Source organism: Ptychodera flava, chromosome 9 (genome assembly GCF_041260155.1).
Source record: "Ptychodera flava strain L36383 chromosome 9, AS_Pfla_20210202, whole genome shotgun sequence".
In the NCBI taxonomy this organism is placed as follows: Eukaryota; Metazoa; Hemichordata; class Enteropneusta; family Ptychoderidae; genus Ptychodera; species Ptychodera flava.
This window is the reverse complement of record NC_091936.1, coordinates 6570011-6698893: the sequence shown is the minus strand read 5'-3', so window position 1 is coordinate 6698893 and position 128883 is coordinate 6570011. Positions and strand designations below refer to the sequence as shown.

Here is a 128883-nt window from a genome sequence, read left to right as displayed (position 1 = left end):
AGGTACTGGAATATTCTAACTCGAGCCAGTACCTTAAAAGAACTAGAAGAGATTCATTAATTTACAGTATATAGATCCGATCCGATGGAAATGTTCGCAACCCCACCATTCAACATGATTATAACTGGACCGATAGGTTCTGGCAAAACAGAATTTGTAATGGACCTCCTCACCGGTCCGTACTTAAGGAAATTCGAATATATAGTTTTCATTTGTCCGACATTCATGAACAATGAAACGTACAATAAAAGATTCATTTTCACAGATGACAACGTATTCGTGCTTCCGGTCGAACACGATGCTGTGGAAGATACACTAGCCTTCGTACATAAGGAATGGGCCGGTACAAACACTTTAATAGTACTCGACGACTGCGCCGCGTGCAAAGATATGAAGAAGCGAAGTGACAATTAGTCAAAATTGCTTTCAGCTCAAGACAGACAGATTATCTGTCTGGGTTCTGACTCAACAATATACTAGTATTAGTAAACCATTCAGGGAAAACATACAGATGTTAGTACTATTTTTCACACCGAGCGAGATAGACATCAACTCTATTATAAAACAATATGGAATGAGGATGTCAAAACAGAAGGCAGATTCACTAATCAATCAATTGCAAATATCACAATTCAGTAAACTAGTATTTCGTTTACGGCATCCGTACGGCATAAAATTTTTCGTATAATATAGCAATTATGGAAGCTGAAGGCACTCTTAGAGAATTATATTACAACCCGAAAACTGGTTTTGGAGGTGTGCAAAAATTGTATGACGCAGCACGCTCCAGCGAACTGAAAGTGACCAAGAAAGAGGTGCAGGAGTGGTTAAAAACTCAGCTAACCTATAATCTACATAAACCGGTACCTCGTACTCGTGCTACGGGCGGCCCCGACGCGTTTTGTAACATCGATAGACTCACAGTGGGAGCGGATCTCGTGGAATTCCCTTCATCATTCGCAAAGAGAATCGTAACATTCGATACATGCTAACAGTAATCGATGTGCTAAGCAAATATGCATGGGCCAGGCCGATACAGTCAAAAACGGCAGATGATACTCTGAAGGCACTACAAGACATAATTAAGAAATCCGGAAGAAGGCCCAACAAACTTCAGACAGATGAGGGGCGGGAATTTACTAATCGAAAAATGCAGGGATGGTTGGAGGAGGTGGGAATTCACTGGTTTCACACCTACAGTGACAAAAAAGCTAGCGTCGTTGAACGTTTTAATCGGACCCTTAAGACGATGATGTGGAAATACTTTACATACAGACAGACACGTGAATGGCTTTCTATTTTACCAGAACTTCTCGAGAATTACAATAACACCGTTCACGGAAGTATCAAAATGAAACCCAGGGACGTAACAGAGGAGAACGATTGGCAGGCATTTTATACACTATTCGGTCCTGAGTTGGCAGCCGGGGGAGCCAACCCTGAATTCAAGCCGGGAGAACGGGTTCGAATTACAAAATACAAGACCACTTTCAAGAAAGGATATTTACCAAATTGGACAGAGGAGATTTTCGTAGTTTCAAAAGTTGTGTACGCAGCTGGCTTGGGAACGCCACCAGTTTACAAAATAAAAGATCTGAATGGAGAGGAAATACTTGGCACTTTCTACTCCGATGAACTTCAGAGCGCCCTTTCGGAACGCGACGAGCTGTACAGAGTAGAACGAATTTTGAAGACGAAAAAAATTAGAGGAAAGAAATATTATCTGATAAAATGGAAAGGTTATCCAGAAAGTTTCAATAGTTGGGAGCCAGAGGAAAATGTTATTAGTACTACGTAAGTACTTCGTAAGTTCCTGTGCTGGTACTTGTCAAGTACTAACGTAAGTACTACGTAAGTACTAACGCAAGTATTTACGAAAGTTATTCAATAAGTACCATGGAAAAAGTCTTAATTTCTTGAAAGCCGAAAGTGTCAGTTTACCACCCCACTTCCACCCCCCACCTGGCCAAGTATTTATCATGTACTGTCGTAAGTAATGTTCACTTATTGCATCTTTTTCGGCCGTATGTGGATGAGGTGGTACCCCCCTCAGTTCCTGAACATATTAAGTTTGCAAGATCTTCAAAAACGACTTCTCATGTTGCCATAGTCCGTTCTTTCGAGTCCCCTTTTTCAGCTTTATCTATAAGTTCTGGTTGAAGTATAATGTACACAACTGACATGAGCCATAGACAAGTAACTTCAAAGTCCGGTGTTACAGAACCGTAGGGTTTCATAATGTCAAGTGCTCGTAGGTCAAACGAAGCATTATAAGCACACACAGATTCACAAGCGTTAAGAAGTTTGTGTAGGTTCTTTAGTGAGACTCGAGGTTGTTCTAGTTGTTCTTGACCAGGTGGGAAGTACGCTTTTTCAAGTTCCTCCTCCTTGAAACCGTCTATTAAAAATCCCTGGCTGCCGCTATCGCGTGCCGAAGGGCCGCTCCATGCAATTCCAAAGTCAAAAGCTCGTGGATATTCTACTGGCCCGACTGTCTCAGTATCAATTGTTGGATTAAGTATATTCTTGAGAACGAGGGGGGTAAGAGCGTTCCGAATTACCAAACATGGAAGTCTGTAGTCGTGGCAAATTTCTAAGAAAGTCTGTTTGAACTTGTTGTGAATCTCTTCTAGTTCTTCTAAGGCGGCTATTTCGTACGACCTGGCTCGAGTCAACACATTCCGCCTGCAATAATCCCAAGGCATATCTTTGAATATGATAATGAAACTGGGTAAATGGTCAAATGCTCTAGAAACAATCTTTTTTTCTTCCGCTCCGTGGAACGCCCCGGATTCGAGAAAAAGTCAGATGTTGAATTATGGAAGAGTCACAAATAATGTATTGTTCTGAAGGGAGCCCAGCCTGACATTGTAAACTAAGCGTATGTTCTATAAACTGGTTCTGAAAATCGGCAATCGAAACGTGGCGCCCATTATAAAAGTCGGCAATGTTGCTGGAAAAACTAGTGTCAAATTCTGGTACGTGATACGGATCCAAATTTACTGCATCGTAACTCTTACCACTTCCAGTTGGTCCATTTATGAATATGTATGACATTTTGGGATACTATATCATAGAAAAATTTTTTTAAATTATTTTTTATTAAGATATATACGATAAGACAATGACAATCCTTTCTATTTCAACTGCAATAAAAATACTTGAAACCGGAGAAGAGAATATTCAAATCAGTGACGAAGGGAAACTCATATTTGGTGAATATGTAGATCCTTTCATATACGTAGACAGTGAGCTAGAAGTGGTTTTCCCCATCGGACCTAAGTACGGTTCTAGAGATCCAGCTACATGTGATGGGGTGTGTGTCCGTTGGCAACCGAGTCTTCAAAAGTTTACCGATTTAATAATATTCCGTACCCTAGGTGAAAGTTTCGATGCAAGCACTGCTAAAAGTTATGCTGCAAGCCTGGCTGCTCACTCCAAGAATCCTATCGGAACCGTCACCGAAGGGAATTCCTGCGGATTTTACAATCCATCTAAAGTTTATCAGAAGCGAGGTAGCGAGGGGCCTCAGCCAGTGGCGTATTTTAAATTTCAGTTTAAAAGAGGGAGAGGGAGAGGAGAAATCACGATTTCGCTACATGTATTGATATGGTTCAAGAAATTGACTGTGGTTTTAAAACAGTGAGTCCATTGCCAGTCCGAGAAAATCCTGCTATTGTACCTCGTAATATCAGGAAGGTAGTAAGATAGAATTCTTAGCATTTAAACCGCGCTTAAGTAAGCGTGCTCTTTCTTTCACTGTTGAGAGATTAATATTTTGTGCTGCGCCTAATAAACCAGAAATTCAAGATGCGGAAGAACTAGTCGACTTAGAAAGATTAGGTGAGATATATAAACAAATAAATGCTGACAAAAATATTATAGTGGATTTGATGACCTATCATAGAATAATTATTTTTTCATTTTAAAAATTTTAGGATAGTATATATCATAAAGATTATTATGGCCCGTCGATTACATACAGCATTCAAGGGAGCAGTTTTACGAAAAGAATTTCCTGAAGTCAAGCGAGTCAAGGATATCGGGGAGCTGGTGGATATTGAAGGTATGGTCAAAGAAACGGAACGAAAGATGTACTCTGTTTATACCGAAATGAAAGTCAAATTATCGGATCCGAAAACTGGTAATACACAATTCGTATATTACCTGTTAAATTAAAAGATACATACACAAAAGATGTAAGAGGATCGGGATCGGATGTGGGGCAACAATTAATAGATCGCTACGATCGTATGCTTGATACAATTGAAAATGTTGAGGGTTCTGGTCTCGTCTCGAGGAGATACTTAATTTTGAAGTAATTCTAGTAGAAGTTTTACTCGGGGCTGGCGCAGTCCAACTTCCCGGATGGTTAAAAAATAAGCATTGTGTTAGCGATCTTATTCTACCGGTGGGGGCTGAGAATTGTTTTCAGTATGCTGTCGTAGCAAGTATAAAGTTGAGCGATCCTGAGTTCGCAAAAAGAAGTGGTCAGGTAAGGAGAAAATGGGATACGTACATCCCATTTATTGCTGACTACTGTTGGGAGGGAATACCCACTCCCACGCCCGCCGATCTGACTGTATTCAGGCGCTTCGAGCAGCAAAATCCGGGCACGAAACTTCAAGTGTTTCAGATCCACGAGTCCGATCCGCCCCGTCGACATAACTGTGTTATATAGCGGAGCCCCTGTCGGAACGGATCAAATAGCAAATATCTTACTGATAGTTGGCGACGGCGGCCGTTCTCACTTCGTTCCAATTACTGCGTTAAATCGTCTTCTTAATTCTCTACTAATCGAAAGAATGAGCGCAGACGGAAGTGTATTTGCTCGGTTTGTAAAAGAGGTTTTAAGTCAACAGAAGAATTAGAAATACATCAGGTGTACTGTGGAACAGACGACGCCCAGCCAGTTTTTCCTAAGGAAGTGTGTCAATTCGAAGGACATCGGAAGAAGGTCCCCGCCCCCTACGTCGTCTATGCAGATACTGAAGCAATTATTGAGAAGGGGACAGGCCGACACATTCCAATTTGTCTTTCGTATGTTATGGTGGAACGGGGGTGGGGAGGATCGAATCCTTCGGAACGAGGCCCGGGCCGACCCACCGTTTATGGTAAAAGAACATTCACAGGTCTCTCCTGTGTTACAGACTTTCTAAAGGATATGAAAGAACGGGCCGAGTATTAATTCTAAATCGTATTATTGGAAAATAATACCGATGAGGGATCCTTCTAATTACCGGCGTGACGGATGTGATCCAGTCTGTATTGCATGTGGAGAGCCGGCAGGATACCGAGTAGTGAAGGAGGAGGCGACCTTCTATTGCGAGGGTTGTCGCCGTCGAGAACCATTCCTATCTACTTTCAAACCTCAAGGGATACGATGGTTCTTTTATTTGAAAAAGTTACATGAAATAGATGATGGTCCCGGACAAGAGCCAAATTTAATAGCTAAGACGAGCAATGGTGGAATTATGGGTCTCTCGAAACATTTATTTTTAGTGGCTCAATTGTTGTTGCCGGAGGGAAGAGGGAGATAAAGAAACGTTTCTTTTCTATAAAGTTTATGGATAGTGCTCAGTTGATGATGGGGTCATTGGCGAAGTTGGCAAAAACTGTGCCGGAGGCCCACGGGTGGACGGCGGCGCCACTTTCGTACCCGGACATTCAAAGGGCGAAAGGTTTCTTCCCCTACGAATATTTAGACTCGGTTGACAGACTGGGAGAGGGTGAGCTCCCGGAGAGAGGGAATTTTATAGCGAATTGACGGAAGAGGGGATTTCAGAGTCCGATTACGAACATGCATTAAGAGTATGGGACGAAGTTGGATGTAAGACGATTCGTGATTATATGGAATTCTATTGTGAGACTGACGTTCTACTTCTTGCAAATATATTTGAAAATTTTCGTGACACATGTTTAGAAGCATATAAGTTAGATCCGGCCCATTACATGTCAGCGCCTGGCTTGACATGGGATGCTATGTTACTTTACACAGGTAATAAATTTGGGCTCATTCAAGATGCTGAGCAGATGAATTTCGTACAGAGGGGGATTCGAGGCGGTATCAGCCAGTGTAATATTCATTATTTACAGACAAATCATCCGGCCGTCGCCGAAGGGGTTGGTGAAGCTGGCGGGAGTTACGACCCCGAGAAACCATTGTCCGAAAAAAATATCTCGATGCAAACAATCTCTACGGCTGGGCAATGAGTCAACCAATGCCACGGGGGACTTCATTGGATGACGATGGAAGAGTGGGAGGAATGGGCCGCCGAGGGGGGAGCGGGGGGCGGAGCTGGCGGAGCGTGGGGACCTGGTTCCACCTTTCCACCAAGTTTTCTAGAAGTAGACTTAGAATACCCAGCCGAATTACATGAAGAACACAGCGATTTGCCATTAGCACCGCATCACTATGAATTTCCGAGGCAGGGCGGTCGACTGATTACAAGTGTGATGGATAGAGAGAGATACGTCTTACACTACAAGTTGCTGGAATTCTATCTTCGGATGGGAATGAGATTGAAAAAGATTTATCGGGTGCTTGCTTTCGATGAAGCTCCATGTCTCGCGAAATATATTGACTTTAACACTAAAATGAGGACAAAGGGGAGGACAGATTTCGAAAAGAATTTCTATAAGCTGATGAATAATGCAATGTTCGGTAAGACAATAGAGGATGTTCGAAAGTACAGAGACTTTAAATTTGTTTCGGACTGGAACCGTTCGATAGGGGCACGGATAGTGGCCGTAAAAGATTCAGAAGTATAATCCAAAGATGAAACATATAACTTTCATAACTTCCGAAGAGGATGGCGATTCCTGCGACAGTGCCCTACTGGAACTGAAAACGGATGAGCATAGATATGTAAAACCAGTTTTCATCGGCGCCGCAGTACTGGAACTTTCTAAGCTGCTTATGTATGAGACGCATTACAATTACTTTCGGGTCAAGTTCCCTGGAATACGATTAGCCTACATGGATACTGACAGTTTTGTTTACAGTGTACCATACCTCCCGGACCCGGACGTAACTTTCAATGATATAGTCCGAGAAGATGTTGAAAAGAATGGTTGAGAAGTCTATATATGATACTAGTGGGATGAGTGGGCCCAACTTTCCGAAGATTAATAAAAAAGTGATAGGTAAATTTAAAGATGAGTTGAATGGTGAACCTATTCTTGATTTTGTCGGCATACGCTCGAAAGTGTATGCTTTTCGAACTCCAACTTCGGAGACGAAAAAAAATAAAGGGGTGAAAGATGTTTGTGTTAGAAAACATTTGAACTTTGAAGATTATAAAGATCTGTTTGAAACTGGGAAGAAGCCCGAGCCGGCACAGTTTGTACAGTTTGTACGGAAAAAGGCTGGAGAAATCCGTAGTGAAAAGCGTAGTAAAATCATGATGGCGCCAAATGATATCAAACGTGTGCAGTTATATAATCCAGACACGGGCGAATGGCTGGCAGAAACATGGCCGATAGGACGGACGACGGGTCATGGTTAAAATTGTAAAGACATTAATCTACTATTTTCAATAGAGACCAGGGCATCACTGATAACATAAATGTGGGCAATATATTATCATTGTGAGCGTCATCACCACCCCACGCGGTATCTTTCTTCAGGATCTCAAGTTGAATTCCGTCCTTTGTGTTCATTACTTTTAAACCATTTCCATGAAACTCAATATCTTTAAAACTACGCAGATCGATAAACAGACAGAATTTATTCTTCAAATAATCGACCTCATCTATATCAATTTCACACCAATCTTTATCTTCAGCAAAATACCGTCGCACCTCTCGCCAAAATTGTCTTGGTATCATCTTCTGAGCGTACACTTTATTTGCAATGCCTTCATGATTACAGACACAGATATCAATGGAGGGGTTAATGAAAAGTTCACTGTTCAGTTCTGCCTGATTCTGATTTTTAGTGAAGAGTATAGCGATACCTCTAATGCTACGTCGTGGTACATTTATATTTTCATTGATAACCGTGTCCGATTCTTTGAATGGGATTGTTCTAAAATAATGTATATGCTCGTAAAGGTAACTTTTTCCGTTGTTGTAATAACCAGCAGTTGACCTCGCGAGATCGAGGTCAGAAATTGTCTCGTATTCCATTTGAATGTTTTTTAATTTATAATTGGTTGTAATCAGTTTATTACTGACAATTAATTGGGGGGCGGGTGCCAACGTAATTTCCCATTCAATATGACTCCCTAACGCTTTTGGATATGCAACTCCATGGCCTGTTATGAGGGGATGAGTGAGACGAATAGCATATTTTGTTTTATATGTGTCAAAAAGTAAATTATCACCCACGACGGCAGCATCTGCATCGGCCGAACCGCTTCTTAATTTTCTTAGATTTTCGTTCTGAATTCCGTACAGTGTCATGTTCGTTCTCTCTTTTTATGTTTGAAGAGATCGCGATAACATTCAATAAGGTTATATTTATTCAAATCGAAAAGTGTCTGACCCTCAAATGTGAGTTTCATACGCTCCACCAAATTTTTTGCAACATTTTGTACTACACGGGTAGTTCCACCTCCCATTACTTCGAGATCAAAAACCAGGTCGAAAGTATCTGGAACTAAGAGTACTCCGCTTTCTAACTTCGGACATCGTATGATAAGTGTCTGGCCTGGATCTGCCTCACTTGGATTATGAGCAATCACGTGATGAGTTCTTTCTGACTTCGTTCCATTCGGTATTCGGTTGGTGAAAGTCGGTGATAATGTTCTATCGTACCCCATTTTTCGTGTAATGTATATAGTAGAAGAAAAAAAAGAAAATAAATCACATCTTACATTTCACTTCGTGTATATAATAACTTAGAAGAAAAAATTCAAATCACATCTTTACATAAATATTTCCGTCTGCCTGAAAGATAAATCGATTGCCTGTGTCGCGAATCAATCGAAGAACCCAATATTCTTGGAGATGATGAGCCTCTTGGTCATCCTCAGTATCCTGGAATACAGCTATGAATTCTAGCGCTTAAAGAAGTTAGTCTTTGACATTCCTTCACGAAAGCTAATATGTTATGATATAGATTATCATCTTTGAGTCGGACACCTGGATTTGCTCGAAGGATATGTCGATTTACCCGCCGGAGTTTGCACCATTCCAATTCGACAGAGAAACCAAACAGGTCTTTATTTTTAGAAAGAAACTTTGCAATATTCTTTTCACCAAACATGTTGATGCCATATTAATACATAATTTTATTTATAATGACTAATGTTAATCCAGTTAAAAATATCCATAGCTGTTCTCCAACAAATCCGACAACCGATCCTGCTGTTTTTAATAGAAAACTGACGAGGGAACCGATTAAACCTGGTATTGCAGCAGCACTTTTTGCGGCCAAGGTTTTTAACCATTCGCCAAATTGCTTTACAATTTCTTTCGCTTTTGTATATACTTTGGGCGGACCTGAACCAGACCCGCCAGTTCCTGCTCCCCCTCCTCCCCCTCCTCCTCTAGTTACAGCCAGGGCAATTGTTGATATTGTCATTCCAAGGGCAGTCAGTATTGCAGCGATTGTTATACCATTTCGTTTAAATAACTCTGTCAGCTTCAACCTAAGTGACAAATCTGGATCGGAAATTACATCACGAAGAGACCTAGTCGACGCCAGACTTTCACGTGCCTCACTGATCTTACCATGTTCGTATTCAATTCGATTGTCAACTTTAGCTTCTCTGTTATGAGTTCAGCTAGTAGTTTCTTGGCTTTTTCTTTTCCTTGGGTGTGATCTTCAGGAATTTCCTTTAACTGTTTTTCAGCTTCTCTTTTCAATAGCCTTATTTTAACTTTTTCGTTGTTAAGCTCGCCAAGACGCATATTCGCAATCCTTAATTCATCATTAATAGCTTTATATTCAGGGTTTAGATTGTTCCATTGTTCGATTTTATTTTCAAAAGCTTGTATTTTATCTGCATTACCAGAAGCATCTTGCCGTAACTCTGTCAGTTCATCTCTGTATACACCCATGTCTTCTGGCGTCATCTTCTCAGCTGGTATTTTATTGTTTTTCACATCTTCAGAATACAATGTTGAACTAACAAATTCGGGCTCTGCGCTAGAGTGATATTCGACTCCACTCCATCCGTATACTTTATTTATAAATTCAGAACCTCCTGCCTTCTTTTTAATGTGGATTTCTCTAAAATCTACTTCCTTTATCTGTTGTAACTCTGATTTCTTTATAATACAGTTCACCATTAATAATCTTAGCATTTAAAATCAATTCGGTTCGTGCATCCGGATTAGTAATCCTATATTTGTCTAAGAGTCCTTCAGCCATATTTTCTGTAATTTTTCTTCTCTGTTTAATTAAAATATCCACCTGTGGGCTAACCACTGATGGATCTGGGTTTGCAAAAGTATCATCGGTAAAAGATGTTTCAGCAGCAGTAACATCGTCATCATTCAAATATGCATCATCGAAATCCTGGAGTGGTATATTTTCTTCTCCTCCTTCTGCCATATTGTCTTTCTATATTACTACAATTATTTTTTATCCCCCCTTACATATACAGTAAAAAAAAATGCACATCTCAGTTGTTGAAAGCGTTGAACAATTGGCTGATTACATAGAAAGAACAAGTGCTGCATATCGACGAAGTTATAAATTAATGGGTCGAATTGATATGGCTCTCAATATTACTAAGGGAATTCTTGTAAGCTCTGCTGTAATAGCAGCAATTCCAACAGTTCCGGTACTGTTAGCCTTAACTCCTATACCAGGTGTTGTTATTGATGTGATACAAGGGAAAACTGGTGTAGCAAAGAGACGAGAGAAATATAAACATTATTATGTTCAATATAAACAGCTGCTTACACAAATACAAGAAAAAGGTGCAACCCTTCGGAACGAGGAGGCTCCGGAGTCAGAACTTATTCAGGACATATTTCATCAGGCGCTAGAAATTCAAAAACAAGAAGGATTTAGTCCACCTCTGGAAAGATATTTAAGACATTATGGATTGAATGGATATGAAATTTAGTTCGCACCGATAGGAACTTCGTGTTCAACATCAGCTAGACTCCGCAACCGGCCGGACTGACAACGGGGCTCCTTTATATAGGCTAGTTTGATGACCCGGTTGACTCACACGGAATTTCCCACCTTCGGAACGTGTATAAACATGCTCAGCAGGGCCGCTTAGTTCAGGCTGCGCCAAACCCCTGTTGCGCATGCGTGAGTTCATATATAGGTCAGGGTTATACTTTAGTTACATGGATGGTTAATTTTCCTTCGCTTCATGTAGATAAATGAATAAAATGGGGTGTAAAATTCTTACTTCATCCCAGTTGTCCACGTTTACTCTACTACTCATGTCAAATTCAAAAACACACTACCCCCCCCCCCCATTGGGCATTTCAAAAACATGGTGACCCCCCCATCACCAAAGTCAAAAACAGGGTGACCCCCATGAATCAACCGCCCCCCCCCCCCGGGCCGAGGAAACTGCGCTGAAGAACAATGGTAATAATCGTATAAACATATCACAGATAACAGAAACGTTGCCCAAAACAGGATGAAACTGTGACCGCTTACACTTTGTACATTTCATTGTCACAATTTTGAAGTAACAGGCGAGACTATTTCTGTACATATTCACATCATATCGATAGGTTAGAATACTGGCGAGTCACCCATTTATGAAAGTGAAGTGTTATGACTGTATTCTTTTAAGTAGCTTCGACGTAATTTGAAAGGTAAATGGGAGGCACGTCTCGTTTCAAAAATCTGTTTAACAATAAACCGCTGCTTTTCTAACTCGATGTGTCGAGCTATGCGGATTAGTTAGTCCATATCAAGGCTTAAGTCATCACTAGCCGTTAATGATGGCATAGGAGCACGGCCTGCAAGCACACTCCCTCGGTATTTTCAACGTTATCATGCGGAGAACTCTCTTAATTTGATTGTCTTCAGTTTTACATCTAGTCATAACCACCATTTCCTTATCCTCAAACTCATATGGGGCGCAACACGTACACCATTCTCGAACATCGACTTTGCTCTTAGGATTGCTCCAATAAGGTATATATTCAGATCGGCACTTCCCTTTGCACGTTTTGGCCGTCACGTTTACTGGTGAACAGTTCGGTATATCGAGTTGGAAGTTGCGAACCCAGACTGCTTTGCAAACGTCACTAGTAACCCCCTCCACCTTCAGAGTAGTATGATTTAGCAGTGTAAACATCATCAAAAGAAACATCGGTGTTGCCATCACCTGAAACATAGACACGAAACATATAGTCAAGATACCCAAACTTCACGTTACTTCTAGGCACAATATTCTTAAATTTACAAGCTGCAGTTTCGTTCAATTCATATCCACGCATGACACAATTTACCGGTGAACGAACATTATTTTCGGTAAACCCGCGGACTGCCTCTCATATTTGTATACGTTGAAGTACTCATTCGTAAAAGTGTAGACTGTTGGTACTTATTTCATTCGTAGCTACAACTAATTCACTCATTTATATATATAACGTTGGCTTCTGTAGTTCTCAATTGAACGTTTATACCGAATTAGACATCCAGACACCGTTCTGGATATTGTGTGACGTAATCATAAAACCAACAAAAACACCAAAACAAACCATAACAAAACAGAAGAAACCAAATGAAAGTTTCAAAACGTACTTTCAAAATCTCTGTGTATAAAGGATTGAGCGTTCGATTTTCAGATCTTACCTTTGGTACCATGGTTCCTCGCCTCAGTTGGAGAGCAAAATGCGCCGCATTGAAGACAGTTTAAATACTCTATCAGAAGTGCGGTGATGTCAAACGCGCCTATGTGCTAATTGACTCATGGAAAAAAACCGCACCTTTGAGGTTTCCAGTGCTAATTATTGACCGAATATGGTGCAAAAAACAGGAAGACCTTTCCTATCCATACCGGTTACACTTGCAGTCACGAAAACAATTTGCTAGCTGTTGGAGAAACCGTAGAAATTACTGGATACTTTCCTCCGGTGAAATGTGAGCACACTGAAATTGTCCCGCTTGCCCTCCATGACCGTTAGCAGATCTACTTGCAACGTTGACTGTAGTTGGTGTTTGCCTGTCCTTGAGTGCTTCTGAGAGTCTTTGTCGGCTAAGACAATTTCCTTTGGGGAAGGGTGGATTTTTACTTTGAAATTGTTTCATGCGACAAAATCAACTTTCACTATATCAAGTGATCACGCAATAGCGAAAGACTGACACAAGGCAATATTTACGCACCACTAGGCCGTAGCCTTAAGACATTGCCAAGGGGGCAGAACCCAGCTAAGTTAGGATTTGAGTAATGTACATAAATTTAGATATTGACAGTGTGGAAAATTCCAGAGGGGGTGGGGACAGCTCCCCTCTCACACCACGCAGGCTACGGCCCTGCAATGACCATGACAGAACAGTACGCACCATATTTTAGCAGGAGACAGTGTGACTTGATTGGAGTCTGTGAAAGCGTTTCTAGAAGCTAAGGGGTTTGGAACATTGGTTGTTTCTGAGATTGAAACCTTCAAAGAGCGGAAATCACAACACTGTATTAAAGGTTCAAACAACCTTTCAATTTTGTCCTTCTGTGAATCTTTAACTTCAAGCCATATGCAAAAACAGTATTACATGGCAGAGAGAGAGAGAGAGAGAGAGAGAGAGAGAGAGAGAGAGAGAGAGAGAGATGTGAAAATAAGGGATTACATAAAATTGGTGTGGATAATGCGCACTATATAATAGTAGCGGCAAATAATTTTAGTCAATGAATACAATAGAAACCACACTGTACCAAATAGAGCTCGGACTGTTGCACATGCGAACTAGGATTAGATAGTCTAAGAAATATGATATTAATATCATAATAATGAAATCTTGATATCATCAATAGAACCGTTTTGGTGTAACATCAGCGTTGAGCTTCTTTTCTGCTGCGCAATACCTGAAAATCACTGGACGTGTATGAATTATTCGATATCGTAGTCTGCGGCGCCCTTTCGTACAGAAACCGTAGACTACGATATCAAATGTAATTCATACCCGTTCAGTGATTTTATCAAGTATTTCTGAGCAGAAAAGCTCTTCCCTAATGTAATATCAAAACGGTTTTTATTGATAATATTCATATTTCATAATTATGACATTAATATATTTCTTAGGCTATTTACTCTTAGTTTGCCTTTGTTGTTGCACACTCTTTCTCACATTTTCGATGAAAACCAACAGGTCACAGATTCGCCATGGCCATTCAGTGCGGTAGAGTCACTTCACATCAAAATGGGCCACGCAAATCCTTTATAACTGTACGCATTGTTGAAGACGTAACCCTGGTTATAAATAGCAGATATAAGAAATCTGTCACTGATCAACTACAGCCACATGAAAGAGCGCCCTCAAACGACGCATCTTATTAAATGTTTGAATGTTTGGTCTTCTGTTTCTACAGTCCTCGTTTCACTTCAAGCTTTTCTGTAATTTCTTATATCTATTTTTTTATCTTAAATAGAGTGCTAGTATGTTAATGAAGTATCAGAGTGAAGCATAAGTTGTTGTTGAAGGCATAATTTTCAATTCCTTTTCTATTCAGTACACTGGCAAATCAAACCATAGACAGTTTCTCTACTGTCTATGATCAAACATACACACTGTGGATTCACTGTCTTCTCCGCAATGAAATCAGCTTGTTCACAGGAAAAAAAAGCAAACATCAACTAAACTTCAGACAGACAAACATCTGGAATTTGTTCCTAGGGTGACAGTTATTAAGTTCGTTTGTTTGGCATCCACTAAAAAACTTTGAAAGGTAAGCGGATAAGCAGTTCAAAAACAGAAATTTTTCACAGGCAAGTTTTATATTTACTTGATTGTTTCCATGCAATTTGAGTGCACATTCAAGAATCACATTAAAGCTGTCTTTGTCATCTCCATAATTTACACTACAATGTGACATTCTGCAAGAATACAACCATTTTAAGCGTAGTGCAATCAACAAGTCATATTTCTGTTGATATAATTTATAAAAACTCACAATCACAGTGTGGTTTGAAATAATTTTAATTCAAACAATGTATTTAAAGACAAAAACAACAATGAAAAGTTAATTTCTATTAGTCTGGAAATGTATACATTGACAAATTTGCTATTTGAAATCTGCATTCTGTTTACTGTACAGATGAACTCAACCTCACGGAGAAATGACTGGAAATGAATGTTTGCGTGCCGCAGGTCTGTCAAACAATGACAAATACGATTGAATCATATGTTACATGACTAAATATTGTGAACAGAAAATGTAGTCTCAGAATGTTTCAATAAAATGTCACACGCTGATGAAAAATCTCTTTTTCTTTTCTTCTTCTTTGTTTTGTTGCGTTGAGCAGAATGCTTTTGGTCATCTGAGAAAAATCAGACAAATAAAGCAGGGTTATTGGGACATGCATGAACTCAGTTGTCACAAATAGAACATGTTCAGGTGATACACAACTCAAATCAGAATTGTTTCAGATTTTTGCTCAAACTTTCTATGGTAGCCATTGAAAAAACTTTTAACCGTTCTTTCATAGTCAGTAATAAAAAAATCATCATAGTGAAGTTTGGCATTAGTGAAATCCATTACCTACAATTTACTGATGTTTGAAACCAAAAGTAGAAGCCACAACCCGTGTTGATGCTACAGAGAAAATCTTTGATTTTCACAAATACATGATGGTAAAAATTCATTTACCCAAACGGGTTCAAAAAGAGTCCACAAAAATAGCAGACTATAAAAATTTCAATGTTTGAAAGATATCCCTGGAGCAAATTCTACCTCAATTTATATTTGAGATACTGATTAGGTTTTCTAAACTTACTTTCAAATTGACAAAGTGAATCTCATGGAATGTTAACTTGTCTTTTATGTCAACGAAACCAAACACTGATTGTGAAATACAATGCTCTATAAATATACTCTTGATATTGTTTATATATTCCTTAATATTTTAACCCTTTGAGTGCAAATGTCAATTTTTGTTGACTATATAAAATATAACCCAATATTTTTTTTAAGATCCATACAATTTTTTTCATTTTTTCCAAAATTTTGTTAAAAGATGTTAGTCAATAGAGAGTAATGTCAATTTGGTCCAAAATTATCAAATAAATACAGATATATTCATAAAAATAGGCAAAATATGGCACTGGAATTTCAGCAGGTTAAATTAAAATTACAGCACTCTAAGGGTTAATTCTGTGTAGTATCTTTTGACAGCTAGAGTAAATCATACCTCAGGGTAGAAAAAATTACTGAATATTTTTGTAGATGTGTTTAATCAGTTATGGTGTAGTGCTTAAGGAGGAATTTCAAATATTCACCTGACGGCACAGAATCAGGATACGGTGGAAAAGTGGCAGGAATTCTCTCAGGATTTGGTTGCTGAAGCAGTGTCAAGTCTGTATCCAAGGGCAACCATTCAAGATGATGCGGCATGGTTGCCTTTGGTTTGTTTCCAAGGTGATAAGTCGCTCTAGAATGAAAACAAATCAATTGAAACTGATGTGTATTCAGCTGACGCTGCACGGTGATGGTTTACAGTATCACAGCAAAGTGAGTTCTCTGTGCCTTGTAATTGACACTATGTAAAACTTGGTCAGCATAACTAATCAGCTGTGTTCTCATTCAGTAATCCAGGCTGTAGAAAAATTTGGTTACGGCTGGCAAAAATGAAAGTATAGTTACAAGTAGTGTGAGCATATTCAGTTTCTGCAAAATGTCCTGATTTTTTTTTAAACTGATCACTTTCAAAGAAGGCAAATTTGACAGCTAGTTGTTTTACCGGCTACCTTAATTTTCTACATCCTCAAGTACTACATGAAAGCTGACAGCAAACCATACAATGTGTGCAGTATCACAGAGAGCTGTTTCAGTACAAATTTTACAATTATGTAAAGAGACAAACAAAGACATTTGAAAAGCCAACAAAGTACAATAAAATCTAACATATTATTAAGATTCTGAAGGCAACTCTCCCCTACGGTGTAATGGAATTACCACCCACCTCTTGAGATTGTCCTTGCTAGCACTTCTGTAAATACAAACATGAAGATCTCCACAGGAATGCACCAACAAGTAATCATCAGCTGGTAGACTAACAATCAGAAATCAAAATAATGACAGAAAGACTTAGTAAACAGTAAGCAAAATATAAACATATCATGCGAGTTCAGAGAATATATTTTCATATCTTACATTTGTGTGTTTTTTTGTTTTCTTCTGACAGATGTACACGTCTTTACCACTTTGAATGTTTCATAAGATTAAATGTGAAAACACGACAGAGCAAAAGAGAAGCATTTGGAACTGTAGTCAGTTCATAGAGATACACCCACTCACGTTTTCAGTTTTTCAAAGACGTTATGAAGCATCTTCATTGACCCTGCTGGACTATTATTCATAAAAATAGAGGAAAAAAGAAAGAAGGAAAAGAGATGATCAAAGAATTAGCGTTTTTAAGGTAACCTTGATATGAAGGAGAATGATTCTCTGTGACATTATCAGTTGAACAACTGAAAAGAATTCTAGTTCCAAAACTGAAACAATTTTAAAATCACTACCATAGTCCTGTGGTGGATGTAACCTCATTCGCCCTATTGAATAACCCGTGGTGACATTGAATAATACTTTGTTTAACTGAATACTGAGAGTGCACAATAATAGCGATGTGTGTTATGGAGGCAGTTTGTGACTAACATGTCCAGTGGAAGTATTCCTCTACACTAGATGAGCCATCTCTCTAGAGGGCTCTCTTTGTGCTCCATCCTAATACACCCAATGGAGGTGAGTATTGAGCGCCCTCACATGACTGAATTTAGTATCTCACAACATCTTTGACATCAGGTATTAAAGGAAAAAAGACTCACTTAAAGTTGCTGGAGGCTGGTAGTAACTTTTGAGATTCCAACTTCTCCATGAACATAACTTCTGATGTGTATGCGTTGATGTGGCCTGAAAGTGATGGGACCATTTAGAAGCTGATCAACATAAAATGTAAGCATGATGTGAGAGATGAACAGAGTGACAATTTAGAAAACTTCTGTCATTGGCATGTTATGTTTGTGAGAAAAGGTTGGGTTAAGGAGTTAAACATCATAAATCACGCAAATTGTTTATTTTTAATAGTGGCCGAAAAATAAAAAAAGTGTTGTTCCAGAGTGCCGACCCTTTCACCACAATGGTTTGGCCAAAACACGCTGTTTTTGAAAAATAGCAAAATTGTCTGCTTTTTTTATCATTGTCAATGATATGCCGAACGGTATAATCTGTGTTAAACATGAGAACATGTTCAGATAATGACATTGATATATGACACTACCTCTAAGAGTGATTGTGTTTGGTTGTATGAAGGATCTTATCCACTCTCTTGATAGCTGACCAGCTGATGTCTTCTCCATTCCAAACTTTGGTTGATATTCCAATTTAGGAGATATGTTCAGTAACTTCAACTGCATCAGCAAAAAAAGAAACATCTGTTTTGTAAATTTCTATACAAACTTGTTTGAAAACACTGGAGTAAACATAATCAAGTAATGCACAAAACAACTGAAGTTGAAAGATAAACAACATTCAGATTACTTAAGCCTTATCTGTCTTCAATATAATTTACATAAGTTGAATGTTTCATGTTCTTCTAAAGTTGCCTTCTTGGAAAAATTCATAGAACAATAAGAGATATTTCGCTATTTTGAAAACTTCAAAGCATACACAATTTGTAAATACTGTCATTTTTTTCTGCTTTTTAATAAGCCCTAACTTGTTACTTCTGCTTCAATAATTTTGAAATTATTTGCATTGACTACTGTAGCACGTAAGTCTTTTAAGGAAATACACAGAACAATGTGTGTCAGCTGTACTGTTATTGTTGATAAGTGAATTCTGGTCCGGACTAGAATTCAAATGTAAACAACAACAGTGCATTCTGCATGTAGTAGGTGTTTCAACATGCTTTGGGAGTAGAACAAGAAATTCACATACAAAACAAAAATAGTGACAAAATCATGAAAAGATACAGCTAGTTGCATTTTAAATGTTCAACATTGAATATTTCATCCGATTCAAACATTTTAGATATAAATATTGGTTAATCTGTACCAACTGACTGATCAGCAGACATGAAATGCACATACCTTGTCATTGTCCTTGAAATAACCTTGAACTTTGCTTCTCACCAACAGTTTTAATTTACCAAAAGTCCATAAATCATATGCAACATTTCCAGTGCGAAGTTCTGCATGTTTCTGGTTATCATCCTCTGGGTTGATCATATTCACCAATCTGGAACAGACCGCTTCGTTATCCTTCCCCATCATGGGTCTCATATGTTTCTCAGGTATTGATTTAGTCATATCCACTGTTTGAGCAGCGTGTTTGCTTTCATTTAACTTTTCCTTCAGTTTGAGGATATTCTCCACAGTTTTATCTGTTGAAACACTTGACGTTTTCTTACATCCTGATGATCCTGTAACATTTCTACTGCCTGTCCTGCTCTGACCCATGAGTGAGGCTGTTTGACCTTGGCTTTCATGTGTAGCACTTCTCTGGATTGCTGATACACCAGACACAGGAGATGTGGTCCTCGGTATCTTTGACTGTTCTCTGGAAAGTTTTGGCACTGCCACTTCTAAAACTTGACTTACACCTTGCATCTCATTGTTCACAACTTTGCCAGGACACTTGGCATTACCATGTTGTATTGTCTCTGTCCTGACCCCACTCCACTGATTTGTTTCTGCTTGTTGTGTCTCATCTTGACCTGACTCTCCAAGTCTGAATGATTTGTTTTGTTCTGTCTTCATTCTCTTTCTGTGTCTGCTGACACTGGCAGTCTCTTCCACATCTTGTTCCTCTGTTGCTTCTACTCTCAGTGAACTCATTTCTTTATCTATCTGTTTGGTCAATTTAGTCCTCTTTGGCAGCCGTTGTATTGATGGCATAACACCATCTTCCGTCTTCTGACCACGCAACCGCGCTGATCTTCGCACGGGAGTTTTCTTATCTTCAGTTTTCTTGGTCACTGTTAATTCTGAACTTTCTGAAGTGTCCATTGAATTTCTATCACCAAATGATGTATTTCCTGAACCAATCAAATTGCTGGATTCAGTTTCATTTTCATGTTCATTCTCCTTCTGAGCCAGTATTTCTTCATGACTGTTTGCCTTATCTGTCATGTCCTCCTCATTTTGACTGTCCTGTGATTTCAAATCATCTGTATCGATGACTAAGTCTGTGTCTGATTCCTGAAGATCTTCAAGGCAGCTTGAGTCAGATGAGAAAACATTATGGAGCATTGTTTTCAAATCTTGTCTAGTTTTGACATCACTGGTTCCTTTATTAGTCGATGTTTCTTTGTTTGTTTGAACTTGCATGGTCAATGTCGGACATTCTTCTGTGTCTGTGTCTTCAAGATTTAAAGCAGCGCAGGTCACAGATTGCTCAGTACAAGATGACCTTTGACATCTTAACTCCTTCCCAGCATCCCCATTATCGCGTAAATTAAGCTTGTCATCAGCAGTTTTACTCTTGTTTTCTGCAGTACCATCAGCACATTGTTTGAAGTTATTTGGAGTATCTTTAGAGACATTTGAAGTGTGGTCAGCTATCGTATGGCTCTGTTCAGGGGAAGTTCTTTTTATTATGTCACATTTTTGGTTGCCGGAATGTTCACCAGCTCTCCCACCAGCAGGAGAACCACTGTCATTAGTTGAATCATGTGAGTACATCTTCACAAAGTCAGGGTCATAGCCACTTTGTTGAAGAAATATCCTGGAGAGGTTGGTCAGTGTCTGTGTTGACTGAGGCTTGTTTGGTTTGAAAAGCCTTGGAAATGATATCCTGTGGAAAAGTAGATTCTTCTGCCTGCTTGTTAGCTGATCTTTTCTCAAAAGTGGTTTATCGATGTACACTGTTTTCACAACTGTGTCAGTGCCATCATCTGAAAAGCAACAAAGATAGAACAAACTGAAGTTATCAAATCTTTCATCTTGACATCATGGAAAGTTGGACAGTAATAGGAGTGATTCCAAATAACATTGAATTCAACATCACACCTACAAAGTGATGAAAGCTCTAAGTATCCCTGTGGGCAATAACTATGTGAACACAATGATGCTACCTGCAAGTTACAATCAGGCTCCATCTGAGCAAATGGTTCTATTTCAGAACAAAAAAGATGTGCAGTGTTCTACAGAATCAGTAGGCCCAAGAGATCACATGATTGGGAACAAAACCCCCAGTGTACAAATGTGTATCCATGGAAACACACTAATTTCTATGCATGTTTGTCAACATGGGTTTCTTTACACAGTGGTTCATTCAAATTCTGGGTTTAGCCCCATTATCCAGCATTTTAATTGATTATTATCTTTTATGTATATTTGATGTTTTGGTGAAAATTTTCAGTAAATATCATGCTGTGCCATATAAGGTAGAGGATGCATACATAATTGGAGTGCAGTGTCAGGCGTAAATTACATGAAACAATGACATGCACATAGAAATGGAAGAACAATGTCATTGAATCAACATTGTCATTTTGTTGAAACTTTCAAAACTGACACAGCAAAAGAAGCCATTTGGAAAAATGTATCCAAAACATTGTGTCACTGTGCTAGATTTCAAGATGGAATGATTGCTTCTTTCTCTTCACAAGAATCTTTCACAAAATAGCCTCAGCAGTTTTTCTTCATGCTTTTGATCACAAAGAATAGACGGGAAGTCATACCCACTATTGTTTATGTTTTCATAATATGCAGCATCTTCCCAGATTGTAGACTGGAAGATCCATCACTCAAGGGTGCTCCCTACGCTCCCCCTCTGGGAGCGTACGGAGCGCCCTCAAGTGATGGATCGTTCAGTCTACTCAGATTGGTAAGCAAGCCACTTGTTTCTTTAAACAATCAAAAATCATTTGTATAAAGAGGTTTCCGAAATCTATGCTGAAAGTAAATGGCACTGCTACATCACTGAATGGTTGAAACTTGTCATAAACCAATGTGAGCTGTATTAAATCTGCTGGATATCTTGGTAGTTCTTGTCTTCTCACAGATAATGTTTTTTTGCAAAGTCATCGACCTTAATAGAATTTTATATCAAGCTTTTGTCTTACCACTTGTAAATAATATTTCTATACGCCTCAGCTGTGAATGTGTATTCACAGCTACTGCATTTGATTAAACTGCAAAAAATTTCAACAACTGGTAACCTTTAAGGCTTAAAACACAAATGTATAATATTCTAGTCATTGTTGCAAGTCTCTTTTTGCTACAAAACTACCATCTTCACAAAGAACTTCCATCTCTCTTACCTCTGTGTACTCTGTGTTCTGTAACTCTGATTGGAATTTGCCAATGGTGCTCATAATGTGGTGGATGGTTGTTGATCAGCGTTTCCAAACCACTCATTGATATCACAATGTCAACTGCATATTTTTCACTGAGCCTTTGAGCCATTTCATCTTTGCTCACCGGCTGTGAGAGAGAAATTATATAATATCAAAACTCCACAATTACCACTACTTCAAAAAACCTACAAATGAACAAATGATTTTAGCAAAGTTGGTAATTCTGTATAATATTTGAGTATCATATCATATTCATATCATATCATATCACAGAATATCATATTCTTGAAATCATGAATTGATGAAATATATGCAATGCTATATCTATGTCTGTCTTAGAGTAATGTATGGTACAGGATTTATTGTACTATATGACTCACCACAGGTTTGTCAAATTCTGTAACATATTTTAGTTTAATGAATAAAAATATCAATAGGACCACCCCTCAGAGATCATGTGTAATACAGTGACATAAACAAACTCTACATCAAACAATGTAAATGATGTTTGAGGATACCTGGCATTTAGGTGATGCAGAGTCTGAATTGCAGGGAACTATTTCAGACGGTGGACAGTCTGTCATCATTCTGTCAAAGTGTCTGGATACATAACTACGTTTTCCATAGTAAGGTATCTGCATGGATGGTACTTCACCCTGTTGTGATGGCAACAAAGAATATTTAGCAGACAAAATGACAATGTCTTGGTATCTGAGAAAGTGAAAGTCACGTTACAGTTGTGGCTAGCATGGTTTAATTCATGTGCACATGACTGATTTGTTGCCATTGTTACTGGCATGACTGGTACTTTGTAAACAATCGCCTTTGGACATGTGAAGATTAACCCAATAGATCCTGCAGACTGGTAAATGCTACAGGTATAGTAACAAAGGATAATCAAGTATTACTATACCTCAGATATGTATAACAGCATTTTGAAATGAATTGTCAGCCTGTTGTGGTTCAGTGTTTTGCACTTGTCATGTTACAACCACAATCAAAACCTTTCTATTTTTTATACATGTCACAAGAGCCTGGTAAACACACTCTTTTTAATGAGCTAATGGGTAGTACCAGTTTTTAAGCAATTATGAGACAAAGTAGCTCAAAAAAGAAATAGGTGTGTTAGAAATGTAGACTCTTACTTCGATGGTCGGCATTAAATATAAAAATATAGACAATTTGAAAAATATCATGCAAGCATAAAAAGCAACATAATGTATATGTACTTCAATGTTATACGAGTTAAGATAACTATTTTACTAATGGCAGGCCAATCAATATGATTTCATCATATCAAAAATATGAACGGAATGATGGCTTTGTTCACGTAACAACTAGCCAACTATTTTACAACATTGGTGCAATGATGTGCATGCCACTTACCAGACTAAGGAGTGTTTTCACATGTTTCATCATAGCGTCGCTTGGATACGACATCCCTATGGCGATGCCTAGTGTTTGATGAAGTGTGTAATGCTGGGGATATTTCAACATCAGTAGGTCATAGTGAGAGAACAGAAGCTGAAAAACAAATCAGAATCACAGAATGTCAATATAATCACAATAATCACAACATCATTCTTCATCTACTTTAAAAGTGATTTGTAGCGCTACTGTATATTAAAAGACTCTGACAATCTACAGGGTAAGTCAAACACAAAGATCCTGTACCGCTTTTCATTGGCTTTTCACAAATTTATTAAAACATCAAAGGTTTCTTGATTCTGTTTGGGGGAAGGTGATGAGATGAAAGCAAGTGGATATTTGCAATAGTATCGAAGATGCATGATACTACAGTGTACGATGAATTAATTTTGACAGACTGACAATAATATGACTAGGAAAAGTAAAAATTTTCAAAGACAGCACTGAAAGGATGTATGCACACACATGATGATGATCGTGATTCCATACAAAACAATATTTGATAAAGATTTGAAGTACAGACCTCTAAATAGTCATTCACCTCTGAGGATAAGAACGCATAATCTTCAGGGCTGTTCTTGGCAATGTGTCCTAAAAAGTTGTTGAATTCATCTTGCTCATGTAAAACTTTCCTTTTAAGATCCTGTGCACAAAAAAGTGAAAACAACAGGAGTTATATACTGATGCCCTCATAATAGGTACTCAGCGGAAAGTCCAGTGTGACTTATTCTGTCTGGGTCACAGGCACGCCATGTTCTTTGTGTGCTTAACCACAAGAGACTATGTTCCCTACAGACTGTGACATTCTATCCATTCCAAATGTGGACACTATTTTCTTTCTAAATTTCTATTCCATGCAGTGTCCTGTTAATAGCAGATTAACACATTTCACTGCTATATTTCTGTAAAAAAATAGCTAAACAGTTCCCTATATTTTCTGAAACAAATATAATTCATCAATGTCTTCATAGGGAGGAGGAAATTCAAAATGCAAATTTGCCATAAAATTATGGAAAGTACAAAATGCTGGCAATTTCCACTTCATGTAAGTTGTAAAGCATGACTTGATCAATCCAAATAAAATGCTGTATCAATTGATTAATTTCATGAACAATGCCCGTTTAATTGGAAGCAGTAACAAAGTCATGGTAATGCACTTTTATAACCTTCCTGATTCGCATTAAAATAATATGAATCTTCTGAAACAAGGTATACCTATGAGGCAGACACAAGCAGAAAGTTGACCCTGACCTTACATGCAAGGATTCTCAATTTTGACACAACATGACATGTGATGGTATCAATACTTGCCATAAAGTACTGCACTTCTGTCTGATCACGGTAAGTCTGGTACATGTGTGATGTAAAGTATTGAAACTTTCTTGACAATATGAGGTACTGCCTCTGGTCGGTTGCTGACAGATATGAAAACCTTGGGTATGGAAAGCGCAGTTTTGGACTTTGAAGTGCCAGTTTCATCTGGTATGGTTTGAGATAAACCCTGGTCTTTGGTTTCCTGGAAGCAAATTATACCACAGAATTCACTGATCAAAGTACAAGTGTGAAGAAAAATGTTCATAAAATATTTCCAATGGACATAGATTTGTAATATGTCACATATATTTCACATAGTTGAATCACAAAATATGCCAGGCAGTGATCACATGACAACAATCATCTGAAATGAGTGACAAGGATGACTTATTTCATATCAATGGCCCAGAATGAATTGTAATACAAGAAAAACAAAAATGTTACACAGGTTTCAAGCAATGTACAATAATTTGTCAATACTGTTCTTGCATGGACCTCATTGACTATTGTCACACAAGATTTTGTGACGACACACATACCGGTAATGTTATGTAAGACACACTGTTCCAAGAAATATGAACTTTCAAGATAAAATGATAAAAAGTTTGAGGATAGTGTTCTATCAGTGTATACTAGGAGAGCAAAACTACAGCTTTTCTATTATATGAGTTACTGTATACATTGATTTTTGCTGTTAGCTGGATAATTAAAGAGCCAGTGACAGCAACTTTTGATGATTTTCACTATTTTTGTTTTTAATACCAACTATAATTCCTTGTTCTATTCCCAAAATGCATGTTGAGAATCAGTTTACAGCAACTCAAGATGTACGGTATATGTCAAGTAAACTGCATTCTTATTGTCGACAGACTACAATTCAAATGTAAAAGATAACAGTGCATTTTACATGCATAGACACTGTGTTGACAAACTAAATATTTGGCATTTCAAAGTGCTTTGGGGAGTAGAACAGGAACTTGCAATAATTGACATATAAAACATAGATAGTGAAAAAAATCAAAATTTACAGCAATGTCCCTTTATATAGAACACAATTATTGTGGTTTATTACGTCACTGTAGTTTTCCAAAGAGTGCACAGAACAGATGCATTACATACAACACAGTTAGTATCGTCTTAAATCACTGCAGCTGCAGACTGAGACTTCAAAATATTTGTAATTACTTAATTTATCATCTGAACTCAAAATATATGGACTCTGATGTCTGTAGATAGCGCATCTTCACTGACAAGAGAAGAACTAGTCTATCTGTGGTACATTGTCACTAAAATTCTACAGCGTTTACTTTCATTTGTGAGCAAACATCTTGGTGGAAAGACTTCCTTCAGCTCCCTTTGATTATCTGAAGACAGCTGAATCAGGGCAATTTCCTTGCTGAGTGCATGATAAATCTAACATTGAAGGGGGTCACATTTGGGGACGTAGGGGTTACAGACAGCGTTTTTCAAGGCTTGTAACGTGGTACATTTTACCAGGGATTCCTTCTCTGTATGCTGATGCCATCAAATAAGGGGACTGTCAGAAATGTTTACATGGATTCCCCAACCCAGTCTCTGATATAGGGACTGTGTACAGCCATTTACCTATGTATCAAGACCTTGGCTAAGACACCTAGGGCTATAGCTGTAGGTCCATAGCTGTGGTGTTTCATAATTCCACCATAGATATGGGCACTTCAATAGAGAGTTAACCTGTTCACCCCAATTCCCTGTAAACAGGTCCACAATCTTCATTGATAACAATGAGTTTGGGCCAAACCATGGTGGTGAAAGGGTTAAAAACCATAAAAGTCAAAATCAGCCTGTATAGAAAGGCAGAAATCCTGTCAGAAAACACCACAGCTAACCTAGGGCTAGCTCTAAGATTGTACTATCCTACCTGGATGAAGAGAAAGATGGGAAGGGAGACCAAAAGGAAGTCTTCATGTTAATACCATCAAACATTTAAATTTAAAATTTCACATTGCACCATACCCTTTGGCGTCTTCTTTTGCAGTAGACACATTTTTACAGAATTTCTGTAAAAGCTGATCATAACTAGGACTCGTAGAGAACAATTTGAAGGATCCCTCATCCAGAAAACTTGTGTCATCAGTGTCTTTTATATCACCATCGTCCCTTAATGAAATTGAAGAGAAAAAACAACATAAAATGTATGATTTCATATGACAAACACTTTCACTGGGAAGTTACACTTACTGGTTGATTGGACAAAGTATTATAGATTAGCAAGTGTTAGGGAGAAGTGTGCACACATAGACAGAAAAAAGGAGATTGATTGCTTTGAAATCAATAAATGATAAGTCAACCGAACAACAACAACATTATTATCGTTATTATCGCCATACAGATACATAGGAGATATAAATTGATTGATTTTAATCACTGATAAGTCAATGGAACAAAATCAATCAATTTATATCTCCTATGTATCTGTATGGCGATAATAATGATGATGTTGTTGTTGTCTAATCACTGATATAAAGTCAACGGAACAAAATCAACAACAACATTATTATTATTTATGCATCATCATGATCAACAATTTCTTAATCTTATTCATTTCACCTAGAACACAGTCACTCGTGATCTATTCAGCTCTGGGACTATTCGCCCCATAGACGTGTGTACATAAGCGAGAAAAAGTTTTTTTTTCTCGCTTATGTACACACGTCTATGGAGCGAATAGTCCTAGTCCCAGTGCTGAATTGATCATGAGTGTCTGTGCCTAGAAATACGAAGGGACCCTAAATAACCGTAGAACTCGGCCACATCAGAAAGTTTCTTTGTTTACAGTAAAATCATGGACGGTCAGTACGTGACATGTACGTCTCAAAACCACAGTCGCGAGTGGAGGTGATACGTACCGGCCGCCGCGTACTATGCATATAATAAACACAGTCGCGAGTGGAGTGATACGTACCGGCCGCCGCGTACTATGCATATACGCGGCGGCCGGTACGTATCACTCCACTCGCGACTGTGTCAAAAACAAACATAAAATACAAAGTGTGTCTTGTCGAACGTTGGCTTGGGCCCTCACCATTTGACTGAAGTTTCCATGGCTTTCAACGAGCTTCCATGTCCTCAACACGAACACATGTGTTGCGTTTGCTTGCAAGTTGAAAGGTCAATTTCGGGCGCAGCAATGTGTCAGAAACGCGGGGTGAGGACGGTCAAAACCAACTTATGCCGAAGCATGCTGTATGGTACATGGTGTACACCGGTTAAGTTATAGTGAAAGTTCAACATATAACAAAATATATATATCATATGACAAAATACAAACCCGTACTCTTCTTTAAACGTTTCTTTCCAAAACCTTGACCATAGCTAAAGAAGAATATTAGCAGAATTCATTCTCATACTTCCGTAATTTGAAACACCCCTTCATCAATAATGGGATCTTCCTTCACTTTATTTTGTCAAACAGAGGAATCGAGAAACTATACCCGCTGAATCTTCTCAGAAAAATCAGTAACAATAATTTATAAGAAAAATTTCCAACCAACTAAAATATCAGAGCGACTAACAAAGAGGGGAAATATACATCACGCACATGTTATGACATTAGAAAGATCTGGATAAATCAGGTGACATAATTTACCACACGAGATTTCCCGAGATTTCATAGAGCCACCATTTTGCGTGCTGTCGTTTGGAAGGTTAGAGCAGTTCGTTGTGAAAACTGCTTTGAAACAGTAAACTTTTGTCGAAGTCAGCGACACAATAACACATTTTGAAAAAGATGAGTGACACAGAAGAAAAATATGATAGAAGGGTAAGTATGGACCGTAGTTTTAAAGCGAAATAACGTGTTAGGTGCGTGGTGTGCATAACGCGTGTCTAGCGTCACGCCAACGTTGTAGTGGCATGGCGGGGCTTGTTACAGTGAATGACTCCTATTGTTTCGTTTTCCTTCTACAACCGATCGAGTAATTTTACGGATCCAATTTTAGTTTGATAAGGCCCTTAACTCTATCTTATATTGTTGTGCATGTTTTATTTTAGCCCTTAAATATTTACGTGTCTGCACATAATTTTTTCATACAGGAGCAAGAGGAACGACGAAAATCTCGCTCGCCGTCGCGTTCCCGCTCACGTAGCCCCAGATCTAGGTCAGCGTCCAGATCACGAAGCCGATCTCGTTCACGCTCCAGATCAAGATCATATTCGCGTTCACCGTCCAGATCTCGGTCTCGGTCCCGTTCTCGTTCCGGGAATCGCAGGAGGAGATATACAAGGTCACGATCGAGGTCTCGATCGCCAAGATACAGCAGCAGGCGCAGCAGTCGGAAGACGTGAGTACTTTATAATATATAACACAGCCACTCCCAGTCCACAAAAATCGATTTCTTGGAAGCCATGATTGATTTAAGTGGCTTTACAGCCTCGGCATCTGTGTCCACTGTCGGCGCTCTTCAGGTGTTTATGCCGAAGAATTACTTTGGCACATTTCTTCCAACATGGGACTGAAATCCGTACATTGGAACTTTACAATTATTAACATAAATATACTCATCAGAATTACTAGTTTTTATGTGTTTGGCTTAAATTAGGTAAGCTCTGCACGGTTTCTGCTTTCTGATTAGTCCCAGCTTTCATAGGAGTTTCTCCATTCCAGGACTAAAAAGTGTCAAAACTTAGTAAAGAGAATTTGCGCATTGATTCATCCATATTAACCCTTTTCCTGCCAAGTCCATATTTCATCACCAGGTCAAGATGGTTAAAATTAATGAAATACAACGTATTCCATATGATGTATTTTAACATAATACTGTACATTTGAAGGCTGTTGAAAACATAATACTGTAAAGTTGATTTTTTTTTGACAAAAGATGCTATAACATACCAAGCCAAGTGGGTGAAAATACGTCATGTTTTGGCTCAATACCACTTTTTACTGACTTGGCTGATGGGGAAGTGATACAGTTATTACTGTCTGGCAGGAAAAGGGTTAAATGCTTATGCAGCTTTGCCAATAAGGCTTCCTGATAACGGGCACACAGTAATTCCAAGTACCGTATGCATAAATTGTCATGTAACTGTGTTAATATATTCAACTGTGTTGTAATAGTACATACAATTTATTGTCCCTCAAGCAAATATAGATCCTTGTAATATTGAGTAACTAAGAGCAGGTGTACATGCTGCTGACATGGTGTTGTGGGAAAGAGATCTGATCCCCAAATTAAAATTTGCAGAATAGGCATTTTAGCAGACTGGTTTGCTAAGTGCAGCAGCTGTTGCCTTTACTGTTTCCAACATATTGATCTACAATTCCAGAGAGGTTACAAGGTCAACTGTTCAATTGCAGAAGAAAAATCACCTCAAAACTCAAGTAGGACCTCATTTGATTTCATCACTTTTCAGTAAAATAAAGCATTCTCTAGGATTCTCAGTTGTGTCATCTTCTTTCATGTACATGGATTGCAGTACAATATGTTGAATGGCACTTTTTCATCAACGACTACGTGCAGAGGGACGATTGACCTTGTGACCTTCCATGTAAATCTTTGATGGCAAACAGAAGCGTAGATTGACATATATATATATATATATATATATATATATATATATATATATATATTATGTGTGTGTGTGTGTGTGTGTGTGTGTGTGTGTGTGTGTGTGTGTGTGGGGTTGTCGCAAGGTATCCATTTTGAGATTAGTGAATGCAAGTGTTTGCTCATCTGAGTAGGTTGAACCTGATCAGGATTGGATGTTTGTAGAAGCTGTACTTTGCCTTTTGTGTAAAATCTGTAATGGTTCTTTTAAAGCCTGTCTTTGTTTAGATCATGTTGTCTTTCTAATCCTTAGTTCTTGAAAGAAACCAATTGTTGATATGTATTAGCACTTTCTAATGTGTTAAACCTTTTTAATTTTCTTTTCCCATTTTCCTGCTGGTGTGACTTCGACAGCTCAAAAAGGTAAGAAGATAGTCAACTGTTTTACTATATCCCAGTGCTTTTCTGGTTGTAGCAAATGAAAATTACCATGCAGATTGTATTGAAGGTTAGCTATTGGTATGCACAGTCACAATCAAATATTTTCGTGGCTTTACAGCATTAACCTGTTCCTGCCAAGCAGTATGACTTCCCTGAGCCAAGTGACTCAGTAAAAAGTGGTATTGAGCAAAAACTGTTTATATTTTCTCCAAATTGGTTTAATCCGTTTTTGTCCGTAAAAATAATTTTTACAGTTTCTGTTTTCAGGGAACTTCAAATGCCCAATATTTTTGCTAAAGCGTACCTTATGGGACATGTGCTTCAGTAGTTTTAGCCAACTTAACCTGATAATTGATATTTAGATTAAAAAAGGGTAGTTGTTTTTCATTTTTAAAAGGCATTGCAGCTGCACATTGTCTTGTGTGATTATGCACAAAAATAAACGAAAGTGGAAGAAAATGATAGTGGTTTCCACAACAGTCAGTATACAACATCTACTGAGACAAATAATGAAGTAACTGTTTATAATTATTGAGGCAATGCGTCTCATTTTTGCTCACACACTGTGGTTACTCCTACAGGTACATGTCCCCAAGAAGTCGTGAATTCCGCAGTCATAGCAGATCACCAATGTCAAACAGGAGGCGCCATCTTGGAAGTCGAGTAAGTGAATTTGTTATCAGATTTACTTTACCATGTACATCCTGTTATTAATCTCATCAGTAGTCTGTGAACAGAAAGTTTAGCATGTTCAGTGTTCAACGTGCTCAAAACTTAAACCATCCAGATGTGCTATACGTGAAAATACATCTAACCAAGAACTGCTTATGTGACAACTTTTTCTTTCAGGTGCTATATGCTGCTATTCAGCATTTGTATTGCTTAGTAGCATTAGATTTTAACGTATAGTTTAGCATCACAGTAAACCTTCAGTAGTCAAAGGGAAGATCTTATACTAATGATTTATATTTTCTGAAAACCGAGAAGTACTCTGGAGATTTTAGATGTACTTGTTTTCTTCAGCAGATACATACATCATGCCAAGGCTGTAACAAACGGGCTACCTCCAAAACCATGGCTGTGAGTGATCCCATGTGGTAGCAGACTACTGCTAAATTTATGTATTCAATGCAGCAACTGAGTCTGGAGACCAAACAAATTACCTACTCAAACCTGAATGGTTAAAGTCCGTCAATAGAATGCACAACTATATATCGTGTAACTGTTCTGTGTTACATGGCAACAGATATATCAAAATGTAACATCAGAACAAAAATGAAGTGACATGGGAGGGAGCACTTGGTTTTGCAAAAATGTTTTAACCCCAACAGCTTCAGATATGGTGAACATTGCATTGATGGTGTGTGTCATTTGCATCAATATCAGCATCATGACATGTGACATCATGACATGTGACTTCATGACATGTGACAAACATAATGCTTTACAGTTAAGAAAAAAATTTGTAGGTCCAGTGATTTACAATCACATTAATTTGGAGATTTGTAATTAGTGAATCTTGGCAAACCACAAGCTCAACAGGTTAATTGGGGGAAACAGAGTAATGTCCATACCCTTACAAAAATTCTCTTTCACTTTCAGAGTATTTGTTTACTCTGAGAATATTTTCTCAAAATGTATGGCCTAATTTTGTTTATAGGAGAATCCACAAGTAAACAGGTGCCTGGGAGTGTTTGGTTTAAGCCTTTATACAACAGAGAGAGATCTGAGAGAAGTGTTCTCCCGCTATGGACCAATAGAATCTGGCTCAGTGGTATACGATCAGCAGGTAAACATCACTAAGTTTGTTTCTCCTACCATTGTTTCTTACTGTTTAGGCTGATCCAGTACCCTGTGATTGCATTGGAGTGTTTGGGCTGAGCCTGTCAACTACTGAAAGAGATCTACGAGATGCATTTTCAAGATATGGACCATTAAAAAGTGTTACAGTAGTCTATGACCATCAGGTAAACACAAAGCCCTATCAGACTTTTACATGGTAATGAATCACACATAATGTGTGGCATACTAACGAAAAAACAGACCTCTCTGTGGGATAACTTTACAACTTGATCTTTTTTCTCCCCACTAGACTGGAAGATCTCGAGGCTTTGCATTTGTTACTTTTGAAAATCCTGATGATGCCAATGAGGTATGTAATCACAAATGTGGTATTGATGTTTTGTGAAATGTTAACCGACAAAGTAGGCCATAGTGCTTTTTCATGACTTAAATACTAGAAAAAATATATACTCATCGTTTCACTGTGAATAAATGAAAAATAAATAGCTATTTAGGCTTCTTCACATAGGCAGTTATTCATAGAGAATAATATTCATGAATATTTTTTGGATTTAAATGACATTGTGCTTCAGTGCCCCAGTATAAATACCTTAAAAAGCGTCTTGAATGAAATTGGAGCATTCAAATCTGTTTGAAAAAGTGGATTTTCAATACAGTTTCACGAGAAGGGACTGTGTTGTTATATTAAATTGTAAGCAAAGAAAGAAATGGGTGCAAGACAAGATCATGAGGCAAAAGTGTACCACTGTAATTTAAATTTGTTCAAAGCAGTTTTATGTTCAGCATAGGTTTTTCACCCAAATCATTCAAGTTTAGACAGTAATTGACAATTCAGTAGTGAATAGAAAAATATTTTTTTGTATTGCCAGGCCAAGGAGCGTACAAATGGTATGGAAATCGATGGCAGAAGAATTAGAGTTGATTTCTCGATCACAAAAAGAGCACATACACCTACGCCCGGGATCTACATGGGTCGACCGACATAGTACGTATTAAAATTAAACATTTTTTCCATATAAATTTGATAATATATAGTAACTCCAAGACTTACAAATTACGTTTCTTCATATGTTTTCATGCACCTTAGTTGGATTTACTGAGGTAAATGTTACAAGAGTAGATGGTAAAGAGACTGACTGTTACACCCTTTCTCATTTTCCCCCTCTTTTTCATCAGTCCAAAACGTGTAGGCTATGATCGGGAACCTTATGAACGAGATCGTCGTGATCGTGGTGATAGATATCGCCGATCACCATCACCGTACTACAGGCGTTCCTCTCCATCATACTATAGACGCTCCCCATCACCTTACTACAGACGGCGCTATTCAAGGTCACGTTCCAGATCTTATTCCAGATCACCAAGTAAGTAATTATCTGTGAAACAGCAGCATCTTGGTGCTTTATTTGAATTTCCTAGGAATCTAAGCTGAATTTGTGAAGAAATCATACTTTGACATAAATGTTGAAGTATAAACATCTACCGTAATACAGATGTATGTGTCCTGTATAATTAAAAGCATTTTGTTTTGCCATCCAATCAGCGAATTTGTCAAAAATTATATAATCATGTGGCAGTGTTCTCCCCAGAGCTATTATAGAGTGGTGGCGCCACTCTATAATTTTTGGTAAACAATAGAAACTCATTACCATAACAATTACATTTATTGTTATGCAAATTAGCCGCCACTCTATCAGAAAATCCTGGGGAGATCACTGATGTGGCATCTGGTGTTTTTGTATGAAAACCCTTTATATAAAAGTTCTTGGGCTTCAAGATGTGGTGAATAAAAATTGAATTTCCATCGGGGCGAAATGCGTACTGTAGGTTATATCTGAAGTTCAATAATTTGTCACAAAATGTTGTTACAAATTATATTTGCTGACAAACGTGCTGTTTGTTGTTCAGTGATACTTCATTTTATTGCCAAGCTATTACTCTGTCATCAGTATCACAGTGTACACTCATTATGCATTATATATGGTTATTTATATGAAAATGATACCTAATCACTGGTTTGAGAAAATTAATTTGTTTGATCACACACTATTATTTAAGTATCAAAGAGTTCCAGATCCCTCTTCTATCATTTAACTGTGACAGCTGTTTATTATTCACCGGGCTCACCAACTAATGAGATACAGTATATGACAAAAAGTGCGACGTTGAGCAAAAACCAGAGGCCACAGGGGGCCCCTTACATGTAAGATTGCTCAGACTGCAAATGTCATGCCATCTTTGCATGATCCATAGCTCTCTTATCCCTGCTAGGATTTCTAAGTTTGAATAATTCCTCTTATCAACATTCACCAAGACTTTCAAACTCCCTGTGTTCTCATTTGCCCTTCTGCTCTTTTCTCCTTTTTAGGACGATATTAAACTGACTCCAAAGTCAGTGAAAGCTGTTTATGCTGGTGATGATTATGAAAGAACAATTTGATGACTTACAAAGCAACATCCACATAGTTAATTAGTCAGAAGTATAAAACTTGATAGATTAGTCATAGAGGACTGTACATTGTTATCAGACATATAAACAATCATTAGAATTGTCTTTAACTTGTGTGCCTGTATATTTTTACAAAAGACCAATGTTTCAGTAGTGTTTAAAGTAGAGTAGTAGTTGTATGTATTTCTTGCAAGCTAAATATTTTTATTTGTCATTTGGTATGTAGTGTTTTTAAACCTTCAATATTTAATTTGAAGGAAAGTATGACAAAGCAAAGGAATAATTCAGTTGTAGTTTTGAAATGTTAAACACCCTCAGTGTCATTCCTGTGAAAGATTTTGTATTCCTAAGAGGTTATATTGTAAAATGATAACTGAATTGTGAGTCTGTGAACAAAGTTTGATTGGTCCCTAACTGATATTTCTTATTGTAGTCTGATAGGCAACGAAGAAGTGCCTGTACAAATTGAAGAAAAAGAAAATCAAGAGTGGTGTGTAGGGCAAAACGCAAAATGCTGGCACACAATGGGGAAGGTTGATGTAGTCATTTTCGGAAGCACCTCACTTCACTGCTCAGTTGAAGTTTGAAGAGTGAAAAGAGAGTGAAGAAAACGGTGGCTGTGTTTCACCAGAAGTGTTTTGGGAAGAGCATGGGCAAAATCTAGCAAGTTTTCACCTTCAACTGAAAAAAAAAATCTGAAGGTGGATGTTTATGAAGTTTTGGTGTTACCCATTGTGAGGGAAAATAGAAGAAGGAAGAAGGCGAGATACATATGAAGTAAATTAATTTCTTTGTCTTCTTTGTGAATGACAAGGTTTTAATCTTTGTACTCACAATTCAATCATCAGTTACTAAAAGAAAAGATAATATGGAATTGAGTGCGCACTAAAATGCAATCGACTTAAGAATGCATGGACTGAAGCACCCATTCACTGGCGGTAGAAGACTAGGTAATTATGCCATAGTGAAGACTGAACAGTAGGGTTTTCATAAATTTACTTCTAATGGTTTGGTCATCTCAATTGAAAACACAGAACTGATCACATCCATTGCCTTTTCAGTCTCAATAGAAGCTTGAAGAAAGAATAATTTTTGAAGAGCAAGAACGAAAAAAAGGAAAACAAGAGAGTGAAGATAGAAAATCTGAAGAGAAAAGTAGTGGAAGAGTGAATCAAAATTAGGGTAAAAAAAAAGTCCCAAACAACAAAAATACCTCTTGTACTGCCTTTGTCTTCAGTAACCATTAGAATCCAATAGGTGTTACCACACTACTTTTCATTAAAACAATGGGGAGTTCTATTGCCACCCGAACTTATGCTTGCAAGTTTATCTTCAGAAGTTGATTTTCATATGCTCCAACACTCCATTTATGAAATAACAATCCCAGTGCCAAGTTATTCACAAATTAGGTCCGTGGTTGTGTGTATTTTGGTTTTTGCATGACATGATAATTGTTGTCCCGGTAGTGTGCATGCTAAAATCAACTCTCTAAGATGAACTTACCGTATGTAGTTGAAAGCTATCAGATAGCGGTTGATGCTGATGTAGATGGGTAAGTTGATATAACAAATAGAAGGGAATACATCGTGTGTAGGCGTAGACTTTGTTTGCCTTTCAGATGCAGAACTGGTCTACTGGTGTGGCAAAGCTTGCAATAGAAGACTCAACTCGGCATATTATCATAAGGAGTACACTTGGATCATAGAAATTTACCTTTGGCAATTGTTATTATTAAAAACTATTAAAAGTAATTTTACCTTGTTCTGTGTTTTTCTTGATCACACTGTCTACCTTTCTCACTTTTTGAGAGATCAGCAAGTTACACTCATCTCGCAATCTTTCATGATAGAAGTGAGAAAGAGTTGGCAGTGTAGTGAAAACATCTGGGGACCTTCCTCTGACATTCACTCACTATCTACGAGTCCATTGAAATCAAAAGCGGTGTTTTTGGAATAGTGAAACTTTGCCAGTCATTGGTTTGAGATGGAGGAGTTAACATAATAAAATCTAATGTAACATCTTGAGGCCTTTGAGATTGCATCATTCAATACAAACCACTTGATCAAAGACCACTGCATTTGTGGTGATGGTAAAGGAATCTGTGAAATCTGGGTTTCCAAGTTTACTGGAAAGGACTCTGCTAGTCCCTTGAGGAAGTTGCTGTGAAAGGAAAGCAACTGAGAATGCTTGTAGAGAGAGAGTCTTCCAACCGAAGTCCTGGTGTACCTTCCTCAAAATCTGGGTTTCTAAATTTACTGGGAAAGACTGCAGTGGTATTGGTCGAACTTCAAGAAGACTACTTGAAAGGAAAGTAACTGTTTGACAGTGCTTGCAGAGAGAATTGCAGCAGATGTCCTGGCCATTCCACATGGATCCACAAATACTTCAATATAATGTAAAATAGTGAAACTTGCACCTGTGTTGCAAACAACCTGTTCTTTCTGGTTATAGCAATGGCTTATTCTGCCAAAATTCATAATTGGAATATGACAGTAAGTTGGTGGTTGACATAGATGTAAATGATGGCATCCTTTCCTACTGGCGTATTCAATACAGGCTGCATTTTCATGCCAAAGTGCTGTGCATACCACAAACATCTTTGCAAAGAGTAGGGTTGGTATCAGTTTCAGGTGGGAAAACTTCATAACTCAGGATAACATATCTGCTGAGGTGAAGAAACTTGATGCTGTATTGTCACTATACAACCTTACCGAAACAAAAGGCATATCCTGTTTTGCCTTCACGATGCAATGACACCGACATTTACTCATTGAGTGGTGAGAGAACCTCTCTGACACTATATTCACCAAAGGATTTTATAACCCGTCACTCAAGCAGTAGTTGTACAGACAACAAATTCACTTAATAAAAAAGCTGTGCTAAAGTACAAGACCAATTGATATTAATGGACACACTGCAAACTAAACATCTGTGACTGCTGTTTCATTCATGAAAATTTCATTTTTCAAAAGGGACATTTCCATCCACTGACTAAGACTAGTCTTGATAAATTACATCTATTGCCATTTTGAAATCAATGTAGCATACTGGTACTGATACTGGATAAGTGCAACTGCTGGGACATTGTACACCTCTGAGCAAAAGGAAAAATGAAAGAAAAGCTTTAACTCTGGTCACATCTGTATTACATACATTCAAATATAAACTACCCTGGGGTGTGCAATGAACTATCTGTTACAGGTAATTGCAGACAGCTGTGCCATATTTTGGTTCTAATGAATAATGGTTTTGATGTACTTTTATGTACAGCAATATTTAAGCACCATGATGTTTAGTTGGGGCAAATTCTAGGTGTTGGTTTAAAAAAATACATAGACTCCCAGCACCCATTACCTAAATAAATGCCCCCTCCCCCAACAGGAGAAAAGATATGACACCCCCAAGGAAAAATGCCAAAAAGATATAAAAAACTATAGATAAATTATGAAATAATAAACTGATATTGGTAAATTGGTAAAGTATGTAGCTGTCACCAGTAAGTTCATCCAATAGAAAGAACTTATTTTCAAGATCCTGCTCGCTGTCCAGATCTTGTGTACACCACTGTATCCGCAGTTTCCCTGCTACCTATTTCCAGGTCTGTGACGTCATCAGAGCATCACTAATATGATGCACTTTATTTTCAAAGCAAGCGTTCATCCTAGTGTGCATACTCATGTTGGGCAATAAACTTACTAAAAAAATCTTTCTCTTAGCTGTCATGTGCAAACAAAAACATGAACTGAATAAAATGAAATGTTTGACAGGACAGGCTTGGCTTCAGGACACAATGACTGTCTGACTTGTAATCTGACTAATGGTAACAAGAACCTGATACACACGAAAGCAAGCCTGTGTGTCTGCATTTTTAAGATGCAGATTCACTAAATGCATGGAATACCAATAGTTTCTTGTGCTGAGTGGCGTGAGTCCCTGATTTTGATGGCTTGCCGTAAAGACGGAATGGTCTCTAATACTATAGGAAGACTTGCCCTTCGCAAATTCTTGTCAAAGCTGCTCTTCTGCACATTTTTTTTCTTGGGGGGGGGGGGGGGGGGGGGGGGCGGTAGGGCTGATTTATAGTTTCTTGCAGGACTTGTGACAACAACATGAAGCAAATTTTATGTTAGACAATGATGACAACCCAACTCTGTTCATAGTTTGAAATCATTTATATGTTTTATTCATTCTGTGGAATGTATGAAATGAAATGTACAAAAATACTGGCACAATTTTTTCAATTCTAATTAAATTGACACAAAAAACATACAAAACACACCTACCCAAATGACTCAAGAATAGGTTAAACCTGTAACATCACATTCTTATCTTTGTGGAAGATAAACAGTCTTGTTCACTGGTTGTTGTGGAAGCACATTGACCCTGCTTGGTTCCAAATTACCCACCAGTTTTACAAAGACTGTACTGTTTTAAGACAATAAAATCACACATGGTCAGGTGATTTGAGTTTATTGCCTCGTTTTCACTGATTCTTGTCAAATGTGTTTTTCTGCAACTGAAAATTTAAAAATAAAACTCTCTAGAACACACACCATTTAATGACCTGATCATAATATGAAATGATTACAAGTTACAACATGTATTTGATGAAAGTAAATGCAGACAAACACGAATGATATGACGACAAAGGATCATGGAGGGAGAAATATATACAGCATGGAAACACAAAAGAAAGGGCAATATTAGAAGTCTGTTACTCAGAGCACACCATATTGTCAAGGTTACACACCCGCTGATTGGATCACTAATACTGAAATACTTAACATATACATGTGAACCTCCAATACAAACAAAGCACATGATAATTATTCATAAAATAGAAAATCTTATTTACAGATGAAGTTCTAAAATATTTTACGTCAGTGGTTGCATAGTTACTAGTTGAGGTCTATCATCTAAACTCATTCTCTGTGGCTATTATCGGTAGAATGTGGTAAAGAAAGAAAATTTTGTTACAGTTTCAAATCACAGTTGTGACCGAATGTTGCACTCTTAGATATAAGCTTCATGTTATGCACTCATTTGCATATATGCATAATTGCTGCATGTGATTGGCTATCATTGGAATTCAAATGGCTAATATGATATCTCTCTGCAAGTTTGCATGACAACCATGAAGGCAATGCCTGTATACATTGCACAAATCTTTTAGAGAAAGCAGAACTGGATTAGTACATGATTAAGTTTTACAAGAAGACTTAGTAATAAATAAGGTCTGTAAAATCTCACAATATGCATTTAAGATGAACTGGTGTTGGACGGCTGGCTACTTTGCAATGCTGACATAATTGGATTTTTTAAATTGCATACACAAATTCTCTTAAGTTTTGCTTTGAGTAAAATGCCATTTCAGCAAGTTTGGCCGGAATGATTGAAATCAGTAATTTACAAAAGCGACAACTATAATTGTTTGATACTGAGAAGATACACATGGCAAGCAGAAATATGGAGTTACTGCTGATCAAGTGTCAAGTATATGTACAGATATCGAGTGATAGGGGACAGAAATACAAGGATATAATGATGGTATTGACAGATGGCTTGAAGCTACAGGGTGAACATGTAAACAGTTAGAGGGCCAGTAGCTGTAACTTTGGACTAATTTTTCCCTTCAACTACAGACTCTTGTTCTACATCCCAAAGCGTGTTGAAATACCCACTATTTAGCTGTCATCATGAGCAAAGTGTCTATGTGTAAAATGCACTGTTATTGTTTACATTTGGATTCTAGTCTGGACCAGAAAGCACTTGTCAACAATAACAACACAGTTTACACACGTACAGGCTGAGTTGACAAGCTGAAGACTGTATCTCAATATGCTTTGGTGAGTCGAACAAGAGACTGTAGTTGACATTAAAAACAAAAAATAGTGAGAAAAAATCATCAAAAGTGAAAGCTATTGGTCCTTGAAGCATGTGAAATTATCCTAACTAATTACCTTAATTAAGCTCTATTTTCAGAACTAGTCAGATCCAAGTCTATGAACTCGCACAGAATAATTCAATTTGCATTCAAAACAGAATTCATGGCACTTCAAACACACTTTGTCGTTTTTAGTTCTTTGTTGTGATGATGTTTCGACTTGCTTGTTAGGCTATGTTAAAATACCGTACATTTGTTCACCAACTTAAACATTTTATTGAACTAACCTAGAAATCTATCAGTTGTTCATTATTAACCCAATACACATCAAAGCTACTATCACCGTATATTTCAGGTCTAAATATGTAGTCGATGACAATCTTAAAAGGACATAGAAATTTCACTTGTTCTCACTCAATATGGCTTACACTGTGATCAGTTTGCACTGTTTCAAAATCATTGGAGGAAAGAGAGCTGAATAGTTCAAATTTTCAAAGAGTCAGTCTGATATGGCATGTATGGTTGAAATAAATAAAGTTTACCGCAGATCTACCCTTTTATGCATTGATAAAGGAACATTCCTTTTTTTGTAATCTTTACAACTTGCTGCCAAAGGGTTGTTTCAAACACAACAATTGTACGCCAGTAATACCGTACAACTGACATTGGTAAATCACGCCAATAATATCATGTCTGATAAAACTCTGTGTATCACAATAAAACTAGAGACACATACCAAAATTTGATTAAAATATAATTTGGAAATAAAAATATTTGATTGTTTTCTCTGTATTAAACCAGGTAATACAATTTATCACATGAGTAGTGCTATCTTGGGGTTAAAAATTTCACCAACAATAATCTATACACTATGGCTCTATAAACTATAATGTACATTATATTAACAGGGTGAACACCATGTCTACTGTACATACTTTAGGAAAAATATTCACAAAATGTACATGTTTGGTACAATGCAAGGTTTATAAGTACATTGTCGGTGTCATCGTCAAAAGGTACTACAAAACAGGTATGCCTTAAAAGTAATTTATATATTTTCATTACAGAATTTGTACCACATGATGAAATCTGCAAAGTTTCAATTATGGCATATACTTTGTCAAACCCGTACGCACACAATTATGGCATATACTTTGTCAAACCCATACGCACACAATGGCAAACTGTACTGTCTCTGTTGAAGTTCATCACACAAAATGTATTCAGCTGGTCCTTCGTGAATATGTTTGTCATAACACACAGCAAAACTGTAGAACACACTTCTAGAAGGACTGGTCAGGGTTTTTTCTATGGGCCTGAGACTCTGGACACTCAGTCAGACTCTGGACATTCAGTCAGACTCTGGACACTCAGTCAGACTCTGGACACTCAGTCAGACTCTGGACACTCAGTCAAAAATGTAAAAGTTCATCAAAGGCAAGGGAAAATGCCCATTCAGTTTGAAATCTCTGAAATTTCTATGTAAAAACTTACAAAAAATCGAGCATAATATGAATGCACATAATGCAACAAAAACTTGTAAATAAGAAATTCTTTGGTGAAACAAAAATAACACATCTCGGATAATGACAGAATTAACCTAAAAATTTCTTCATTGCTTGGTCATGATTTCTTCTCTTTGATTTCATTTTTTTCTTTGGAATCTCTTCGTTTGCTGTCATTGCCATGACTAGTGGAGAGAGATGATCTCTCTGCTCGTCTTAAGATGAACGGATGCTTCAACAGTTCTTTCGCTGTTGGTCTTTGATCTTGATCCCTGGGAACAAATAAAGAAAGGCATTTGTTAAATGTCAGAAATAATGCTGAAGATAGCTAGGTCATCCTTCTTCCTCTGGTATTGATTTCTTGTGATCGCAATCAAATTGCTGACCTTCTGTTGGCTTAACAAAAACTTGGCAAGTAGTTTCTGATTTCAAACTTCTTTGAAAACATGAGTTGACTGAATAATTTCTTGTACATTCATCCTTATCAATCTCCTACTAAATACCAATACTCACTAATAGCTGAATAAAAACATGTCCAGTTTAGCTGTCTTAACAGAAACAAATTTTTTCAAAATATGGAGCAAAACATCAGACATGTTCAGTGCTTCATGGAAAGTTAAATAGAAGTTGATGTGCATACCTTTGCATGCATGCATCCACAAAATTCTTTGCCTCATCTGAGAATTTATCAGGTAACTTTGGAATTGGTTTATCTCCAGACCCAATGGCAAATATGGCTGCCATTGGTGTCATTTCAGACCACGGTGGCTTCCTGGTTGCCATCTCAAATACAGTACATCCAATACTCCTGTTGGTAGACAATGCATAAAATACCATTAGTTATTGGCCACAGTCAATATCACTTTTAAAAGATACACAGTATCCGGATGAACATTATGAAATATTGAACTATTGAATTATCAAAATCCTCTGACCTGTTCACCTCAAATTCCCTGTAAACAGATCCACAATCACCATTGGGCCAAACCAAAATGGCAAAAGGGGTAAGTACACAAACATTAATGGCGAAGCATTGTAGGTTCATGCCTCTCTCTGATACATTTCTGTGACATCTCAACTAATTTCAACCCATTCATTACTATGGTATCAACCAACTCTACCATTCATAATTGGTAGCGTAGATCTGCGAACTGGAGGTAGGGTATTATAAAATCTCTGACATTTACTGAAATTTGTATCTGTTCACCATGGATATTCTCATGACTCACCATATATCTGATTTGGTCCCATGTCCTGTTTCCATGACGACCTCTGGTGCCATCCAGTACGGGGTACCTCTCATTGATTTGAGGAGCTGAGCTTTGCTTTGACTTAGATTCATGCATAGTCTCTTAGCACAACCAAAGTCAATGAGCTTGATCACTCCAGTAGGCATCAGCATTACATTACCACCTTTGATGTCCCTGTTAACATGTGAACAAATAAAAATTCTGTGATTTTGATTCTGTCAATTAAACTAGTGGCTCTGATCAAAGTAGTTTTGGTGTCTGTTCAGTGTATTTGAGTTGGAAAAGAATTGTTTTATCTCATATTCCAAGTATATGGCTGTTAAATACGGTATGTATGTTAAATATGTACCACTGACCACAGTCACTCAACAAAATTTTGTGGAATGACCATGCACTGACCAACACCACAGCTTAGAAATTACACAGTGTTGCTTGTCCCAATTGATCTATACAAACAGCTACATTACTACACCAGAGTATTTCAGATGTGATGGAAAAGTTCCATAGGTCCCCAACCAATAGACATCTCATCTTGTAAATTGTCCATACCAGTTTGGTATATAGCTCAAAGCAGATTTTAATGGTTTTGAATGTAACAGGACATTTTTTCATGTTGGTAGGAATTCCGACTTGTTGAAGGAAAATGACTTACCTGTGGATGACACTGTTGTCATGGAGATAATCAACACCCTTTAGCACTTGTTTGGTGTATCTACAAAACACTGGCTCTTCTAATTCACCAAATCTTGCCAGTAACTGGGCAATTGAACCACCAGGTACAAACTGCATGAAGATATTGACTACATTGTTCTCCAGACATGTACCAAGGAAACTGAAATTTAGATAGAGAAATCAGATATTGAATGTAATTATTGAAATAACAGCCTGGTTTTCACTGTCTTTACAAGTATTTGAAATAGCGATTTCCAAAATTCAGAACTTCAGGATAGTATTGAATTGTTATAGCAGTTGCAACACACGATGGTTATCGTAAATGTCACACTCCAATGACTGAAGAGATGCTACCTCAAACACCACACTATCTTGTCTTTCTGTTGTAGTTTTTTCTGCTACACAACAGAGTTGCACATTATGAAGATCGAGGCCTGCACATGTCCATTGAGAAAAGGCTATTCCAATAGTTCACACAAATTTCCTATTCAGAATGATATGCTACAATCAGAAAAGTCATTTTGTATTTCACATCAGCATAATTGCAACTCTGATGTTCTACTCTTTCAACAAAGTTACAAAGCCCCATAGTTTGTTAGAAAATGAAACAGTGCACAATCTCCTAATGTGACAGCAAAGTCTTGATTTCTTAGTGAAATGTTCTGTAGTTGACTTACGTGACAATGTTGACATGGTCTAGTGTTTTCAAGAGATCTACTTCTTCCTGTAATTTCTCATATTGCTTCTCAGCGTCTTCCTTGCCCCTCACACTCAATTCAACTTGTTTGACAGCTATCAGCTTGCCGGTGTTGGTCAAACCACAGAAGACCTGTCCAAACAGAAAATCAGGAAAAAATCAAATACAAGGACAACACACACTACTGGTCAGTCAGTGTATGACCTCTAGGGAAAACTTCACAGCTTGACTATGATGCAGTTACACTAAACTGTAGACTTGTCAACAAAGGACAATTTATATAAATCTTGGTAACAGTCTAGACAAAATTCATGTGAAGTCAGCCTTCCTTAGAAATCAGTCAATCTTTCATATCAGGTGAGAGGCATCTCTGTTCATGTTTTGATCAATCAGAAAGCCTTCCCAAGGGCCCCCTCCCCAGCCTTCTCCTCAAAGACTTCTCCAAAGCCCCCTTCTCTGAATTCCCCAGGGTCCCCTCCCCGGCCATCTTTTCTCAGACCTTCCAGGCCCCCTCAGTCTTAGGTGTTGAACCACGACCCCCAAGATACATCATATAGAAGTCTACTATAACATGAAGACACACACTTACTGTTCCAAAAGCACCTCTACCAAGTACTTGTCCCTTTTTCCAATGAATCAAGTCCTCTGTCAGGTCAGCTTGTATGGTACTTGCACTTTCACTTCTAAGGCTGCTGTTTGCAGATCTTACTTTGCCCAGTGAATTCGTGATGGTCTGTTAAACACAAAGAACAGCTACAACTCAGTACTTATTTTTTATGGTTGAACCATAGAATTTGCTGCATAAAGCACAGCATTAAATATGTCACCGTTTATAACTATGGTGAAAAAAACACAAGGTCATTGAAATGAAATCTTCAGAAATGTTGCTATCAACCTCACCACTCTGAGAAAAAAACTGGTTTCGCAAAATGCAAACAATCATATTGACAACTATTGATAAATGATACTATTTATATTAAAGTCCAAGTACATTATTGGAACCCAAATGCTTTTTGTACAGTCACAATATGTGAAAGTATGCTGCATTCTACTTTTTGATCAACACTTTATTCACTGCTGATGAAGGGTGGATATTTCTGGAAGGATATAAATATTTCAATAATCTTAATTTTGTGTTTTGGCTATACAACTAACCAGATATGAGGTTTATACCTGTTTTCCAAATGTTTTTTTTATTTGATTTTGTTTGTCATGTATTTGTTTGCACAGCTTTGGAGTATGTATAACTTGATATGATGAAACAAAAGTTAACTGGAAATAAATCTCACCCTGCTGTCTGGTCTGCCGAGAGTCTCAGTGAGTGTTCTGTCTGACACATCGGTGGCGTCTGACCTCAAACTTTGACTGAAGATTTCTGAAGCCAGTGAGTTGAAGGAATCCATTGTATCAAATTCCTTGTGACTTGGTTTCTGTAGTTTCACAGCTGGTGAGTGTTCACCATCATCCTGTGTTTGTGACGACAGCAGAGTGTGCAACTTTGATATGTTTTCTTCTGATAATTTGGCTGCATGCTGTTCTGGTGACAATTCCACACCTGCACCCGGTTCCTCAAAGACATCGTCATCTTCAATTTCTTCTTCAACTTTCTCCTCTTTCTTAGATTCACTTTTTCTATTTTCTTGACTGCTCTTTCTGTTCATCTGTTTCTCATTTTTCTTCTTCACAGCTGATAGATTTTGCTTCTTCAAATCAGTGCTTGTTTCCTTTTTAGGCAGTGGTGGCTTCTGCACAATTTTAGCTGATGCATCGCTTGGCTTCTGATTTTCAACTTTCTTGACATCAGTTTTAGCGGCGTTTTTTCCAGGACCAGAGCCTTTCCCTGCTTCCTTCTCTGGGCTATTTTGAGAAGTTGTGGCTGGTTTCTTAGCAACAGCATGAGTTGCATCATTAGCTGCAGCTGATGATGGTTTACTGCCACTGTTCTGTTTCGGTTTACTCACTTCTTGTGCCGATTGACTCTTCGATTCAGAAACTTGTGTCTTAGCAGGAACTGTTTCTTGTTTTGGCTCCGTTTTCTTGTTTTCCCCAACCTTAGACTTTTCAGGGGTTTGTTTCTGTTGATTGACAGGCACATCAAGTTTGGTTTTGTCACTACTTTGTTTGTTTGCATTATTCTGCTTTGTTGGTTCTATTTGTTTGTTTTCTTTTTCAACAGGAACACATTTTTCAAGTTCATCTTTTTTGGTCTGCACATTTTGCTGTACTGGCTGTACTGTGTTGTCTGGAACACCTGCTATAGGATCATTCCCTGAGGATTCCTGTATTCTCTTACTTTCAAACTGAACATCATCCTCCATATTTTCTGCTCCCTCTATTTCCTCATCAACCGACTCTGCCTCTGAGCTTTCAAAATGATCTGGAACATGAAACACTTTCAAGAGTTCTGGATTTGTGTCATACGACACGTCTGACATATAACTGCTTTCATTGTCACTCTCATCGGTATAACCAACCCGAGGTGTAAGCCCTACACTACCATCGCCTGCTGGAGCACTCAAGACTGGCACATCAGCTGGCTTTACTGTGTTCTTCTCTTTTGTGATTGGCTGTGTTGTTGAGCTTCTCCTAGACGATATGTTGGATTTGGAACCAGCATTTTTCTGGGAATCAGAACTGTTCATTCTATCTTTGTTTATTTTCCATGAAGTTCCTGGTGATTTGTCCGCACCTTCCGTTTCAATCACACGTCTTATTTCGCTGATTATCTTATCGTTAATTGACATATTCTTGGGGTCAAGATCAGTATCACTTGATGTGCTTTTCAGTGTATCTGCAAATTCCTTGATTGTATCCATGGTTTCTGGAAGATAGTTCTGTGCATCATCTGAGATCAAGGCCACTTCGCCCTTGACCTGTCTCGGTGTGACATCTACACTCTCCGGGTCCTCAGAGTCTGATGAATCATACATCATGTCACCATGGATGATGACATCATCGTTCTCATTACGACCAGTCTTAATCTGCCAACCCATGCCTGTGATAAATGCAGTTTTGTCAATTTCATCATCTTTGATAATCTTAGCAGTTCCTTTCTTGCCCTTTTTGACGACATCACTATTGACATTTCCGGACTTTGCTTTCCCTCGACCTTTTGCACTCTTGGGTTTTTCATGTCCACTCCCACTTCTTGTCTTTGATCCACTTCCAGGCTTTGCATTTCCTCTCACAGGCTGCTTTTTCTTACCTGCAGACAGCTGTTTCTGATTGGTAACACCAGTGATGGCTTTCTTGGCGGCAGTTCTGGACACAGCACTGCCTTTCCTACCATCCCTGGCACTTGTAGTTCGCTTCTGAGGATTCCTTGATGCCGAAAGTAGATTCCGTCTCCCAGCCGATACTCCTCTGCCATCAGTGATTTCAACTTTGACCTTATTGACCTCTGACCTGTCTTTGTTTATACGCATACTTTCCATCATATCATGAATGACAGGGGTACTTTCAGCAGCAGACTGATTAGAATTCTTTTCTTTATTTTGATTCTGACTTTCCTCAGCAGCTTTTCTAAGTAATTCTTCTGTTTTAGGTTTAGAAGTGTTTTTATTTGAAGCAATAACAAGTCCCTGTCTTGGAATGTTACCTGGAACAGCTGTACCTGATTTGGGTTTTTGTTGAGCAGATGAAGAAATGATCTCCATTTTATTCATTTCTCTTTTATCAACATCTTTCTGACTTGCACTGGCTGAATTTTTTGCCTCTGAGTCTTTTTTATCAGTTTCTGATTTCACTTGCTGAGAGACAGCTTGAGAGACAGCTTGAGTTTTTCCTTCCGTAACTCTATTCAATTCATTGACTTTTGCCACCTCTTCAGTTTTCCTGCCTTGTTGGTCCTTTCCGCCAACACTTTCTCTGTTTTGTGCACTTCCGGTACTATTGCCTTTCAACACTGTCTCAGACGATGCACTTGTATGATTTTGTTTGGAAGTGCTCAGAGTCTTCTGTCCACTGTTACCAATGGCAGCTTTGGCACTGTTGTCAACTTTTGTGGTGTTTTGTTCACCATGTTGTTTACTTGGCACTGTTACACCCTGTGTTGCATGGACGGTCACTTTGGAAGCTTGATTGCTGTTGACTTTGCCGGAGCCGACTTTGTCCTTCATGTTTGCACTGGTCTGGCCAGGTTTAGCACTTCCTGGCACTGCTGTGTTGGACGTCCTTGTGACTGCAGTTTTACCAGTCTGTTGCGCTGGTTTCCGAACGTCCTTTCCTGCTGTAACATTGACAGAGTTCCTTGTCAGATGAGAACCAGCAGACTTACTGACTGGTATCACAGCCGTCTTGCTATTTGAGCTGACTTCTTTACGTGGGGAAGGCGTATTATTTGCAGTACTGTTCTGTTTCTGATATTCAAATCTCTTACCAGGTCCGGCAGAGATTGCGTTCCTTGGAGTATTAGATTTGAAAAGTTCAACTTTCCTGGGTGTGTTTTTGGCGGTTGACTGATTGGCCTTGGTGTCGTTGTTACCAGCTAGCCGTGAAAACAATAACCTTGTACTAGCACTCTGACATGAAGACTCGGTCTGCTCTTGTTTAACGTTGGATCCTACTTTCTGCTGGTTTGGCGTTGTGTCCTTTGTTTGATTGCCGCTTGGGGCACTTCCTTCACTGATTTTACCATTCTGTGTAACACTGCTTTGTGCGGAGCTGCTCTGGTTAATACTTGCCACAGCAGTTTTTGCGATGTTAGACTCATTCTTTGAAGCAATACTTTCTGTTGGTTTCACCTGAGAGGTTGCCTGTACTTTGGCGGGAGGATTTGGCTCGGATGACACTGAGGGCGCTCTTTTCTTTTGCACATTGGGTATGGCCGGAGGATTTGGCTCTGACTGTGCTCTTTTCTTTTGTACACTGGCTAGGGACGCTGAACTCTGACTGGCGGAGGTATTTCTTGATGATGGCACAGAGATATGTTCATGGCTGGTTCTCCTGACTGGCTCTTTTCTATCATTGGATGGATTTAAATCAATCAATTTTGACGATTGTTTTCTAGTTTCCTGAGAGGTACTGCTGTCACTTCCACGCCTTGATGAACCTGGCTGTCTCTGACTTGCTGTTCTGGAGTCAGTGGTTGGATATGTCTGATTCATAGAAACTTTAGAACTGGACGGTTTCTTTATGGGATCTTCTTGATCAGTTTTTGCAGAAAGAGTAGTTTTAACTAGTGTTGACTGCACTGCTTGCTTACCAGGTGGTGAAGGCGGACCTGTTTTCTGATGAAGTGGTGTTGCTGCTGGAGTCATCTGTACACCAGACTTTCTCAGATTAGGTCCAACTTCACAGACATCAAAGGAAGTTCTTGGGCTCGGAGTTGACAATGAACTTAAACTTGAACTGTAACTGCTACTTTCGTTTGACCTTGATGACAATGGAGCTTCTTGTTGCTGCTCTGCACCAATCCTCACCCTTGACTGCTGGATGTTGAACATATTTGTCCTGTCCAGAAATGACTTTGACCGTGTCAACTGCATGGGGTCAGGAACTGCCAGCTTAATTTCATCCGAGGCATTGTGGGATATGCCATTGTTGTGCACTGCATGATGGGTACCTTCCGATTCTCCTTCATTCTCTTCAGCATGGAATGACAACACTGGATCATGGTGGATGCTTTCAACTTGACCGCTGAATGCCGGTGAGGGCGGAAGTAGGGATTTGGAATTGGGATACACAGTGCTGCCATTCATGGGACTGTCTGCACTTACCCTGACATGCATTTGATCTATTGATGAGAAAATAAATAACCTTATTAGAGACACTTCCATGCCACTGGCTATATCTAATCTTGTAATTCATCACTGGAGAGAAAACAAAATCAAACAAACAAATGGCCACCACAGTTACTCACCCAAATCTAATATCAAAGGCATTGTGCTCTGCCCCTCCTGTATAGTGTATGGAATCTTCAGTCTAGGGTTGTCAATTGACACAGGAGCTAGTTTGGGTGGTGGAGCCACTATTTCGTCACTGTTTTCTAGATTTGACAGTGACCTTGGCAGCCTCTTCCCTGTCATTAAGCAAAATAAATTTGTTATAATCAACATCTTCAATCATCAAGTAATTCTTTTTGCAATCATAATCTTGTGAAAGTATTAAAACCATTAATGTAAACTAGAGTAGGTTTCAATCCATGACTTTTGGAGTAATCTCTGTGTCTTAACCCTTTCACTAGCAAAGTTGGTAGAATCCTATTGTTTTCTGTGGAAAAGTTGGACCACTGTACATGCAATAGGGGTGACTGGTCATAATGACAGGTGATTCCAGTATTCTATGTCTAAACATCCATTCAGGTTGCAAACAGTTTGATGTATCCTCTGTGATTGATGAAGTAACATTTTCAGCCTTTTCTGTTTGAAGACTCCATATTGATAACAGTAGCTTAGACACACTGGGTGTTGACTCACCTCTTTTCAGATAATTATTACAAGCTTCAGTGACATCTATGACGCTCGGATTGGAATGACATCTGTATTTTTGTTGTGGATATGTCCGGTGAAAACTGCCACTCCTCTCGATCTCCGGCTGGAACGGAGATGAGCTAGTCCCCCCTTTCTTCTTGTCAATCATGTGTCCTATGGGTCCCTGACTGACTCTCTGAAACCTGTGATCATAAAAATAATGTGAACAATCTGTAAATATCCATGAGATAAACTTCTGAAATCAATCTAAGTTGATGTCGCTTGACATGTCAATGAAATGTTCATCATCTTTTATGAGATTTCACCGTTTTTTGAACAGTTGTAATGCTTGTGCTACACTTTTATATATGCAAAATGGAACGTGAAATTAATGTATTGTTTTTCATCCTTTTTTCAACAACTTGAGAAGATGGTGCAGTTTTCAAGTTCAAATGACACACCTGTTTTTTGTGGAAGAACTATGTATCAAGAGTAGAGAGACTAAGAGCTCACAGAGACTATACCATCCAAGTGAACACACAGACTGTCCAAGCACATACATGTAGACTATACAATCAAAGTGACACACAGACTGTCCAAGCACATACATGTAGACTATACAATCAAAGTGACACACAGACTATCCAAACACATAGACCATACCATCAAAGTGACACACAGACTCCTCAACCACATAGACTATCCCATCAAAGTCACACAGACTGTACAAGCATAGTATGACTCAAAGACTTGCTCACTGACTCAAGAGTACAGCTTACCTTATTTCTTGAAGATTATCGTCTAACTCCAATCCCAAGACAGTGACCGGTACAGGACTGTATTCAGCTGCTGTTGACTTGCGTAATGGATCAGCTAAAGTTATGAAGGAGAAAAAAAATAGGATTCAGAATTATTCAACTTTAACACAATGCTATTGAAACATACAAATTCCATTGTATTGTATTATAATTGGAAGATTTATCAGAAGTTTATTGCTTTTGGACAGACTCACAGTTTCTTTGTGCCAATCTTTGGTGAGCCCTAGCTCTGGAATTTTTCACTCCATCTTCTTCAAAGCTTCTGTTCAGTGCCTTGTACTTCTTATCGCTCAGAATCCTGCCTTTACTTTTGTCTGGTGAGCTAGGGGATTTGGATATCTGTGGAATTTTCTCGGGTGTCCTAGGGGAACTTTGTTGAGGTATGATGTGCTCTGAAGGCACAGGTGTAAATGGAATCGGTGTGATCACCATGCTGTTTCTGGATTCACACCTTGAGCAGTTGCGAGGAATGCCAAATTTCCGTGGATTAGGTCTGTAATGGAAAAAAATTAAAAGCCTGGTTAAAACCTAGAGTTGATTAGAATGCAGTGATAGGAAAACTGCAAATGACCAATGAGAGACACTCTGAATACTGTGGAAACAAATTACATTGATATGGCATCTTTTTCTATAAGGGTTCTTGAAAGATGATACTCCAAATCCCAAGGATTTGGTACGCCCTTGAACTTGCCTGTTCCCCAAATGGTCATGGAGTAACAAAATACTGCATTGTATACGTTCAAATATCCTTGGTTTCATTTTCACATTGATATTGACAACACTTTGAATTCTCTGATAGTCATTACAACCTTGGCTTTCAACCATCTTGTACCATCCACAGTCCATCATTGTCATTCAAAATTAAAAACCCACAATTTTTTAATCTTTCAAACACAGAAGTTGGACATGTACTCATGGAAGCATATTATTGCAATATGTTGACTGGAGTTCATTCAAACTTCCACAGGAGTTTCATTTAGAGTCGACCCATCTGAGCGCTAGATGCTACATGAATGCTGACAACACCAGCTTCCTTTTTATACCTCTGCTGTTTCTTTATCCTGTTCATCCCCACTTCATTGTACACCGGCCCATACTCACTATTGATAACAATATTTTTGGGCAAAACCATGGTGGTAAAAGGGTTAAGTCAACTGTCATGATTGTTGAGGATGAACTTGCTTACCTTGGAGTAAACCTTCCACTCTCAATGTCCTGCATCATTTTCATCTCGGCTCTCTGTGCTTTCTCCGTGTCACTCAGCTTTTTCACTGTCTTTTTCTCTGTTCAAATGAAAAAAATGAAAGGCACTTTCAAAACTGACTGTTAAACAAGCAGCTCACTGATTTGCCAATGACTTTGTTTCACCCTAGATGATGGAAAAAATATTTTTTACATCTAAAATCACTAAAATCAGATTAAAATGATAAGTGGAGGAATGTCTCTTTTGTTCTGGATGAAAAATCTGGAAGGAGCAGATAGGTGATGAAAACTATTTTAGCACTTACTTCCTGGTGATATATTCCTGAGAGTAGGGTGGTCAGCTACTGGTAGATCCTGGAAACGAGATAGAATACAGAATGATTTTAGAAAATGTGTGCTACACTCAGCCATCATGGGACTGTAGCATTGTGGGACTTGTGGTCTCATTAAAATTGGAAATGATTTGATATAACTTTCTCTTGAGCAAAATGCACTGGAAAAGTGACAGCTTTCCAAATGAAATGTATCTGCTAATGTTTCTGTCACTTGCATCTCACGCTGAGTGAATTTTTATACTACTTAAAATAACAGACACGATAAATTTGAAAATGATAAATTTGAGTACTGAGTATGTAGGAAGGCACAGAGCCCATACTTACATCAAAATCGAAAACCACTTCTGAGAGTCTTTTCCGAGGATAAGCCGGTGTGGGGGACGGAATAACACCATCATCCAGTGACTGCTGTTGCAATGATGCTCTGGATGGCGGTTTGACCGGACTTAAAACCACCGACTCCCTCCGTAATTGGGTAGCTTCGGCCCAGGCCTCTGCAGCAACAAACGAACAATGGAGAGAACACAATAAACTTGTGAGTCAGCACTCCATTAGGACAACTTGGCTTGCTGCCAGCATTTGTTGTTTTTATACGGTGATGCAATCAAAACTTGGTGTGAACTCTTGCCCAAAACTGCACAAAGGGAGCGATGTTTTGGTCCGCAAATGTCCCCAAATTACATGTGCTGGTACTGAGCAGTTATACTAAAAGCTGGTCAAATCGCTGAACTGTTATTGTTTATATTCACTGCCCTTTTCAAATAACATCGTTTCACAACCGAATTAATACACCTGTAAATTTTACAACTGATCATTAAGAATGTAAATGATAGTAACAACCAGGTGCCTACCCTTGAGTTTAGTTTTTATTTTCCTTGTCTTAGCGACATCAACTGCTGTATTTCCTCCATCATCGACCAATAGTATGTCAGCGCCGTGTTCTAACAGAGTGTCCGCTATCTTCTCATGGCCAGATTGGGCCTAACAGAAGGAAAATATGGATTAATACCATCACAGTATAACATTGACCTTACTGACCTGGGCTCAATGTTATTTTTAGAAACAGAAATCATCAATGACCCTTTTCTTTTCCAATACTGGGTCAAATTTATCTGCTTGACCGAGACCTCCACGATTGTTGACATAATCCGATGGTCCACAGCTTACAATAGAATGGCACAGTTAAAATTGACCAATTGAGGACCAGTATTTGGTGGCTGTACAGCTGTGTTTACAATGAAAAGTGAAGACCTCAAAAACATCCTTTGTTGTACAGAGTTGCCACTTTGCTATTTCATTCTATTTATAGACACTGATGAATTTTGCTCCATTTGGAAATTTGTTTTTGTTTAAAGTGCCAGTAATGCTAACTTTTGATGATTTTTTTCACTATTTCTGTTTTTAATGTCAACTATAATTTCTTGTTCTACTCCTCAAAGCATGTTGATATACCGGTATACAGTATTCAGCTTGTCAACTCAGCCTGTACATGTGCAAACTGCATTGTTATTGTTGAAAAGTGAATTTGGGTCAGGATTAGAATTCAAGTGTAAACAATAACAGTGCATTTTAACACGTATAGACATATGTTGACAAGCTGAATACTTGGTATTTCAACATTTTTTGGGGGGGTACGGTACGAACTTATAGTAGACATATAAGATAAAAATAATGGAAAAATCATCAAAAGTTAGCATTATTGGCCCTTTAATAGTGAATGTATAAGTAGACAATGCCCAAATCAGTCAATTGCCAAATTTTACATTGTTTGTTAGATAAAAATATATTCTACTATTTTTGGATTGCTGACTTCATTTAAACCATATATTTTTTTTATTTAGTCCATCATCCAATGGGTGCTAGCCCATTTACAGGATGAGGTACCCATAACCCACAACCCCAATGGAGCACTGAGGAGTAAAGTGCCTTGCTCAAGGGCACAACACCGAGCTAGAGTCTCAAATTCACCATCCTCCGACAGTGAATCCGCTACTCTGGATCTACCGGGACTTGAACCGAGTCTCGAACTCACCATCCTCCGATAGTGAGTCCATCACCCTAATCACTGGTCCACGGTGCCTCCCTATACAATTCTATGACAATGTGTTTTCTGCAAAAAAAGAAAACCTGACAGCCATATTGGAATTGAATAAAATCTTCACAAAAGAATATTATTGTTTTGTGAAAATCTTGAAATATTCATTACCATTTCTGTTTACATTTAGGAAATAACTGAATGTGCACATTCCAAATTCAACCTGTTCAGCACAAGGCAACACTCACCTTTGGAAACAATGGATTTGGGACAAACTACGGCGGTAAAAGGGTTGAAAGAATCAGTCTTGATATTTTCTGAGATATGGCTATGGATAGATTGATGGGCACAGGGAGAGACAAGACACGAGCCACGCATTGCCATTGCAGACTTCATAGAGGCAGGTTTTCGCAAGTAATAACAATACAACTTACCGATACATGGAGAGGGGTGACACCGGCAAAGCCTCTACAATTCACATCAGCTCCCTTGTCAATCAACGCTACCAACACACTAGTCTGTCCACTTTGTGATGCAGAATGGATCGGTGCAAAGGAACGTTTATCCTTAGCATCTGGAATAAAAAGAAAACACATTAAATCAAAATGGTAAGATTCATATATACTACATTGTTTTGTTTGGCATTTATTGTAAGAATTTCAAAACTTGATCAGAGGACACAAGTTTTCTATATTGTATCCTAAAATTAATAGCTTTGAGAAGAATGATGTTACTGTGGATGTTAAATGCACTGTTGGCCCAAGAAACTGCCATAAATGTTTTATCTTTTCTTGCTATTCACTATTATTACAATGTATGTACAGTCAATACATACCGGTATGATGTTATGCTTTCATGCAACAATATTCTATGGACTACACATGACATGCAGCTCTAAGAGAAAGTGCCAAACCTTCTATGAGTGATTTTTGGACAAGCATCACCATAGATTATGTAATTTTTTATGGTGATCTTTGTTAACTTTTGATAATTTGATCTGAAAAGAATAGTTTAAGTTCGATATTTCATAATACTTTGGTTTCTAACAGGATAATTTTAGCATATTTGCATATTTGGATTAAATTTAGCAAAGTAGTTGAGATGGCTGGTTTAAAATTTCAGTATCTAGTTTTGATATATGTGCAGTCTCTAAAGCATGAGTGGACCTGGTATTCTGAAATTGCAATTTGTAGATAGGCATTGAAGTGATATAAATAAAGCCACCAATATTTGTCATTTAATCAAGATTGTTGACAGTCCCTCATTTGACTGTTAGGGTTGTACAGTCATAACTAGTTGTTCACTACCTATAGTGGGTGGCTGCTGTACCGGTACATTGCCAAAACCTAGTATGTCAGTTTAAGTATGATGTCTTAGGAGAAATATACATTAATTTTGTATTTTATGAACAAAGCGAATGATTACAACTTAGTGAATGATTAAAACTTACCAATAACTGGACAGTCTTTCAAGAGCAAGGCTACCAACTTCTCAGACGTTCTACTTTTGGAGGAAGACGCCATGTGAATTGAACTTTTCCCTTCCAGGTCTGATGCTGTTACATCTCTACATGATATCAAAATGAAAATCAAATTAAATCAAATCAAATTGCGTGCTGTATCTTTGCAAATACATACATTTAATTTAATTAACTCTAAATCTTGAATTGCATGAGGGTGGAAAACATGACATTTGACCTTTTTCTGTAAAAGTTTACAAAGAGCTCTCATGACTTGATTTTCAATTAGACTTGTTTTATGTGTAACCTATTTGACCTTGTGTTCATTTGCAGGTGCTATTTCTTTAATACTGACAGATGCAATGTGCGTGTGGCAGTGTTCAAAACAAACACTCTTAGACATATTCTGTACCATCAACAGACTTTTCTGCATACTTTTGACCTTTGGTGATATTCATGTACTTTTCATTAAAACTATGGAACAATGGGTGAATGTTTACTTCATTTGTGCATGCCAGGGGTTAGTTTTTACTCCAATAAACATTTGTAAGCATGTTTTATCTGAAAATTCTCGGTAGTTTTTGAGATTTGGCAGGAAAGTCTGATCAAATCTGAACAAAATTACAGACTGAATTTTGTTCTATTTCAAAACAGAACCTTGCTCAGACAGCTATCCGAATCCATAGTCAAGGACACACTGAAGAATCCTATGTACAAAATCTGAAAATTTAAGATGCTTTTAAGCTAAAGTTTGAGTCACCATCACAGCTTTATAAACTTGCTCAAGTCATTTGTATTTCTATGACAACACCTGGCTATTGGCAAATGAATGGCTGTAGTGTTACATGATCTCACATTCACCGACAAATAAATCACAATTTAATTTTTTTTCAGGGATGTTACACATTCCCCTACAAACCATTGTATAGTAAATGAAATCTTACTGTCAGGTCTTAATTATGGAAATTGAGGGTTCAAAGCACAACAAAAACATAAACTTTCAGAGGAGAAAACTTACGATCTCTTTTGCACCAATATTGACACCACCTCAACAGGGTTGTAGTCCTTGACAGCTTTACCAACTGTGAATTACAAAAGTACAAACTTTAGAAACACGGTCAAATTACAGTGAGAGTGGATCACTACAGCATTTCAAATAGCTCTGTCATTGATACTTACTGAAACATTAGCATCAGAACAAACCAAAAACAACTTTTCATAACATCTTATTTGCATTTGCTGTTCAATGAAAATCAAAGTACAAAGCCACCACACTGAGAAGGTCATTACAGTAAACTTGAAGGTCACTATCACTCAATGTTAAAAAGCAATGTCAAAAGTTTAATTTGAATTCAACCAAGATAAACTTGGAAATGATTTGATGCCGGATTAATCCTATTAGACTCGCATGGTGTGCAATTGCTAAAACCAGTGACATTCTGTCCGAGACAGGTCTATTGTTTTGAACAAGGACAGTGCAATACAATGCACTTGACTTACTCTTTTCAAAGAGATCAATATCTCTAGTGACTAGAAGCAGTGGAGTGAAACCGTCAGCATTGCGGCAGTTTATGTCCATCATCTTACTTTCACTCTGTAAAACAAAACATACGTCATAAAAATGGACATGAAATTACGGCAAATCATGTGCAGTACATGAATACTAAAATGAAACCATTTACTTTTTCAAGTAAAAGAGTTGTAAGGTTAATCGGTGGAAGACTTAAATGAACATTAAGAAAGCACTATTGTTTTAAAAAGTGAAGTCTTTCCAATCGAAAAAAATTTCTGTAAATAATTTTACTGCTTATTTTCTTTCATGTGACAAATTTCATAAAAACATGGGCATTATAATATATAAATGACAATGAAATGTAGAGAAATAAGAATAATTTTCTTCCCGATTATCATTCAACAGAACAGAAATTCATACTTAAACAAAACACAAAGATAAAGTTTGTGAAATGTTTTTGATGTTTTGATGATGTTGTGGTGAAAGACCAATCACAACCAATGTTTACAGTCTTCATATCTGAAGACCTATGAGTGCTTGTATTTTGACATATAATAATAATAATAATATTTATTTCTTTAAAAACGCCTTCCGTGTGAAAACAACACCTCAAGGCGCAGAATATACCAAGCTAAAGTTTAAAAAATTACAGATTTAAAATACTAATAAAAACAATCATATGCCAAGCGAAGTTGGAATTTTCATTTTCTTTGTCTTCAAGGACAAGAAGAATGCAGTGTTTTATTACCATGGTGTAAGTCTTTTCTTCACAGAGTACTGCTGTGTTATTTTAGCTTTGTTGTTTTGATCTGATGGCTGTTTTTCTATTTTCATGTTTAGTTGACAATTACCATGGCGACTAATTCTCCCACAAACTCAAAGCAAGGTTAGGATTACTATAAAATACAAACATATTGGATAGTTTGGTTCTGTGGCAATCAAAACTGCCTCTTTTCACCACATGATATTTTCTTAGTGAGCTTTCACATGCAAGGAGGTTTTTTTATTATGAAATAGGTAATTATTAAACTTACCAATACTCTTTTCAACACCTTGACATTGCCTTGCCAAGCAGCTTGTAATAGATGTCTTGTTGTACAGCCTGTCCTCTCAACTGAGTCCAGTAGAATTGTCCTGATGCCCACAGACGCAACATCCAAAGCTGTTTCATTGTCAAAGTTTCGCAGTGTGATATCAGCACCATATTTTAACAGCAATTGAACAATCTGCAATCAGAGGACTCTCATCATCAGAATACATTTGCAATATGAGTTGGTCATTAGATTTTGCAAAAGTTTTCAAATGTAAGAATTTCAACCACAACCATACCTAAAAAAGTATGGTTTGAATTGCACTTTGTACATAAAACTGACGTAAATATGATTTCATTGGTCATAGTAATAGTGGAGTTACATTATTTTCTCAAAAGTAGAGTTTGTTACTAAACATAGCTGCACGTGTGCAAAATGTAGATTAAATTTTGTCAGTGTTGATTGTATGGTCATAGTGTACAGCTTATAGTCGTGAGCTGCTAATGTATTTTTAGTGTTCGTTATTACATTGGCAGTCACTTATAAAGTTGTCTTTTCATTGTTCTCACATGTGTAATATCCAAAAATTAATCTAAATTCGCGGACAAATATTTCTTTTTGCATATTACTAAGAGAACAAAGTCATCATTAGCTGACAGCCCTATTGCACAGGTTGTGTAAGAACACCAGGGTTCTATGGGTTTCTTTCCACTCTGTTCGTTTGAACAAAGATATCTTGTCATGTAATAAATGCCTTTTGGTCATTAATTGATCAATAGAATATGTCACAGGAGGTAAAACTAGAATTAGAACAGGGTACACAACTTGAAGGCACTGCAAAATGAATAGCCTTTAGGGATTTCCCCGATCATCTTGACAAGCTAACCAAGTACTGAATCAGATATTTCCTCTCTGAACAAAAAATATTTTACATATTGATAAAGGTCATATATCTTTTTTCCTCTGTACAGTAATAGCATCAGTGCATGTTCACTATCAGGACATTGGTTTTTTCTCTGTATGACAGACAATTTCTGCATCAAAAAGTCTTGATGATAATAATGTAGAATAGAGATCAACAATATCTCAACTCTATACAATAAATGAAACGATAGGAATACGAACTTTTGAAAAGAATTGAAAAACTCATCAAAGAAGACAGAAAAATGCGTCAATGGTGACTAATATCACCCCAGTACATTCCAATTGAAAAGTAACTAACCTTTGTGTGACCTCTCTTTGTAGCCCATATTATGGGAGTGTTGCCAGTCCTTTGGTCTTTGCAGTCAACATTTATATACTGTAAGCAAAAAAAACCCATGTCTATGAACTCTAAAAGCCACACAGAATCATTTGAAAATTATTGGATATCATACAACCACTGCAATACAATATCACACAATACTTATTGTATTAATTTTTGTTTACATTTTTCTCTTTATGGAAACAAAGGATATTGAAATTGCAATACATAGACACAAACCGATTAAAACACTGAACTTCAAACCTCAAATTATCTTTTTGGATTGTGTAAACGAGTTCATGGGTTTGAGTTTGTCTACAGCAGATCTCACAAACAATGACATACTTTGACAAGGAGTGGTATAAATAATGTCTTTCATGATAACATTTTGACCTTTGTGTTGATGTGTTACATGGAGGCTCCTGTTTGAGATAGCACAGTGCTGTATAGTGACATGTTAAAGCTTGTTAACACTCTGTTGAAAAGTTGACAAACTTTTGTGAAAATTCTTTCTTAACTTTTGATAGAATATGACAGATTTCAGCGATGAAGGAAACTGATATGCTAATCCGTTTATAATTTGATTTTCTATTGTCTAGCTATTGCCTTTAAGTAATAAATTTTTTCCAGGTGAAGACATGCATATCAAACCAATACATTGGGAATAAAACCAAACTTCAAACATAATTTTTGTATTATCACAGAGTACATTTTTTTCAGTTAATTCTGGACCCATCTTGCTGCCAATAACCAATAGCAGAATCACAGTCACTGTGACAAATATGAGCTATAGGGTTCAGTATTTTTAAATACATTAAGAAACCTGCAGATTGATTTTTATGTCTCTCATCAGAAAAAAAATTCAGAATTAATACTTTTGATGGCATGAAATTCAGTAACAACATTATTTGATTACTGAAAATATCAAATCATTTCATTTATCCTCTCATAATTAAGCTTCCCTGACAGATGAACTATGTATATCAAATCAAGTTTAGATTATTTTACCTAAATCACCGCAAATATCTGACACATTGTTTATCACTCATTTTAGCTACTATAGACTATAGTCTATAGAAGCTATTGGGATGGGTATCCGTCCGGCGTCCGGCGTCAGTCTGTATGTATGTATGTATGTATGTATGTATGTCCGTTTGTGAGGCGTCCGTCCACTCAAATATCTTGAGAACCGCAGTACTTACTGATTTGATATTTGTTGTGTAGATGAAAAATATGATTTTGAGAAACTATTTTTTTTAATTTTTTGATATTGTTGAAAATAGGCAAATTAATGCCAAAAAAGGTGTTTTTGGTAAAAAATCTTCTTCTTCATAACCGCTGGTCAGACAGCTTTGTTATTTGGTATACAGGTCCCTAGGGATAACCCAACTTAGATTTGTTCAAATTGTGATGAAATATGCAAATGTGTATTTTTAAGGAATTTTTTTTTCATTTTTGGTCAAAATTTGACTTACATTGTATGTAATTCTTGTACTGTATAAACCCTATCAATTCACCCAGAAAAAAATAATTAATAAGATTTTAAATAATTGAATTAATTAGGAAATCATCAAAGCCAAAATAATTTTAGTGTTGAATTATCAGAAAGTTCAACTTTTTTGACAGTTCATAGTGAAATGCTTACCATCTTGGAGGATTAAAACATGTAAAGGCAACTTTCCTGAATCCCAACTTTGATATTCTGAACCACTATTTATGTTATCTAAAAGAAATTGCTCATAATAGTTTGTCATAATAGGGTGGTCAAATAAATAGAGATAGAGAAAGTTCTAATTTCCATTTATGGTTGACTTGGTAAGGATAAAATAAGATTACTTTTTGAGGAAAAAATAGAGTGGTCAATTAAAAGAGTGGTCAAAGTGATATGGTTTTTATGGTAAAGCTTGGCTGTAAGATTCCTCATGTGCTATTTATAGCAATTATGCAATCTGTGTAAACAGTGCAATGAAAGTGTAACATGATTCCTTATAATGCTTTTGATGACCTTGAACTTCTTAAGTTTCAAACATTTGTCTTCAGTGTGCTTTCTCTAAGTACCTACAGTCTCAACTTATTCAACAGAACTTACTGGTTTACAAGTCCCTAGGATGACCTTAGTGAGATAATTTCATACAGTCAGGAAATACTTAATTTTGTATCCATGTCTATAGTAGCTTCAGGGACATTGGCCCTATGTTTTCCATGTTGCAATCTCCTTTTTATTTTTCCTCACGCAATCTTCAATGAACTGGGCCAATTTTGTAGAACTCATTTGAAACTCCAACTTACATCTTGACTCAAGCGTTGCAAGAACTCCAGCACTTTCTGATAATTTCCATCTCTGGCCGCTGCTAGAAATTGCTGCTCAGTGTCTTGTGACCTGCCATCACTGAAGATGTGTGCTGCTAAATTATGGTACGATTTCAAGAGTTCCTTGTTTCTATGGGAACTGGAAGAACTGGCACTGGATGCATTGCTTCTATCAGAACCTGGTCTTGGATGATCATCTGAACAATAACAGAAACATTTGATGCGGATGAAAAATAAATATTGGCACCATATATTATTTCACATACCAGTATTTCTCTTCCATATTTCATTCGCATAAAATTTCTGAGAAAATGACAGAAAGAATACTTTAAAGATTGAGTTTAATTTTGTCTCAAGAAAGACGAAATATTTCTTCTTCAGATATTCATGAAAAATCCACAAAGATACTTCAACAGCCTAAAGGATACTGTAACTATTGGTTACTAACATAAGCAGCTGTAACAAATTAATTGTGCATTTAATGGTCTTCAAGACTACTGTGAAAATATATCCAGTGGTTCTGCTATCTAGTATAATGGTTCTGTACACATTGATTATTATACAATACAATCAGCCTCCACTGATGAGCTTTAACTGTTACAATGGCAAATTTACCACTCAATGCACAAAAACAGCTGATCCTAATACTTGGGCCAAAAGATTTTCTCATCCATGATGAAGAATACAATATAATAAATTTCTGAAGTATCAGCAACAACCACTTTCAGACATTTAGTATTGCTTGAGACTGGGAAAAATCTTCTGAATCCAATAAATTAAGTTGACTAATCCACTGATGATACCAACCCATCTGCCTAACAATCAGTCAGAGACTGCTCTGTAATTGCCTTCCATTCATCATCTCTGTAGCATATTGGTATTGCCAGCACATTGGATGGCACATGTGTTCATTTCAGTGGCAGCTGTTGGATCAGCTACATTGGGTGAATACAACACATGTGTGGTCATTGAGTCTTCACTACTGGCAAATATGCAGGTATGAACTCGGATTACTGGATTGTGGGAAGAGTTGATTCAAGCATTATAACTATTGTCATTTCTGACACAGCTATATCATGATACAATATGATAGCTGTATTGTGTATACTCACCCTGATTAACTTGTAAAAGATCATCAGACATGGTTCGCATGTTTCTCTAAGTTTCACCTTGTTTGTAAATATCTCAATAAACTATGGTCAGTATTGACTCCAGGGTTTAATGCCATCTTTCAACATGACATCAATTCTTTACATCTTGGTCAGTAAAAGTTTTATTCTGAAGGAATAAAAAAGTTTGGATTAGGGTCAAGTTACAGAGAACCTACAAATATGGAGAATGTGTTGCACAAGAGAGAAAAATGGAAGAGTGATACGAAAAAGGTTCCATTATGAAATTATTCAGCAATATCTTGCAATATCTAAATAATGCAAAAGTCAAGCCAAACTTAAATAGCAAGCAATGAAGCCACAGCGTGATCTTGAAAAGCTGGTTTGTTATGCTGTCATAACAAAGGCATCTGAGTATAATTTGTAAACACTGAAAACAAGTCATTGAATAATATATCAAAAACAAACCTGTAAACCCAGAGATCATCATTACTGAAAAACTTCAATCTTCAATATTTGATATGAATGCTGTTGGCACTGAGCAGTGGTTGTTTCCTAAAAAGCTCACTATTGCAGAATGTGGCAAGAACTTGAAATACCCAACAGAAAACCAACTAGCACTTTGTGTCGCACTTTTCTCAACACCAACACTGGTAACTACAGCACTGTTAATGGATATGTGCTTCAGCTATAATCACATTGTCTAAGCGATCACAAAAGAAAGTCATTCCTTTCAGGGGCTTGTCTTTATTGTCATTCCTGATTGGGATTCATGACTGACTGCTATATTACAATCTTTTCCTTTGTTACCATGCAAATTGTGAATGGAGTGTGTGCACACCATCCTAAAGGGAACAAATTTGTTTATCTGTTTTTTGACATTCCAAGTGTCAATGGTGTTTAATGAATAAAAAGGAAATCACAGATTATTTTAAATCAAATTCTGGAGCAATGTCGTCTGTTCATACCACACTATTCATGGCCAATTTCAGCAACTGCATCATCATTACTGTACGCGGTAACACAGATTTTGTCACATACCATGGTTGTGGACTGTGTTGAAAATATTTACAGTACAAAATGCATTTATCAATTTTGGGATTTGTTAGTATACATCATTTAAGGCCTACCCTTCAAAACATTGGTTCATTCTGAGAAGAGAGTTTTCAAATGTCCACCCATAAACTCACTTTTTGAACTCTGATAATTTAATTCTCACAGCTTTGCATAAATTTTATAACCAAACCATTGGCTGCAAACCATTGTTCTCAAAGGCTAATGGAGGAACTACATCTAAACCAACCATCCATAATAAAATAATATAATTTTACATAATACTACTTTCCATTATTTCATTCATGTATTGTCACAATAGCTATCATACATGCAAAAATCATGGATGGCTGGTATTGGTTTCTCTCAGAGCAATTCCTTTATGCACACACTGCTAGTTATTAGCATAATACCAATCTGGCTTTGATGAACAAAAGAATAAATTATATCTCCTTTGCTTCTATTCAGACAGTGCTAATACTATTAATATTCCTAACAGACAGTGAAATTAGCTTATGAATAGATCTGGTCACATGTACAATACACATGCATATCATTTTTGATAACTTGCATTCCCTATAAGGTGAAAAACAGAAACCATACACTATAATCAAATAAGTCTAAAACCATTGGGCTACCTTGACGAAGCATTTGAACTTGAACCTGATATTTAAAACATTGCAATTTGCATTTTCCAAGTCTGTAGTTCATATCTGTTGGTGGTTTCATGCGCTAATAGAAACCAACCATTGATATCATGCATTTTTCAACACCAATGAGATACACGATCACCGATACACATAATGATTAAAATCTATTTATCATTTATTTCCTTAAAAGTCAATACCAGTGATGAAAACTTGTAAATTCCGAAAGTGTTTCGTGTGATTTGACTTTTTTCCTCCAAAACATTGATTTGACAAGACAGAGAGCTGAGATACAAATTGGTTTTGGCAATCAATTTGACTAATTAGATTAAACATTTGAGAAAATTAATCAAATGATAAATCCATTAGTGCATTCAACGTACAATATCATGTAGACCTGTTTTTTTTAAATGCTGTATTGATGCGTTAAGAACCATTTGTATCATTTTCCACATCTTTCAAACATATTATCAAATCTCTCATCTTTGGCATGTGGTACTTGGGCAAAAAAAGTAACAATGTAAATTAATGTCCAGTTTATAGAATTTTTCAAAATTTCTTGATTAAAAGGTTCAGTGCAATCATTTCTGGTTTTGAAAGGGGAACTTCTGAAATTTTACAGGGACAAAGTTTGCATTCACATTGTTTCATTACTAGGCACATAGACAAATCCCTGTGCTACTCCAGGAAATACTACACTGATAGTTTCAACAGAAATACTCTATAAATCAGAGTTTATTTAGGATATCAGGCTGTTGAGAGCTTGTTACTGGGGTTCCCCAGCCATTTTACCCCTTGATATGACCAAACAATCATGTTTGTGGAAGACAAAAATATTGATGTAATTCTAATACAATTTACCTGTACTGTACTCTTAGCGAAAACATTGATAATGCTTTATATTTAGCAAGTGGGGAAAATAGCTATGGTGAAAATAGGAGAAAGCCCCCTTTCCTTGTCCTAATACAGTCTAGTATTTCAAAAAAACTCCCTTTGAAAAGAACAGGAAATAAGTAGGAAAGAAGTACATATTGACTATACAAAGTTCCTCCATCAAGAACAGTCTACACTGGACGGTACATCAGTATTTGTCACAAACAAAAGATTAATAAAAGTTGATTATTGATTAATATTCAATCATTTTGATGACAAATATTCAGAGCTGAAGATGACATTTAATGAATCTGTAGTATAGTCACATGACATATCAGTGCTTTTATCATTTCATTCCTAAACTTTTTGATCGAATGACTTCCTGGATTTTTATTTTACAAAGCTCTTTTTAAATAATATTTCAAAAAATACAAGTCTATAGATAACATCTGAAGGGACATTTATTACTCCTACATGTAAAGAATTTCATGCAAGTACCTTATAAATTATGATTTATGATAATGCAAAATATACTTTCCCAGTATTTTTCAATATAAAGCCTGTTCTATCCCATAATAGTATCTGGTTATTATTTATTCAAACACCATTGCCATGCAGTCTGTTACAATAAAAAGTGTTCAATGAACATGACCTTGACTGATATTGCACATAATTCTTACAGACATTGACATACCATGCTGAGGTTGTTGAACCTTACATTTGAAGCCCAGAGACTAAAGAGGGACCTGATAAAATGTTAAAACCAAGGACATTAGATTCAGCTACTGCATTATTATGACAGCAATTGAATTCATGTGAGGCTTAAAGTTTGTAAAATTAGCAAAATAAAAGTTTTGTAATCAGAGATATTCATAAATTTCAGGACATCCACATCTTGCAATTCCTAGACAACAATTGTACAGTGCTTCCCAAAAAACAGTGCAAACAACTTATTTTACAAAGAACAATCAATATTTTCAGGTGTATTATCTTGATAAAACATTACGGTATTTCACAAATTGAAGTTCATGGGCTTTGCAATACCAACCAAGTTCACATAATTGAAATATTTCACTTTCCTTATGAAATCCGTGACATTTCCTCTTTTTTGTATGACAATGGAAAATTGTTCAAACAATGGTACCAGGGACACTGCAACAAGGTTAATGTCTGTTTGAACAAAAGAACAAATTGTGGTACACCAGTATCAGGAAGTTAATGTTTAATTATTCACAACAAGTCACAGTAAAATGGGAAAACGTTAGAAAAAGCTGCATTGCAGCTGTGCTTCTTGCCGCCATAAGATTCCGTATTTGCATAAAATAATATTTGCATAGTATTAATTATGCATGTTAAGTATGTGTCTCGGTTAAACCATTTCAACATGGGGAGTTTCAAAGTAGAAAAGCGTATCTGTTCAATCCAGTTGTATATATCATACTAAAAACATTTCAAGTAATCACGTTTGTGCTTTTTTTACAGATCAATAGTGGTGAAGGAAAATAAATTACCCGCTACTATGAGAGGCTTGAGAAAACCAGCAGGAGTTTTGATCCATCCAATCTAAATGGCAGAATGGTTTGTCCCAGTGATAGAAAGTATAACAGGAGCACATGGTGACCCGGAAGTTGCATAATGTAGGTTGTAATGTTGATAGACAGCCACGTGGTCTGTGCTTTCAAAATTTAAATACTGGGTTAATTTAAAGGGAACAAAGGAATATGCATGATGGTAGGGGTGTGTGTACTAAAATGATGTACATTTGAAATTTGAGAAACAATCAGCTACAAATATGGATTACATCAGATGAAATATCTTTTGGAATTGCATTTTGAAAGCAAGGGAAATTTGAAATATCACATCAACTTTTGTAAATTGTGGCAAAATAATACTTCCTAAAAATAAAGGGGGCAAGGATGTAATTTCAGAATTATCAATACATTCACAATTTACAAAATTAGTTTATGTTTGACATTTATTGGTAGGCAACTTCTCAATATACCCTCTACCTTGTTCTATGAATGTACTATGCTCTGGTTGATAAATTTTTAGAGAACATTTTCCCTTTTTTTTCACAAAATGCAGTAGTTCAGCATTGAAAGGAGAAGAAAGGGGAAGGCAATGGGAGTGGGGGTATACTGCAAAACTATTCAATTGCAAAAAGAGGAAGCTATGCAAAAAGGCACAGAAAATTTTCTGTAAAGAGCCCTATCTGTAGCCACATACCTGTGTTGTTGGAGTTGTTGTCTAAAATGATAAAAATTGACCTTTGATATATAAAAATTGGCCAAGTTTGCACACAAACTGCAATTTACAATTATATAAGAAGACATTAACTGTGAATGGTTTGGCAAAATATTTTTGCAAGTCCAATCAAATGACAAAAACAACATTAAAATTTCTAAGATCCCTCAGATCTGTCTGTAGCTCATTGATAATTTGAAAAGTTTGATATTGATGTTATCAACAAAATTTTAAAAACTGGTAAAATATTCCTGAAAAAACTTACCAAATATCTCATTCAGATGAAAATTTTGGTGCAGCAGAGAATACCAAGCAGTAAGATGACTGAAGTCACAAATTTCAGCCAAAATGCAACCTAAAGGCTGCAGATGTTCAATGGGTCAGCCTGCAGAATTTTAGGTGGTAGCTGGTACAGCATTGAGTGTTATGTTATGAGCATCTACACAGCTCTGTTATTTCTATTGTAGTAGTACATCACAGACTACAGTGACCCCTAACTTTATAACTTTAATATTTGTTGACCTTGATGGTATCCCTAGGTTGGTGATATTTCTTATATCAACAGAAGGTTTACGATTTATTTGGGTTATGTCATTTTGATAGCAGGTGAACATCCACTTAGCCATATTGATATTTTTATATACGTGCTTGAAATCAACTTCTTACCTTCAAAACAAACCAGGATTTTTTCTCGTTTAAAAAAGTCTCTGCAATAATGAACAAATATACCTCTTGACATCTTGACAATTCTCGTCCACAAAAATTTTAAGAATATGAAACACTCCTTAAAAAATAAAACGAGTCTTAAAAGAGTTACTTCTTTTGAACATGTGGCTGTAAGATAAGGCCAAAGTAATTAAATTCTTTGTTTTGCGTCCACTCTAAATGGGAAAAGTTAGGCGTCTAAGCGGCTGAAAAAACACACAAGAAAATTAACACAATGTAATTTGATTGCAGCAAATAAAAAAAGTAACAAATTTTAGTCCAGAAAAGCTAAGCGGTTATGTCCTAAAATTTCCTATTCAAATACACTGTGTGTGTTTTTCATGAAAACCTTAAAAACCTATGCGGATGGGGACGCAAAACAAAGAATTTAATTACTTTGGCCTAATATCTCCACTATGTATGGTACAGTGCACAATACCTGACCTAATCTTCATCTACTAGACACACAATTCAATTTTTGAGAGAACTATAATATTGAATTTTATGCATAAATGAGCACAACCACACCCATCATCAAATGGTTGAATCCAAAAGAAGGTATTTGGGATGGCGTAATTTGTCAAGTAAAATTTGGACTCAGAAAAGGACAACAATAGACATGGCAAAGACTATAGGCAGGAAGTGGTATCATTTCTCAGCAACAATTTCTTACCATTACACAAATATCAATTCTAAAAATCGGACATAATTCCTAAACCAATATTGGCTAGCAAAATCAACTCTAGCTCACGTCACAACAAAGATCCTTGAGAAAGTAACATCTCAGGCACACAAACTGTGAGAAAGTAAACCACTTAAGCTATTGTTATGAAGTTAGTATTATTGGCTAGGCAAGGTACATCCTTCATCCAATATTGACAGGCACTGTGTGCTGCTATCACCAAAGTTCAGATCAAAGGTTGACGCTATCATCCAGACAATGCAATGAGTGTACACATGACAAATACATTTGCATAAATTTTGAATGAGAAAAGGCATTGTTCTCTGTGCCCTATGTACTGTGTATTGCAATACTGTTATATGACAGATATTTTCATTTCAGTAACTGCTCTGGCTGTTTTACATTTGATCTCATTCCAAATTTTAACTTTACACATCAAACCCTTCCATTTACAAACATGTCATAGAGGTTATACTTGAAATAACCTCTTCACCGATTGCTAGGTGACAGACAAAAGATCACGGCCATTGTCCATAATTTCTGCTACCGCCTTCAAGGAATATTCCTCCATTGACATGCAGCAAAACTGATCATGATTAACGACAACACGTACTTTAAAACCTTGGCCACAGAATGTAACTCTCACACAGTCTGCAAAGATTCACAAGAAGTTACTACCTTTGAAACCAACCTTCACAGCTATTTCTGGTGTGTTGATCGTAGCACCCGGTTTAGTTGGCAACATGCCAACACTTACTCGCAATCAATGCACGTTATAACCGAGAGTCGGTTGAGTCACGGACACCTGTGAACTGTAATTCCATTAGTTTAAATAGTCGTTGAAAACCAAATCACCACAATCAAATCTCTTAGAATCATGACATTATTTTTCCTTGTGTTTCAGTGATATTTACCATTCTGGACAAAACTCACCTCTGTACCAAAACCAGACGAGGACACCAGTTTCAATGTAAACAATTTCAAGTCCATTACCTGTACCTTTAAACTCCTGATCAAATGCTTTGTTCTGACTGAGAGTGTCCATGGTCAGTATCAACACCACCTTCACACCAGGGCTGGGTCAAGGTTGAAGATTTCCTTTAATTTGTTTACAATTGTTGATTTGCAAACAATACACACAAAGGTCAGAAAACAAGTGTCTATACGTACTGTACACCTGAATCACCTGAAAGGACTTCAATGACAATAGAAATTCCATCAACTGGATCTTCTTCATCAAGATAATTTATCACTGATGAAAGGTAACAGTAAGTTCCAAAAACTGCTAGGGCATGTCTGAGAACTATATGATAAGCACCACCATGAGACTCCAAGCACCACCATGGGACTACAAATATCTGAGTTTGGAAACTTGAAGAGCCTATGACACAGTGCTTTGAGAAACATGAGACGCTACTTCCCATGCATGGTTGGATGCAGGGGATCACCTTTGTATTCTGGATACCAATGTACAGGGATACCTGACCTAGAATCGGCAACCAGACCTCCCATAACCAGTAAAAATAGCGTAATGATGCTACAGATGACTGCTATGGTAACCAAAGTTTTTCATAACCAAATGAAAGAGATACACCCTGCTACATGATACAGTACGCAATGTAACACGGTACAGTAAAGAATCTGGCAACTAAATGTATATGGGAAGTCTAGGATATATGGTAACACCAAAAAACTAGTTGTGGTTCTCTGATTTCAAGGATGGAGTTCGGCAATCCCTGCCTGTAATAAATCAGCATGCACATGCACAAGAAAGGCGGTCACATTTAAACCTAAATTTAATAATATTTTAACACAACTCAGCAATCTTGCTTGATCAATAATTATCAAATTTATGAGATTATATTTGCATGAAGTGTTGGTTGTCAGGTACAGAATTCATTTTAATTGTAACTTAAATTAAGGTTCTCTTGATATAAATAAGTCACTAAACCTTTGCTAGAAACACTTTAATGAGTCATGAATTATGCTGAAGAGTATATAAAACACCAATATCGTTGCAAATAGGCATACATACAAGTATCTTTTAACTCATTATACTACACTTCACTTAATATGTCCAAATCTGAAAACATTAATTTTTTACTTTATCTAGTAAATAAAAAGTTCAAACAAGCAATGTTGCGACTGAAATGGACAGATGCTACCACTCTACAGGTCTATCAGGTTGTTGAGAGAAAATTGATAAATTGATTTCATTCTGCTTAAATTATTCCTCGTTATTGTAACTTCCACATCGGGCCTCAATTAAAATGTTTCTCAGAATCTTGTGCAGCTTCTACTTTAACCAATTTGGAAAACGTTTTTTTGAAATTGTTGGGATTGAGGGCATTTTTTTACGGGTTTTTTGTTCACTTCTAAGGTACATGTGGAAATGCACAAAATTTATTGTGTCAACACTGCCTGTGTACATAATACCTCTATTATTATGGAGAATTTGTAAAATCTAGACTCCAAATCATCAGTAATGATGGAACTAGTTGGACATATCGCTGGATCATAAAACAAAAATATTTCACTGGCCAACTCTGTAGCTGTGCAAAAATATCCGAGGAACAATGATATTTTTTCTCTCTGGACTTACCAGTCCTAGTACCATGCAGCACATACATGCAGTTCAGAGACTTAATTATAAAACGTGAAATTACTCAACAAATATATCTCTATGTAATCCCTATAAGAACCTGAATAAACCTATTATACTGAGGAGTGCTAATCATTATATTTCATTTGCTAGAATGATAATTGATACAGAAAAAAAACTAAAATGTGAAAAAAGATGATTTTTGTTCCTGTAGTATGGTATTTACTCACTTGGGGATGTGGTTTGTTGGTAGAACAAGCCTGGAAATTTAATAGTGGCATTTTGTATCATTTATTTCCTTTGTTCCCCGGATGCTAAAACTGATCTACATGTCAGGATAAAACCCAAGTGCGTCTGATGGTTAATGCTTGATTAATTTGATCAGTTATCAACAGTGTATTTTATGATAAAAATCATAATTGTTTCCTTAAACTCTACCACAATTTGAACAAATAGGTATACCTGCAGATTAAAATGGATATTTGTGTCATTCTGGCAAAACCAGCATTCTAAACAATAAAGAAAACATGAAATGATTGGCCTTCTCATTCCTAAAATGTAAAGCATTTATCAGTACACAGTACATTACTTCCCTATAAAGGTTTAACATTACCATATCCTACCTTATCTCTGCATGGCACAAGGCAGATATATACACACATCCTATTTCAGGTCAATCATGAACATTTGTCTCATTTGGAGACGTAGTTGCAGAGATTCCTCACATTATACCACAGACAGTGACAATGACATTATTTTAACCAAAAGTATGGCATAACATTGGAGCAGTAGAAGGTGAACACAAAATTGTCAACAAAGAACTTAAATTCACCTGATTTGGACAACAATTAGTGTTACATATCCTGTTGTGGGCGATTTCACAAGATTTTGATTCACCTCATATTACAATATAGTTTCACCTTGGGTTAGAAAACAGTGAGTGAAAACGTGTTACAGGCACTTCCCTTCTTTTCAAGACACTTTGCAGTCAAGAATACAAACACAATAAATAACAGCAGCCAAACAAATTTACAGAAAACAGTGTTTAAACAATACGTAGGATGAAGTCTTTCAACATGATTATAAGTTTCTTGACCTTAAAGAGACAAGACAGGTGACCTTCTGAAAGGACAGGGATTAATTAAGACCAATGTCAAAACTGGCAGTGCGTTAGATAATTCGATCACAATGTACATAAGGGCCGGACGATGGTACAAATTTTCCAATCCTGAAATTTTCTAACTTACAGATTAATATTGAACGTTTAAACCTAGAAATTAACACACCTGTACATTCATTTGATGAGTGCTAAAAAGCAGTAATTTTTAGCAAATTTGTGTAAATAAAAGCAAATTTCAGACAACGCCTTTGTTTGCACAATTTGTATTGCTGTCATGGCTATAGCTATTGTGTTGATTTCCTTTGTACATTGTTATCACACCGAGCACTCCACATCGGAACAATAGTCTTTGACAGACAGAGCTGAGGTCGCAGACCTATTCAGTCTCTACCTAGCCTCTTCCATACGCAGCATAAAACACCTTTTTGTACTTTGTTATGACATGTATGGGAGATGTATAATCTTCCTGAAAGAATTTATATCTTTGCATTCTACAGTTGTTATAAGCTGTGTGTCATTTCAAAGAGAATACTTCAGTAGATATGAAAATGGTTAAGTATGTGATTATTTGAATATTAAAATTGGTAACGAGAACAGGAACTACTGTATAGTCTCTGAGTTTGTGAAATAGTATTTTCATCTTTTGTTATATCAAGATAAGAGGCACAGTCAGCAACATTATAAAGAAATGACAACACTTGCCAAATAAAAAATATCCTACATATGTGAAATGGTTGAAAATTCACTAAGAGGTAGTAACAACAAAATGTATAATCCTGTGTCCATCAGGGAAACAGGATTCCAGATTTAACAGTTTCTTCAGTAACTAGAATATTCAAACATTTCTGAATGTGAAAACGCCAAAACTAATGCAGAGTAAATTTAAGTTAATTGAAGTGACACATAATACCTGCGAATTTCAATCCTCAGTAAGTTTCTGAACTTCAACTTCATCAGCCATCAATATCAAGTGATACGACGAATCAACACCAAGACTACTACAATTATAACCATTACGAATATAAGACACTGTGTATCTACTGTGAAGTCACTTGGTATCAAAATGTACCACATACCTCAGATCAAACATTGTGACCACCAAGGTGAAATCTAATTTATCCCAATATCTCAGATATGAATGTTCCACAAACAATTACAGAGAGTACTGGTGTATGTACGGTCTGTGAAGAAACAGTAGCTATGTGCCTTAGCTTACTGAACTATATTGGTACATTAGAAATATTTCACCAAGTAAACCAGCAATGTCACTAGTTTATATAAATTTTGACTGGCTCATAAAAGTCAAAGTTCGTATACATGTTGTAACTCAGATCTTCAGCTCTGTACATTAGTTATAATCTTTTGAGTCTTTGGTTTCCTTATACATGTACATGGATGAGTATTGACATTCCCGAATCCTGGAAAATGTCTGGTTAAAGATCCAATGTCATTGCTACTGGCCTTTGTGGGTCTCTTTGCCATTTTTTTGAAAAATGATTTTCATTATTTTATTGTAAATTGTAACTGTAATTTTGTTTTCACTATTTATGGTACACAAAGAGCAAAGTTTGATTTATTTGTCTGACTGGTAACACTCCCCATGCCTTCCATGCAAATGCAATGATAAATGAATTCTTTGTATGAAAACAGAACACATGGACTATTTTTCGCAATATTTGTTCTTTTTATGCAAACAAATGTTACCTTTGAAGAAATGAACAGATTTCATTGTAAGTACGACAGGTTTGATCTTAATTGGATCATTGCCTTAACAAGCTTTAATGTCCTTGCTGCCATGAGCAGTTACTGTTGCTGGGTAACCAGAAGCTGTTGCCATGGCAGCCACTTCACAATGATGGCATCCATTTGGCTAACAATTTCAGAGCTACTGTTGTTCAATTTAAACATTAATTGATGAAATAGTGTTGAAAAATAACCCACTGAATCAGCCTCTGAGGATTTCTAAAAATTTGAAGTTCTATCTGCAGTTTTGTTTCCTTAGATGAAAAACACAGCCATATCAATATACTGAGGCTTGCTGTTTTGATACTTTATAAGATTTGTGAATAATGTGACACAATGTACGGTGAATAAATTGTCAAGCAGTGAACAAGTCACGGAGTGTATACAATTGTAGATTGTTGGCTAATATGGCAAATTTCATTTGAGTATCAACAAAGGCAGGATTATTGTAACGCTTGTCTGCACTTGCTGTAATTTATGACTCTGGGGGCAGTGTGCTGAAAGCATGAACTGAAAACCTGTACATCATGACGCTACATTAATTTTGTTATTCACATCAAAAATAGCATTACAACATTATAACATGTATATACATTAACAGCACAGATAAAAGAATCGTAATATTACTATTTGAAATGAAAATTTTCATCATGTTACAAATATCCCTTTCACTGGTATGTTTAGTGAATTATAGGCTACCATGTCACTAGCTAAAATGCCCTTTACATGAAATGTAAATTAATCATAGATAATTGGCACTGAATCAGACACTGTAGTTTTAGTATTGCCATCGTTGCAGTTCAACATTTGGTTTCTTATAGACAATATCAATAACAGCGGCATTAAATTTCAAAGGAGTATTGTCTCTCATCTGCCATGAACAATAATGAGTATCAATACTTTTAGCTCTATCACAAAGCAGTGTCTGCAAATGGCATTTTAAACATCCTATTTATGATGTTACGATGTCCAAAACAATGGACCTGTATACCCTTGAAAATGTCTCACCATCTCTGAATGGATATGACATCCGCTTTGTAAAATATGGCACTTGATACAATCCTAATACATGTATATTCATGTAAGTAAATGTAAATGTAAGTATATTCATATGTAAATATGTAAAAAATATATTAAAGGTTTACTTCAGTATCTTTAGCGTAATTATATTTCATATTTTTGAATATTTGTGATAACAACATGAAAATAATGATTGGCACATACAAACTTTCAACATGCAGATATTGCTTTGTTAGATATTGATGGATCTGGTTTCCCCATGATTAGAAACACTGCAATGTCTAGTGTGTTTGATATCATATGATCTGAGTATATCCATTAAAGTAACTATAGAACTGTACTTTCCAGTAGTGAAATTATCAAGTCTGTCTGCATACCTTTCCTCTTTAGATGCACTTTTATATTGAGTAATGTATTTTTTTAATTTCTGAAAATAAAATGTTCTTCATGTGGAAAAGGCATGTATAGATCTCTGTAAATCTATATTTAATTTAACAAATGAGAAATGCAGTATATGTTGAATTATCCAGACTGCCTATACACTTCACATTGAACCAAAAACAATCAAAAGTGAAGCTGTTATCTACACATTTGCATAAAATATGCCTGTTTGAGGTAATTATGAAGCCAAGTTATACTTTAGACATTACAATGGATGATCTGGTAACTATGGTAACATGTACACTGGACATGCATAACTGCTCCGTTGACTGAAACTGTGTATTACAAGACCTGTGGTGACTCGGCAGATTTTGTATGGCATCTTGAAGATTCATACATTCAAAATCTTTGAATCTTTGTGTTCTTATTCAGTGTATACTAAAATAAACTATGGATTTTTTTGGTAACCCATTACAAATGTTCACGATGCAATTGATAAATGTTTTCCCATTTGTCTGCTGTGAGTATACTGGTATTTCTCAATGAACACAAGTGTTGGGTAAACAATATCTATTTTATATAGAGCATTTCTTCATATTGATTTTTTTCCCTTCAATTCAATGTCTTCCATAATGCACACTGACTGCAAATGCTGAGGCAGTCTTGAATACAATCAATTTTGTACATGAAGATAATTGTCAATTAAACAAGCCACATGTGAAATTTTCATAGACATTGAAATCAGAATTTCTAATTAAAATGTCTTAAATTTTGAACCAAATTTTATAATGATATGCATATACTAGTTTATAGCTATTTATAATTCATGTACATATAATTATTGAATAGTGTTTGTCTGTGATTTCATATTTCTAAGGTTACAGTTCAGAAGCAACAAAAACTTGGGGGTTTTGAATTGAACCACTAAATTACTATTTCTAACTTTTGAATAATATTTTTCTGTCCATTCATTCCTGAGGCTTTTAAAATGCTACACTAAGATTGATAATTGATTTTGGTAGAGTTCATGTTATCTTTCCTCATGTTTCCTTAAATTAGTTGAACGAAATATGACCCACATTATTCAAGATACCATCATCTATTCATTGATAATTGTTTAAAACACTCTATTATCTATTTGTCACTTCACAGGTCATTGAACCCTCCTGAAAATGACCAGGTGTTTATCACTATTTTGTTTATATTAATGCTAAGGGGCAAAGTGTAACCTGAATTAATTATAAGTATCTTCCATGTGTATGTACTGCTATCTTCCATGTGTATTGTACTGCTATCTTTCAAGGCAATACAATCAATCCCTCTTCCTTATTTCAAACTTTCAAAAGAGTAAAAATTTTCAGTTTTGTGTTAGCTCATTAAAAGTTACCCGCCTGAGAAATTTACGTGTATCCTGGGGTTCCTCCTTTTTCATAGACATACTGTACATGTACAATAATGTATATTGCAAGTTTCACGTAAAACCCTATTTTTGAAATGCCTGACATATATTTGTATCCTGTTTATATTTTGCATGTCCGTTACTTTGACTGTTTGTCTTCTTACACAATCAACAATGCCAACTACCTGTGTACCAACAAAAGCCTGGTTGATAAATCCTCCAGTAGGAAATTCAAACAGTCAACATAAACTGCCAGAAGACGTGTGTATACATTTCTTTGTCTCCTTGGAAGGAAACACACTGTTGTTTACCATTATAATGAGTACACTGCCATCATCTACCACAGGTCCAAGCACAGTGTCCTTGCCATTATGACAAAGGCTAGGTTTTTATGTTGTTGGAATGCTTGTGCATTACATGGTATTCTAAGTATGCACTGTATGTGTGTGCATCTATATAAATATCTACATGTATATTTTTTGCAACAGGTGCTTCTTTAGTACCAACAGAATACACAATGACAGTGCATCAGTCATGCAGTAAAAAAAACTGACTGCATCATGCATGCAGACAATGTCAAGTAAACCCAACTGCTTTCACCACCATGATACTTTGGTAAATATAACTGATTTCCATAAGCAACAACACAGTACCTCTAGCAAGTGTGGAAGGACTGTACCAGCAGATAAGAGGAGCGATATACATCTGCATATGGCGTGAAAAGGTTTCATTATAAAAGACAACTACAGCACTGTAAATATCTTTTGCTGAGCTATTTTCTAATTCTCCAAGGTGTACATCCTGATTAAAAGCTGAAGAGCACAAGAAGAACAAGAAAAAAGCCACAGATTATTTCAATTGTCATAGACAGCAATATTCTTTGATGAATGTCTACATGCATGTATTTGGAACACAGACAGAATTCTAACAAGAGTTCTTTTGAAGGAAACATAGACATCTTAATATTATGATAGTACAACTTCTAGACATTGCCGCAGTGTATGTGGCTGTTAATTCTGTCGCTAACAGAAGTTTTCACGTACCTATTTAACTGAGTATTACATAAGCATTAAGTACTTTGACTCGGAGAGAAAGTGCTTAGGTGGAGTTTGCATTGTCGTGGATGTAGCTTTGCTATGAACAGTTGTGGCTCAAGAGTAACTGACCATTTTAGAGATCAGTGTTCACAGAGCAGACAATGAAACAAAGAAAGGAGCTTTGATGTTTGGTGTATTAAAGTACAGATAGGTGTAGTACTGGCCATCTATCGCTGCTTATTGTTCCTAGATAATGATGAAATAATACCGGAGATCTATACAAGTCAAATAATGTGCTACAGTTTGCTGAGATGCCAGTGTGAGGCCGACAGCTGACATTTTTGGATGCTGTATGGTTTATTAGCCACTGGTAAAATCTCACTGTGGTATACCTTGATACATGTTTTTATAATATAACAACTTCAGACCTTTGGTCATGCAATCAGACAGAATCAACAGGTGTTGAAAGATTTCTTTAAACTACACAGCTCTGATGTTCAGACACCTTCCATTGTTTGTACACTGTTTCACGCTCACACTCATTGATTCTTCAAAGGAAAAATTAGCCGTTCGTGCATACTTCCCTTGCACAAGATATTCTATAAACTTGTTTAGAAATTTCATTAGGAAATGCAAGAATCAAAACATAATTTGCAAGTGAAAAAGTCATTGTTCAGGTGTAAAAACTAGCAATTTTCATAAACAATGACTTTGGAATTTTCTATTTTATGCCAAAATTCATGACGATAATCACCTGAACATGTATAATGCATGTTTTGCAAAGTTAACATAATATATACCATTATTGCTACCAATAGTTATTACCGCTGAGAAAAAGTTCAGCTAATTACAATTCATCATGAATCTTTACGCAGCTACAATTTTCTCACTACATTAGGAGATAACTTTAACTTCCAATCCTGTGCCAGAGTGCTATTGTTATACACGAATACAATTCATTTCTGAATCTAATTTTGTGTAACCACTCCGAGAAGATCACTGAACTCTGGAGTCAAATTTCCAGTACATGATTGCTCTGGTCCTTATCGCTAGTTATTTCTTCACATGCTATAAATGAAAACAATTTTGATTTACCTGTGTTCAAAATGTCCAGCACAAGTTTCAATGGTGCCAAGACGTTTTGTGATCAGAGTAACTGAAGTGAGCAAGGTAAACACGGACAAAGGACGTACACATATGTGCCAGCGTGGACCAATACTCTGGCTCCATGCCAGCTAAACTCCTATAACACTTCAGATTGGACAAACAATCAATAATATTTCCACACCACATCTATTGAGAAGCCCTGTTGAAATGTTTACCTAACATTTTTTCACATCCTGGAAAATTTATTCTCACTTTCTAGGATTTTTATACTTTTGCATGAAATCACTACAAGTTGTTAAGTTTGGACAAGGTTGTGGACACAACCCTGACGACAATACAAGAAACCTTGTCTGGATAGATATTACGCAATTCTGCTCAAGAGAATTCAAACAGTAAGTTCTTTGGTAAATTGAAAAGCTGTCTCTGTCTAGAGGTCACTGTTTTCTTTCTTATTTCTTCCTCTCAAAGGAATGGCCAAGACTAATTTAGGGACACAGACACTGTGCATATCTCAGCTAAAGGCACTCACAAAAATCTAGTACCTTCACAGAACAACTAATATCAAATCTTGTTTTCTATGATAAATGGTAACCTACCTGGAAAAAATTGGTCCAACTTAATTTCTATAGGAGCTGATATCGTTACAGCTTGACAAACCAAATAATCAGTAGATTTGCAGGACTATAATATAGCATAGCATACTGTACCTTTTATGAAAGGTACACACTAGAGAGCACATTCACTCAATATTTGGTGGTAAAACCAGAGCAGTATGTATGTCCAATAGTACTGCATACACTCTTTTCAAGTACATTCGTATTCTCTGATGGATTAGACCAATAACAGAATGGTGAATTGACTGCATGGTCAAAGAGACAAAGTTTAGAGGCCACAGACCTCTGACCACTGAAGTTACTCATCAAGGTGCAAATTTGAGAAAAGAAGATGGGGTCAACTCATTGATAGGGTTCATTGACCTGTATTGAAAATATGACAATAGAATACAAGTAGAGAAACATTCTATATGAACATGTGATGATTAAGAATGCTGCAGGCCAATACGAACACGTGACTGTTTAGAGTGATCCAGACCAATGTTAAATCTGTAAGTATTTGTTCATTACCTAAACAATCTGATAAGCAATCTCTCCATTGAACAGTTGCAATAAATGTATAATGATGATTATTAATGATATGCAATTAACAACGCTAGCTTCCCATGATAGACACCCCCCCAAAAAATGGTCTGTCTGCAAACACACAGTGTCTCAATTTGTGCAATGAGACTTTTGATACCAAGTAGATATAGATTGGCTAGGGGGAAGGACTATGTTTTCATTAACTCTTGCTGAGTCACGTTGTGTTTGTCAGACAAGCATGTGAGCTTTTTAAAAGACTGTATCACAATAACAATATCTATCAAAAGAATGGATGAGCCCACCATAGTTAGGATAGATGCCAAGGGCAAAGGGCTGATTTCTCATGCAACTGAAACATTTTATAGTGTACTTTATGACAATAAGACAATTGAAAATTATGCAAACATTATGTACACATGCATAATATTTGCAAATTATGCAAATATTATATACACAATAAGACAATTGAAAATTATGCAAACATTATGTACACATGCATAATATTTGCAAATTATGCAAATATTATATACACATGCATAATATTTGCAAATTATGGAAATATTATATACACATGCATAATATTTACAAATTATGTAAATATTATGTATACATGCCTAATATTTGCAAATTATGCAAAGATAATGTACATTTATGCACTCACGTAGAATAGTAAACTTTGGAATATCTGCTCCATGTTATCATTTCAGCCCATCCTAACTGAAAGCCAAAGGAAATACTAACTGGAAGGAATTTGATTCAATTAACAGAATATTGAGAAAGACCCTGTCACCAATTTCACATCATAACTAAATGACATTTTTATTACATTCTGGTTCAATGATTAAATTTATTAACCTTTGTGAAAACTGATGATAAGTTTCATTACTTGTTTTAACCATTGAGTAAATTTTTCATTATTCAAGAAGAAAGTTTACATTTGTGATGGGTGTCTGGAAACTGCCATCATACAATAATATCCCTGGTCTTTCAATGGTGAATTGAAAATTGCTACATTATACTTACATTACCAAGTTGCAAAAAGTTGAGATTTATATTAGATATTAATCATGAGTTTTTGCAAAAATGTCACAAGTAATAACATACTGAGTAGTTTCCTTGTGTGTTTTAGAGACAACTTTTCCAGTGTCATTTGAAATGAAGAATTATTTTTATGTTACAGTTATGGTCAGGTATTTTTATTTATAATTGCAGTAATGTCACTAACCTCTGGGTTTGCCTGACATATTATGTGAAGAACCCATTTTACAAACGCACTCAAATGTGTCAGAAAATACTGCGGACGTACTACGCCACTATAATAAGTCACTGAGAATGCATTGGCAATGCCTCATCTAGCAAGTCTATATTCTAATAATGATATGATGTATGCATTCCAAGTTCAATAAACTAGTTTTGAAATACAGCACTAGGTTTTAGACCATTATTCAGCACACACTATGTGTAACTTCAGTTATCCATGGAGTTCTCACGGGCTATGGGACTGGCTGGTCATTCAACCTACCCTTTCACTAAGGATTTAACGCAGGTATAGTGTATAGGCATTAACCTTGAATTTTCCTTAAGCATGATCATAACACCAGGTGCAACGCTGGAAGGGGGCTCACCCCTGTGCATGCATAAAAGTCAATGACTAAAGTTGTCAATCAAAAAAATGAAAAATGTGTTATTTTCACTTACAACGGATAGGTTAAATTGATTTGTCAAACTGTGGTATACGTGTGTATCTTTGTATGACTTGAATTCTGTACACACATTGCACGTCATGGCATATACAAGTCTATTATTCTGGTGATCCTTCATATATACGTGTATTTCCGTTGTCACACCTGTTCCAGGTAGTGCCTTCAATAGCTTACTTAGTCAGTCCCAGGTAACCCCAGAATGTTATTGTGGCAGTGCTATCCCCAATAACCTGACCATACAGAGTGTGGCGCACGTGTAACTGACTAGATTGAATCTAAAAACAAAGTGTGTACTACACGTATATCCTGTGTGTTTGTATTCCGTGTGATTGTATTTGGAGTGTTCAAATTGCTGAGTGACTTTTGGTCAGCACGCGCACAATTAGACAGAGGACCAATGCAACCATTTCAGCAGAAAGCAAACTGATTCCAATTGTGTTTTACAGTATCTGCATTACACTTAATTTTTTCATGTAGTAACTTTTCAACACAGCTGTCTATCTGCAATGGCCAAGTTTTTAACAAGTCTGCATGTAATCATGCAAGTCACAAGTGTAGTAGTCAGTTTTCCAAGTTCAAGACTATAATCTGTTCAAAAACTAAATGTCATACTGTAACAGTTTTGCAAATGATTTCTCATTATTTTTGAGAACTGTTGCATCAATATGTCGCCCTTGCACTTTATTTTTAAAGTTTATAGCTGTGTTAATTAAATTAACTGTTTGACAATCCACTATATGCAAATTACGCTTCTTAACTGTTTGCCCTCATTGCATACATGGTGAGGCAGGGTTCTATATTCTGTAATTTACAGAAACTATGTCTATAACTTGATATTACGTATGTTTGCGCCATATAAATTTTAAAGTGTGAATGAAAGTGTTGTACAAGTTTGAGCATGCAAGAAGTGAAATGCCCCTAAACTGTACATCAGAAGTTGGCACGGAGTAAACACTGTAACACAGATAGTCTAAGCCAGTAGCTTATTGGCGTGGCGTCGACCCAGCCATTGATCGCGATCATGTTTCTAAAAGGTGACTGAACTAGTGAATTTGTGAACTGGACAACCGATACATTCGTAAAGTTCAATTCTGTTGAAAGCTTGCCACTTTTTCACGGCGTACCCGTCTTTATATGGGGCCCGTTCATCCTATCCACAATTTGCAGGATAGATGAATCATGGACTCACCATTATTTCCATGCAATCATATGTACCGACATTACTGAGAGTAGAAAATTTCGGTATTTAGTGACAAAAACATTCACCAACATCATGAATTCATATCACTCAAAAGCCGTTGCGCAGTTTGGCTTATTCGACACAGAGGAATTGCAGCGGTGCAATTTGACCCCCTTGGCTTGATGATACTCTACGTGTCTCACACTCCGCGGAGGGCTTGGGACGGTGCATTGTTTAAATAGGATTTTAAAACACTAACACACTGCATTCACTACGTAATTCGGTTGATCGGCAGAGTAAATTGTAAGTCAAACATAACTCGAACGACAAGTTAATTTCATGGTAAATTGAGAATACACTACTGCGACGCGAATGAAAATGCAAGTGCAGGCCGCTTTGTAAAGAGCACGGGCCCCTGCCGCTATGGAAACGTATGTAAACTATATGACATGACTAACGACTGTTTCGTGCGTATTTACGTGTGATTGGGACCAGCCCTGCTCTAGCCGTACGCGTCACGTACTACATCAACGATTATTGTCAATGTGTCGTCCATTTGGCATGACACCGATTAAAAGTCAATAACGAACGACGTGCATAACATTTGCATTTACACATTTTCAAAAAGACAACGATACTCACCCCTTGCTGGATAGATAGAGATAGACGTACCAGTACTGTGTTGCAATCTCCGTTACGCCGCTGAGGCCGGCGCCATTTTCAGTCTGTGTAAAAATGCCGACTAAACCATTCGCACACGGGGAAGTAGGTCAACTTGCCTAGTGTTAATCCGAACACGCATGGCATGTATTGCCCATATTGATTTTCCTGATTTATTGATGTAGTTGAGCGCCCTCAACCCCCGTTCGATGTTTTCATTTGCAACAGTTGTGGATACGCAGTCTGAGGATTACAGGCTTCTTCAAAAGATTAAAAGTTGACAACAGATAACTAACTGCATCTGCAAGAAACTCTTTAAAACCTGTCATTTTTGTGGTTAGGGGAGAACCATTTGATTTCGGGGGGGGTATGGAGGATTTTGAGAAAAAAAATTGTCACCAGGTAAGATAGAAGGGAAAAAATGATCCTGTCATGGCCTGAGAAAAAAAAATGTCATAACAGACAGAAGAGAAAAAAAAATTGTCACAATGCACCATAAATTAGCAAAATTTTGAAACCTTATTCTCATGTATTCTTTGCCGGCGCGCCGCCATAGGCGGCGCAAATGTTTTTACCACAAGCAATTCTTATGTTTAAATTTAAAACACAAGACAGGAGTCAATAAACTAGTGTTAAAACCAATATATTATTTTCTCAACATAATATGTTAGAAAGATGTACCTTGACAATGAAAAATTGAGGAACAACAAACAATGAAATACAATGTGTGAACCTTGTTTCTCTGACCACAAAAGATAGCATCTTCCCTGAGAACTTACATCGATGCCTTAATTATAATATGACACCACACACCGGATCGCAAACATACCATATTCAGGCTTTTCATTCGAAGCTGGCAGCTGGAGAAATGATAAAAGAAGGTCACAGATTTTCCGTTCCTGTTTATTCATTTGTCTTCAGTCTCTGGCAAACAGAACTGTTTTTCACAAATTGTATTGTCATTGTTTGGTTGTTGAATATTATGACTCAAACACTGATCATGCAAAAAATGTAAGAAATATCAGTGTTCAATGTCATTTACAAAGTTTTACCGAATGCACCATTAAACACATCAATTTCTCAAAATTTCCAATACGAGAGGGGGAACCCCACTCTCGTGCTCTCCCCCTTGGGGTATTCTAACAGTTTCACTTAGTAAACAAATTAAAAAAACCTCTCAGATTGCACCAGACTGCACCATTGCACACATCAATATTGTTACGTGCAGAGAAAACGAACAAAAGGGTGAACTCAGCAGTTAACGTTTAAACGAAATTTATTACGAAAATAAACTAATTGCTAAGTCAGGGATAGAGTACAAGCTTTAAAAGTGTACAGACTACTTATCTCAGCTGGGACGGCAGAGCTCCAGTCTCAGAGTTGTAACAGTCAGTCGGATGAATGAACAGTCCTTTGGCTTGCAGGCTTGAAACTGCACAAAGTCCACAGTATAAATCCAGCGTTGGCAGTGAAGGTCTTGAAAAGTCTTGAGAATGACTACTGCTGGAGTTTAGTAACACACAAGAGACACGATCCCAAAAGTCTGACTGGAAGCTGAGCACGTCCCTTTTATAAAGGCATATAAGAACAATCTAGAACTTTTATTGACATGCTAATTACTGTTCTAAAATTATCTCCCTTACACAACTAATCAACTTTCCAGAACATTCCAAACATGACTACTTGAATTCAAGGTTATGAGGTCATTAAGGGCAGTGACCTTGAGAATGTTCTAGACTAATTGGACTCAGGTCATGATGAGTGTGGGGGAAAATGACCTACATAACACACCCCCTCTTCAAAAAAAAAATTTTTCAAAGAAAAATCTTTCTTTTACAAATGTAATCTTAAAAGTGTGAACAACAATAAACATTAAATACGAGAGAGAGACAGTCTGCAATTAAATTGTCTCTGCCTTTGATATGTCTAATGTCAAGATTAAACTCCTGTAACATTATACTCCATCTTAACAATCTCTGATTTTTGCTTTTAAATTTCTGCAGAAAAACAAGAGGGTTCTGATCAATATAAACCACTATTGGCTGATTTGAAGAAGTAACATAAACTTCAAAATGCTGTAAAGCTAATATCAAAGATAAACACTCTTTTTCAATTGTAGAGTAGTTTCTCTGGGATTTGTTAAATTTGCGTGAAAAATAGCAAACAGGATGATCTACCCCATGACTATCCTCTTGCAATAAAACAGCACCAGCAGCCGTATCACTAGCATCTACAGCTAATTTGAATGGCAAAGTGAAATCTGGTGCAGACAATACTGGGGCACTTTGCAGTATGGCTTTAAGTGTATCAAATGCCTGTTGGCATTGCTCTGACCAAACAAACTGTACTTTCTTTTTAAGTAAGTTAGTCAAAGGCTCAGTAATTGTGGAGAAATTTGGACAGAATTTTCTGTAGTAACCAGCCATACCGAGAAAGCGCATCAGTTGTCGTTTGCAGTTTGGTATGGGAAAACTTGAAATGGCACTGATTTTGGCATCAACAGGTTTTACCTCACCCTGTCCTACAGTATGTCCGAGGTAAGTTACCCTTGCCCATACAAACTCAGATTTGGCAAGGTTGACAGTCAACATTGCTTTACTCAGTCTCTCAAAGAACTTCGCATGAGCTTGATGTGTTCCTCCAGGTGTCACTATACAGGACGACGTCGTCAACGTAAGCTGCACATCCGTCTAGCCCGGATATGACGTCGTTGATCATCCGTTGGAACGTTGCCGGAGAGTTCTTCATTCCGAATGGCATCACCTTGTACTGGAACAATCCGTCTGGTGTAACAAAGGCGGATATTTCACGAGCACGATCCGTCAGAGGGACTTGCCAAAATCCCTTCCGTAGGTCAAATTTTGTCACATACTTGGCTTTTCCCACTCGGTCGATGCAGTCATCAATCCTCGGGATTGGGAAAGTGTCTGTCTTTGTTAAAGTGTTGACCTTCCTAAAGTCCGTGCACATACGATAACTGTGATCTGATTTGGGAACAAGTATGCACGGCGAACTCCAGTTACTTTTACTGGGTTCAATAAGTCATTGTCCAGCAGGTATTTGACTTCTTCCTGGAGATATTTCGCTTTTGTTGGATTCAGTCTGTATGGATGTTGTTTTACAGGCTTACTGTCCCCAACATCAACGTCGTGATAGATGACGTTTGTCCTCGTTGGAACATCTTGAAACAGGTGTTTATATTCGTGGAGCAGTTCTTTACCTGTTGTTTTTGTTCTGGCTGGAGGTGTGCCAACTTTGTAGACTCCAGCTTCTCCAGGATTTCTGAGTTCTGAAGCTTGACCGAGCCCAGCTTTGAGTTTAGAGTATTTTCACTCAAGTCAGTTTCAGTATCACTATCTTCATAATGGCCAGAACTGACGGTACTGACAGGCTGAGTTATAGTAGGATTATCCCTATCTAAATATGGCTTAAGCATATTTATGTGACATAGCTGTTTTGTTTTCGCCTGTCAGGTGTTATTATGATGTAATTTAAATCACTCAATTTCTTATCAATTAGGTATGGCCCAAAGTAACGAGCATGGAGTGGTTTGCCAGGAATTGGAAGTAGAACAAGAACTTTTTGACCTGGTTTAAACTTCCGTTTTGAAGTGCCTTTATCATATTTGGTTTCATTGACTGCTGAGATGACTCAAGATTTTCTCTGGCTAATTCACATGCTTTAGAGAGTTTTGTACGAAAATCTGACACATATTGCAAAATATTCAGACAATCATCATCGTCTGATAGGAATTTCTCTTTAACGAGCTTAAGTGGGCCACGGACTGTATGTCCAAATACAAGCTCAAATGGGCTAAAACCAAGAGACTCCTGAATTGACTCTCTAACAGCAAAGAGCAAAAATGAATTCCTTCATCCCACTGCTTCTCAGTGTCAAAACAGTAGGTCCTAATCATGTTTTTCAAAGTTTGATGAAATCGCTCAAGAGCACCCTGACTTTCTGGATGATAGGCGGATGACCTATACTGTTTAATGCCTAGCTGATCCATTACTTGTTGAAAAATACCAGACATAAAGTTGGAGCCTTGATCGGACTGGACACATTTAGGGAGGCCGAATAAAGTGAAAAATTTGACTAAAGCTCTCACTATAGTCTTTGTCTTATATTTCTCAGTGGTATGGCTTCTGGGAACCGAGTTGATGTACACATAATTGTCAGCATGTACTCATTTCCTGATCTTGTTTTTGGTAGGGGCCCAACACAGTCTATTAGTATCCTACTAAATGGTTCTTGAAATGCAGGAATTGGCTGTAAAGGGGCCTTTGGAATGGTCTGATTTGGCTTTCCTACCATTGACATGTGTGACAAGTTTTACAGAAATGTGTTACATCCTGCCTGAGATTAGGCCAATAAAAGTGACTGAGAATTTTATGATAAGTTTTCCTTACTCCCAAATGACCAGCCCAGGGCGTTTCATGGGCCAGGCGCAATATTTCAGCACGGTAGGGCTTTGGAACCACAATTTGATGTTTTATAGCCCAATCGTCATCAACCAAGACATCTGGAGGTCTCCATTTACGCATGAGAATACCAGATTTTGTATAATAGGAAACAGAGCTATCTGAAGTTTTACCTTCATCATCTACCCTGTCAAACAAAGACAAAATATCTGGGTCTTTGTGTTGTTCTGCAATGAGATTTGATCTAGAAAATGTCTGACTTTGGTCAGCAGAAGTTTTACTGGAAGTTTCAAATCCACGAGGGATAACGGAATGATCCGTGTCAAACACCTGACTGAGAAAGGTGTCATTTAAGTCAACATCTGTGACATTATTTTTGAGAGTATTTTGATTCTCGGAAGTTTTCTTTGACATGGCTCGAGTAATGGCACATGAAGGAAATAAATCGGGTATCTCTTGTTCAATTGGCTCTGGATCCTGATCTAAACTAGGATTATCAGTCACAAGTGGATTAGTAATGACCTTGTCCCCAGCAAGGTCGTTTCCAAGAAGAAGGTGAATCCCTTCAAAAGGCAAAAAAGGCCTAATACCTAAAGCCACAGGTCCAGAAACAAAGTCCGAAGAAAATAGACATTATGGAGAGGAACAGGAATGTAGTCATTACAATCTACCCCCTTAATAAGAACTTTAGAACCTGAAAATGACTTTTCAGAAAACGGCAGGGTATCTGCCAACAAAAGAGACTGGGAAGCCCCGGTATCTCTTAAAATTTTGACAGGGGTAGCGGAAGAGAAATCACTAGAAAGTGATATAAAACCATTATGAATAAATGGCTCGAAAATACCCATAATGCTATCTTGAGAAGAATTGACCTTGACCTCATTAATTGGGGATGAGAGGGGTTTAACCTCAGAAAATGTGTTGCACACATTATTAGACTCTAATTGAGTTGATGAAGAAATAAAGCCGGTGGGCTTAGATCCACTTTGACCACTCTGACCTTCACGTTTTCGTTTCAATTTGAAACAATCTGACATGGCCGTCTTTCTTACAATAATTACAAGAAAGTGTACCAAACTGTTTGTCAGAAGGAGATTGAGACTTGGGATCTGATGATGTGGGAGTGTTACTTGAACTCTGTGAACTGTTGTCATTTGATTTCCTACTCTCCTTTGAAAAATTCTTGGATGAAAAGGAGGAGTTAAATTTACCTGCATTGTTTCTGTATGAAAAGGACTGGGATGGTTTGCTGAGAAATGAAGATTTGTGGGTCAATGAATAATCATCTGCCAAACGTGCAGCAACCTCCAATGTATCTGCCTTTTGTTCATTGATAAATGTCTTGATGTCACTCCGAATGCACCTCTTAAATTCCTCAATCAAAACAAGCTGTCGTAATTTGTCATAATTCTGACTGACCTTTTCAGAAGAGCACCAACGGTCAAACAGTTGTTCTTTTGTTCGAGCAAATTCAACATAAGTTTGATCCTTCACCTTCTCACAATCCCTAAATTTCTGACGGTAAGCTTCAGGCACCAACTCATAGCCCTTGAGAATTAATTCCTTCACAGAATCATAATCTGAAGCCTGCTCTACTGACAACTGAATGTAAATTTCTCTGGCTTTACCCACCAAAGCACTCTGCAAAAGCATAGACCAGGACTCCTTAGGCCAATTCAGACTCTGAGCAATTTTCTCAAAATGAAGGAAATATTTATCAACATCCTTTTCTTGGAAAGGGGGAACTAACCTGAAATGCTTAGTGATGTCAAACTTGTCTGAAGGGAAGAATTTTCCTGATTGTCCAAGCTCTAAACGTCTCATTTCTAACTGTAGTCGATGTTCTTCCAATTCTCTCTCCTTTTCTCTCTGTCTTTCTTCCATTTGTAATTCTTTGTCTTTCATTTGTAATTCTTTGTCTTTCATTTGTAATTTTTCCTGCCTTTCCCTTTCTTCCATTTGCAATTTTTCCTTTTCTAATTCCAATTTCTTAAGCTCCAAATCTGCCTGTATTTCTAATTCTAATTTTTTGAGTTCGAAGGAAGACTCAGGCTCATAATCTTTTAAGGCAGACTCCTCAAAATGGCCAGAATTAACTAAATGTTTTGCAATCTTGAACTGAATTTCTCGCTTGCGCATAGATCTTTTGACATCTACTTTAAGGAAATTTGCCAGTGCTATGAGGTTGTCTTTTCTGAGGGAATTAAATGTGTCCTGATCAAGGTCATCCATAATTTCGTCTGGCTTGAATTCCGCCATGATTGAATTTCGCCGAGTTCACAGTATACAGTAGTTTTGAAAAAGGCTGTCAAAATGTTATCAAACGGCTCAAAATAATCGTCTCCCGGACGAGCCCCCAATTGTTACGTGCAGAGAAAACGATTAAAAGGGTGAACTCAGCAGTTAACGTTTAAACAAAATTTATTACGAAAATAAAACTAATTGCTAAGTCAGGGATAGAGTACAAGCTTTAAAAGTGTACAGACTACTTATCTCAGCTGGGATGGCAAAGCTCCAGTCTCAGAGTTGTAACAGTCAGTCGGATGAATGAACAGTCCTTTGGCTTGCAGGCTTGAAACTGCACAAAGTCCACAGTATAAATCCAGCGTTGACAGTGAAGGTCTTGAAAAGTCTTGAGAATGACTACTGCTGGAGTTTAGTAACACACAAGAGACACGATCCCAAAAGTCTGACTGGAAGCTAGCACGTCCCTTTTATAAAGGCATATAAGAACAATCTAGAACTTTATTGACATGCTAATTACTGTTCTAAAATTATCTCCCTTACACAACTAATCAACTTTCCAGAACATTCCAAACATGACTAATTGAATTCAAGGTTGTGAGGTCATCAAGGGCAGTGACCTTGAGAATGTTCTAGACTATTGAACTCAGGTCATGATGAGTGTGGGGGAAATGACCTACATAACAATATCTTAAAAAATTTCCATGCAAGATAGGGGAAAGCCCCTTTGACACTTTCCCCCTAGGCCCAGCGTTTCTCCCCCTGTACTTTCAAATTCTGCCCCGTCAGATATCCTAGTGAAAACCCTGTCATAATATCCATCCAAATTAAACAATATACTATATGGTTAGATACTGCGTGATCTTTTATATCTTTATTTTATTGTGACTTTGAATTTCATTTTGATGTGTTCACCTTTTTTGAACCATCATGAGATAACTGATGATAGTCTAGCAGGGTACATCAGGATTTGAAAGGTCTTTACTGTTGCTGTATTTTGTAAATTTTACAATTACATGTATTGGTATTTAACTTTTCTAAGTGGGGGGATCAGTCAAAATTTCATAGTTAGAGAGGGAGGTTACTCAAATTCATCATGGTTGGCGAAGGGGGAGGTCACTCGAAATTTCGAAGTTTCAGGCCGTAAATAATGACGGCTCCCTTATATAAAACGCATTACAAACTTGATGACCAATGACAAAAATTTGCACTGCTACTCCATTTGAAAAAAAAATTGATGCAGGTCTGACAGTATGAAAAAAAAAAAAATTGCTGTCACTCTGACAGGAAAAAAATTGCTCCCATACCCACTTCCTCCATACCTCCCCCCAGAAATCAAATGGTTCTCCCCTTATAACATTTTACTCAATGAAATAAAGGCAACTTCTCTCATATGCTTCGTTCTACCCCTGCTGTTTTAGTAATTTTGGTCCCGAAACACCGTTTATAGCACGAATCACAGACATAAAATCATTTTCGGGGACCATGACCAAGGTCAAAGTTACTATCGATTCACTGATGTATCGTCATGTTCCCCGTTATCATGAAACCACATTGATCGATTCGCTATACCGTTACTGTATAACAATTAAACAAAGGTGGAACTGCGACCGCCTTCATTTCCTTTACATTTCCTTTATATTCTTTGACAGTATATACTTATATACCTCACCTTCGGTCAAGATATGGGGATATTATATGACGTGTAGGCCTACCTTAGATTTTAAATGAAATTCATTTTTACCTTCAGAAAACTCGATACGAAGTATCGTTATTGGTATTTGTCACAACATATCGACGTGTGGGTTAATGCTAGGACTAACTAGCTGTCAGGTAAAAAGATGTTTCCAAAAGCACGAGTGCTTGAAATATTTAGGTGGATAGAACTTAATAATCATGATGGTGTACTTCAGGCCGTTGTTGTCAGAGCTGAGTAGCAAAGAGGTAAAAAATATGGACAAACAGTTCACGAAGGGAAGAAAATATGAATACATTAAAATACAATAGACGACAAAAACAAAAGATAAATACAAAAATAAATGAACATGCCCCTTAACAAAGTTTGTGACAATATATGACAATTATAATTATTATTTATTCATTTATCTATTTATTGATTCATTTGTTTTTTTATCACTTTTGCCTCCGACTTCTAGTATGATACAAATTACAAAAATTCTAAAGACACTTGGACACATGAGGAATACATATAGTAGGCCTACAAGCATAAACAAATTTTGACAAAACCAACACCATCAGCTCTACTCACGTTTACGTCTCTCTCTAGGTTCTATCGGCTTGGAAACAAAAAAATATGAATATAGCAAAATACTCTGTACTTCAAGACCTCAACTGCATTGACATTATAAATTTCTAATTTCGATTGTCAGACTTTGATAGACCAAACATAGATATCTGTATAACGGAGTACGGGACGATGGTTATCGATCGATCATCCTTCGCATATGCATATGTGTAGCCACCATTACTGGAGAAATGCGACGAACTAACAAACGCGTGGTATTCGTACGTAGGAAGATTACAAATACGACCGATGGAGAACGAAACCCACATACATACCGGTGATCTGTAGTCGACTGAAGGCGGAACTGATGCAAAACAGTTAATTTACGGGACAGCTTCTGTCTACCAAATTTTTCAAACGGACCAAGTCAAAACGACCGCTTCAAAAGTAAGTGTTTCACCGTCTCGTCTTTTAATAGCTAACTGGGAATTCAATGAGGTAGAAGCGAAACCTCAGCTCCGACCATAGTTTGATTTGACAGTGACACTCTCTCGGTCAATCATTCTGTTTAAACTCAACTGGATATCAGTATTTCACCATTTTTTACTGTCTGATCACTGTCTCCTTTGTTCAGACTCTCTCTCAGTCCAGACATGGTTCAGCTAGTTGTAATTAAACCATAGAGGTCTCTCCTTCTACCTCCATGATTAAACGTAAACAAATGACATGGCCGAACCCCTCCCCTCACTACGTACAGGCTTAGTGTCCGAGAGTAAATATCCAAGTCACAACCACATTCTGTCAGTGATCTCTCTTGTTGTACATCCATGCGTTAAGGTAGAACGGTTGCCTACGAGCTTCTGTTAGTGTTGACCCTAATAACTCAGGGTGACAGGATGTTGTAAGTGCTTGACATTGCACTGCCACAGTCCCGGAACGGATGTCATTCATCATCTCCCAGTGCTGATAAAACACTCCTTAATTTCTGTACTGTGCCAGTATGGTGCCACAGATATTTGTACGTAAGACTGGGCTGTAATCAACGTAATGTTTTCATACAACCAGCCGTATTGGAAAGCATGTTTAATGATGTTAAACTCTACCAAGCTGGTGATATGTGACTTGTAAACTAGATTTCCATATATCCAAAATTATTACCGGAGGGCATGAGATTTGAGGCGAGCGATCGCTCCGCTCGCCTAGCGCTCGCGCAAATCAAAATCCACGCGAACGATTTTCCGCTCGCGTGGCAACTTGGACAGGACTGCGACATGTTCACAGAATGAATGCACTGCCAAAAAACTGGCGTCTGAGCACGTGTTCATCATCGGAATGACAGGCTACAGCCTGCAGACTTTCAGCTTCTTTTTTGTAAAAATTAATTAAATTGTAGCGAACATATGAACAAGAGAAACAAGGCCATGCGTACGTGTGCCAATACCGTGTCTTCTATTTCTAAGCTTTGCTATACACGGTCCCTACAGGGGATTAGCCGTGGCCGTGGCTAGTAAAACTCATCAAATTGTGTTGCTTTATATGCGATGTCTGTACAGAGTACGCAACCAGGACTATATTGAACGTAAGCCTGGCATCTGTCCGGAGCGGGCGCTCCCATAGATCATTACAGGCAATTCATTCAACACGAATTTTGCGATCCTCCCTCATTTGTTCGTACTTATTTTCTTGAAAAGCGTTTAGCTGACTTCATAATTAGGAAGAACCGTATTCTCGATGAATTAGGAGCACAGAGATTTCGACAAGAATTGAATATGCAGTTTGGAGAAATATTTGAAGACGTTGATGCACGATCGCCGCTCTCATATTATGCGTACTATGAAAACCTCCTCGGAAATACGGCGCGCAGTTTCTCCGCCGAAAACAGCCGATTTGAATCCAAAACTTGCACTGATCTTCGTTTTCGAGCACACCCACCTCGCCTAGGTACACGATGTGCTCAGCCGCGCTTATAAACTTAGCCAAAGCCTAGTTTTCTCTCTCTATGCGAGGGAAGCGTTCGTATCCACGCGGCCATTGTTAATCTCATTCAACCCATGAGCACTCGGGCGAAAACCAGCCTTGCAAACAAAAGAGCATCGCGATATCGAACTTCAAAAGTAGACGTTCTGAGAGGAGTGCAACAAGAGAAAATTGTGAAGTATGTAAAACTTCTGAAGCGATGAAAAGAAAAAATTATTTTGTCAACAGAAAATGATCATCGTAGATTGTAATTAGCTAATAGGTGGTTATAAATAATGTTAATTACAGAGTGCTATATCGATAGTGTTACCGGTATATCATAGCACAGCAAGTTGTCTGTATTTTGTGACTTGTCCAGTGATCAGGACTGTATTGCCGATACTGGTTCTTACTATAATAATACTTACATTAAGTTCCTATAACAAACAAATATAACAAAAACAAAAAATAAGAAAAAAAAGTAAAAATAGATATTCTCAATTAGAATGCACAAGACACAATTAACGATTTCATAATTCTTTTTATTTGCTTCACTCTCCCTATGCATTTCAGGGGAGTAGTTTTATCACTCTCGTAACACTCCCGCAGATAATTTTAGGAGAGTGATTTTCAGCTCACCAGCACTTTTTAAATCTCATGCCCTGTTACCGGTACATTTATGTGGATATTTTTGTTGTATTCAGGTCACCTCTCAAGCTTATCGATTTTGCATACACTCTTAGTTTATCCACATTTTAAATTGCAAACTGTCGTACACTTGGATGCACCATTGTCAGTGCATTGGGTGTGACAAGTATGATGACTCATTTAACTGGTCAGGTACATAAAATCAGATGACTGAGAAAAATTAATGATAATATATAATTTGCTTGATTGAGAAAATAAAAATATAATAATTTATTTGTTTGTGCATATAGTTATAGGTACATTTCATTGACCAAGTTCAGTACAAGTAAAATTTCAAATATTTAAATTACCCACAGTTATGTGATATTTGGTGATATACTGAATGTAATTATGATTGAATGAATTTTCCAAACATATCTAACCAGAGAGACTTTATTTTAACTTGGGTCAGACAATCTAATTTTTCCATCGTTCAGCCCACCTATCACTTCTCTTCATGTCTGTTGGCTATGTTTTATTTTCACCAGTATTTATATTATCTACAAATGCTGGTAATTACTTGTTACTAGTCAAAATGTTCATAAATTCTTTTGACATGTCAGTCCGGTGGACTTTTTTGCAAGATATGCCATTCCAACTTTTTGGTCATTGCAAGAAGAGACAGCGTTATGGCATGATGGTATAACATCCCTCTACATTATACTGGTAAACGTATTCAGTATTACCTGCTAAATTTATCTCCGAGTGATTGAATGAAATGTCACAATTCCAGTGTACTCAAACAAAAGTTATTCATTTTCTCTTTTTTACCATTTTCAAAAGTGGTTCATTCACCGTTTCCTAAGAAGTTGAAATCAGAATGCAAGAAAGCTGCCAAGATCCTAGAAGAATTTACTGTTCCTTCAAGTAAAGTTGGACCAGACAAAATCATTCCGGGTAAGGATTTCCCCATGATGCTGATGTACTTACAAAGTTGGATTTTTCTCCAATGATACTGATATACTCACTAAGTTGGATTTTGCTGTTTGAAAAGTGATAATTATCCACAAACAGGTGAAAAACAGCAAAGAGAAATCATGAATACATTTTGGGTGATTGAGAATCATCTCAGTTTGTGTATATTGTTACACACTTTGAACACATACATAGCTTATCATGAGAAATACTATATATATTGGTAGTACCTTGAGTGCGGTGACTGAGATTTTAAAGCAATTTACAGAATTTGTATGTTCAGTTTGCAGCTGCCTTTCCTGTTCACACATCATATAATATAAAAGTCTGACACAAAGTTATGTGTATCTTGTTTGTTACAGCTGGAATAATCATGAATTGTTATGGAGTTGCTGTTATTACAGTTGTCAAGGCTGCATTTCTGCTTGGTGCCAGAGGTGGCAGTGGACTTGTAGTGGCAAAACTTGACAGATTCTTGAACAGTAAGTGATTACGTCAAGTTAAAATCCTTTCCCTCCCATGGTTTGGTCCAATCATATCATTTTCTACTGCAAAGTAGAACTTCTACAAAGGGTGTGAAGGTTTACTCAGTTCAAAGCTTTAACTGTATCTGCTTCATTTGAGGGAAAATTTTTGCCTCCAAATGTTCCACCTTGGATCAGTGGAGAAAAGCAAGCGAAAATCACATCATGTTAATGAGTGCCATCCTTAACAACTCAGTTGAGTTGCTGAATTATCACTCAAGCTCATTTGTACAAAACTGATTTATACCTCAACCATATTAACCCTTTGAGCGCCAAAGTCAATTTTTGTCACTTTATAAAATGTACCCCAGTAAATTTTTTTCAGATTTTTGCCAAAATTTTGATAAAAAACTGTAGCCAATGAAATTTTTTGTCCATTTGGTCCAAAATTATCAAAAAAATTACAGAAAACTTCATAAAAATTGATAAAATGTTGCACTCAAATTTTGGTGGGTAAAAATTACAGCACTCAAAGGGTTAACTATGTACAAGGCTCTTTACGTGCAGACTAATATTTGACTTCACAGTATCAACACTTTGATATAGGTTGTCAGTACTAGTGCACAACAAGGTGTAAAAATTGTGAAAACGAATGCATTTAATTATGAGTTTAGCAGAGCAAGTAGAAATAATTCACAGCAAAGTGAAAGTGAATTTGTGAGGGGCATTACATGTCAACAGAAAGTGAAAGATTATTAAGGCCGATGATTTCAGTAAATCAAAAATCCATGAGAAAAGAATGGAAAAATCAATATGAGGTAAATTTTCCAAAATAACTGATATGGATTTTACAGCTATAGTTGAAAAAAAAATGTGTACATGTGTTGTTAGTAATGTCAAGAATCTCTAAGACTCGACCCTTTTATTGCCATGGTTTAGTCTATACCCCCTGTTATCAATGGTGATTGTGGACTAGTTTACAGGGCAGTAGGGGTGAACATAGTAAAAAAACTAGTCATTTGCAGTGATACTTGATGTCAAAGTAATTGAGATAGAAGATTTCCTGCAACTGTCATCATACAAATTAAATTTCATTTTGCAGAATGGTCAGCGCCATCGGCTATTGGTCTGGTTGGTATTGGCGGTGGGTTTGAAATTGGAGCAGAGGTGAGACTAGGTCAAAGGTCAACCATATCACAACTAGGCAGCCATGAACAGGAACTGAGAGTACAATTTTATCCTGTTTCATGATTGTGCTTTTATTGCAACCTACAAATTGCAAATGAAACGTGTGATTTTTAAATATTCAGTTGATTTGCCAGCAATGGAATCCATGAAGGTAGTGTCTAATTGATAAATGACAATTGTGTATTAAATACCATACTACAAAATATTCAAATTGCCATTCAGATTGTTTGACACATTAAACAGTTTGCACATTTACACATGGTACTTTTTTTTTTCTAGAGAGCACTGTTAAAAACTCATTTACAATATATATCAGCTTTGTGTGAACTATATATGCCATTCTCACAATATAAATACTTTTTCTATTTGTTACATCAGAATTTGCTGACTTCATTTTCCGTTGACTTTCTTATCTTTTTGAACTATTTTCTTCCCCTCTTAACTTCTTGTCTCTCTGGTTCATGAATGCTCTGTATTTGTCTCAATGCCAGTATCCTCACCCAAATATATCTGACTATAACAGATTTTATTAAAGTCGTCATGGATACAAAAAACATTTGGTTAAATATCTCCAATACCAAAAGTTACATAGTCTTACAATTTGCATGTGATATGTCTTCTTAATGATGTCAATTCAATGGAGACATTGAGCTTGTAATCACAAAAGTGTATAAATGTTTTGTGTGGAAATCCTGTATCACAACCATATCATAACACTCTTTTCTTCCATTTTATTTTTCAGGTGACTGATTTCATCTTCATTTTGAACACTCAGAGTGCAGTCGATGCATTTTCCAAAGGTGGTAACTTAACGCTAGGCGCAAACTTTTCAGTGGCAGCTGGTCCGATGGGTCGTTCTGTGGAAGGTGATTTGGCAGCTAGGAGTGCAACTGCTATCTACACTTACAGTAAAACCAAAGGTCTCTATGCTGGTATATCTCTAGAGGGCGCTGGACTTATTGAAAGAAAAAGCTCCAATGCAAAGTGAGTTGATCAAGACTATATATGGCAAGACTGAACAAAACTGAACCCATACTAAACAAATTTACAAATCAGTGCACTGATAGGGGATCCAGTTGTTTCATTAATCTGTGGGAGGCCCCCTAAGAAAACTAAAAGAAAACTAAAGTATTTTTGGTGTTCTTCCATAATCAACATGAATGGATCACTCATAGCATTGATTGCAAACCATAAATTTATAAAATTTTCATCACATGCAATTGCATGCAGTTGAAGCATTTTCTAAAGTTGGTAGCTTAACATTTAGCACGTTCTTTTTTCAATTTTGATGTTCGACTTCTAAATCGCCTTGCCTTTGTGTATTTGGCACACAGTTTCTTCTGTCTTTTGGTATGGTGCAGATTTAAAAGTTCTTCATTTGCTAAATCTGTGCATTACTGTAGGAGATCATCTGATCAATCAGTGTCTATTGCTTGTCTCCATGAATGCACATAGCTACATGTACCGGTACAGTGTCAGTGTAGTATGTCTGTAAAACATGACCATTCCACTTGTTGACTGCTGAATGTACTGGTATTGACCTGGTGTTCACTGTGTCAATGCATGACAGGGTAAAGATGATTCATCAAATGATCAAATGTTCAATTCAAATGAGATGAAGAGTGTAGAAGCAACAGTCTAAATCAGTAGAGACATTTCTGATGTCATAGTGATGTAAGTTGATTTGAGTGATCAGATTTATTGAAAATTCCTAGAATTCTTCGTCCCAGTCAAATTCAAAGAAAAGCTCTTACTTACTGGTAACTTAAATTTGACTAGATTGTATGGCATGGAGATTAGAGCCGTGGACATCCTTGGAGGTAAAATTCCTCCTCCTCCAGAAGCAGATGTGCTGTACGAATCCCTAAATTCCCACATCAGTGCCGGAAAGAAAGCGGCTCTAAAGATGGCTGAGAAAGAGGCCAGGAAGAGAGCGGCTAAGGAACTGGAAAAACAGGGCGTCAGTGAGAGTACTGTCACTAGATGGAAGAATATGAGTTTCAGAAGCAAAGGTAAGACAATCGTGTCATCTGCCATTCTCTGCATGACTTGCAGTCTTCATTTGTAGTAATGATAGACATTCCTGCAGTAGTAATTTTTGATTTTTTAGTGGTATTCATAATGGTTTTCAGTGCATTTTGTTTCAACAAGCTGAAGGTAACATTAGACAACAAGATACGTTTAAAGACTAGGTTAAGGTATTATCACACCTTGATATTGAACATTTCAACTTCTGCTCAAACTAGACTCCCCACAGAACTTTAAACCATTCTCTTTACTATTGAGAATAGAATCAGGGGACATGGTGTAAATTTTGGATAAGAGAAACAATTTACCAATGGTTGAAATTCAAATTGGCGGCCACATCCTGAGTGAACACTATGAACACGATTGGAACTAATTTGGATAATTGGATTTTCATATTTTTTAAATTTCTCAAAAGTGTTAGGTGCTAGATAGTTGAATGTTGCAATATTGCAAATTATTCACAAAAACAATTGTGTAATGTAAAAAGAAAAGCAGATGGGATTACATTTGTACTTTAAATCGGCATTACTTCACCATCCAATTATCCCAAATTAGTTCCAATCGTGTTTATGAATAAATTATAGTTTTCAACTTTTAATGTTTACTTTTCACAAAAGCATCAGTATGAAAAAGTTTATTGAATCTGTAAAATGACTTCTCAAAAGCAGCAGACTCGAAAATTGTCTTTAAAATTTGAAAAAATAAGGCAGTGTAGAACCACGGGTTTACCAACTGCCTGATGTCAGAGCTATCAAGTTCACATGATATGCATCCAGCTAGCCATTTTATGTCTGCAAAGCATTTTATTTCACTCAGCTAGATCCACATCTTATGTTTTGTCTCATTTTTCATTCTATGCACTTTTACATATTTCTGTTCTCATCACTTCTTTTTCCTGCAGTCACAAATTTCTTTTCATTTTCACATTTGTCTGCAAACTTACATGGCTCCCATGTGTATATTTTCCTGTCTCTTTTCTCTCATTATTTGCTGGCCAAAGCTGTTGGCATGCTACATGTTACACAGTTTCTAGTGGAGGATATGCTTTTGCACGGTGGGTGTTCTTTCCTCCTGTCTCTGCTCCATTCAAAAATGTGCATGAGATATCTCAATACTCTATACTCTTGCTAACAAAAGGGAAGGCCTCCATGACTGAGTAATGCATTAGCTTGAGTCTATTTCCAAAGACAAAAGGCGTTGGCACAAATGATTATAGAAATTTAGAATGATTTGAATCACTACATCAACTCGTGTATCACCCATTTTTTCATCCCTTCCCTAGAATGCTCCCTCCCTTACCTCCCAGAAAACAACTCAACTAAAATACACAATTATTTTGTACCAGTTGATTTGAACTAGCTTTTACAATCGAAACGTCACTCCAGACACTTGGGTATCTAAACCAGCATCATGTTTTGGTAAACTTTTCAATTTTTTTCTCTAATGTACACTTATTGCATGTAAGGCTTTTGCGTGTATGCCTACCTATTCATGATGTTTCAATCTTTCAACAGTAAAGCCCTGGGAAATTATCTTAATACCGGTATATGGTAGCAACAGATTTGTTCAACTGATTTGTCAGTGACGCAATCTGTAGACATATATCTTGTAATGTAATGTCATTAGCTGTTGTATTTGTCAGTAAGGTTGTATTCTTGCAGATTCTATTCACTTGCTTTTGCAACAGTCCCTTCACCAAGGACGGTAATTTTGCTAATCCTTGATCCGATGTTGGGCCAAAAATCAACCAAACAATCATACATCAACAAAATAGTTTTACTCAACCATTGATGTCTGGTTTACAGGAACATCTACCTGTCTTGGACAATAAAACTTAAATTGGTACTGATAATGTGTCAACAGAAATTACTGGTCATGATATGCTTTTTAATGGTAAAGGTATATATAAGTGAAGTGTTTAACATACAAAGAGAAGTAGTTGTATAAAAAACTATTAACCAAGCTGAAATTATGGCTGCGGTTGAAGACTGTCATAATGTCCGATGATAATGTCAAGTGATGACCATTGACATTCCTCCATAAAAAACACTTGTGTTGCCATTCCCATAAAGATATTAATCACATACCTCAATCAGCCCAATGTATAAAGCTGTAGTGTAAGTATCATAGTATACCGTACTGTATTCCGTCATATCACATCCCAGCCCTGTTTGCACACAAGTGAGAACGTGCAAAGATGAACGTCTACCTCCTAAGTGCTATATGTGTTGTTCTCTTTATGCACTTGTAGACAAATCAGTAAAGGTTAAGAAATTTGTTGTCAATCTACAAGGTTGTATAACTGTGACTATTCTGGTTCTTTCTTTGACTGCAGAGCAGTTATTATTTCCCATCTATCTTGTCACAAGAAATCTCTGATCCATTGTGTTGCTGGACAGTAATGCATACATAAGATATATCTTCATACAGGTAGATTAGGCATTTTTTGTACACAACTTAATAATATAGCTACAGGGTCCCTCAAGGATGTTCCCTTCACCCAGACCTGTAGATCCATGGAAGCTGTGTCTGCTCCATAAAGAATAACAACCCTGTATAAGATGCATGATGTTGTACTTTATAATTTGTCTTTGTAATAAGAAATTACGAACTTCAATAAGAAAAATGTTTTATGTGTAACAAGGCCACCATTCACCTCAACTTTTTTCTGAATGTTTTTCTAGTATATTTCTCATTCTTCCAGTACTTAGAAATTGTCTTTAATCTTTGTCCGTGTGTCTCATGGGATAATTTTGTATGTTTTCTATGAATGTGTGTACATGTCTGTATGCACTCACTCCCATGTGTGAATGTAAAACAATTATCTCCACATCAATAGTATAGAAATCTTGTTAGAGAAGTGTTCTATTCCCTCTTGTAACGTCTTTCAAAAATGTTGTCATCATACCAACAGACAATATTTGGACAGTGTGTCATTATATGTGTATACTGCATCAAACAGATCAAAAGCTTATGAAAAGTCTTTTATTTTTAAAAAATTTGCTGTTCTGCTTCATGACATTGTTAGAGGAATTTGCAAATGGATGGTTTAGTTAACTTTAGGTTTTGAATACCAAACATTTATCTGTGGCACTGACACTCCTATAAACTCAACAAGAGACCATCGCCAATCCAGCAAAGTTTTAGAGTGCAGCCATTCAATATTGAACAACAACATCTCAGGTTTTGCTCAGAAAGCATGTTTCTTTGTTCTTTACGTTCACTGCATAATTGCAAAATCAAATATTGACTGTTGGCAGTTCTAAAAGTTCTAACCTTTTCCTAGCCATGGTTTGACCCCAAGCCCATGGTTCTCAATGGTGATTTGTAGACCTGTTTACAGAGAATGGGAGCTATGTAATTGTAAGCGGTCTTAAATCAGCAAAGTGTGCCGGCTAACTGCACTGGCGCATTTCAAAGTGCGCCCCCGTTTTGCGCCGTCCAAAACTGCACCCTTACTCTGCGCCATTGCGAGGTTTCAATGTCAAGCATGCTACTAATAATGGTCTGTTTTGGTTTAGTCAAGCGATTTCAAAGAATTATTCATGTTTTTTGTGGGGAAAATGGTGAAATGTGTCACTAAAATGCAGAGGATGGGAGTATTTTTTTCCAACACGTATGTGAACTATGTAATAACATCACTCGGCCAGTTGAGTGCCATTTGCATCGTAAATGCGACCTTTGAATCTGTCTGTATAAGTTTCTACCCAAACCTTGTCGGCAAATTCTTGAAGTCACAGTTAAAAAAGACACTAAATTTTACACTCTCAAAGTATTTCGATGGCCAAATATCTCTGCCATTATGCGTTTCGTTGGGTAACTTGACTCAGTATATGAACGTCTACCTCTTAAGTGCTATATGTGTTGTTCTCTTTAAAGCTCCAATAGCTGTGAATATGTAATAAACTGATCCCAAAATATCCTGTTTTCCAAGATGTTTCATTGAAAAAGACCCATTAAAGACTGAAAAAGTGTGTAACACCGTCATAAGTGTCGCAAGTGACATGTAAATTCAAACGTTTTAACATCATTTTAGATTTCCTACCATTTTCAAAAACTAATCATATGACAGAGAGAATAAAGATTACAAAAACAAATTGTTAGCCATCTTTTGCTGTGTGTTCAAATTAATGGCATCATGCGTGTTTCTCTTATGATCACGATGTGTATGCGCAGGAAATACTGGTTTTTGTAATTTTCCGTGAGGGCGCCAATTTATGAGTGCGGCACCCGTTTATTATTAAGCCTGTAAAAACTTGTAGGCATGGTCAAAATCAGTGCGCAGTGATACTTCAATACACGTCCTTCAGTTAGAACATTTACACGAACCAACTTAGTTTGAAAATAAAATCATGAAAATAATGCATAAAATTAGCAGCTATTGGGGATTTAATTACCCAGCCAAATCGCTGGGTGTTCTGCAGCCTAGACAATCAGCTGAACGAAACTCCATTTACCCAAGCTTAGTGTAAATATCTAGCACAGCCCAACTGTCATCTTGAAAATTGCAAAGGATTGTGGGGCGACCACAGTGCTGTTGGAGGGGCAAACCCAGAAACATGTCACTGGAACCAGAGTTCCAGCGTCCACATCGTACCAGATACTCCGCTATTTCCGATCATTTCTTCTACAGAACTATTATTTAAAGTTCAGATCACAGTCACTTGTGATCTATTCCGCTCTCGGACTATATATGCGTCCCATAGACGTGTGTACATATGCCTGAGAAAAACCCAGGCATATGTACACACGTCTATGGGGCCCATATATAGTCCGAGAGCGGAATAGATCACAAGTGACTGTATTCAGATTTAAGTTCTTTTACTTGTTTTCTGTTTTGCAAAGTAAAGCGCTGTATTATTTGTACTATTCAGCCGTTTTAGAATATTCCTATTTAGGTTGCAGTGGTGGGCATATTGACTACAGGATCAATAGATCTATCTGAAAATTGATTTCCATAGCAGACTACCCAGCTAAGGGGCGCTTGTGTGTGTCAACTACTATGTGTTCATGTACGTATGTGCGTAGTCCCAAACAACTACTATTTAATAACTTGTTGCAAATTCACGTCATTTTTCAAGCTGCATTCTTCAGGTCACCCGGAAAAGTTGTTACGGATATGACCGTGTGAACGGCGTAATTGCAGCGGTCTTGAAACAGGCTTTATTAAACATCTACAGTCTACACTGCTAAAGTGTCCTGCTAGTGCTACGCAAGTGCGAGTACTTGATGTTGTTGTGACTCATCGGAGGTGTTTAGCGCAGAGTAAGGGCACAGATTAGGCAGCGCAATATACCGGCGCAAATTGGGGCGGATTTTGAAATGCGCCGGCGTGGTTTGTCGGCGCACTTTGGTGATTTCAGACCGCTTACATTACCTGAGAATGGGGGATAGACAAGTTAAAAAATGACAACGTTACTTTGGTGGTCATATTCACCTTTGGTTATTTTATTTATTGATGGATGACCTTTACTTATCAGAAAGATTGAAAACACCCTGCTAGAGTCAATAGTATAGAACTTACTGTAACAGAAGTGACATACATCACCTCCAGATTCAACTCAAAATATCAAAAATATAATCATTTTGCAATGCATGATTTAAGCCTGTATATGTTGTGTGTTCTTACTTACTCACGCATATACAAACATTTTACTTGTTTTGATTTGATGTACAATGCATGTATTTCTTTCAGGTACATTGTCTTGCACTGAGTTACACAGATCAACAGTTCAACATTATTGTTACATAGTGGTAAACCACAGAAGTAAATGTTGCCATGGAAACGGTTAGCTGTGTCATCAAAGTTTCTAGTGGTCCATTACAACCACCATATGAGAGAATAGCAGCAAAGTTATTTTTTATTTTCCATTTCATTCTTCTGTGTTCAAAGAAAATCAGGAAAACATTACATACCAGTAGTTTATATTGATGAGTCAGCAAATCCATCCAGCATACAGTGCTACACAGGACTCATTAACCCTTTGAGCGCCTAAGTCAATTTTTGTCTCCTTTAGAAAATATACTCCATTAATATTTTTCAGATTTTTGTCAAAATTTTTATAACAAACTTTAGCCAATGAAATGTGATGTCCATTTGGTCCAAAATTATCAAAAAATTACAAAAAAAATAATAAAAATTGGAAAAAATGTTGCACTAAAATTTTGATGGGAACAATTACAGTACTCAAAAGTTTAATGGCAAATGCTAACAGAAAGATGCTCTGTTAACTGCTAACAGTACTACTGTCATTGTACAGTCATAACATCATACATTGGTTAAACTGGAAATATTTTTAGCATTGATATAAGTTATGATGTACTTTACACAGTCAGTGTTTGCTCAATTTTATGACGTAGATTGACAGTTCACTTTCAAAAGTATATGAACAGAATTCAGAATGTACCATACGGTTTGAATATCCATGTCAGCTTTGGAATTCATCCTCAACAGGAAAGAAATATTATTATTCTAAATGACAAATGTACATGTATCAGCAACATAATGAGCCATGGTTTGTGGGCAAGAGTACGACTAACAGACATAAACAGCATTTTGCATAAATATGGTAACCTAGGGAGTCAATATCGGTCAAGGTAAGGGATATGGCACACAGAGTAAGGCCTCCTAGGAGAACTTTAGACCCTATGTAAAGATTTGAGTTTACTAATCTACACTTTTGCCATTTTATGTTTTCAGTCTTTGTACCATTTTACTACTAAACTGCTATGATGTAGACATAATAAGTCATTGTTATATCAAAATGTGTGACTTAGGTTTTTTATTTTGAAATGTCTGATATGTTGTGTTTTCCAATACTATGTAATCACAGATAAGAAGAAATCAAGTGATGCAGCTGACGGCGGAAACTCTTCTCCCGGCACAAGTAGTGCGCCATCATCACCAGAAAAAAGACATTCTACATACAGAACAACCAGTACTACCAAATCTACATACAGTACTAAAGTTTCCAGATCACAGTCAACACGATCCACCGAGATACCAAGTTACAGAAAAAGTCAAAGCTCTCTCACCACAATCGGTAGGTCATCGGGGTGGTTAGTCTGCAATAACAATCAAAGGGTGATAAAGCACAAATGACAGTATACACTGTAAAGACATACTGAAAAATCTGACCAACTTTTGGGATTTATTGTTACAAATTAAGTCCACTGTGTCATGTGAAAAGTATTTATCTATGATCAGTGTTTTCTGAAGGGTTTTACTTCGGTACATATTACAAGGGTTCCCCAGTCATGTTACTGGGGTTACCCCCTCCCCTTCCCCCCACCCATGGTATATCAATGCAATCAGATTAGGGAATAGCAGAAATGGTACATAGGTTCTCAAACCATCTAAATATACTCCAAAAACTTGGCTAACAAGTCATCGTTGATGACACAGTCCCCACTTGTTAATGGGTACTTTGATTACATGTCCTAAGAGGATAGAGTCCTCTTCATTAATTGAGACATGCCCAAGTTTTGGCTAAGGACACGAAAAAATTGTAACAAAATGGCTGCCATGCAGCCATATTGGATCATATCAAGAAACAAATTGACATACATATGTATGACATAGGTTAATGTCCTTGTACCAACTTTGAATAAAATCGGTTAAGATATGCCTTAGAGTATTATGGCCCTCGACAGGAAAAAATCGTAATTAAATGGCCGCAAGGCAGCCATATTGGATCGTATCACATAACAAATTGACATGCATATGTATGACATTAGTCAATCTCCTTGTACCAACTTTGAATACAATCCGTTGAAACATGTCTGAGTTATTGCTCTGTACATGAAAATATCGTAATAAAATGGCTGCCTAGCGGCCATATTGGATCGTATCACATAACAAATTGACGTACATATGTAAGACATAGGTCAATGTCCTTGTACCAACTTTGAATAAAATCGGTTGAGATATGCCTGAGTTATGCCTCTGCATATGAAAAAATCGTAATACCGGTAAAATGGCCACACAGCAGCCATATTGGATTGTATCACAAAACAAATTGACATGCATATCTATGACATTGGTCAATGTCCTTGTACCAACTTTGAATAAAATTGGTTAAAACATGTCTGAGTTATGGCACTGTATATGAAAATATTGTAATAAAATGGCCGCCTGGCGGCCATATTGGATCGTATCACAAAACAAATCAACATGCATATCTATGACATTGATCAATGTCCTTGTACCAACGTTTGATAAAATCGGTTGAAACATGTCTGAGTTATGGCTCTGTACATGAAAAAATCGTAATAAAATGGCCGCCTGGCGGCCATATTGGATTGTATCACAAAACAAATCGACGTGCGTCTGTATGACATTGGTCAATGTCCTTGTACCAACTTTGAATAAAATCGGTTGAAACATGTCTGAGTTATGGCCCTGTACATGAAAAAATCGTAATAAAATGGCCGCCTGGCGGCCATATTGGATTGTATCACACAACAAATTGATGTGCATATCTATGACATTGGTCAATGTCCTTGTACCAACTTTGAATAAAATCGGTTAAAACATGTCTGAGTTATGGCTCTGTACATGAAAAAATCGTAATAAAATGGCCGCCTGGCGGCCATATTGGATCGTATCACAAAACAAAATGACGTGCATATCTATGACATTGGTCAATGTCCTTGTACCAACTTTGAATAAAATCGGTTGAAACATGTCTGAGTTATGGCTCTGTACATGAAAAAATCGTAATAAAATGGCCGCCTGGCGGCCATATTGGATCGTATCACAAAACAAATCGACGTGCATCTGTATGACATATGAAGTAATCCTTGTACCAAGTTTGAATGAAATCGCTTCTTGCATCTCTGAGATATCTGCGTGAACGGACGGACGCACACACGCACGCACGCACGCACGGACGCACACACGCACGGACATGACCAAACCTATAAGTCCCCCCGGACGGTGTCCGTGGGGACTAATAAATGTATGATGTAAAGGTGAGACAAATGTCAATTTCCAACAAGCCATGTATGAATGGTGTAAATTGACTGAGAAAATTAACGTGTGTGTGTATTGCTACGCTGCTTGACTCATAGGTGCCAGTGAAGCAGAGTGGAACCGTGCACCACAGTGCAAAGCCATGTACAACTTCACAGCCATCTTACCGTGTGATTTGACGTTCAAGAAGGGAGATGTCATCGAACTATTGACAAGAACTGACACGCAGGATGACTGGTGGGAAGGAAACGTCCATGGTAAAACTGGAATTTTCCCAGCAAACTATGTCAAAGTTATGTAAATTTGGCAATGCAATAACACTCGGACAATGTAGAAGACATAACCTCAAATCAGCTGTGTTAGAAAATGTCTTCTGTGTTCGTGCCTTGTGCTGACAATCAAACAAACTCTCATGTAAATAGATTAGTACTGAACAGAAAGTAGATGAAAAATTTGATATGATTTCTTCAATATTTTTGTTATATATATCAACCAGATTTTCTCTTTATTTTGAGTGTTATTTGATACAAAGGCAAACTATTTATCCGGTCAGAAGAGCTTCTACATGTGCAATGTATGCAGTCTTTTTTCTTGTCAATGGACAGAAACTCTTGAATGGTATAATCGTACAAGGGAGGCCTTGAACCTGTGCTTGAAATACGGTAGTGTTCTTCACAAATTACACAACCAAGCATCAAAGCCATGAACACCAAACAACTGCAGATTGCAAAGTCTGGTTTGAAGCACCGATTAAACTCTAAAATACTGTCCCAAGAGATGCTTCAATTAACAACATGATTAAAAAGTTGGTATTATCAAATATAGTGTTTAGAAAGTAGTCCTACAGAAATGGTGTTCAATCAACATAATTGTGTTAATTACTGTGTGATTCACCATGATGGGCACTAAAAACAAAGAGTTTTACCTCAATAAACAATTCATGAACTCTGAGCAATTTACTGAGAATTGTGCATTGAGCAAAAGAATTTAGAACATATCAGAAAAATCTCATTGATTTCATCGAATAGTGATGGGTTGAAGTTATATTGTCCTTATTAGCGGCAAATGGACAGACCATTTTTGTCCCATCACATTCTCGTAACGCCCCATTAGTTGTCTTTTGGCAATTTTTTTATAAGCTAATTTAAAATCAAAAGCAGCTCATGTAAAAATGCTTATCAAAGTGTGAGCACAGATTAGATTTTAACAACTGGAAAATATTTGACATGCAAGTCATGTTATGTCTGCGGTGAGCGAGTATACAAAATCTGAGAATACTCACTGGAACCCATCACCAAGGGTTGAAAAGAGAGACATTTTCAAAGACTCAAAAATATCTCAAGTGACACTGTGTAAAGCACCAGTGAACATATTGATGGATACCAGGCACTGTATAAATTTCTTATTGTATCATATTGTACCTTATCTCTTCGAAGATGATATTCATTTGGTAAGTAAAATGTACAAAGTTCCAGCTAACAGGGTTTTGAGGAATGCTTTTCATGTGGTTCCAGTCAGACTCTAACATTTGCATTGCTCACTATTCCAGTCAGATCATAGCATTTGTGTTGCTCACTGTTCATGCCACTGTCCATAGGAATCTAGTCATAGATTTTGACAAGAACAGAGAATACTAGGTCCACAAAGCAAGATAATCCTAGGGGGTCCAGTTGCTTAACAAACCTGTACGAATGACCCCCAAGTAACCCTCTTTGAGCAGTCAAGGTCCAGAGTGTTTCAGGTGCACCCAGGTTTAAGATATGACTGACAAGACTGAGGTCAAAGTAGCCGGATTCAACGTCAGAACAAGGAAACCAATGTCACATGTCATTTGGCAAGGACAACACAAGGGTAATTCAATTTTTATGTAAGCAAATAAGTTAATATTTATGTAAATTAATCAATCAATTCAAATGTACATATGCATGTGCATAAACAAATAAATAATAAATAAATATGAGAAAGTCATCAACAGGGATAGTTTCTATAACAAAATAATTTCCACATCAGTACAGCTTTAGAAGTAGTCATATATTTATTTTGTTGGTGCTCATAAACAGACATCAAATTGTGTAAGTCAATAAATGCAAACAGGGCTGAGGAAACTCTTATATGCTATTTTCTGTGTTTGAAAAATAATTCAACCATCTTTGGTGCACAAAACCGATAATAGGAAATGAAACTTTAAAAAAGTGGAATTCCTTTGGAAAATAAGCTCTGTATACTCTAAAAAAGAGATGTATTTGTCCTGATTCTGAGCATACAGTTCTCCCAAGATGCAATGGTGCATCCCTAACTGACATGTTTTTGCTCAGTAGACTGCTAACAGCTGTATGCATCATTTTTACCTGTGGACTTTGCTTCATTTGAGGTAACATTTAGGTCTAATTTAGATCTGGTAGCGTATTCCTTCATCAGTTGGCAATGTGAAAATCTACCATGTACAGCCTGTGAATGCCATGGACACTGCATTCTGACTATGACAACAGAGCCCAAGGAGGCATGAGGGACTTTCAGCAGTCTAATTGATCTGTCTCAGTTCTATCGGTGTGAGTCCTGAAAGATGTGGTATGCAATCACTTACATGCAATCCAATGTTTTACGTTCATGACTTGTAGATATCCATGAGAAACTAAACTGTAAATCTTTGCGCTGACAGAATTATATTTTCCAAGTCAATGTTGAAGCGATGATTCTCTTTAACTGAAACAATGATTTGTGTGATGTCAATTTACGAGTATTTCATACTAAACCTTGTAAGATATTTGTAAATCTGTTCTCTGTATATATGGGAAAGTTTACTGAACTATTGCAATGTGAATAAAATGCTGCATTTCTTGTGAGACAATACCAATTACCATTCATCACTCATATTTTTACTCCCTACTGGAAATTTGATGAGAATCTTGGAATAACTCAGTAAGATCTTCAAAGTTATTAGCTTTCAACATATCTTGGGTCTTTTCTTTCAATGTAAAAGGGACATATATAGTTTATGACTCCAGGGATGATAATTTGGACTCTCAAACTACAGTGCGGTTTTAGGTCACCACTTGTAAGGGCTCATTTTGAATCTCATGGAGTAAGTGATGTTATCTCTGACTTATTTTTGTGGAACTCAAAAATTCCAATTTTTCCCATCGAGTTAACACAGGAGAGGAGGCCATTTTGAATTTCAAGTATCAGGAAATATTGCGTAATTTCTTACTCCAGTACCAAATTTGGCATTGTGACCCCTTATTTTTATACTTGATTTCAAAAGGAAACAGCTTAAAGTTTCTTTACAGAAAGTTTGAGCAAAAGTTTATAGTCTTTCAATTTTTGAGATGCATACTACCGTAACTTAAAGCATGAGTAAACTGATTTTGGTCATTAACCCAGACTTTGTTTCCACCCCTCTTTGACGCATACCCAAAGTTCTATGGAATTTCCAGTAAATACCAGAAATTTAGAAAACAAATGATGAAACTTAGTCCTCATCACAAGTTAAATGCTAGAACTGGCAACTAGTTCACTCTGTTGATAATAATTTTCCTTTAAAGCGTGTGTTTGATAAAAGACATGTACAGGTTTTCTAACGAAGTTTGTTTCACCGTTCAATGCTCTTTACAGACAGCTTTTCATTGATGACAGAGCCCATCCCCACAGCTGCTTAAGGTTTAATTTGCCAGAATTAAACTTGTAAAATAGCTTTCCTCTGAAACATATCTTCTGGACTCAACTGCTCCACACAGAACCATACGGAATTCATTAAAAAATGTGTACTTTGTGGAAACAGTCCTGTTTAACTACTTCTGCGGATCCATTTATAACTTGAATGGAAATTCCTAGAATCTTTGATAAATCCTGTTACTGCATCTGGAGGAGAATGGCACAGTTATTAAAATTCCAACAAAAGCTTTACAGTCCCTCCCTCTTCAAAGTTCCTATGTGGCCCGTTTATCAAGCTTTCCCATTCGCAAATGGTATTTGTGGACGACTATGCAGTGAACTTAGAGGCATGTATACCTGCATAGCAGTCTGTGTTCCAGGTGTTATCTCCAGGCACTGTGCTCCAGGCAACTTCTGGAATACGTTGATGAGTGCAGAGTGCCATGGTGAAATGCAAAACTCTTCATTTTCTTATTAAGGTAGTGTGTGCCTCGAAAGTGAAAGACTTAATCTTTTGCTCAAACTTTCCTAAATGAAACTTTCGACCATTCTCTCATCAAATCAATAATAAAAATCAGGGGTCACACCGTGCAAAGTTTGGAACTAGCGAAACAAATTACCCAACATTTTACGATACTTGAAATTCAAAATGGCCGCCTTCCCTGTGTTAACTTTATGAAGAAAAACTAAGATTGTGAAAGTTTTACTTTCTCCAAGAGCTTAAAAATGAGCCCCACCTAGTGGTAGATCAGGAAAAAATTGTGGAAATTTGAGAGTCCGAATATCAGGCCCCAAGGCGCATTCTACTTTAATCAGTACACAACAGACACTCTGTGAGAGCGCAGCGGTTAAGGTACAATATACCATTGCATATAATATACATTTGATGAGAACATGTACCATTAAACTATGACATTTTTTAATGTCTACGAGGAAAGAGGAGAGATTACAGAGCTACTAGAGGTACTACAACTGTGACATCATCTTCATGGTGACCATGACCCGATGAAACTGAATATTTTTGCAGGGTCATTTGGGGTGATGTAAAAAGTAGTTCAAACAAATTGACAGCTGTACAGAACAAGTCTCCCCAGAGTATTCAAACCAAGGACATGTGTATACCATTAACTGTATGTGGGTGGCGAAATCCTAGACTTACTACCCGAAGAAATTTGAGACTTCGAGTTGATCAAACGTGTCTGAACATGAAATACAATTTGGTATAGAGTTTCTATACGGCAAGAAGTGGTATAAAAGTATGAACAACAGACTCAACTTCAGAAGCAGCAACAGCAACAAATTAACAAGAACAACAATAATTGCTTTTCTGCAATATTTGGTTTTCATGAGACTTGTTTCTTCGATTTTAATACAACAAAATTCACAAGCTGCGATTGTAGGCCATATTTGTTATTGTAACTTGACCTGACTATAACCCTCCACAGTCGTACGAGACCAGGGATGTAGAAAGCTGATTCACGAATGAAAGTGACGGACTTCCTCAGGCCTGGGACTTCCTGGTACGACCCTTGTCAGCCAACTTTGTATAGCTTTGTTCAGTATCGCTATCGCCTACACCACACATAGTATACAAAATGAGTTTTAGTGTCCCGACTTTTGATTTGTGTCTTTCCAAACGAAATTATATTTTCTCCAACTACATGTATTTCCAAACGGTATTAACCTTGTGGGTCATCGGACCTGCTAAATCGGATAGTAAACATCATGAAGAAGCTCACTGATTGAACTGTAAATCGTTTCAATGTCACCAACCAAGTTCTATAGCCTTTACAGGGTTTTCCTGTGCGCTGCAGTTGCACTGTAATCTTAACACGAACTTAAAATGTAGCAGCATCCGTCCCTGTGGATATTAGATAAATTCAATGTCTATTGTCATGATGTGCACTGATCTTAAAGGGGAAGTTCACCAAGGATGATTTTTACATATGTGCTAGCTTTTTGATTGCAAAGCTAGCACATATGTAAAAATCATCCTTGGTGAACTCCCCTTGAAGGTAAAATGCGCTCCGCAAGATATCGAGGAAAAGTTCTGACTTTAAACCATAAGTTTTGTAGCAGGTACATTAAGTTTATGGTAAAACCATGCAAAAAAAACCCGTCCGTACCGACTGATACCAGGTTCTTCTGACGCCCACGGACAACCATTCTTGGTGTTTTACGTTTTTGACATGATTCACACTCAAAAAAAATATCCAAGGACATTCGGTATTTTGTCTCAAAGAGTTTGCAAACACGTGCTTCAGTTATTACGGAAAATGGTCATGTCTCATAGTACAACTAAATATTTAAAACTTGCGAGTCACTCGATGACAGTGACCGTAATGGGAAAAAAATGATAATGTTAATGAAAATGGTGATGATAATCATCACTATCATTATCATCATCATGATTACTATCATTTCATCATCTATATCTGTCATCATCATCGTCATCGTAGTCGTCGTATATCACAGCAATCATCATCATAATTGAAACAGAAATCAGCAGGACCAGAACAAAGTCTGTAGACAAACAAAATCAGAACTCTACAAGAGACGATATTATCTTTAAGTTAATATGCGCATCAAAAGTAAAAGGCTTAAACTTTTGCTCACAAACTTTCCACAGTGAAACTTTCGACAAGTTTCATACCAAAGCAAGAATAAAAACCATGGCTCACCGTGAGAACTTTGGTACCAGAGAGACAAATTACCTTTAGAAGATTTCCTATCCCGAGATTTGAAATTCAAACTAGTCGCCATCACAGTGTTAACTCTATGGGGAAAATAACATTTTCGAAAACTAAGCCAGAATTTCTGTCCCCGAGGTGCGTCCTACCTTAACAGTGTTACGAATACAGCAAAGGATCTTTCAGATTTTAGTTCACTTTCCGTACATGTTGCAGCGTTTACTTTTGAGGCAAAAGCTTTCTTGTCCAAGTTAATCCTCTCCCATTACGTTAAAATATTGATATGAATTACCGTGTTAACCAACCAAGCAACTTTGTCGAGGTGAGACAGAATGTTACAAATTACCGATTACTGTTAGAAATAATATCTTGTGTACATTCAAAGGTACATTAAAGGTTAAGAATACAAACCAGATATGAACGGAAGATGCTCACGTGTTTCATTATATATTGCAGTTATGTGTGAAATTTAACCTTTGCTACATGTTTGCAACTTCATTGAAAGTATTATGATCAACATAATGAACAATAATCACTGCCGATTAGGTTATGAAGTATACAGATATGTAATTAGCCGAAATAAAAATATTAAAGTTCTTTGACTGCTGTCATTGTATCACCACTTTATACAGCAAGTGTAATTACCGTTGGCCAAGTCCTTCAAGCCATATATGCCGAGCTGTGAAAGCTCATTAGATTCGCAAATTATAAATTAGCTGACATGAAAATGTGAAATGACTTTTGATATTGTTTTAACCTGGTATAATCATCAATGTACAAAGCATGTTTTGCCAACTTTGATCAAGTAAATCCCAGTATATATCCCTAATAAGCAAAATTCATTAAATATGTAAATTAGGAATTGGCTTAAGTAAAAATGCTTAATGATTTTCAGTAATGTTGTATCATGGTATCTTCAATATATGTAGCAGGTTTTGTCAACTTTGGTCAAGTCAATTCAGATATGTATCTGTAATTAGGAAAGTTCATTTAATATGCAAATTAGGAATTGGCTGAAGAGAAAATGCTTAATGACTTTCAATAATATTGTATTATAGTGTCTTTAATGTACATAGCAAGTTTCATCAATTTTGATGAAGTCAATTCAGATAAATATCCCTAATTATGAAAATCCATTTAATATGCAAATTAGGAATTGGCTGAAGTAAAAATGTCTTTTGACTTTCAATAATGTTATATCACAGTATCTTTGATGTATATAGCAAGTTTCAACAACTACAATCAAGTTAATATCAGATATATATCCCTAATTGGGAAAGTTTATTAAATATGCAAATTCGGAATTGGCTGAAGTAAAAATGCTTATGACTTTCAAAAATGTTGTATCATAGTAGCTTCAATACATTTAGCAAGTTTCATCAACTTTGGTCCAGTCAATTCAAATATATATCCCTAATTAGCAAAGTTCATTAAATATGCTAATTAGGATATGGCTGCAGTTAAAACGCTTAATGACTATCAATAATGTTAAATCATAGTATCTTTAATATATATACCAAGTTTGGTCGATTATGTTCAATTCAAGTCAGACATATATCCCTAATTAGGAATATGCAAATTAGCAACTATCTTTCATGTCACCCCTTAATGGTTCCCACTGCTGATATATCTTGGTGTGATCAACATTTGTAGCAAATCTCATCAAATTGTGTGTAGTCGTTTTTAATGTATATCCGTTTTTTCTAAAATCATTAATTATGCAAATAAGCAAAAAGTATGCAAGCCACACCCACCAAAAACTAATCAGTTCTTGCCATTTACTAACTGAATCAATGTACCAGATTTGATTCTGATCTGGGGAGCCGTTTTTGAGATATCGGACCAACAGACACACAGACAGACAGACAGACAGACAGACAGACATCGCTGCGACATATGCTCACGTGTGTAAACACGTGAGCAAAAAATGCAAACATTTGCTTTCGAAAATAACGTGTCGGTTTGGTCGTAGAGAAAGGGGTAACTGTTATGTTTTTTTCCATGTTTAAGTCATTCGTCTTTTTAAAAAGTTTTATTTTTTCCAAATTCCCTATTTGGTTTGGCAAATTTTTGTTTACATCCTTAAAATGACGGCCGGTTCTTATTTTGATTTCTAGGAATATGGTACAGATTCTCAAAACCGGAATATTGATCTCCTGTATTGGATTGTAAGGCGAGACGATTAATCGGAAGGTTGCCATTTTTATGAAGTCATGTAATCTTCTTATTATAACCGGTTGAGTAATTATTCAGTGAGGCCATCCTAGCACTGTCAGGAAATCCGATACACGTTTTCCTTGATCCCCACCACTCCATGTTACCAGTGGAGCTGTTTTATGATATCATGTAATCGTAGACCGGCCCATCCCCTATTTCCCCTTCACACTGAATCAACCTTGAAAAGATACAAGAAATCACAATAAATTTTTAATTATTTCAAAAGCAGAAAATTTGTTCGGGAAAACATCAATAGCTGTACGCACGGAGTATCTCTTACGTGGAAAATCACAGCTTACACGTTAGTGACAACGTCTTCTTGAACCGCTTAGTATTGTCAGCCTAATAATTGTTATAAGACCTATGAATATTAAAAAGTTACTCTGGTTACATATTTAAATTCACAATAATTCAATAGAGTGTAAGCACAGCTTCTGATCACTTCAATTTTTCCATAAGTAAGCTTAAGCTTAGTGATATTATCATCGTGTGGTAAAAATCTTTATTCATTCTTTGTCCTATACTTTGATAAGAAATGAAATTAGACCTATTTAAATCGTGGAGGCTTTAAATTAACAAGACACACGATCAACTCAATTTGCGCTATTTTGATAGCAAGCTTTCTAGATTAATAATGTTCGCGTGTTCGTGAATGTCGCATGATGTCCTTGCATGGTTCTGCCTCATTTCACTGTTGTGTTAAAACTCAACTTTTGGTGTATTTCACAGAACTTTTTATTCTGTTTACAAAAGAAAGTTGCTAGTTCTACTCCCAAACACAACGAGAATTTTGCTGTTCAGGTTGTAAATGAAGTCTGCATATGTTTAATGTCCTCTAAACGTTGCTGTTGGCGACTTGACAATCATTTAGTCTGGGCTAGACTTCATTTGCCATGTGTCAAAATATCAACAACACTGTATATTCAACACAACTCGTTGTACTTGCAAAGGATTATACTTTACCTATCAAAGTATATTACGGAGAAGCCAAAAATATATACTTGTAATGTAGAACAAATTATGAATATGTATAACTATTGATTCCTCAACTGATTTAGAATTCACTGTAGTTGCTCTGAAGTGAATGAACCAATGGAGAATCCTGGAAAACAGCATATCATAAATCTGTATTTCCACCTGATGTTTTCCCCGTCGAGAATTAGTACCGCACAAGCAACTGGCGACTGTATTTTTCGATTTTTGCACATTGGATTTTCACTTACCCTTCAGTAAGTGCAGTGTTTCAGTCACACACAAAATATCAAATTTAACGAATAAAGAAGTACCACTACTGTGCACGTTAAGTAATTTCCGATGAGAAAAGTATCTCTCGGCTAAACGTTCATAGGGTATACGGGGATAATATATGATAATACCATCAGACTATTTCCACTGAAGTCAGAGAGCTTTAATGCCTAAATTCTACGGAGAACACTGCATGTCATCAAAGCACTGGAAACAGACCTGTGCATCAGCCCCTGTCACAGCAATGGAACCTCTTTCCGACACAGACCTGTACCACAGGCTTTAACCAGGGTCTGTACAGGGCCTGTCGCAGCAGCAATCCATTTTACTGTATAGATATTGAACTTTCCCAATATTTATATATTTTTTTTTGGGGGGGGGGGTCACACACAATTTCTGTAGCAGAAAGGGGGTTACTCAAACATGTCATGCTTGGCGGGGGGGGGGGAGGTTACACCAAATTTTGGAGTTTCTAAAGCAATTCCTCCGACCCCCCCCCCCAGGCCGTAAATAATGACGGCTCCCTTAGCTGGTCTCAACCCTTTTGTGGCAGTTGTTTTGCTCCATGCAAGGCCATACATGACTTATCACTTAAAACAGTAGTATCTGATTGTCTAGACCCTCTGCGGCCTGAACAAAACACTTGTCTCAGAGTTTAATAAATCGTAAATAAACTATAAACATATATTTGAATTTTAATGTCAATAGGCAAGTGTAATCAATATTAATTTCATTTGAGTAGACACTGTAAATATACTCACTCATGTACTCAAGAAAATAAAACAATTTAAATTCTTACTTTTTCGTTTATATGTGTCATCAACACGAAGTACTTATCTAAATAATCCACTGATAGTGTTACAGTAATATTTTATTGTAAATACATTTGTGTTGTTTCTCGATAACACCTCGAAGACCTTGATGCACATTTTGTCCACCAACATTTCTGTCTGACTCAAACAACTTTGCTTTCTGGGTTTTTTCTTGCAGTCTATATCATACCTTGGTTTCCAGACTGTCTTTTTGCTTTTGTCTTGTCTGTCTGTCTATGCCTCTCTATGTCTCTCTGTCTCCCTCTGCCTCTCTCTTTATCTCTTTCGCATCAATTCGAAAAAATCTTTACGAGGCGTAGGAAGACTTTTCTTTTTTGTTGTAATAATTTTGACTAATTTCTCTACAGTAAACAACACCCATTGTAGACACACTTCCGTCATGTAGTATTGGCAACTTGTGTGAGAGAGTAATTTTCTGTCCTAAGGGGGAATATTACATCATTATTGGAGATCTTATTGAAAATTGACGGATTGGTTGATCATTAATCGAACTAATTTTCCAAGGGAAACCCATCAGTCCATTGGTAGGTACAGACGACATTTCTCTAGAACTTACTGCTTTTTTCATGTCACGACAGTGAACATCCTAGTGAGAGAGAACGAGGAACGAAAAATAGGGGGAATCCCAGTATCTGTTGAAGAAAGTATAAAAGTAAGATGGAGGATTGGAAAGTGACAGACACAGTGGTAGAAGAACTCTCATTCAATACGTTTTGGTACCTGTGCAATAGAAGACTTCATACAGCATAACCATGGCGACAACTATCACTCTCGTAAGTGTAATGCCATTATTTTCCGTTTCGCCGTTCAATAGTTATCGCGTCCCTGCAGGCATCATTATTCCGCTATTTACATCTAATGTGTACTCTTTCTCTGTTTGCATGTACGTAGCCTGCAGAAAATTCAACCTTGAATTGCCAATCATAATTCCTCTCCTCCGATAGAGGGAATCTTTAGAAATACACGTTCTTGACAATCTTTGTAGTGGACGGAAATTGCTAAAACAACACTACTTCATATCTGAAATGCCGCTGCAAACATCTATTGTTGATCGTTAGCGTAAAATATCTTTACGAGACTGCACAGTTACAATGACTGTTTTACTGACGGATAGAAATGGATAAAAATACAAATAAGTCACAATTTTGATTTCATTTGCTGTTTGGTCTGAATGAACTTTGCAACCCTTGTGGTGAAATAGCTGCTGTGTTGCTTACGTCACATTTCTGAACCATTGTCTTTACTCATAAGCAAAGCCAGATACCTTGGTGGAAGGGCTTCCAAAAAAGAGGTTTTCCCATGCAAGGCGTGAAACATTTCCTTCACAGGGATACGATTTTGACAACCTTTGGCAAGACCGGGAAATTCGACTTTGTCGACTCTTTTGGCACTCCCATTTTCCTGCTTGGTTGACACTACATCGATGGTAGCGGAATAAAATGTCGGAATAAAAATGTGTGATGGCGGAATAAAAGTATCCGATGACATGTCCCTATGTTAGCGGAAAATATAAATGTTTCATCACTTTACTCGCCGAATAAATTGTTTTTTCTCTATGCTGCGTCACTGGCAAATTACGCTTAATTTGACATTATTTCGGATAACGTTAAATGTCAGACTGGACAACCAAATTTTGCAGCAGTCCCGTGTTTGTTACATCAAAACAAATCAAATCACTTTTACAGCTAACTCAGAAAGATTTAAAACCAAAACAAACAAATTTTCGACCAAAGTTGCAAAAACAGCAGTCTTTTATATCTGCTCCCCATAAGACCACTAATAATTTTATCAGTCCTCGTTTTCTATTGTCATGTTGCCAGAAAACGTGAGTCATGATCACGTGACTGCCGGGGTTAACACTTTCCCGGTTTCCAATTACAAATACTTCCTTTGTCATTAGGCTGCCTTATCTTGAAATTGGACGAAATTTAAACTTATCTGAATACTGACATTCTCGTTCAAGGATAATTTTCACACCATTGATCTCTATATCATGCATTTATAGAGTGTTTACGTAAATTTGTTTAGTCGAAAGTCCAGAAATAATCATTTGTCTTGAGAGTTTAACATGTTACAGGTCGGCTAACATCGAGTTTGTAGTTCGGATTTATTAGACAGACATATTTATTGTGTAATTCTTTGAAATCTATGCACCACTCAGCTTTGTAAGGCAGTAATACTTTAGAGCGTCGTTATCTTGTCATCGCCAAGTCTGTCTGCCAATTGGGTAAACTGTGCTGTGGATGCACGACCTTTCTATGATGGACGAATTGGTTATCGGAGAACGTCATTTTCTAAAAACAGTTACATTCAAATCATAAAATACATTGGGCATTTTGAAAAAAAAACAATACAGCTCAATATTTGAGGGATGGTCGTCTATAGATTGTATACCTCACATCTATTAAGGTAGTTTGTGCCTCGAAAGTGAAAGACTTCACTTTGTGCGTAAAATAGTCCTCAATAAATCTTTCAACCATTGTCTTCAAAATCAACAATAAAAATCGGGGGGGGGGGGGGTGTCATCATGCAAATTTTGGTATTAGAGAAACAAATTGAAACAGATTTACCAACATTTGAAATTCAAAATGGCCGCAACCCCTGCGTTAACTCCATGTAGAAAAATAGAATTTTCGATTTTGAAAAAACTAAGACGGTGAAAGCTTTTCTTATTTAAAGGGCTTCAAAATGAGCCCCCAAAAGTGGCAAATCAAAAAAAAAAATTGGAAAGTTTGAGAGTCCAAATATCTGTTTAAGAGGCGCATTCTTCCCTAAATATTTCTGTTCACCTTAAGCTCCTCCAAACAACGTGTCCCGATTACAGTATAGAATACCAATTTGAAATGAACAACAAAAACGAAAACACACATCGATGAGATCATTTTTGGCCGGAGAACTCACAGATTGGACCAGTCACCAACTAGTTTTGGCCAAATGTTCCTCCATCAAAAACATGATTACTCATTAATTTTGATGCATCTTTTTCGATTTCTCAACAACAAAACGGAAACATAGATTCCCTGCACATGTTGCCTGTCAGTGAAATTTCCAATCTATTTAGAAATAAGGACTGTACAGGCAAAACATTTTTTTGAAAGAAACGTGATCATTGAGCGCCAAAAGACAAACCTCTACTTTGTTATTCCCTATTATGCAAGAAGCTTCAGTATTTAAGGTTCCAAGACAAAAAATTGACCATTTTAAACTAACAATTCTCTAGTGTTTAATAAGCTCAGAACCCCCGTAAATTGTATATTTTCGGAAAGCCTAGATATAGGGGAACATTTTGGTAACCATAGTGTCACCATTGTTTACATAACTATCACGTGACAGGTAATTTGCATAACCTTTCAAAAATCGGTTTTCCCTATGTTTTGTTTCAACTTACAAATATTCCTTAAACACGTTCCATAACTTGCAAGTCCTGTATGCAACTTCAAACTGTGTCAGGTCATACAGGACAAAGCAAAACATTCCATCATGGTTTTGAAACTTCCAAATCTCTTTTATTTTCACAGATTATGGCAGTTATAGTATGCTCGACAACGCCGATACTTTCCTGGCCGGTCTCTGTAGAGGAAAGCTTGTCAATCACTGCGGAAAACACGAACAACGCGTCTTCAATCTTTGGGATTCAAAGCTTTCAAATGGCAGACACTGTGGACACCTTGACAGGGGATGAAAATGTCACAAATACTGGCAAACTCAATTCAAGTATGGCAACTAGCAATCCTGGGCACGACATGGAAGGCGAAGAAGAACACAGCAGAGCAAGAACCCGGAGGGAATCCAATACACCCTGTGAAATCGTCGAAAGAAAACGATCTGAAATCATCAATCAACCGTGTTCGGCGACGGCAATCGATGCCGTTGACGTCAAATTTGTTAAGGTACAGCGCGATGACAACTGTCCGACAATGCTGCCACACAAAAATGAAAAATTGATGGACAAGTCAACTTGTCCATGGAAAACTGTACATGATGAAGACTGCCACCGTGAGCCGAAGGTAATCATCAAAGCCGTTTGTAAGTGCCAGAAGTGCCGTCCAATCGGCAACGTTAACTCCGATGGCACATATGACACTACAGCCAGTGAAATGTACTCGTCAACGTGTGCGGCCATCAACGTTGAAATTCCTGTGAGATACTGGGACGACGAGACCAATAGGTATGTAAAACCAGTATAGGTTAGTTGTTACGTTCACGACAGTCAGTGATTATTGAATTCACGTCAAGGAATCGGCAAGAAAGGTGTAGTACAGCAACATTTCATTTGAATTAAAACGACTACTGAGAAGAATTATTAAAAAGTGTTACTTGGCATATGTACATAGAAGCATCTACACAAAACATAACTAGGGCGAGAACATGACATAAGCTAAAGCGAATACAAGATTAATATGTTGGGCAAAAGAAAAAATATGTGTGTTCCGGGTACCCGACCTACCCTTGAAACCCGCCGACCCAAGACATTTTTACTCAAAACATTTCGATTAAATTCTCTTTATTTTACCGTACTTCATGGGTCTCAGTCAACAAAAATAAAAACTACTTCGACCTACTTACCCCAATTCTCGGAGGCACATTGCCAGAAACACATAATTTTTTATTTGACATAACTGTTGGTTACTTGTACGTGTGTATTCAAAGTATTGATATCCTGTTAATGCGGGCCGATGTGTTTGACAGACTATATTTTCTGACAATTCTGAATGTGTTCAAAACAAAAAGATAACATAAATCTGGACGACCAAGATACCGGTTAAATGTTAAAATGAAAATAATCATACATGCTTCATGGTTAAAATCAGCTTTTTTAAATATATCTCCTTTTTCAATTTCCAGTTTTAGCAGACGTGCGAATAAGACAGTGGCCGTAGGATGTACATGTCTTCGTACCAACCCAGACGATGAACCTTGAATGCAGACAAAGGCCCCGGATGTGACATTTAAACGATTCAATGCAAAAACCTGATGGTCTTTATTACGTCAATGACAATTTGTGGAATAAATTATATTTATTGCAATGGCTTAAGCTAACTAGGAAGACAAGGATATCTTCTACCTAAAAATTGCACTTGGAGTTAAAGGGATATAAGCTGTAACTTGTGGCAAGCTTTTCAGTATTCTGCTTCAATCTGTATATCAACTAAATTGTCTTACCCCAATCCGTTTGTCATGTTGAAATTTCGAGTATTGTTTTCGTCAACACAGCTTGTATGTGTGTAGTGATCATTGTTTATTGTTTACAAATGAATTCTAGTTCGGACTTGAATACAATTTTGAACAATAACAATGGAGTTATACTCATATAGGTTGTGTTGATATGCTAAATACTTGGCATTAAATTACAGTATAGGGATTCAATGCAGAAAGTGTAGGGAAACCACAAAAAAGTTCTGAAAAAGTAACCAAAAGATACGGCTTATGGAGCTTTAATTGACTTATATCTTCTTTAAATGGCGAGATACCAAACAATGTAAACGTAGAGCTGGTAGTGTAAATATAATGCGTTAATACGATAAATGTATTTTGGTCTTTTAACAAATATGGTACAGCTATTGGAAACTAGACTGCGTTTATTACCAATGTCGTATCGAAATACTGAACTGCTTGAATCGAATGAAACTTACAATGTGACCAAATAAATCACATATTTATATATTGAAGAAGATATTGTGCTTCTTAAAATTATTGAAAGCATCATAACCTTTTTGTCTATTTAATTATCTTTGTGTCTATTTAAGAATATTTTGTCTATTTAATAATATATATTTTTGTATCAATACAGATTGATATTATATTTAAGTTATTTTTTACAGTGAAACTGTGAAATTAAATTATCATCAACTATTAATTAAATTGTCATTGAATAAAAAAGAGAAATATAGCATATATGCTTTACAAAGCCGTTGTATTATTTTATATCCCAAAGTAGTGAACAGGGGGTCGAAATTTAGATGTATGAGAATGGGGCGATGCAGAAGTGTTTGATTGTCAACGGCATGGATGAGAATAAGGAGAAGAAGAAAAAGATAGCTCTCCATTATGTTCCGAGTCTTTTACAACAGTATTTAGAGCATGAGTCACGTGTCGAACATCAGCAATGCATACTCAGTCCTTCGTCCTTCATTAGCAGGTCCTGAAGTATAGTTAACCATAGACTGAAAGATCCGTCGCTCGGGGACGCTTTCTACGCTCCCCTCCTCTTACGTAAGGGGGGGGGGACGTATAGAGCGCCCTCGAGCAACGGATCTTTCAGTCTAAGAGAACCATAGAATCTCACAAACTGCTGCTACTGTTGTGTTGCCGAACGATGAATGCGTCGTCAATGCAAATATACAGTTAAATAATTAACATCTTGCACAAGTTACGACAGCCTTGAAGTTCCACATCACAAATTTCGTGGCAATTCAGGCCCTAGTTTCATTTTGTGTCGGTTGACATGTTTATAATAATATTGTGCCCTGGGTTAGAAATACCATCAAGTCAACCTATCACACAATCTCATTTTCAAACGCACACACCCTTGGATAACTTCTTTGTGTTTGCATTTTTTGCATCTTTCCTGCTTGTCAACAGCTATGTTCGTGTCATCTCAGAGAACGAATAAACAGCTACTTCCCGTGATTCCTGAAAAAAATCATCTATAAGTTTCGTTATAGTATTAAAGTGAGAACTTTAACTAAAAATAAGTTGAAACCTCATTTCATTTCTTTTCCAATATCTTTCTATCTGCCATCTCCCTCTCCCTCTTTTTCTGTCTGCCACTCCTCAACTTTGAAGGATACACGATCAAGAGAACAGAAATCGTCAGTGTTTTCTGATTTCATGTCAGTTGTTCCTGTTGAGAATTTAGACTTCAGTTAATATAATAATTTTTACACATTCTCTCTATCTGTCTGTCTGTCTGTCTGCCTTTCTCTCTCTCTGCATCTTCCTGTCAGTCTCTCTGTACCTCTGTCTGTCTCTGTATCTGTGCCTGTCTGTCTGTCTGTCACTCCGTCCGT

At 37.0% G+C, this 128883-nt stretch overlaps 5 protein-coding genes across 9 annotated transcripts; 2 read left to right on the top strand and 3 right to left on the bottom strand.

Annotated features, from left to right (window-relative positions):
* Positions 1–11855: 11855 nt before the first annotated feature.
* Positions 11856–12739, bottom strand: LOC139139718 (bursicon-like). The gene is made up of 2 exons (XM_070708579.1): positions 12728–12739; positions 11856–12257 (listed from the first exon to the last, which is right to left on the bottom strand). The coding sequence occupies exons 1-2, from the start codon at positions 12737–12739 to the stop codon at positions 11856–11858; spliced, it is 414 nt and encodes a 137-aa protein (XP_070564680.1).
* Positions 12740–15048: 2309 nt separating this feature from the next.
* On the bottom strand, positions 15049–28325 carry LOC139139877 (little elongation complex subunit 2-like). Of its 2 annotated transcripts, XM_070708826.1 has the most exons (14): positions 28190–28325; positions 27121–27264; positions 25123–25327; positions 24335–24454; positions 23770–23907; positions 22902–23039; positions 22348–22510; positions 19172–20976; positions 18361–18490; positions 17909–17993; positions 17382–17432; positions 17047–17136; positions 16364–16515; positions 15049–15405 (listed from the first exon to the last, which is right to left on the bottom strand). In XM_070708826.1, the coding sequence occupies exons 1-14, from the start codon at positions 28207–28209 to the stop codon at positions 15281–15283; spliced, it is 3366 nt and encodes a 1121-aa protein (XP_070564927.1). In that variant the 5' UTR covers positions 28210–28325; the 3' UTR covers positions 15049–15280. The 2 variants fall into 2 exon arrangements, with proteins under 2 accessions (XP_070564927.1, XP_070564928.1); XM_070708827.1 differs by lacking the exon at positions 17382–17432 and having other exon boundaries at positions 15188–15405.
* Positions 28326–28762: 437 nt separating this feature from the next.
* Positions 28763–36751, top strand: LOC139139878 (transformer-2 protein homolog beta-like). Its single transcript, XM_070708828.1, has 8 exons — positions 28763–28927; positions 29200–29447; positions 31676–31757; positions 32933–33061; positions 33187–33246; positions 33767–33882; positions 34074–34261; positions 35266–36751. Exons 1-8 carry the CDS (start codon positions 28895–28897, stop codon positions 35274–35276), a joined length of 867 nt encoding a protein of 288 aa, XP_070564929.1. The 5' UTR covers positions 28763–28894; the 3' UTR covers positions 35277–36751.
* Positions 36752–39503: 2752 nt separating this feature from the next.
* Positions 39504–86192, bottom strand: LOC139139876 (uncharacterized). Of its 4 annotated transcripts, none has more exons than XM_070708823.1 (24): positions 86098–86192; positions 64824–64989; positions 63691–63908; positions 61381–61458; positions 60162–60353; positions 59115–59208; positions 58633–58696; positions 57606–57721; positions 56590–56729; positions 54972–55101; positions 54445–54614; positions 54091–54139; positions 53769–53865; positions 52777–53075; positions 52544–52637; positions 51771–51967; positions 51215–51373; positions 46644–51088; positions 45944–46087; positions 45335–45486; positions 44638–44817; positions 43965–44159; positions 43376–43543; positions 39504–43007 (listed from the first exon to the last, which is right to left on the bottom strand). In XM_070708823.1, the coding sequence occupies exons 2-24, from the start codon at positions 64861–64863 to the stop codon at positions 42854–42856; spliced, it is 7575 nt and encodes a 2524-aa protein (XP_070564924.1). In that variant the 5' UTR covers positions 64864–64989; positions 86098–86192; the 3' UTR covers positions 39504–42853. The 4 variants fall into 4 exon arrangements, with proteins under 4 accessions (XP_070564924.1, XP_070564926.1, XP_070564922.1 ...); XM_070708825.1 differs by lacking the exon at positions 86098–86192 and adding an exon at positions 81422–81508; XM_070708821.1 differs by lacking the exon at positions 86098–86192 and adding an exon at positions 69903–70105.
* Positions 86193–95288: 9096 nt separating this feature from the next.
* LOC139139875 (SH3 domain-containing YSC84-like protein 1) lies at positions 95289–114091 on the top strand. The gene is made up of 8 exons (XM_070708820.1): positions 95289–95472; positions 98452–98565; positions 98946–99065; positions 100150–100214; positions 100978–101219; positions 102015–102247; positions 109097–109306; positions 111336–114091. Coding segments are annotated over exons 1-8 (1188 nt in total). The 5' UTR covers positions 95289–95471; the 3' UTR covers positions 111539–114091.
* Positions 114092–128883: the final 14792 nt, after the last annotated feature.

Excerpts from the sequence above, each read along its gene's own strand:
- LOC139139877 (XM_070708826.1), bottom strand. The coding sequence starts at position 28,209 with ATGGAAACTTCAGTCAAATG. Across the intron at positions 23,908-24,334 it reads AGGTGAATGACTATTTAGAG|CTTCTGTTCTCTCACTATGA; the intron begins GTCTGTACTTCA and ends TTTGTTTTTCAG. Across the intron at positions 22,511-22,901 it reads CTGCATCACCTAAATGCCAG|CCGGTGAGCAAAGATGAAAT; the intron begins GTATCCTCAAAC and ends TCTCTCTCACAG.
- LOC139139878 (XM_070708828.1), top strand. The coding sequence starts at position 28,895 with ATGAGTGACACAGAAGAAAAATATGATAGAAGG. Across the intron at positions 28,928-29,199 it reads AAGAAAAATATGATAGAAGG|GAGCAAGAGGAACGACGAAA; the intron begins GTAAGTATGGAC and ends TTTTTCATACAG. Across the intron at positions 33,883-34,073 it reads TACATGGGTCGACCGACATA|TCCAAAACGTGTAGGCTATG; the intron begins GTACGTATTAAA and ends CTTTTTCATCAG.
- LOC139139876 (XM_070708823.1), bottom strand. The coding sequence starts at position 64,863 with ATGCGAACCATGTCTGATGATCTTTTACAAGTTAATCAGG. Across the intron at positions 58,697-59,114 it reads TATTGATCTCTTTGAAAAGA|TTGGTAAAGCTGTCAAGGAC; the intron begins GTAAGTCAAGTG and ends TGTAATTCACAG. Across the intron at positions 44,160-44,637 it reads GACAACAGTGTCATCCACAG|GGACATCAAAGGTGGTAATG; the intron begins GTAAGTCATTTT and ends ACATGTTAACAG.
- LOC139139875 (XM_070708820.1), top strand. Across the intron at positions 98,566-98,945 it reads ACCAGACAAAATCATTCCGG|CTGGAATAATCATGAATTGT; the intron begins GTAAGGATTTCC and ends TGTTTGTTACAG. Across the intron at positions 100,215-100,977 it reads GGTTTGAAATTGGAGCAGAG|GTGACTGATTTCATCTTCAT; the intron begins GTGAGACTAGGT and ends TTTATTTTTCAG.